The 137,173-nt window shown below is 39.0% G+C and overlaps 7 protein-coding genes across 23 annotated transcripts; 4 read left to right on the forward strand and 3 right to left on the reverse strand.

Moving 5' to 3' along the window:
* The first annotated feature begins 908 nt into the window (after positions 1-908).
* On the forward strand, positions 909-14,588 carry LOC130909406 (WD repeat domain phosphoinositide-interacting protein 1-like). Of its 2 annotated transcripts, XM_057825825.1 has the most exons (12): positions 910-1,336; positions 5,052-5,134; positions 5,329-5,498; positions 5,619-5,715; positions 5,897-5,994; positions 6,064-6,156; positions 6,229-6,299; positions 8,366-8,473; positions 10,097-10,261; positions 10,335-10,442; positions 10,532-10,671; positions 11,985-14,588. In XM_057825825.1, exons 1-12 carry the CDS (start codon positions 1,257-1,259, stop codon positions 12,095-12,097), a joined length of 1,326 nt encoding a protein of 441 aa, XP_057681808.1. In that variant the 5' UTR covers positions 910-1,256; the 3' UTR covers positions 12,098-14,588. The 2 variants fall into 2 exon arrangements, with proteins under 2 accessions (XP_057681807.1, XP_057681808.1); XM_057825824.1 differs by having other exon boundaries at positions 909-1,336; positions 5,897-6,156.
* LOC130909404 (archaemetzincin-2-like) lies at positions 14,089-57,616 on the reverse strand. Of its 6 annotated transcripts, XM_057825818.1 has the most exons (18): positions 57,545-57,572; positions 57,217-57,359; positions 54,398-54,686; positions 54,091-54,264; positions 53,867-53,995; positions 50,996-51,159; positions 50,740-50,916; positions 50,490-50,623; positions 35,219-35,458; positions 34,908-35,143; positions 32,420-32,534; positions 29,154-29,306; positions 24,179-24,363; positions 24,024-24,104; positions 23,668-23,776; positions 23,424-23,544; positions 21,410-21,500; positions 14,089-15,145 (listed from the first exon to the last, which is right to left on the reverse strand). In XM_057825818.1, the coding sequence occupies exons 3-18, from the start codon at positions 54,684-54,686 to the stop codon at positions 14,874-14,876; spliced, it is 2,670 nt and encodes an 889-aa protein (XP_057681801.1). In that variant the 5' UTR covers positions 57,217-57,359; positions 57,545-57,572; the 3' UTR covers positions 14,089-14,873. The 6 variants fall into 6 exon arrangements, with proteins under 6 accessions (XP_057681801.1, XP_057681800.1, XP_057681799.1 ...); XM_057825817.1 differs by lacking the exon at positions 57,217-57,359 and having other exon boundaries at positions 57,545-57,616; XM_057825816.1 differs by lacking the exon at positions 57,545-57,572 and having other exon boundaries at positions 57,217-57,538.
* Positions 27,642-50,173, forward strand: LOC130909405 (monocarboxylate transporter 7-like). 2 transcript variants are annotated; one of them, XM_057825823.1, is made up of 6 exons: positions 27,642-27,766; positions 41,996-42,235; positions 44,420-44,563; positions 44,655-44,783; positions 47,022-47,957; positions 49,291-50,173. In XM_057825823.1, exons 2-6 carry the CDS (start codon positions 41,998-42,000, stop codon positions 49,569-49,571), a joined length of 1,728 nt encoding a protein of 575 aa, XP_057681806.1. In that variant the 5' UTR covers positions 27,642-27,766; positions 41,996-41,997; the 3' UTR covers positions 49,572-50,173. The 2 variants fall into 2 exon arrangements, with proteins under 2 accessions (XP_057681806.1, XP_057681805.1); XM_057825822.1 differs by lacking the exon at positions 27,642-27,766 and adding an exon at positions 39,651-39,811.
* si:dkey-21c1.1 (uncharacterized protein LOC100150256 homolog) lies at positions 57,602-59,249 on the forward strand. Its single transcript, XM_057825826.1, has 4 exons — positions 57,602-57,865; positions 58,193-58,218; positions 58,479-58,584; positions 58,657-59,249. Exons 2-4 carry the CDS (start codon positions 58,202-58,204, stop codon positions 58,912-58,914), a joined length of 381 nt encoding a protein of 126 aa, XP_057681809.1. The 5' UTR covers positions 57,602-57,865; positions 58,193-58,201; the 3' UTR covers positions 58,915-59,249.
* A 177-nt stretch (positions 59,250-59,426) lies between these two features.
* Positions 59,427-72,197, reverse strand: tepsin (TEPSIN adaptor related protein complex 4 accessory protein). Of its 8 annotated transcripts, XM_057826129.1 has the most exons (15): positions 71,984-72,197; positions 71,599-71,671; positions 71,429-71,520; positions 71,248-71,341; positions 71,099-71,166; positions 70,925-71,006; positions 68,619-68,690; positions 66,330-66,401; positions 66,061-66,255; positions 65,816-65,990; positions 65,586-65,699; positions 65,407-65,485; positions 63,307-63,441; positions 63,098-63,218; positions 62,841-63,000 (listed from the first exon to the last, which is right to left on the reverse strand). In XM_057826129.1, exons 1-15 carry the CDS (start codon positions 72,020-72,022, stop codon positions 62,984-62,986), a joined length of 1,428 nt encoding a protein of 475 aa, XP_057682112.1. In that variant the 5' UTR covers positions 72,023-72,197; the 3' UTR covers positions 62,841-62,983. The 8 variants fall into 8 exon arrangements, with proteins under 8 accessions (XP_057682108.1, XP_057682107.1, XP_057682111.1 ...); XM_057826125.1 differs by having other exon boundaries at positions 59,427-63,218; positions 65,816-65,987; positions 66,061-66,252; XM_057826124.1 differs by having other exon boundaries at positions 59,428-63,218; positions 65,816-65,987.
* Positions 72,198-72,245: 48 nt separating this feature from the next.
* ndufaf8 (NADH:ubiquinone oxidoreductase complex assembly factor 8) lies at positions 72,246-73,549 on the forward strand. The gene is made up of 3 exons (XM_057826130.1): positions 72,246-72,524; positions 72,619-72,729; positions 72,805-73,549. Exons 1-3 carry the CDS (start codon positions 72,444-72,446, stop codon positions 72,823-72,825), a joined length of 213 nt encoding a protein of 70 aa, XP_057682113.1. The 5' UTR covers positions 72,246-72,443; the 3' UTR covers positions 72,826-73,549.
* slc38a10 (solute carrier family 38 member 10) lies at positions 72,321-104,741 on the reverse strand. Of its 3 annotated transcripts, none has more exons than XM_057826120.1 (18): positions 104,531-104,741; positions 104,146-104,388; positions 97,243-97,360; positions 95,823-95,868; positions 95,536-95,629; positions 95,281-95,424; positions 93,876-94,000; positions 91,415-91,517; positions 89,153-89,335; positions 88,635-88,746; positions 86,399-86,505; positions 86,157-86,310; positions 83,644-83,814; positions 83,149-83,580; positions 82,851-82,916; positions 82,336-82,356; positions 81,680-81,820; positions 72,321-77,468 (listed from the first exon to the last, which is right to left on the reverse strand). In XM_057826120.1, the coding sequence occupies exons 2-18, from the start codon at positions 104,233-104,235 to the stop codon at positions 76,174-76,176; spliced, it is 3,402 nt and encodes a 1,133-aa protein (XP_057682103.1). In that variant the 5' UTR covers positions 104,236-104,388; positions 104,531-104,741; the 3' UTR covers positions 72,321-76,173. The 3 variants fall into 3 exon arrangements, with proteins under 3 accessions (XP_057682103.1, XP_057682101.1, XP_057682104.1); XM_057826118.1 differs by lacking the exon at positions 93,876-94,000 and adding an exon at positions 94,511-94,635; XM_057826121.1 differs by lacking the exons at positions 82,336-82,356; positions 93,876-94,000 and adding an exon at positions 94,511-94,635.
* Between the last annotated feature and the right edge of the window lie 32,432 nt (positions 104,742-137,173).

Genomic DNA, 137,173 nt, shown 5'->3' on the forward strand with positions numbered 1-137,173 from the left:
CTCCCTGCATTATTAGGACATAAAAAATAGCTAATACTTTAGGGACTGTATGATGGGAAATTTTTTGCGGTTTTGAAACCGTGACATTTCTATACCACGGTATACCTTGAAACCGGAAATCGGCACATGTCTACTTTGAATGGACTTGAAATGTCATGTCCACATATGTGGACACATTTTTGGTCATGTAGGCCACAGCTAACATTTGTTGGTGTGGCCTACAATAACCCAAAATTTGATGTCCACATATGTGGGTGCCAGGTTGAAGTTATTATATTACTTTTTTTTTTTTATTGTTATTTGTATACTGTTTATACACGTATATTTTTATGATTAATAAAATGTTAATAAAAACAAAATTCACTCTGGTTATGACCCCAAATAACATTGAAATGTTTTACTTTGAAAATTAATTATTCTTTGGTGCTTAACCCATTGCCTGCCATTGACAACTATAAACTGGCTATCAATGCTCACCTTTCTGTGTTTAACTTAAATATTTTTCTATCCTATGTGTACATTACTTTGTCAAAAAGAGACTTGAGTCATTTTATGTATTTAGAAATGTTAGGAACACCAGTGATCTATAGTGGCCTATTGTTTTTTTTTTTTAACTTTAAAAAAATTGCCTTTGTGTTAGAAGGGTTAAGATTTTTTTATGTGCTTGTTTGATGTTATTTGCATTCCCATTTGAGTCTTGTGACCGTAATAGTTTAGCAAGAGCAGCCTGCAAAGATTGATAAGTCTGATAGCCAATCAAATCACCAGAATAGTCAATCGAGAGTGTACTTAACCAATCAGTGCATTGCTGCGTCAACTAATCAACTGACAAACAATTTGACGAATCACACACAGTCTTTAAACAAATGTCCGTCTGAAAGGCGGGTCTTATGCGCTTCCTCCAACCAATCGAAACGCGCCTTGAATGACGCTTCCTCCCATCGGTTGTTATTGTTTTGCTGGAAGAAGCCTGGAAGTTAATAATCATAACAGTAACGACGTAGTTTGTCAACGCGAAGCGACACGATTAGAATCGTGTATTTAATCTCCGGTTTAAAGCGATCGCTGGGTAGTTCGCTCCCGGTGCCTGCATGCGTACCATCCGGGGCTAGTCCGTCCGGACATTCCTCTCCCAGAGGACTGTGAGCGTGGCGGTTGGAGTCGGGGTGGCGGAGGAGGGGAAAGCGGGGGGCCCCGGTGTGGATCGAGGCGATCTTGAGGCCTCTGAGCTCGGCCAGCGAAAACTGGAGGCTCGGATGGATTCCCAAGACGAAGTGGACGGCGGCCCCGAGATGCTACGAGGCTTCATCTGTGCCTCGTTTAACCAGGACACCACGTAAGCAACCTCGGGGCCTTCGCTGCCCTGCACGAACACAAGATCATTGACGCACCTGCCTGTTGTATAATTACTTTGATAAGCACTTGGCAAAGCTGGCTCACGACTCCATGGGCCCTTGAGTAGAATTTGCTTTTGACTGAGTATATTAGACAACCCCAATCATAGGGTACAATGGTTCATCTGTTTCTGCCAAGAGTTTCAGTATTGGTCATCATCAGTGAAAAAGTTAAATTCTAATCAATTTCTAAAAAGCCTGCCTGATGTATATCATCATAAAGTGTATCATTTTAACTTTCAGAAAAATTATTAAAATATTAAAATCATCTCCCTCTGTGTTGTCAGTAAAACCTACCCGTAATTGGATTTTTGGGGACATGAGAATTAACAGTTAAACATGTCTTTATTTTACAAAGATTTAACCTACATGAAGTTAAAACAATGTAATACGCGCTTTAAAACCAGCGTGAAAAACCTTTAACACTCCCTTTGGATTTAACAGCATGTTTTCCGCAAGGATGCTATTGTCAAGGGGCGATTTAGTAAGGCTGCAACAACGAATTGATTAATAAATTAATTGCCAGCGTATTTGATCATCATTTTTTTCCGGCAGCTAAGACCAGTCACGTTTGGGTCCTTGTTTCCGTGTAATGCGAGGATGCCCGTCCGGCAGTACTAAAACAAGAGAGAGTTCACTGCTACACTCCCAAGATAGCAGACCGACGCTGAAAAGATGGATTGACATTCCGGTGTCGATCTTATATCGTTGAATCAACATCACTTTTGCACCCTCAATTAATGTTGTTTCAATGTTAAAATCCATACAAAACCTAAAAATAATTTCGATTATTAATAGTATTTGAACAACGCTGAATCAATGTTTATGTTTTCAACCAAAACGCCCACTCATCCATAATTCAATGACTTCTCAATCATATTTCCCGGTCAATCATAAATCAACCATTTGTCAACATTAGTTCATCAACTGTACAACAATGTTAACCCAACCATCGCCTAATATACCATAGAACAACGTTGTTTCAACGTCACTTGACATAGAACATTTCGATGTCAACCATGATGATTTTGATGGAAAATCAACGTTTATTCAATGTCAGTCCTCTGTCTTGGTCAGGTTGGGTTGCTGAATGAATTATATGTGCCTCTGTCAGAGGTTAGTAAATGAAGCCAGTTATATTGTTTGCATTCTTTGTTGATGAGATGTTACTACCGGTACTTAGCATGGGGCGCTAAGCTAATGAGCGATTATGCTAATAAGTGTCTGAAGTGTAAGTTTGTATTGTGTTTTGGAGAAGCATATTGGCACCTGAGTTACTGTTAGATTGTAAAGTTGTCTCGTTTCTTATTATAAAAAAACCATACACACATAAACTAATTTATATAACAGCTTTGAGTCTCCTTTCAACACAAACTCCCATTCAAATTGTAAATTGTCATACAAGAGAGTGTGCTTTGAAATCAAGATTTGGATTGTATTTATTAACAACTGTTTGATAAAGTAAACAGATTCATTACAGTCTGCCTCCTCATTTGATTTTGTTGTTGAGTTTAGAGAAAATGAATGCGTAATTGACCCAATTTATATCAGCACTTTGCCCGTAAAAAAAAGTTGATCAGCAACACTTTATTTGAATGAACAGGACTTTTCTGTTTTGTGTACTGTGAAATTCTTTTGATGTTTTATACTCAGAGCCTTGATTAAAAACTTTAACAAGTTTTATGTACTTAAAACAGTACGATTGTAGACTACAGTTAAGTCAGAAGCTGTAATAAAATATTATATTTGAAGGAAATAGTCACCCACTTTGTCTTCATTGTTACTTACAACATGCCTAAACCACAAAAAAATAAAAAAGTGACATCTGTCCGATTAATCGGTAGATCGTTTAATTAATTGACCGATTAATCGATCATAAAAATAATCATTAGTTACAGCCCTACAATTTAGTGTAGTTATGTCTTTTACATAGATGCAACCTACATGAAGTAATACCAATGTATGTAATACCCGCATTAAAACTGGCATGAAAACACTTTGACACTTTTGATTTAACAGCATGTTTTCCAAAACGACGTTAATGTCAAGGGGCTATTTAGAGTTCTTATGTTCTTATTTTACAAAGATACATCTAACCTTAGAGTTAAAGAAACCGTAAGTTCATCTGTGATTCCTGCTGTAAACTACAGCGGTATTACACTGTTGTCTTTACATGACTTTTATGTTTTGATTTTTTTTTTAAATTAAAAAAAACAGCATGATAAAGCACTCAGGCCAGATAAAAGTAACACAAATAAGACTACTTTGCAGTGGAAAACATAACAGAATAAAAAAAAAAAAAGTTTGTAATGCAAAAACAACAAATAAAATAACGTACAGTACTTGGATATACAATTCTGAAAAAAGATAACATTTCCAAATACAGATAATTAAATGGATATAAAGTAGAGGTGGGAATCCTGGGGCACCTAACAATTCCATTACGATTGTGATTTAGAGGCTACGATTCGATTATAAATCTATCATTGATACACCCCCCCCCCCAAGCTATTAGCTGCTTTTAATGTTTTGACATTAGTTTAAAAAAATGTACAAAAATTATCTCCGGTTTAAGTAAACTACTATTTCACTATCAAGTTAACATTTGAAAACAGTATAAAATACTCAAGTCCCCATTCTGTATTCGACATGTGAAAGTTTTACAACTGTTTCATCATTTAAAGATAGATTAGTCCAGATTTTGCCAATTTAGGAGTATTTTAGATAAAAAGTTAATTAGGTTCGCTCGGAAGGTTCGCTACAAAAGCTTTTCCCAGAAATCTACTCCTTTAAGATGGCGGCTGTTTACTAACGCCGTCGTTTGTCATTTCGCATCTAGTTCTCTATATATGTCCTGCTAACGCCGCCGAGTCCATCATTTCGCATCTAGTTCTATATACATGTGATAGCTACCGTAGCATTATTTGGACGTAGTTTGTAGTAACGTTGTTTGGGCGTTGTTTGAAGCGGCTGTCGGCCGCAGTTAGGTATTCTTGTTTTTTTTAATCTAGCGGCATAAGTTGTCGGTCCGTTCCTCATTGCGTCCCGAAGACCGTAATGACTGATTTAGTTCAGCTTTATTTGGCGTATTTCAATAATCGGAATTTGGATGTTTGTGAATCGTTCTCGAATCACGAATAATCTAAAAATCGGAAAATTTTCATGCCTCTAATATTAAACATGTCAGAAAGCTGAAATGTGGCACCTAAATCAAGGTGACAAAAATCTGCAGCAAAATAGCACACACTTAACCCTCACTTTAAAACCAAGGTGCGTACTAAACCATAGATTTTGCGCTTCAGTAATTATGACAATTCAGTTCACACCTGGAGTAGAACCAACAGTACCTCATCCTAGGGCTTCAGGTGTTCATTCTGTAATAAAAAAAACAAAAAAAACTTGCTGGCACTGCTTAAAAAGGTGGCCTACTCTCAGCCGACATGCCCTTATTCATCGATTAATACAGATCAATGTAATTTTTCAGAGGTGCAGAGGGTACCACAGACTGTCACAGCTCTAATTTTGTCTGCTACATGGGTGAATTACATATACCTGGAACCAAAGCAATGAGCAATGATACATTAGCTTCACTTTTTTTTTAGTTAAGGGCATGTATCCTATACTTGCTGCTGCTAAGACCCTTTGGTGTGTGTTTAGTTCTTTGTCGGTGGGCACGAAGACTGGGTACCGTCTCTTCTCAGTCACTGCTGTAGACAAACTGGACTGCATCCATGAGGGAGGTGAGAAAATGCTTCCCCTCAGGCATAATGATATACATTACTGTTAAATATATGGAAAACATTGTCTCAGCAAAGTCTGAAAAACACATTTCTTTACTGTTGATTGTATTGTTGACGAATTCATGTGCTATAATTTTAACTCATTCACTGCCGTTGATACCCAGCAATAAGCCGAAAATTTTCCTCTCACTCAGTGGAGTGTCCCGACGTGTGCATCGTGGAGCGGCTGTTCTCCAGCAGCCTGGTGGTGGTGGTGAGCCAATCCGTACCGCGACGGATGAACGTCTATCATTTTAAGAAAGGGACTGAGATCTGCAACTACAGCTACACCAACAACATCCTCAGCGTCAGGCTTAACAGACAGGTAAGATGATGGAATAAATTCTCACCATTGTTTGGGCTGGTGGACTGCAAATTGGCAGTTGAAGTACTTAGTTGTCAGGTTCAGCGTGTTTGATATTTACGATGTCTGTCTGCCCGCCAGCGACTGGTGGTTTGCCTGGAGGAATCCATTTATATCCACAATATTAAAGACATGAAACTCCTTAAGACCCTCCTCAACACCCCTACCAACCCCTCAGGTAGGCAAAAAGCCATTAATCGTGCTATGGTTGGATGTATAAACCGTTTTTGTGCGATCCATTTCCTTTGAGACTGAGCTAAAGCTTTGATTAAAAGGAAAGTTGTAAGATGCCGAAGGGATACAGATTGACATACATTACTTGTCACATCCTAAAAGCTCTGCTTGCCCCACCTTCCCAGGTCTCTGTGCCCTGTCCGTCAACCACGGTAACTCTTTCTTGGCGTATCCTGGTAGTGCCACTATTGGAGAGATCACTGTGTACGATGCAAACAACCTGGTAAGTCTGCATCATAGTAAAATTAAAATCACAGCTGATTTGCAACTATGGACCGGTTTCTCCGTTAAGAGCACTGTGACGCTGATCCAGGCCCATGCTAGCCCCTTGGCGGCGCTCACCTTCAACGCCTCTGGCACTAAACTCGCCAGTGCTTCAGAGAAAGTGAGTACTTCTCTTCAACTTCTTCCGCCACATTCACAAGTATTTGCTACCAAGGTCTGTCTTCCACCACAGGGCACGGTTATCAGGGTGTTCAGCATTCCTGAAGGTCAGAGGTTGTTTGAGTTTCGACGAGGGATGAAAAGGTTAGTGTTCATATCATTTCGGATATTGTAATCCAGCTAAATAGCCCAAAAAACTGGAGTGGAAATCCATATTCAATAAGCATGTAATTAATTTACCAAGAATAGTATGCTGTGGCCAGTGTCAAATACACCACATTGAGCAAGCCCTTACTCGTCATACAGTTCATAACACAGATGTTCCATAGTAGAGGTGTGAGAGATATAAAGAGCAGCGTGGCGAACAGCTGACATTTATTAGTCAGCTGGGGAAAGTACTTGAGCCGAGGAGTTTAGCAGCCACTGGTTGACGTAAGGGGTGGAACACATTATCGCTACTGTGATAGGTTGAGATCATTCCTTTTGGGATGCAGCAATACACTGAAAGTGGATTAATACATTGACCGTTCAAGATCAATATGTTAATACTGTGTGTGTTACAGGGGGATGAAAAAGTAACTGAACCTTTTGGAATTTCTCAAATTTCTGCATAAAATCACAATCAAATCTGATCTGATCTGTGTCAAAATCACACAGATGTAAAAACAGTGTCTGCTTTAACTAATACCACTCAAACATTTATAGGTTTTCATGTTTTATTGTGGATAGCATGCAAACAATGACAGAAGGTGGAAAAATAAGTAAGTGAACCCTCTGCTTAAGGAGACTTGGAGCAATTAAAACCAATTTTTACCAAATAATGTAAGTCAGGTGTGTGCCCAATCTCTGATGAGTGGTTTAAAGCTGCCCTGCCCACTATACAACACACACCTGGTGAGAATTGTTTTGATGAGAAACATTGTCTGATGTGCATCATGGCTCAGTCAAAAAAGCTGTAGAAGACTTGCGATCAAGGATTGTTGATTTGTATAAAGCTGGGAAAGGCTACAAAACCATCTCTAAAAGTCTGGATGTTCATCAATCAACAGTCAGAGAAGTTGTCTACAAATGGAGAGAGTTGCACTGTTACCTCCCAAAGAGTGGCCGTCCACCAAAGATGACGCCAAGAGTTCAGCACAGAATACTCAGAGTGGTAAAAAAGAACCCTAGACTGTCTGCTAAAGACTTACATAAATCACTGGCATAGTCCAGTACCTCTGTGCACACATTAACTATATGTAAAACTATGGTCAAGAATGGTGTTCATGGGAGGACTCCACGGAGGAAGCCACTGCTGTCTAAAAAAACATTGTTGCTCGTCTAATGTTCGCAAAAAGGCACTTGGGCATTCCACAGAAGTTTTGGCAAAATATTTTGTGGACTGTTGAAACCCAAGTTGAATTGTTTGGGAGTAACACACGTCATGCGTGAAGGAAAAATGGAACAGCTCACCAACATCAACACCTCGTCCCCACATGAAAGCATGATGGAGGGAGCATCATGATTTGGGACTGTTTTGCTGCCTCAGGGCATGGACAACTTGCAACATTAATGGAAGAATTAATGCAAAAGTTTATCAGTATGTTTTGCAGGAAAACCAGAGGCCGCCTGTCAGACAGTTGAAGCTAAAAAGAGGATGGATGCTGCAACAAGACAACGATCCAAAACACAGAAGTAAATCAATCAACTTCAGAATGGTTTCAGAAGAACAAAATACACGTTCTGGAGCGGCCAAGTCAAAGTCCAAACTTGAACCCCACTGAGATGCTGTGGCATGACCTAAAGACAGCGATTCATGCCAGATACCCCAGGAATCTGACTGAACTACAACAGTTTTGTGGAGAAGAATGGGCCAAGATTAGGCCTGATCCATGTGCCAGACTGATCTGCAGCTACAGGAAGCGTCTGGTTGAAGTTATTGCTGCCAAAGGGGGGCCACAAAACATTAAATGTGATGGTTCACTTACTTATTTTCCCCCTTCTGTCATTGTTTGCATAATATCCTCATTGAAATATGAAAACCTATAAATGTTTTGGGTGGTTTTAGTTCAAGCAGACACTATTTTTTCATCTGTGTGATTTTGACAAAGATCAGATCACATTTGATGGTGATTTTATGCAGAAATGTGAGAAATTCTCAAAACGTTCAGATACTTTTTTCATACCATTGCATAGCGTGGAGTAATAACAATTTTCTTTCTTGTTTTCAGATATGTTAGCATAAGTTCACTGTCATTCAGCGCTGATGCGCAGTTCCTGTGTGCCTCCAGCAACACGGAGACGGTCCATATCTTCAAATTGGAGCAGCACAGCCCAAAGTACAAAAAATTTTTTTTTTTATAATAGAATAATATAACTAACAAAAATGTCAGTTCCTGGAGAAGGTTTCAAATTGTTGGTTTCAATATCTGTTCATCCGTCGCATTTCCCGATTGCAAATATTGGAAATCTGCAATTGACACAGACCTAACAGTTTGTCTAAAGTGGCAACAAAGGACAAATTTAGTCTAGGGATGTCCCGATCCGATCACGAGATCGGAAATCGAGCCGATCGCGCCATTTTTCAGGGAAGATTGGGTTTTCAGTTTTTTTAAAAAATGTGTTTTTCTGCTTCATGCTCGCACAGCCTCTCACCCTCCCTCCTCGTGAAAATAAGAATGAATTACCGTACATGAATGTTATGGAGAGGTGATACAATGAAAAATGTGGGTGCGTCTACATTTTGTGCTGGTGCACCTTAAGAAAAATGTTAGGCGCACCAGTGCAATCAATGCAGAAAGTAAGTGTGGAGCCTTGGCAATATATATCCCAATGTTATTATTATTATTTTTTAACCTTTCCTGTTCAGCTGCTTGACACTGAGAATGGAAATCTGAGTGTCCGATTAGTCTTTTAATATATCAGATAGGAGAATGACATACCCCCATTGTGATCATTCAACTTGCCTCGTTTATTAGGGGAAAGCAGCGAACAGGAAGGGGTTATGGGGGACAGAATAAAAGAAGGAGAGAGACAGAAGAAGCACAAAAAATAACAAGTATAGATTGAACGATTACACTAACCATGAATATGTTAGTGCTATTGTTAGCTAGGTGTATTTCCGGTTGACACCATGTAGGGGGGCTGATGCACAATGAGAGACATTGGGTAGGGTGGGTCAGAAAGATAAGTGATTGGGAAGGGGTGGAGTGTACACAAATCAACCATGTGGCGTAGACCCAGGATTTGTGTGAATCCCTTGTGAGTGTGAGTATGGTTGCATCCTATTCTGTGCTGTCTGATCGCTAATCCTGACACCGAGTTCTTCTTGTGTGTCTAATTGCACCTAGTCATGCGTGAATCCCATCAGATGCTGTTGTTGCTGTTAATCTTAATTTTTTCCAATATTGTCCAGGCGTAATTTATATATTTGTTACTTTTTAAAGGCTAAAAAGTAACAAACTAACCCAGACCTACAATGGCATTGCCAAAAGATACAACGTATATGTTTTATACTCCGCAACACTGCCGGAAAGAGGAAGTACTGTAAGAAGCACAGTACTGCAACAGGATTAGAACTTTCGGTATCGGCAGATTCTCAAAATCAGGTGACTCTGACTCTGGTGCAAAAATATGTGATCGGGACATCCCTGATTTAGTCAAAATGAAGCTCCTCAACTCATTTCAAATTGTTTCCTTGGTGACACCAAGATGCCACTACATCGCTCCAAAGTACTGCTGTTTTGCTTTGTTCAGAGCATAAAAACAGCAAATAATGAAAGCTAAGTTCCCCCTAAAAAGCCAAATAAACAAAATTCCAAACCACAAATATCCAAAGTTCACTGTATTACGTTATCTCTTATAACGCTTTCACCAAGATGACAGTTTTAAAAATCACATGACACAGGGATGACACCAGTATTTTTTGTCTTGAGTTAACAATAAACTCCTATACTTTCCAGTCAAGAGGAAGAGTCGCCTACATGGTCTGCATATGTGGGCAAAATGTTCACAGCGGCTAGCACCTACTTGCCAGCTCAGGTGTCCGACATGATGCATCAAGACAGAGCCTTCGCCACCGTGCGACTCAACATGTTTGGCCTGAAGAACATCTGTGCGCTAGCTATGTAAGAGATACATTTTTCTAAGTGGAAAAAAATCACAAGTAAACATTATCTTCTGCTTTCGGTATTTTGGCAGGATTCAGAAGCTACCTCGCTTGCTGGTGGCGTCCTCAGACGGTTATCTTTACATCTATAATGTTGACCCACAAGATGGAGGCGAGTGCATGCTGGTTCAAAAACACAGGTGTGGTTTTTTTTGAAGAAAAAAAACCCTACTGATTTACAAAACAGAATTGTCGTCTCCGCATTCACTCACTGACTGGGACCCTTCAGGTTGTTTGATGGCAGTGAGGAGCAGGCAGAACAGAAGGAAGATGAGCCACCAGCGGAGGGCTCCAACCAACCAGCCTGCCAATCATATGCAGCTACTGTGGCACTCCCTTCGAGCCCGCCTTCCTCCACTACACTTTTGGGTGAGTTGGACAAGATTTTAAAATTTTCCAGGATTTAGGGCAAAGGCGTAGGTTTGGTCTTAATATTGGTAGGGACGATATAAAAGCATAACCTACATGTACGCTTTTTGCTTGGGGACATTAATAAGACCAAACATATTTGGTGAATGGGGGTCAGGGCTACATTTCTCACCAATATGAACCTAATTAATTGACAGGCTAAATGATTAATGCAAAATAAATCTGTATTGACATATACTAACTTTCACACTGCAAATTTATGATGTCTTAATCTGATCCTTTTTTAAAAATCTAGTCAAATAATTTTCTCCATCTTTTTTTGAGTGTTAAAGGCTAGTTAACAGATTAATGCGTCAGATTCTTCCACTTACTTTAAGTAAATATTACTATTTGTTCATATTGAGCCCATACATCTAAAAGTTGGTCATCTTTCACCTAAATCAAGAAAAAAATATCTTTCAAATAATGTTTTGAACAATATTCTTGAATTAAGAACATTTCTGACAAACATATTTTTCTTTTAAGAATAAATATACAAACGTTTTGCTTAAAATAAGCTTATTTTCAGCTGGCTGTTTTTCTTATTTCAATAAATCTCAGTGAGTAAAATCGACTTGAAGCACTGTAGCAGTAGCAAAATTAGTGAAGCGTTTCCCACCTCCACAACATTGACGTCTTACTTACAGTAGCAGCTGCTGGCGGGAAAAAATTTTTTAATATCCCTTGTCTTTGAAAGGGGAGGGGGAGGCGGCATGTTGTATTTCTGTCGGGCTGTGTGTATGTGTGGGGGGGATCTAGTCATCGGCCAATCAAACGTACATTTTTTAATCGAAAAATGCACTGGCACATTCAGCAAGTGAAAAGGGGTCAGTGTAAGAACATAATGAGAGTACTGTAATTCACTTAATAATGGTAGGATCTATTCTATCCTTACAACATATAGGAAGACAATCTAAATGATTTATATAACTGAAGTCATTATATTATGCAAATATGGTTGCTTAAAAGTTGGTGGGGACAATTTAAGCATCCTGAAAAGTTGGTAGTGTTATGTCCCTACCGTCCCTATGCAAACCTACGCCCTTGATTTAGGGTGTTTTTGGATCATCTTAACTGCAATGGTGGTGGTCAGAAAGTTTAGGCACAAATTGGGTGCCTCACCTCTGTTAGTCTGCCCCAGGGGAGCTGCTGTTACAGTAATAAATCATTGCATCATCACGCATTATTATTTTTGTTACTGTTTTGTTACGTGCGATCCTTACTAATCTATTCAAGCATGTTCTTTGTTCTGTGCCTCATTTATCAATTTCCAGGGTACTCAGAGGATGGAGGAGCCCAGAAGGGGGACGTCATCCCAGAGCACGAGTTCGCAGAAGGCCCCATGTGTCTGGATGATGAAAATGAATTTCCTCCAATCAGTAACTAAATTAACTCTCAATGCTCCATCACTAGCCATCATTTCCTTCTCAACGCAGACAGAATTGCAAAACGCATGAAAACCAGCCGCCTCCTTTTTCCACGCATAACGTACCCCTGCAGGTCGAGGGTCTAATTCTACCAAATAGTTACATTCTGGTGTTTTCTGGATTCTGTGTAGTCCTGGAAACACATTAACACATAAGGAGTGGACATTTCACTCATTTGGAACATCACACGTCGGTATTACACCGACGAGTACAGTGTTAAAGAGTTTTTGTGACGTTGCTTCATCATATGAGCAAAATGCATTGTATGTGTAATTTAGAGGTTACTTTTTTAGCCTGCTACATCATGCCATTTGTTGTTGACTTAACTGCTTCTGAGTAGGTACTGTTCGAGATAAGCGATCAAAACATACTGCACGTGAGAAGCACTGACCTGACTTGGTCAACATTCCCAAAAGTGGACCTTGTATGTTGGTTTGCTTGCGCTTATGTATTAGACTTAGGACCACACCGAAGTTTAAAAAAAAAAAAAAAAAAAAAAAAAAAAAAAAAAGAACAATTTGTAGGATTACATCATTAATACCATAACAATTGCAAAGGCATGGTTTAACAGAGCAAATAATGGCGTGATATTTAGAGAAGGAAGTTGTAATTTTATGGGAGTAAAATTGTGACTTTGATGAGAGTAAAGATAGAATTTTAGAGTATTGTAAGTCATGCATTCACCTGAAAAAGTCTTAAAGAATAAAGTCATTATTCTATGAAAGTACACTTTGATTTTGAAAAATATATTTTATAAGTATGAAGCCGTTATTTATATAAAGTGAGTGTTTTTAGAATTTTCAGAGAATAATTAAGAAATCCAATTAATAGGTCTGCAAGAAATACATATTACATATAAAAGGTCATTAATTTAACACTAGGCTACAGATTGCCGCTCTTGATGGGGGCAAATCTGCAACAGTGCAAGTGCGTGAATTGTTCATCTGCTCGCGCCTGTGCGGCTACTAAATTTCAGAAAATAAAATTAATTAAAAATAAATAAATAATGGTCATTATTCTTGAAAATTTTTTGGTTGATGAGAAACATCCAAGTACAGTTGGTGGTTATAATGCACAAATGATCTAATATCGTAGAAATATGTGAGACATTGTTAGGGTAAATTTTGTCAATTTATGAGAATACATTTATTTTTCCTGAGAATAAATTTAAAATTTCAATGTTTCAGTAATTATATTAGTGATTATATAATTAAAACACATTTAAAGAGGAGAGAAATGTGTAATTTCACAAGATTCCATTGTTCTTTTTCCTATTTTAGTATGACCCTAGTAAAAACACATTGTACCTGTTTTGTCATGGCAACAAAATAAATGCACATTATGCGTACATATTCATATTACACGAGTATTAGGTTTTTTTTGCCATCTTCACAGTTGTGAGGTAAGACCATAATCTCATACAATAGGCATGCATGCTGTAAAGTGCATTCCCCTCAGCCTATGCTCATCAGCGGGCTAAAGCACAAAGTTGTCGGGGGGAAAAAGTAGCTTTGGTGTACAGTATTCCTGCTGAAAAGAAACCAAAGGAAGTATGCGAAAAACTCCTTAGTGACGGTTATTAAAGATGACTTTTTTATATATATATTTCTACGCAATAGGCTTCTTGCAAAGTATTGTTGCAATTAGGTATGCAAGAGGATGCTTTTGTAATGTGTTAAGGGTTTTCTTTTTTTTTTTTTTTGCTTTTTAAGATTAACCTTAAGGGACTTTTTTTTATTTTTTTTTTTATTAACAAAGCCTTGCAGTTTTAGTTGCCATCTCCGCCAAATGAGTATTTCAAATTAGAGCATTTCAATCATGCACTTTAAAGTAATAGTGTATGTGATTTAAGAATGCAGCTATGACGAATTCTAGCAGAAGCAAGGCGATGCTTACCTACTCACTAATGTAAAAATAACAATATATGTGAAGGAGCCAATAGAATAATGTGAATCGCCTGATGGTACAAGAAGCGACAGGTCCTTAAATTTCACTGTTATCTCAAGGCTATATACCACATGATGCTGAATATTGTTTTATGATGGAAAAAAGTATTACACATTAACGCAAACTGACCATGTATTTTGAATTTTTTTTTTTTTTTTTTTTACTGTATGGATAATGTATATATATAACACTAACAAAATTAATGTGATATTTGGCTTGGAAGCTAAAATTTTGGGATGACTCTGTAATGCATACAACTGTCACAGATTGTTTAATTTAAAACACTTGAACATGTAAATTCAAAGCTTTTGGAAAAGTATGGTGTTGAGACGTTGTATTGCATTCTAGGTTCCTCGCGAAATTTCAATCAAAAGCTATTTTTGTGAGCCGTACATGTAGGTAATCATTTAATTTTGCCAAAAGGTGGCGCTGTCGGACACCTTGGACTACATGGAGATGTTGCATACTGACAATGAAGAATCAATAAAGATGATTCAGAATCCATTCATTTTGAGTATTGTTTGATTATTGTATTTGTAACATTTCAGTTGCTGTCATGTGTTTAGTCTAAATAATAATGGAGAATACAGAGCAAATATTTTCTCTTTGTCTTATTGATCGCACAGTTGCCTCTCTATCCATCTGTTGACATTGTTTTTTTTTTCCAACTCTGTTTGCTTAGTTGTTCCTCTGCCCTCATTTGTTGTATCTTCTACATGACATACAACCCTACGTACTGCGGAGTCCACAGCCACACACACACACTGTACTGGTTATCCATTCCTTAGGTCAGAGGCAACGGCAAACCGGATGTGTCGGCTCACAGCAAGGCACTTGCGACTCATCTGTTGTGTAGTCAGCCATAGACACGGATTTGTCGGTTGCAATGTCCCATAAAAGGGCCTCCCTCCAGCGAGCAACCCTCTCAGCTATCACTTGGTATTCAGGTGTTCCAAATTTTAAGGGCGTTTCCTCAGCCGGGTCATGCTCCAAATCAAATATCAACGGTGGGTCATGGAGCTCCTGCGTTCCTATGGCACCACCACACGCTTGAGCAGCGCCTAAAGAGTGTACACAGGGATATTAGAACAAAAGAAACCCTAACCCTGATTGGAACATTTCTTTTTGTCTGTAGTGCTGGGCGATATGACGATGTGTCACAAATAAAATTAAAAAATGTTTTCTATTGTCACTATTAATAGGTGCATAAATAACACTAATAAGGCAACATTTAAAAATAAAATAAATATAACAAAGTAAAATGATATACAGTGGTATGAAAAAGTAACATTTGGAATTTCTCACATCTCTGCATAAATTCATCAAATTTAATCTGAGCTTTGTTAAAATCACACAGATGAAAATACAGTGTGTGCTTTAAAACCCCCCCAAACATTTATAGGTTTTCATTTTTTAATGAGGCTAGCATGCAAACAATGACAGATGGGGAGAAAAATACGTACTGGAATCCTCTCCCGAAGGAGAATTAAAGATCAATTGAAACCAATTTTTACCAAACATTTTAAGTCAGGTGTGTGCCAATCACTGATGAGTGGTTTAAAGCTGCCCTGAACACTATAAAACACACACCGGGTAAGAATTGTCTTGATGAGAAGCATTGTCTGATGTGCATCATGGCTCAGTCAAAAGAGCTGTCTGAAGACCCGCGATCAAGGATTGTTGATTTGTATAAAGCTGGGAAAGGCTACGAAACCATCTCTAAAAGTCTGGATGTTCATCAATCGACAGTCAGAGAAGTTGTCTTCAAATGGAGAGAGTTTGGCCCTGTTGCTTCTGTCCCAAGGACTGGCCATCCACCAAAGATGATGACAAGAGTTCAGCGCAGAATACTCAGAGGGTTAAAAAAAAAAAGAACCCAAAAATGTCTGCTAAAGACTCACAGAAATCACTGGCACAATCTAATATACCTGTGCACAAATCAACTACCGTATTGGTCCGAATATAAGATGGTGTTTTTTGTATTGAAATACGACTGAAAAAGAAGGGGTCGTCTTATATTCGCGGTCTAGACATTATACCCATTCACAACACTAGATGGCGCCATATATCATTGAAGCTATGTTCTGTCATGACAGCTCTCAGCTACTCTCACCATTCACGACGCTAGATGGCGCCAGATATCATTGAAGCGATGTTCTGTTATGACAGATTTTAGCTACTCTCGTTTGACCAGTTTGCATTATTTTTCTTTTATTGCAATGTTTTTCTTTATTTAGATTTCTTTCAAGACTACAGTTACAGTTAGACTTCACTTTGATGGTTAATGGAGTTATTGCAATTTTGTTGTTTTATCACAACAGATTGGTTTGTTTACATTTCAAAAACCAGAAGCCATTCATTTACAAATGTGATTGCACTTTAGTTTACGTATTTAAATGTTCAGATATTAAGATTTGAATTAGGCAAAATAACATGCTTTTTCTCTAAAATATATTGTTATAATCATTTGTTTCGGATGTACTATAATTATTTTCTGTATAAAAATTAATTTGATGTTCAACAAGTATTTTTTTCAAACTTGAGTCTTGAAAAAGAGTCGAAAAAGGGTCGTTTTACAATCAGGGCAGTCTTATATTCGGGCCAATACGGTATATAAAACAATAGCCAAAGAATGGTGCTCATGGGAGAACTCCACGAAGGAAGCCACTGCTGTCTAAAAAAAACGTTGTTTAATGTTCGCAAAATGGCACTTGGACACTCCACAGAAGTTTTGGCAAAATATTTTGTGGACTGTTGAAATCAAAGTTGAATTGTTTGGGAGTAACACACAATGTCATGTGTGGAGGAAAAATTGAACAGCTCACCAACATCAAGACCTCATCCCGACCGTGAAGCCTGGTGGAGGGAGCATCATGATTTGGGACTGTTTTGCTGCCTCAGGGCCTGGACAACTTGCAATCATTAATGGAAGAATGAATTCAAAAGTTTATCAGGATGTTTTGCAGGAAAACCGAAGGCCGTCTGTCATACAGTTGAAGCTAAAAAGAGGATGGATGATGCAACAAAACAATGATCCAAAACATAGAAGTGTAATCAACTTCAGAATGGTTTCAGAAGAACAAAATACACATTCTGGAGTGGCCAAGTCAAAGTCCAGACTTTAACCCCTTTGAGATGCTGTGGCATGACCTAAAAACAGCGATTCATGCCAGACATCCCAGGAATCTGACTGAACTACAGCAATTTTGTAAAGAATGGGCCAACATTAGTTCTGACTGATGTGCCAGACTGATCTGCAGCCACAGGAAGCGTCTGGTTGAAGTTATCGCTGCCAGCGGGGGGGGGCACAAAATATGTATATAATATTAAATGTGAAGATTCACTTACTTATTTTCCCACTTCTGTCATTGTTTGCATACTATCCTCATTAAAATATGAAAACCTATAAATGTTTGGGTGGTTTTAGTTAAAGCAGACACTGTATTTTCATCTGTGTGATTTTGACAAAGATCAGATCACATTTGACGGTGATTTTATTCAGGAATGTGAGAAATTCCAAAAGGTTATGATACTTTTTCATACCACTGTATAGGAATAAATAAAAGCAAAATAAACCCTAAAATATTGCAAAAGGATTTTCATGCGTTCATGAGGTTTTTCAGAAATTATAAGCCACAGGACGTGAAGTCCCCTGTCACGTGATACAACCGCAACAAGTTTTCGGCGTCTTATCTTCCTTGAGTAAAATCTCGTGGGCTGAGACTCCACGAGTCCACGTGAGTTATGTGGCTTTCTTGAAAAACAGCCTTCAGTGGAAACACGCTTAAGTCGTATTTCATTTTGCGAAGGAAAATCATTTTGTAAAGGAAACAGAGGTATGATTGGTGATAGATGGCCAATCTATTTGAAAAGGAAGTAATTGAATGTTCAAATCTATCGCTGTCAATGCCAAGGAATGAGTTCATGAGAATTGGAAAAATTTGGGGAAGTCAACACAAATAAGACACAAGACCAAGGCATAATTATTGATCATTTAAAAGAATAAATAAATACATACATTTGTCATCAAACAATTAAATATACTAAATCATTCTATATTGTTTTCAGGATGTAAAATGGCCTATAACCTAATTGAAAAAAAAAAAATTATATATATATATATATATATATATATATTATTGCTGTCAAATTTATCGCGTTAACGGTCGGTAATTAAGCCTGTCGCAATATGCAATAATTCCATTTATCGCACGATAAATAAAAATGAAGGCGGTAATTTTCAAGCTGCGATTTATTGCCTCGCGTGCACGTGCGTGCGCGAGTGCGGCAGACGTGCTGTTAAAAGTTCGGATTCCTTATTACCAACTACGCAAAATGCATCTTCGTTCCAGGTCCGGCAAAAATAGTGCCGGAGCCAATCGTTCCCATTATATCCTATTGTTCAACGTATACCGGCCACGTCAGTGCTCTGGATTGACTGCGGACCATCTCCGGCGTGCCGGTGTTGTTGACGTGTCGCCGCTCCCGTCAGGGGTGGCCTTTCACGCGGGGCGGCTATTTTTCGGCACAACACCGGATATTTACAACGAAGTCCGCCAAAACATTGTTACTGACTTGGCTACTACGAACAACCTCGCTTTGACAACGGACAGCTGACATGATGAAGAGTGAGTGGCAAATTAAGAGCGCTATGCTTCATCCTGTTCATGAAAGTCGATTGTCATATGCTGGTGCTGTGCGGTAATGAGCAGACGTGACTGTGGCGTTTGGGAACTTTTTTAAGCGCGCACACACTAGATATCATGAAATAGCAAACTACATGTACTACGTCTCGTGCCATGGCTACGTGAGCCCAGAGTGATTATGGGACACGTAGTCCATATACTACATCGATGAATTATAAACCACCATGACTGAATGGAAGTTAAGAAGGCCAAATCAGTCCATACCAGTGACTATAGATAATGCTGCAAATATTATTAATTCAGTACGTGACACAGATGGATTCGGACCACAAATAGGATGTATTGCTAATGTAGTAAACCTAGCTGCTAAGAGAGCTGTAGCACTCAACAGTGTGCAATTTAAGTGCAATTTTATCTTTTTTTCTTGAAAAACACATTTTATTTATTCTGTGTTTCTGTGCGGTATTAATATTGTTGTCTTTTACTTAAGAGGCATAGTCTATTGTTTTTAGTTGTGATTTCTTAAAAAGTATTTTTGAATTTAAGAATAAATATCGCGTTTAAATGGGTGTACTTGATCTATTAATATATACTGTATTCTCACTGTGTTATTGTAAAGTGGTTTAAAAAAAAATGGGGGGGTGCAATAATATCCCATATCGAAATAATTTATGAGATAAATTATCGTACACTAAAATTTGTTATCGCAACACGCCTAATTTTAATTTTTAAATTAAGCACGTTAAAATATTTGACGCAATCAATGCATGCGCGGAATGACTCGCTCATGCATTGCCTCAAACAGATTACAATGACGCCGTTTTTTTGCACATTGAGAGCTAAGAAGCAGAGAAAGGCGAGTGGACACAGGCGTTCATTGGACCGCGCTGTTTATTGGCATAAGCATCGGCAACTCCTTCACAACAAACATAAGTATCCTTTAGTGAAAGCACAACAAAAATAATATTCCTACCTCTCAAAAAAAAAGAATGTTCACAAAAAGAAGTAGCTATGCAAAATACACATAAAACTTACTCAGACTTTGGTCAAACTCTATTCAAACATTTCGTTTAGCTCAACAAATACACTGGATGGCAATATTTAGTCAAAATATACAAACTATCAGAGGTCTCGTACGTTGTGAAGCCAGCACTCAAATGACCTTGAAGTACCAGTAAACAGGGAACAACGGCGTCAGTCGAGGGACAAAACACTCATTGGCTTGATTTCTAAGTAATTTAAAACTCGCCATTGACACCTTGTGGTGTATTTCAATCACTACCTTACGTAGTTAAAGACACTGTGGAAGAACGGCAGGGAGCCCATGTGACGTCACCACTCGGCGACGTCAACAATGGCGAGCTACTACTTTATTTTTTGATTGAAAATTTTACAAATTTTATTAAAACGAAAACATTAAGAGGGGTTTTAATACAAAATTACTATAACTTATACTGACATTTATCTTTTAAGAACTACAAGTCTTTCTATCCGTGGATCCCGTTAACAGAAATAATGTTAATGCCATCTTGTGGATTATTATTATAATAAACAAATACAGTACTTATGTACAGTATGTTGAATGTATATATCCGTCTTGTGTCTCATCTTTCCATTCCAACAATAATTTTCAGAAAAATATGGCATATTTTAGAGGGGGTTTGAATTGCAATTAATTATGATTAATTTTTAGGCTGTGATTAACTCGATGAAAATTTTTAACCGTTTGACAGCCCTAATATATATATATATATATATATATATATATATATATATATATATATATATATATATATATTAGGGCTGTCAAACGATTAAAATTTTTCATCGAGTTAATTACAGCTTAAAAATTAATTAATCGTAATTAATCGCAATTAATCGCAATTCAAACCATCTATAAAATATGCCATATTTTTCTGTAAATTATTGTTGGAATGGAAAGATAAGACACAAGATGGATATATACATTCAACATACGGTACATAAGGACTATTTGTTTATTATAACAATAAATCAATAAGATGGCATTAACATTATTAACATTCTGTTAAAGCGATCCATGGATAGAAGGACTTGTAGTTCTTAATAGAAAAATGTTGTACAAGTTAGAGAAATTTTATATTAAAACCCCTCTTAATGTTTTAGTTTGAATAATATGTAAAATTTCCAATCAAAAAATAAACTAGTAGCCCGCCATTGTTGATGTCAATAATTACTTACTCAATGCTCATGGATGCCTATAAAATCAGTCGCACCCAAGCGCCAGCAGAGGGCGGCAAAACTCCATAAAACACAAAGTGAGCGTTTCAATGTGTACTGTCATTTAAAACTCTCTGAGCGGGGCATCTGCGTTAATTGCGTCAAATATTTTAACGTGATTAATTTTAAAAATTAATTAACGCCCGTTAACGCGATAATTTTGACAGCCCTAATATATATATATATGTATACACACATATATATCGCCGAGTACTAGTCCATACATATAAATGTCCACATTTACATTGCGATGCTATAGGGAGTGCTAACTTTCAGTTGAACAAATACCACTCTAGTTTCATCTCCCATGACAACATGTCAACATTCTGGTTCCACCTCATTACATTGATTGAAGCGTGTTCAAGGCTTGGTGTCTGTGCCGACAAATTGTGACTAGACTTGTGTTATTGTGCCAGTTACCTGTCATGTAGAATGTTTTATATTTCCCTGCTCGAACAGCCTGCAAGTCACCAAACTGCCCTGCGGCACCACTGTTAGGGTGGAAAAGAACCTACAAATACACAGAATGGATTAAAAGGATAGCTTTAAACTGACACTACCTGTGATGCTGCCTTCCAACCTGCTAAACCGGTTTGTCTGAGTCTTGACACTGGCTGCCTTGCTGACTCCAGTGCAGTACTAGTGGTGTCAACAATAATCGATGCGGCGATGCATCCCGATGCGGGGCATGGACGATTCGATTCGATGCGGGCAACAAGCCGAATCGATTCAGCGCATTTTAAAATATATAAGTACGTTCAAAAATCTTCCCTGCGCAATTCCGGTGATGCAATGGATTTGGTTTCCCCATTCGTATTAATATTGTCATGTTTCATTTTTTACACACTGCATAACTCTGGTCAAGTTTCCCACCAACCTCATAGAAGCCAAAATGTCTCCAGATGTCAGCTTTCAATGTCTTAGGTGCATCAAGAATCTTTCTTGCTCCCTCTTTCTCCGCTTCAGCCATTGATATGTTATGTCCTATAGGTTAGATGTTGTGCCCGAACCCGAACGGGTCGGGCCCAAAATGTTAAGCATTCACGTTTGGGTCAGGTCGGGTCGGGCCGCCCCGCGCTGGACTAATAAATTATAATTTAAAAAATGGGATAAAACCGAGAGCAGGCTCTCTGTATTGTGCATTTGCTTGTGAACTCACATGAAGCAGTGGCGCAGCCCGCTTTTTCTTCTTCTCCTCCGCTGTGGCGCTTGCGATTCGTTACGAAAGACACTTTTATTTATGCACACAAAGGCAACACAAATGTGATCCTTTTGAATCCTCTCCTCTGAGTGTCTGCAAACTCGTTTTTTTTTTTTTTTATATATTAAACTTTCCCAGCGTTATTTCGTTGTGTAATGATTTTATAATGATCACAAAAGTAAGTAGACTATTTAAACATTAAGAAAACTTGCGTTTTTTTTCTGCCAACTGAGAATTCGTTCCGAAAGACACTTTTTTATGCACACAAAGGCAACACAAATGTGATCCTTTTGAATCCTCTCCTCTGTGTGTCTGCAAACTCGTTTTTTTTTTTTTTTATATGTTAAACTTTCCCAGTGTTATTTCGTTGTGTAAATGGTTTTATAATGATCACAAAAATATGTAGACTATTTAAACATTAAGAAAACTTGCGTTTTTTTTCTGCCAACTGAGAATTCGTTCCGAAAGACACATTTTATGCACACACAGGCAACACAAATGTGATCCTTTTGAATCTTCTCCTCTGTGTGTCTGCAAAATCGCATGTTTTTTTTAAATAACAAACTTTCCCAGCGTTATTTCGTTGTGTAAATGCTTCTATAATGATCACAAAAATATGTAGACTATTTAAACATTAAGAAACAATGTTTTTTCTGCCATCTCGAAGAAATGAAAATAAATTGCTGCTGCTGCGTTTTGTTTTTTTTTCGCGTCACTCCAAGCCGGGTCGGGCTTCAATACGAGCGGGCCGTGTCGGGTCAGGCTGGATTTTTTAGGCCCCATCTAACCTCTACTATCTCTCTGCTCTCTCAATTGCAAAAAAAAAGATATTTCTTCATGTTGAAACAGATTGTTATGGCTGCTAAAATGCTGCTGCACTTCATTTTAATTATTTTTTATTGTTATGTGGTAGTTACTGATTGCATTTCTAAGTTGATTGCACATATACAGTATAGTGGACTAGGCCTACATTTTACTTTTGTTCTACATTGCAATTTAGTTGGATGTTTTGTTTGCAACTGAACTGATCCCTGGATTGATATTGCGATAAAGATGCTGCTGCACTACAATATTTTCTTTGCCGCTTTCTTTAGTATTTACTTGAATATTTTTATCGATGGTTGTTGTGACTAAAATACAGTGACTGTTGAGAGACTGTATAACATTACAGCACCAACTATCCTAATTCAACTGTGATTAAACCATCATCATTATGTAATTATTATACAGTACCTTGTGACCAGTCTGTTTGCCATGCAGTAGGACACTTGTGACATCAATGCCATCGTAGCGGCGGTCAGTGGGCGGCTTCACCCCTGCCAGGGAAAGGAGTGTTGGGAAAATGTCCATACCGCTGCAGGAAAAGCGTGGATGTAATTATCTGTCTCCAGAGTTAGTGTGCGGCAGCAAATCTTAACAAGATGGCAATGTGGTTTCGAGTATCGGAGGAATTTCCAGCTGTAAGAAGCCAACATACCTAAGCATGGCTGAACTGGTGGAGTTTGCCCGGATCACGCCAGGCCAGTAGGCCACGGTTGGCACACGATGGCCCCCTTCCCATGTGGTCCTCTTTGCGGAACCCCCACCTCACGAGAACGAGAGATTATCAAAATCCTTAAAGTTCACCAATGAGTGTCTGATTTTCCTGTGTTTTATTCTGCTTTCCAAAACATGCTTAAAATCATGTTTATGTAACAAATAGAGCTGGAATAAACTCAAATTACAAGTGAGCCTAATGTGGACACGCACTATAAAAAATACTGCATGATCACCTACTGTGTATAATCGCTATAGTCTCAAAAGACGTGCTCATAAATGTATGTTACAGTATACCTCTTTTTGTCTGCCACTTTCCTTTAAATGGTCCTGCATTTCCTGCGTATTGGCACTTCTGCTCCCAAGGACCGTTGTCACCTAAATGTGAGAATGTCAGCTCTAGAGCATACCCAGTAGTCAGAAAACAGTTATAATCAGAGCACAATATTTACCAGTGAACCAGATGAGCGTATCATCTGCGTGTGAAGCACTCCTAATCGACCCCACAAGGCCATCCATTTCTCGCAAGCTTGCAGAATACACTTGATTTTCAAGTGACGAAGTGGCAATTGGTGGGGCCAAAGGGACGTGCATGTGAGCTAACGCGATGTAAAGAAAATAAGGCTGACCTCGTTCTCTGTAAGGACACAAACAAAAAATGCACTTGATGACAACAAGTCAGAGTTTTGATTGATACCGTTTTATTAAGAGTGTGTTTATCATTGACGCTCTTGTGGGGAAGAAATCAAATGTTTTAGTGAGAAGTATTACCTCTGAGAATATTGTTAATAAAACCCATCCACCATATTAGAAACACATCTAATGGTGAAGTAACCTAGGAAAGGACCATTGTCAAATGTAGCAAATAAACGTAAGTAGTTATTGCCTTTTTATAATATACATTAAGGCAAACAAGTATTTAGTCAACCACTAATTGTGCAAGTTCTCCCACTTGAAAATATTAGAGAGGCCTGTAATTGTCAACATGGGTAAACCTCAACCATGAGAGACATAATATGGGAAAAAAACCAGAAAATCCCATTGTTTGATTTTTAAAGAATTTATTTGCAAATCATGGTGGAAAATAAGTATTTGGTCAATACCAAAAGTTCATCTCAATACTTTGTTATGTACCCTTTGTTGGCAATAACGGAGGCCAAACGTTTTCTCTAACTCTTCACAGGTTTTTCACACACTGTTGCTGGTATTTTGGCCAATTCCGCCATGCAGATCTCCTCTAGAGCAGTGATGTTTTGGGGCTGTCGTTGGGCAACACAGACTTTCAACTCCCTCCACAGATTTTCTATTGGGTTGAGATCTGGAGACTGGCTAGGCCACTCCAGGACCTTGAAATGCTTCTTACCGCAGACGGGCCTGGACGTGTACTTTCTTCAGAAGGGGGACACGTCTGGCAGTGAAGGATTTGAGTCCCTGGCAGCGCATTGTGTTACTGATAGTAGCCTTTGTTACTGTGGTCCCAGCTCTCTGTAGGTCATTCACTAGGTCCCCCCGTGTGGTTCTGGGATTTTCAATCACTGTTCTTGTTATCATTTTGACGCCACGGAGTGAGATCTTGCATGGAGCCCCAGATTGAGGTAGATTATCAGTGGTCTTGTATGTCTTCCATTTTCTAATAATTGCTCCCACAGTTGACTTCTTTTCATCAAGCTTTTTACCTATTGCAGATTCAGTCTTCCCAGCCTGGTGCAGGTCTACAATTTTGTCTCTGGTGTCCTTCGACAGCTCTTTGGTCTTGGCCATAGTGGAGTTTGGAGTGTGACTGAGTGTGGACAAACACCAATAATGAGTTAAAACAGGTGCCATTAATACAGGTAACGAGTGGACCCTCGTTAGACCTCGTTAGAAGAAGTTAGACCTCTTTGACGGCCAGGAATCTTGCTTGTTTGTAGGTGACTAAATACTTATTTTCCACAGTAATTTGGAAATAAATTCTTTAAAAATCAAACAATGTAATTTTCTATTTTTTTTCTCCACATTCTGTCTCTCATGGTTGAGGTTTACCCATGTTGACAATTACAGGCCTTTCTAATCTTTTCAAGTAGGAGAACTTGCACAATTGGTGGTTGACTAAATACTTATTTGCCCCACTGAAATTGTGAGGTAACCTAGAAAATGACCTTTGTCAAATGTAGCAAATAAACATAAGTAGTTATCGCCTTTCTATAATATTAGTCTGAAACATAAACCTTCTGCCACCCCTTAAACAAGTAAACTTTTTTCATGTTCATAGGACAATGGACTTTCTTATAAAAAGGACATTGGCATCACAGCAGAAAAGGATGATTTATGAAGCATTCTCCGATGACTGTGCTGGGTGAGTTACTTTCTTAGGATTGGTAAGTATGGCATTCTTTAAAAATTCAACAGTACACGTGATTGACTGATGGACACAGCTAGGACTTGATCAACCCTAGTGGGCCTTTCTCGAGTGAGGGTGTCTCGTGGTAATCGTCAAAACACCTGAACAAGTTGATGGACATTAATGAGATTGTGTCCAGCTGGATAAAGACAAAGAAACGTGACTACAGTGATCCCTCGCTACTTCGTGCTTCAAGCTTCGCGCCCTCAGTCCATTGCGATTTTTTTTCAATTAAAAAAAAAATACAGATGAGGTGTCCCGAGCCGATCGCTTAGTTTCACTCTCCCTCCTCCTGCTCTTTGTTCCCCAGGCAGCCAGTTCACATGCACTGGAGTTGCTTATTAAAGTTAATGATGTTGACAGATGTTTGTGTTTGATCATGCCAGAGGCACCGGCATCAAAAACGCTGCATGTGTCAATCCTCGTTTAACTTGTTTAACAGTATCTGTGGCAACTCATTGTGTATAAGTGAGAAGATTTGAGTAGACTCACTCAATGAAGTGCTGCCTTGGAAAAGACAGGCTCTATGTACGCATTGTGCGGGCAGGGGGTTAAAGGAAGCACGTGCTGGAATGAATGTGTGTGTGTGGCGACTTTCGAGGCAGCCGGATGTGTCGCGGCAATAAACACCACATGTTAAAAGTGATCCAGAGCAGTTTGGAATTTCCACATGTCCCTCCAAGAATCACAGCAAAGGGAGGTAACAGAAGCGTCTAATAAAGCCAAGCATTTTTCTAATACAATACAGTACTTTATTCTTGTTTAAAAATAATTCGGTGGGACAGTAACATGTTTAAAATTTATCATAATTATTACATTTGAAGTGCTTCAAAACCATTTGTTAAAATATATAAATATATATACTAGTATATGGCGGAAAACACAGACAAAGCTGAAAAAGCAGTTTCTGCTCTTGCACCCCTCTTTAAAATAAACTGCTGTGTTTTAAGCCAAAAGAACTGTTGTGTCTGATAGAACAATATGTCCATATGCTGCCAAAGGGTAAATTTATGAAAATGAAAATCTCAACCACTCGTTGATGTCAGTGATTTCTGCATCGCAACCCTTGTTATATTACCATGTTTCACCCATAAAATCCACCCAAAATCCGGCTCTGGTCATTCACAGCTGTGTCTTGACACTCGATGGTACATGCTACATGGAGTTTTTGGATCAAAACAAGGTAAGTACGCGATAATATCTCGTTAAAATCATGGCGTCGTTAATTATGCTCTCACGTGCTCTCACCTCCAGTTAGGGTTTTGCTGTTTAAATTTTTTTTTTTTTTTAAATGCCCTCCTGTTCAAAATGTTTGTTTACCCAGAAAATTTAGATTTTAAGCTTTCCAGTGATGTATCACACATGCATATAGGACAGTTTTGAAATTTGGCCAAACTGGGGGTCTCACAGCGAAACTTCAAGTCACCTTTGTGTTTTCCGCCATACAGACAAGGCTAAAAAGCAGATTCCTCCTTAAAACAAACTGCTGCATTTTGAGCCAAATGAACTGTTGTGTTTGATAGAACTATATGTCTATATGCTCCCATAGCAGATTCATTAAACCCCTGAACTATTTTTAAATTTGTCCGTTTTACCCTGGAAACCCCCGTTTACAGATGTTGCGCAACTGCTTTTGTTTCAATCCAGCCATAAAAAGAAGGTAAGTAATTATATTTATTATTCAAAATGTGACATTTTTAGCTTAGAATCATTAATCAATGTCTAATATTTTGTTTAAAAAAAAAAAAAAAAAGACTTTAAAAAATTATTCACTCGCATATTTTAAACTTTTAAACAAATTGACAAAATTGGTGTGTGTAAATATGTCACGGATATCTACCGCATAACTATCCCTTGATATATTTGTATTTTTTTTTGTTACTCTCGCATGTTCCCCAACATGTTAGATGATAAATAATCGATCCAAAAAAAGAAACATTTTTTAAAAAAAAGTGTAAAAGGGTAAATATATGAAAAAGAAAATCTCAACCACTCCTTGATGTCTGTGATTTCTGCATTGCGACCCTTGTTATATTACCATGTTTCACCCATAAAATCCCCCCAAAATCCAGCTGTGGCCATTCACAGCTGTGTCTTGACACTCGGTGATACATGCTACATAGAGTTTTTGGATTGAAACAAGGTAAGTACGCGATAAGATCTCATTAAAATCATGGCGTCTTTAATTATGCTCTCGGGTGCTCTCACAACCAGTTAGGGTTTTGCTGTTTAAAAAAAATATACATATTTTTTTAAATGCCCTCCAGTCCAAAATTTTTCTTCCCCCAGAAAATCGAGATTTTAAGCTTTCCAATGATATATCACACATGCATATATGATTTTGAATTGAATTTTGAGTTTGGCCAAATTGGGGGTCTCAGAGCGGAACTTCAAGTCACCTGAGGGTTTCCGGCATATATATACATTTTTTAAAATCATACTTCTGGTCCCCTTTAACTGCGAAAAATGAGGGATCACTGTACATGAATTTGTCAATCGACACCAATGGATCTACAATTAAATGTATATAAATGATCATCAGTAAAGAAATGCAAGGTCGTTATTTAACACATTATATACCAGCAGGAATCTCCTGGATTTTCTCGTGTGAATTAAAAATATTTAACTATCATTTTGTCAACTCTGGCGTTGAGCTAATGTTAGAGCTGCTGAGTGTCTTTTCAGCTGACTTGTGTTGGTATTTTAATAGAGTGAAAAGTTTTTCTGATGCTAGTTTAAGAATGGAATTGGCTTTTCACACTGCATTATTGTTGTTTTTTTTCCATGAAATGCATGACATGCAATGGATAACATTGCAGGCTGTATGAGAACAGCCATATGTGTGGTTTGGTCAGTGCTTGGCTGGAGTTTTTCACATGAATTATAGCATTTAGCATGAGTGTTTTTCCCGCAGACAGCTGCAAACAGGATTCACTCTCCTCTATATGCTCACAAACACAAAGGTATACATAGACCAATACACAGACACACATCAATGATCAGTTTTAGGGTTCAAGATGATTTCCACATTTGAAGCAGCACTTTACCTTGCATCGTGTATAATTCTTAGTGCAGCAGACTGATACTGTTGTGTAAGTGTCCACAGGTTGAGTGGCTGCTGAACAATACTGCTGTTTTCAATCAAAGGAAGCCCCACTCTGGAATAGCAGTCTCTGCCTTTGTGTTGACTCCTTCTCAACCTGTAATACATAATGCCATGCCTAGTATTAGGGGTGTGGCAATGAATTGATATGGTGATACAGTGAAGAGCATAAGTACATTTTCACCCCATTGTGACTTTGCAAGTTGATCCACTTAGAAAATAGGCAGAGGTCTGAAATTTAAATCATAGATGCATTTCCGCTCATAAAGACATAATCTGAAAAAAAATATCCAGAAATCACATTGTATGATTTTTAAAATAGTTTATTTGTAATTTACTGGGTTCATAAGTATTTGTACCCCTGAGAATCAGCAATAATTATGACACTCAAAGAGTTGTCAGTCTACCTTAAAAAAATCCACCTGTACCCCATGAGTAACCACCCACGCACTACCCATTTGAGCTCATTATTGTCACTTGTGCACCCCACAGTCATTCATAATCCAACTGCTACCATGGGCATGACCAGTGAGCTTTTGAAAGACACCAGAGAAAAAATTGTTCAGCTCCACAAAGTTAGAAAAGGCTATGGGACAATTGGAAAGCAGCTTGGTGAGAATAAATCAACAGTTGCAATTGTTAGAAAATGGAAAAGGCTAAACATGACTGATAATCTACCTTGGACTGGGGCTCCATGTAAAATCGCTCCTCGTGGGGCATCACTCATGATGAGAAAAGTGAGGGTTCAGCCTAGAACTACACGGCAGGACCTGGTCAATGAGCTAAAGAGAGCTGGATGCACAGTTTCAAAGGCTACTGTCAGTAGAACACTACGGTGCAATAGTTTAAAATCATGCATTGCTCAGAAGGTTCCCCTGTTAAAGACAGTACATGTCAAGGCCCGTCTGAAGTTTGCCGGGGACCATCTGAATGATGCAGAGGGGTCATGGGAGAAAGTCATGTGGTCAGATGAGACCAAAGTAGAACTTTTTAATGCAAACTTTACTCGTCGTGTGTGGAGGAAAATGAAGGATGAGTACAATCCCAAGAACACCATCCCCACTGTGAAGTATAGGGGTGGAAACCTCATGCTTTGGGGCTGCTTTTCGGCATAGGGGACAGGACGACTGTACTGTATGAAGCAGATGATGAATGGTGAAATGTATCGTCAGATTTTGAGCCAGAACCTCCTTCCCTCAGTCACAGACTTGAAGATGAGTCGTGGCTGGATCTTCCAACATGACAATGATCCGAATCACACAGCTAAACTGACCAAGAAGCTGCTTCATAAAAAGCGTATCAAGGTTCTGGAGTGGACTAGCCAGTCTCCAGACCTCAGTTCAATAGAATATCTTTGGATGGATCTAAAACTTCGTGTTTCTCAACAACAGCCCCAAAACCTGCCAGAGCAAGAGAAGATTTGTGTGGCGGAATGGGCCAAAATCCCTGTTTCCATTTGTGAAAACCTGGTGAAGAACTACAGAAAGCGCCTGGCCTCTGTAATTGCAAACAAAGTCTTCTGTATTAAATATTAGCGCTGATTTTGTCAGGGGTACAAATACTTATGAACCCCAGTAAATTACGAATAAATTATTTTAAAAATCATACAATGTGATTTCTGGATTTTTTTTCTTCCAGATTATGTCCCTATAAGTGGAAATACATCTATGATTAAAATTTCAAGACCTCTACCTATTTTCTAAGTGGGTGAACTTGCAAAATCACAAGGGGTGCAAGTACTTCAAATCCTCACTTTATATCGTGATACTTTATATCCCAATGGGTTATCGATAATCACCCGCCAAGAATTGATCAATCGTTTTAAAAGGGAGTCACTGTTTAATAAAGGAACCAGCAGGTGAAAAATTATAATTTGAAAAGTGGTTAACTGATTGGCTGCCATTAACGGCGCTAGAAATCCAATCCATTTTGACTGGGAGGGGGAAAATGAACACTAAAAACACTAAAAGATGAGAATTCTTAGCCTGTCCTCCCAGTTTGAATATATTGGATGCTTATCATTATGAATGGCATGCCGTAGTTAAGAAAGACACTCATTTGCTTACAAAAATGTACAGCATTGTACTTATTCAGTGAAATATTGCACTGAAATATTCTATCTTTGAGGAAGACAGTTTTTATCAAGGGTATATTTCTCAAAAATAGCTAGATCCCAAGTAAATATTGAAAACATTTTTTTTCATGGGAGAAAGCAATTTGTCAAAATGCTTGCTCTATATAAAGGAAATTTACAGTGCTTGTGTTTTTGTTTTGTTTTGTTTTTTTTTTTGGGGGGGGGGGTGTTAAAAAATGCATATAGGCTGCAAATAAAAATATGTTTTAAAATGATGTAGAAGATACATTCATTTTAATTAGGGAAAAAATAGACAAAATGCACAGTTGATTCAATGTTAAGAGTAGAAAACGTACAGAAGGACACCTCTAAGCATCTTTCCACTCAAGTTTTACTGGTTGGCAAGTTCACACAGTTTAATGTTATGCTAGCTCTATGGTAGGTCAGACTTTCAGTAGCAAAATTAGTGGTGTGTTCCCCACCTCCACAACAATTACGTCTTTTTACATGAATTACAGTGGCTGCTGCTAGCCGAAAAAAACTTCTAATATCCCTCCTCTTCAAAGGGGGCGAAGAAGGTGCATGTCGACATGTATTGTGTGAATGTGGGGGTTCTAGTCATCGGCCAATCAAACGTGCGTTTTAAGGGGGGAAAAATGGACTGGCACATTCAGCAAGAGAAAATGGTTAAATGTAAGTCCGAGCATAATGAAAGTACTTCATTTAATAATGGTAGGGTCAATTCTATCCTTACAACTTATGTGAAGACAATCTAAACTACCTATATAACTGAACTCATTATATAATGCAAATAAGGTTGTTTGAAAGTTGGTGGGGACAATTAGAGCATCCTGAAAAGTTGGTAGTGTTATGTCCCTGTGCAAACCTACGGCCTTGGTTTTTATAGTATTGTCAGTACAAAAAAGTGCAAAAAATGCAAATGAGTTTATTTTTCCATTTAGAAACAGATTGTTTTACTGTTTACTATTTGAATCATAGAATACGAATTTCCGATCCAATGTATCAATAATAGTTGTATCGCCATATTGTAAAATACCTTTTAAAACCTTCTTAACGTTCCTGGAATACTTGAAAACCACACTCTGAATTTTGAAAACATATGGAGCCCCACCCACCCGGTTATTCGAGGTCGAGATGACTCACAGGCAGGGCACTGGGGAAGATCATATCCAGGTACATCAGTGCATCCCATATCATTACTGTAGGGAACACCTAAGTAGTAATCGAAACCTGTTCGAAACACAACAAACAATTGACAAAAGAAAAAAACAAACCGGACAGTATAACATACTGTATGTGATTTAAAAATGTTTCATTTCTAATTGTTTTTACCAACTAGTTCAATTTTCAAGTATACATTTTTGGGTTCTTATGTAAGTACATTAGGTTGCTTTTCCATTTGAATGAACTCACAGAGGCCTGACTGGTCACGTTCGTAAATTATTGATAAGATACTTAGGAAAGAGGAAACACTGAAAAACGACATATGGAAAGAAGCGCAGAGTTGGGGGTTGGGAGTTGATTGTACTGTAAGCGAGGAGTCAAAAGTCTAGAATGGATCCAGTGACACGTATTGGCGTGTCTCTGGTCCAAAACCAAACACAAACCTGAAACGACCCAATGATGACGTTAGCCTGAAACGCATGGAACATTTTCTGTGCTCGTTTCATGTTAGAACTCAGTGTTTTATAGGTCTTAATGAATTTCATTGCACTAAATCCAAATGTGATTGCCTGAGTTTTCCAACATTTTTGAGTGTGTGAAGTGCTTTTATTGTCTGTATAAATGGTGGGGTAATTTGTGCAGCTTGCAGACCTCATTTTATTTTCAAAAGATACAGATGGGAAAAGTCATTCACAGCTCAACATGTGTCTGTAATTAGTGCTGCACCGATACCATTTTTTTGACTAACGGAACAGATTCCGATACTCCTCTGTGTGCGCTTGACCGATACGATAAAAAAAAAACAAAAAAACTTTTTTTTTTTTTGTAACACACAATTACTGCTTACTCCCTTTAATGTGAAGTAATTGCTATAATGGCTTGGTCAGACACTGCTTACAGTGCGGGTCAAAAGTATTGTCACCCCTGCAATTCTGTCAGATAATGCTCAATTTCTCCCAGAAAATTATTGCAATTACAAATGTTTTGATAGTAATATCTTCATTTATTTTGCTTGCAATGAAAAAACACAAAAGAGAATGAAATTTCTTTTTAAATAATTATCGTTTTACACAAAACTCTAAAAATGGGCCGGACAAAAGTATTGACACCCTCAGCCTAATACTTGGTAGCATAACCTTTAGACAAAATAACTGCGAACAACCGCTTCTGGTATCCATCAATGAGTTTCTTACAATGCTCTGCTGGAATTTTAGACCATTCTTCTATGGCCAACTGCTCCAGGTCTCTGAGATTTGAAGGGTGCCTTCTCCAAACTGCCATTTTCAGATCTCTTCACAGGTGTTCTATGGGGTCAAGTCTGAAGTCATTGCTGGCCACTTTAGAAGTCTCCATTACTTTCTCTCAAACCATTTTCTAGTGCTTTTTGAAGTGTGTTTTGGGTAATCGTCCTGCTGGAAGACCCATGACCTCTGAGGGAGACCCATCTTCTAGTCATCTTAGTCAGTTTTCATCTATTCTTCAGACTTCATAATGCCATGCACACTGTGAAGCAGTCCAGTGCCAGAGGTAGCAAAGCAGCCCCAAAACATCAGGGAGCATTCGCCATGTTTGACTGTGAGGACTGTGTTCTTTTCTTTGAAAGCCTCATTTTTTCCCCCTGTAAACTCTATGTAGATGCATTTTCCCCAAAAGCTCTACTTTTGTCTCATCTGACCAGAGAACATTCTTCCAAAAGGTTTTTGGCTTTCTCAGGTAAGTTTTGGCAAACTCCAGCCTGGCTTTTTTATGTCTCTGGGTCAGAAGTGGGGTCTTCATGGGTTCGTTGAAGTATTTTGTCAATTTTTCTTTTCCGTCTATATCTAGGGAGGTCAGCCACAGTGCCATGGGCTTTACACCTATTGACGAGTCTGACGACACTGCGCACGGTAGACACAGGAACATTCAGGACTTTGGAGATGGACTTGTAGCCTTGAGATTGCCCATCCTTCCTCACAATTTTGCTTCTCAAGTCCTCAGACAGTTCTTTGGTCGTCCTTCTTTTCTCCATGCTCAATGTGGTACACACAAGGACACAAGACAGAGGTTGAGTCAACTTTAATCCATTTTAACTGGCTGCAAGTGTCATTTGGTTATTGCCACCACCTGTTATGTGCCACAGGTGCGGTTAATTACCCAAATTAGAGAAGCATCACATGATTTTTTTAATAGGGTGCCAATACTTTTGTCCGGCCCATTTTTGGAGTTTTGTGTAAAACGATAATGATTTTAATACCAAATTATTTCAAATTGCAATCATTTTCAGGGAGAAATTGAGCATTATCTGACAGAATTGCAGGGATGCCAATACTTTTGGCCAGCAGTGTATGTGGCCTGCGAGCCATACTTTCTCCACATTAAATCAGTACAAACAAAATAAACACTGCAATTCAAATTCCACATTGTGTGGTTGCTACCTGGTAAGGTCAACGTCCTCCTTACCTCTTTTTGTCGGGCCATATGGTCCATTATGGCCTAAATGCCATTTCCCGATCATGGCAGTATAGTAACCTGCCTGCTGTAGGAGTTGTGGTAAAGTGATTTCGGACAAAGGCAAACCGCCCAAGGAGCCTACTGCAAAATTGTGAGTGACCCCATTCCTCAGTCCATAGCGGCCCGTCAGAATAGAAGCGCGGGATGGGGAGCAGGTTGAGGCCGGAGAGTGGAAGTCTAAGAATCTTAGATGAAGAATGATGGGAGTGGGATATCTTTAGACCACTACCAGAAAGTGCAGTTTAATAATTAATTTCTACCTCAATCCTTGCTGCGCCATCAGGTTAAGATGTGGTGTATTGTTGGACTTATGTTCAGGTTGGTTCACATCTAAGTCACCCCATCCAATATCATCAGCTAGTATGATAATGAAATTGGGCTTCTTGACAAACTGTTCAGGTCCAGCTGACTGCTCTGACATCAGGTGGAAATAGAGGCCATATAGCAGCATCCAACAAACAAGCAGTGGTGTCAATCCCTGCAGCATTTTGTGGCAAAACCTGCAAAAAAAAAAACTCTGAAATTATGTTTTGAAAAAAAGTTATTTTGAATATCATGAAAGAAAGTTTCCATGTTTTTATCAACTGCGTGGTTAGGAAAGATAATTTTATTTTGGAAGTGCAAAAAAAAAAAAAAAACTGCGTGGTTAGGAAAGATAATTTTATTTTGGAAGTGCAAAAAAGAAAAAAAAAACAAGGTTGCATTCCTGTCGGACCTTCTTAATCATACAGAATGTTCAGCCTATTGTGTATTCGTCTTATTTTGACAACAAGAATTGTAAAATACAGTGAGATAATTTTCCTGGCATGAAAAACCACCATGTTTTTTTTTCTTCTCTCCAGAGTCTCACTATTCCATCAATGAGTGAAAGTAAAAGAAAAAAAACCATACCAGTTACTGATAACAGCAATGACATTTTGTCTACCAAATTATGTCATGTTTGCCATTCATGTTGATGACATTTGTCATCATAGATGCTTTGTGTACTAATCACCTACCAATATCCATTGGTAAATTATGGATATATGCGATTAGATTGTATTTATCTTCCAATTTGATTTCTACAGTTTGATGCTGATCCATCCATCCATCCATTATCTTCCGCTTAGTCCGGGGTCGGGTCGCGGGGGCAGCAGCTTTAGCGGGGAAGCCCAGACTTCCCTTTCCCCAGCCACTTCAGCCAGCTCCTCCGGCGGGATTCCAAGGCGTTCCCAGGCCAGCCGAGTGACATAGTGTCTCCAGCGTGTCCTGGGTCGACCCCGGGGCCTCCTGCCGGTGGGACATGCCCGGAACACCTCTCCAGGGAGGCGTCCAGGAGGCATCCGAACCAGATGCCCGAGCCACCTCAACTGGCTCCTCTCAACGCGGGGGAGTAGCGGCTCGACACCAAGCCCCTCCCGGATGACCGAGCTTCTCACCCTATCTCTAAGGGAGAGCCCGGACACCCTGCGGAGGAAACTCATTTCGGCCGCTTGTATCCGGGATCTTGTTCTTTCGGTCACGACCCACAGCTCGTGACCATAGGTGAGGGTAGGAACGTAGATCGACTGGTAGATCGAGAGCTTCGCCTTTTGGCTCAGCTCCTTCTTCACCACAACGGACCGGTGCAGAGTCCGCATCACTGCAGACGCTGTACCGATCCGCCTGTCAATCTCCCGCTCCCTCCCACCCTCACTCGTGAACAAGACCCCAAGATACTTGAACTCCTCCACTTGGGGCAGGATCTCATGAATAATATTAATGGACTCAGGTTTCCCTTGCCCGGACGCGGGTTACCGGGGCCCCCCTCTGGAGCCAGGCCTGGAGGTGGGGCTCGAAAGCAAGCGTCTGGTGGCCGGGCCTGTCCCCATGGGGCCCGGCCGGGCACAGCCTGAAAAGGCAACATGGGTTCCCCTTCCAATGGGCTCACCACCTGTGGGAGGGGCCAAAGGGGTCGGGTGCGCAGAGAGTTGGGCAGCAGCCAAAGGCGGGGGCCTTGACGGTCTAACCCCCAGCTGCAGAAGCTAACTATTGGGACATGGAATGTCAGTTTGATGCTGAATAGTCTTAATTCCAGTCAGTACATATTTACAACTTAAAGTTACCTATAGTTAAAAACCGAATGTAAGGGACATTTTGAGGCAAATTATCATACTTGATGTACTATAAGGCACACCTGGCTTTAAGGCACACTCACAAATTTTACATACATTTTTATATAGTGGGATATTTACCAGAAGAAAAAAAAACATGCAGAGCATTAGCCTGTAAAGATGAATAAATAAACCGCACTGGATTGTAAGTCGCAGACTCGCAGGGTACAATGCAGGAGGGAAAATTAGCGGTTTATAGTTTGAAAATTGTGTTACATATAGCTTCAATTTAAAATAGTTATATTCAGTTTTAAGTGTTCAATGTTTTCAATTTCAATTCAAATGAAATAATACAATTTCAAATTACATTATTCAGATAGTCTAATATTTTATCTTTTCAAGGTAAGTATTTCAAATTCAAGAAAATCATTTCAGATTCAATTAAGTAAATCCGATTTAGTTTTTGATGCCAAAAATATCAGTCCATAACATCCCTTGTGCTGAGGTGAAAATAAAAAAAAGTGTTGTACACACATGCACTGCGAATATTGTAATCCAAAACAGTTCAACTAGCTTATAACTATCAAGTTCCATAGACTTCATTATGATAATGACAGGACACGGGACCGATTAATAGTGGGCCGGCATTGTTGGTGTGGCCGTCGAAGCTGACCGAGTGGAATCACATACAAAGAGCTGTTTTCGTTGAAAATTCTTGTGAATAAATGCTTAAATCCCGGAATTCTTTATAGGACGTAAAACAGTCTTGATTCTTGGTTAAAAGAAAAAAAAAAAAACGTTCAGTTAGCATTTATTTTATGTATATATGTCGAAGTACGATGCTAGTATGTTAGTCAATGTGGCGGCCGCCATATGTAAACAGAGCTTTTCTGGTGAAATTTCTCGTGAATAAATGCTTAAATCCCTGAATTCTTTAGAGATATGGACGTAAAACAGGCTCGATTCTTGGTTAAAAGCAAAAAAAAAAAAAAAAAAAAAAAAAAAACGTGCAGTTAGCATTTATTTTACGTAAATATTTCCAAGTACGATGCTTGCCTGTCAGTCAATGTGGCGGCCGCCTTACAACAAAGATCTTTTTACGTTGAAAATTCTTTTGAAAAAACAAAAAATATAATAATTACCTTGAATCTTCGAACAAATCACTCCTGAGACAATTCCTCCTGTTTGTATGCGGTACAGCTTTTGTACTTTTTCAACATAAATCCAGCGTTAGATCGCGGCATGTGTTGCTGCAACCAACTGCGAATAACTGAAGCGGATTGTGGCATGGCCCTCTACTTAAAGGCGTGGCGCAGTGAGGGTCAAATCTGACCTGTCAATATCATTATGAATTCTATGCAAGTTCATAAATCAAATGTCCATAATGAAGTTGACTGAGATATAGTTTCGAGCTCAATTGAAAATTCATGAATTCATTGAATAGGGCTGAATGCTAATATATAGCTAATATATAGCTAATTTGTGCGGTACGCAAAAAAAAGAATATTAGGAACCATACAGTACATCACTAAAATATTGTTGTCTAATCTCATAAATGTTATTTTTTTGTTCAGTGAATACATTCACTAATACGTGTATTAGGGTTTACAAGTCACAGTGTGGAGTACCATAACTGATTTTGCTTAGGACCAAGGGCGTAAGTTTGGTCTCAACATTAGTAGGGACTGTATAACAGCATAACCTGCATGTACACTTTTTGCTGGGGATGGGACATTAACAAGACCGAACAGATTGGGTGAACAGGGGTCAGGGCTACATTTCTCATGAATATGAACCTAAATAATTCATGGGCTAAATATCAATGCAAAATAAATTTGTATTGACTTATAGTAACTTTCATGTGCATTGGTCAGGGATACACCGTTTGATTCAAACCTTTGTTTTCAAAAACTACGAAAGAAACATTTTTGAAAACTTCCAGAATAAATTCCTGGATTTTATTAGCAAATTTAAATTGCAATATTTGAACATAAATTACCGGTAAATCAACTTACATACATTTTGCCTCAACTATGATTAATATATGATTATCTGAAAAAATGTTCGCATAGGCTGCAAATAAAAATATTTTAAAACAAATAAATACATTTTAAATAAATGCAAGTCGTGCATTTGAGGGGGGAAAAAGGACCAGCACATTCAGCAACTGAAAAGAGGTCAATGTAAGTCTTAATATAATGAAAACAATTCACTTAATAATGGTAGGGTTAATTCTACCCTTGCAGCATTTGGGAAAACAAATTTACAGCAAATTACCTGTATAACTGAACTAATTATTATATGCAAATAGGTTTGCTTAAAAGTTGGTGGGGACAATTTAAGCATCCTGAAAAATTGGTAGAGTTATGTTCCTACCGTTCCTATATGCAAACCTACGCCCTTGCCTAAGACCCCCAAATAACTGAACAATGAGACCCCCCCCCCCCAACACGCTGCCATGCCTCACAATCAAAGTACCCTAATATTGTAAACTTCTACACGAGAACTCAATCCTGTCAATTGATTTGACGGAATTACAACGCACCAATAACAACTATGGCCCCAACAAGAGCGCCTCCAAGCCCTCGATGGGTGTGCGGTATTCAAGTTCGGATGTTGTTTGGGCGTCTGTGCGAGCAAAACTGGCTGGAACCAGATCTGTCTTTAACCCATTGCTTGCCCCACGAGGGGTAAAGGGGAAGCGCGTGTGTGTACAAGTAAAGCGGATTGAAGAGTTCAAACAAGAGGACGCACTTTTATACTAGGAGTACGCGCACACAGGTGAGACTCAACTGTAACCACCGCAGTTATTTTAACTGGGACGAGCGAGGAAATTGATACGGTGTTGGTTTTTTTTTTTAAAACGACTAGAACTAATAATAGAGCTGGAGTATACTCACACAGTGTGATCGCGGGGTGATTGGAGTCATATTGGACTTCCGAGGTCCGAAGACACCCGCGCGGAATACTGGGGAGCATTGCGTAAGCCGTAGGGACCCGCTCATTGTCCGGCTTCACGCGCTGATCCGCACGGTGGCCGGATCCACCATCATAGTTCATTTCAATGCTTGTTACTATTAACACTTTTAGCCTGCAGTGTAACAAAGTTGAACCGCAAATAGAGTTTAGTGTAACATATTTGGACTAGCATTGGAAACCCATGCGGTGGTAGTTTTAGTGGTTAGTAGGATTTTCACCATTAATGGTGAAAAAATATATTGTAAATGTGTGAATAAAATAACTGACAGATTTTTTTTTTTTCGTTTAAACTATGTTTATATATTTTAAGGGATAGTTATTTATATTCATTATTTCACCTCAATATTGACATAAATTTGCGAGGTCAGACGTTGTTTCCCAACACACATGAAATAACCCAGATAGCAGACCGACGTTGAAACGATGTTGGATCAACATTCCGCTGTCGAGCTTAAATTGTTGAATCAATGTCTATTTTGCACCCTCAATTAATGTTGTTTCAACGTTGAAATCCTTACAAAACTTAAACGTCATTTTGATTACTAATATTCAAAGCTTAAAAATTAATTAATCGTAATTAATCGCAATTCAAACCATCTATAAAATATGCCATATTTTTCTGCAAATTATTGTTGGAATGGAAAGATATGGCACAAAACGGATATATACATTCAACATACTGTACATAAGTACTGTATTTGTTTATCATAACAATAAACAAGATGGCTTTAACATTAACATTCTGTTAAAGCGATCCATGGATAGAAAGATTTGTAGTTCTTAAAAGATAAATGTTACTACAAGTTATAGAAATTTTCTATTAAAACCCCTCCTAATGTTTTCGTTTTAATAAAATTTGTAATGTTTTCAATCAAAAAATAAACTAGTAGCTCGCCATTGTTGATGTCAATAATTACACAATGCTCATGCTGCTGAAACCCATAAAATCAGTCACACCCAAGCGCCAGCAGAGGGCGACAAAAGTCCAAAAAACACAAGTAACAAGTGGACATGACGCTGTGCTGTCATTTTAATCTGCTTGAGCGAGGCATGTGCGTTAATTGCGTCAAATATTTTAACGTGATTAATTTAAAAAATTAATTACCGCCTCTTAACGCACTAATTTTGACAGCCCTACTAATAATATTGGAACAACGCTGAATCAATGTTATGTTTTGGACCAAAACGCCCGCTCATCCATATTTCATTGACTTTTCAATGGTATTTCCCGGTCAATCATAAATCAACTATTTTTCTACATTAGTTCATCAACTATAAAACAATGTTAACCCAACCATCACCTGACATACCATAGAACAACGTTGTTTCAACAATACTGATGATTTTGATGGAAAGTCAACGTTTATTCAATGTCGGTCTGCTATCTGGGAATTTTACACAGCAAATTAAAATGTCACAAAATTTAAGAATACCGAAATATTGGTGATGTAGTCTTAATTTATACATTTAGCTACTATGAACTTTTGTGTTTAGTTGAAGACAAATCTATTATTCTATTGCATGAATGGCAAAAGTTGGATACATAGGTTTAGGTTATCTTTTTTCCATCTAATTGGCGAACATTAACTTTTCCTGCCTGTCAAATGTCAAGGATACAACTTTAAGGCAAGTTGGATCATTTCCAATACACTAAATCTCTGTCAATCTTTCACAGCACACACAAGACACACTCTGTAATGGGTACTCACTAATTTTTTTTTGTTTTTTTTGCAGTTTATTATTTTTGTTTTAACGTGCCCTGTAAACAGCTAGTAGTGCAGGCTTCAGTTCGCGGTATAGAAAAATAAATTATTTTGGTTTGATTGTGTCAATGTGTTTGAGGTTTTAATCCTAAAGTGAATTTTAAACTATGCAAAGCCACCACGATACTTGACTGGACTTGTCACTATGCAGTATATGCAAAACATTGAGTTTTAATACGTAGTAATGTAGTTTGACGTTTTTTTTGTGTGTTTTTTTTTTAAGAAATGGTGCTGTGTGGACTCAGGGGACCACATTTCTTGGGGCCCAACATATACACTGAGCCCCCAGACGGAGGCTGGGGATGGGCAGTGGCCGTGGCCTTTTTTATCGTGGAGATCTTTACCTATGGCACCATCAAGAGCTTTGGCATTTTCCTCCAAGTGCTGATGGAGGAGTTTGAGGAGAGCAACAGCAGAGTGTCCTGGATTGTTTCCATCTGTGTGTTTGTCATGACCTTTAATGGTGAGTGACAGTGCATAAACTTAAGTGCAAAACTGTTTTGAATAATGGATTGACTGTTGCTGTATGTTGTCAATTGTCAGCTTGGCAAACTGTTTAAGGAATTATTTAGGTATAGTTTAGTTAAAAACATAGACTTCATAATGTATTGACGGGGCACGGGGCCGATTCATAGGGGGCCTATCTCGTCAAAGCTGACCGAGTGGAAACAAAAAGAGCTATTTCCATTGAAAATTCTTGTGAATAAATGCTTAAATCCCTGAATTCATTGTAAAACAGTCTCGATTCTTGGTTAAAAACAACAACAACAACAACAAAAACATGCAGGTAGTATTTATTTTACGTAAAAATTGCGAATTATGAGGCTAGTCAGTAAGGAAATTAGCAGCCCACTTAGTACAAGAGCTTTTTCCATTGAAGATTCTTGTGAATAAATGCTTAAATCACTCAATTCTTTATAGATATGGACGTAAAACAGTCTCGATTCTTGGGGAAAGGCAAAAAAGCCCCGGTCAGTTAGCATTTATTTTATGTAAATATGTCGAATGTTCTACTAGTTAAGTAACTGTGGCGGCCCCCTTAGTACAAAAAAGAGCTTTTTCTGTTGAAAATTCTTGTGAATAAATGCTTAAATCCCTGTATTCTTTATAGATATGGACGTAAAACAGTCTGGATCCTTGGTTAACAGCAAAAAACAAAAAAACAAACAAACGGGCAGTTAACATTTATTTTACGTAAATATGTCGAATGTGCTGCTAGTTAAGTCACTGTGGCGGCCCCCTTAGTACAACAAAGAGCTTTTTGCGTTGAAAATTCTTGAGAATAAATGCTTAAATCCCTGAATTCTTTATAGATATGGTTGTAAAAGAGTCTCGATTCATGGTTAAAAGCAAAAAAAAAAAAAAAAAAACGTGCAGGTAGCATTTATTTTACGTAAATATTGTGAAGTATCATGCCAGTGCTGTAGCGACTAATTTATCCCATTGATTTTTTTTTTCACGTTTCAAAATGCATGCATGGTACGAAAAATATAACAATTACCTTGAATCCTCAAACAAATCACTCCTGAGACAATCTTTTTGTTTGAATACGGTACAGCTTTCATACTTTTTCAGCCTAAATCCGGCGTTAGATCGCTGCATGTGTTGCTGCGACCTACTGCAAATAACCCAAGCGGATTGTGGGATGGCCCCCAACTTGAAGGTGTGGTGCAATGAAGGTTGAATCTGACCCTTTAATCATTATGAAGTGTATGTTAAAAAAAAACAGTTCACCACTGTATAGTGTAGGGTAATAACATAACAGTGGCACTAATAATCAACTTATTGGCAACTGAGAAGGAACATTGTTTAGATTATTTACGTAACGATACAGACTTATCTCATCCATCTCCATGTATAACATGAACCAAAACAAAAGTCAAAAAAGTTTGGGTAGAATTATGTAATACAATGTCCATTTCACACAAACACAATGTCCATTTTACACATCTTGTACATACAGGCATGAAGACATCAATTTAGGTCTGGAGTTTTGGTTCTAAATGTATATTATTCCCTTCCGCATGGCTCGCCTAAGGGAGTGGCACTGCAAAATTGCCACCTGGCATGATGTTATTCTGTCCTGATCCCAGTTAAGGACTAATCCAACTTGTTGTACAGTGGATGTTAGCGTTGCAAGTTTTGTCATAACAAGAGATCTGTTCTTTACCACGTAGCAGAAAGTCAGCAACCACTGAGTGACAAAGTTTTAACCAAATGTAATTGTACAGAATGTTACAGCAATGTGACAGCCAGAAGGTTTCTCAAATTGGCGCTGAACTTCAGTCGGGACAGAAAAACATTTCAAATGACAATTTCCCAACACCCCAATGTCAATTGGCAAGCCTTGTGCAAAGGAGTAAAATCGTTACAAAATGTGGAAAGTGTAAACTGTCACTTGCTGATAGTTTAATTTATCTCTGAATGATTCCTTATTTTAAAGACAAATAAGGAAGTGTAGAGTGACTTCTGGCTATACGCTTCTTCTAACATAATTTATACAGAAGTTCTTGTGATTGGGTTTTCTTTTTCAATAATTATACCCACAACTTTTAGCCATGTGAACTTTTGTACTGTTCCTACTTAGTCTGACCTTTATTGCACTCCATATACTATTTTTAACGGTGTGTATACTTTAATTTTGCAGGTCCTCTTTCCTCTGTGATGACCAACCGCTTTGGGTATCAACTTGTTGTCATGCTCGGAGGTTTACTAATTTCCTCAGGAACCATTGCTACAAGCTTTACTACCTCCGTCAATCAAATGTACATCACCTATGGTTTAGTAGCAGGTTTGAGATGACTGGTTTTCCCTTTGAAATAACTGAGCTTTAAAGATGAATTGTGGTTTTGAATGCATCTCTTGTCTTGCGTTGATTGCAGGTCTTGGATACTGCCTGACCTTTTTACCCACAGTGACAATCCTATCACATTATTTTACCCGGCGCAGGTCACTGGTCACTGCCATAGCATCGACTGGAGAGGCCCTGTCCATGTTTGCTCTAGCCCCTGGTAAGTTCCAAATCACTAATTTTCCGGAGTGTAAATTTAAACCCGAGCGGTTTACCAGAAATTTACCGTTACCGAGATGGTTCACGATGACGAACGTAATTTTGACCATGTCGTAAAATTCGGTTTCATAATTAAACCGCTTTGAATATGTGTTGTTCGGCTACACTCATTTCCCTTCAAGAAAGGAGCCAGTGTGCTTACATGTGAAGTCACGGGGCTATCAGGAAATCAAACAAACAGGAGCCCGGTACGCTAACGCTAGCGGCTAGCGTTACAAGTGAACGTGATGGAGTTGGATAAGAGTGAAACGGATACTGGTAGTATAGCAGTATATCATCGAGTATCGCGTATCGAGTATAGCATTAGTCGATGCTCATAGTGCGGTTTTGGTGCCCAAAAAGAACTCAACGTCAGATGTTTGGAAAAATTTTGGATTCGAGAAGGACTAAGTCGCCATCACCACCTGTGACAGCGGCTCTAACTTTGTTGAACCGGCTGAACTTTATGAGTGGATTGGGCACGGACTGTATCTTGCAATCAGTGTGTGTGATTTCTCTGATAGCTGTTATGATGGTACAGCATTTGGCATAAAGTATAATCCAACAGTGTAGCCTATAATATGACCGTTTAATGACCACAGATATTTTTCTGTATGCGCTTGCTTTATTCTGTGTCATTACTGCCATCATAAAATCTTAACTGTTTCATTGGCATAAGAGAGCAGTATAGCTTAATGTGTGTGTGTGGGGGGGTGCATGTGTGCGTGCGTGTATTTCAGAAAACCTGAAACCTTGAAGTAAACATTTGTGTTGAGTAATGATGTCACAGCAGCCATTAACAAAAATTTGTTCAATACTCGGTCCTCTGAAGTGTACTGTTCAAGCCCCTCTTGCTGTAAGTCATTTGTGTTACAATGACATTTTTACATGGTGGCCATATTGATATTTATGATGTACATTGTTCAAGTCATACATGCTGTTATAAATGTTCATACTTCAACACTTATTGTTTACAAAATATTTTTATATACAATGGTACCTCTACATACAAAGTTAATTCGTTCCAGGACCTTTTTTGTAAGTCGAAATGGTCGTATGTCGAGCAAGATCTTCCCATAAGAAGACATTATAATTCCATTAATTCGTTGCATACCCCAAAAACGTACACTAAATCTTTAATAAATATTGCTGGTACTATTACAAATTGCAATTCCACGTAGCAAAACATATAATTTATAAATAAAAATCGAAATAATAATATAATAATAATAATATTAATAATTCCTGTAATAAAATAATGAATCGTAGGAATTTTTGGGGTGGTCCCATAGGACACCATGCACTGCTAGGGTTGCCACCTTTCAGAAATAAAAAATATGGGACGCCTGGCACCCAAAGCTGTACAGGCATAAAAAAAGGGACATCCCCAAAAACTCTTAAAATGCATAGAAATGTATCTATTCATATATATTCCGATTTAGTTCCCTTATTTCCCTTTCATTATATAACATTGTGTATGAGATGGCCTTCTTATATTTGGGTTTCCCCGGAGGTCATTGCAAAAAAACAAAAACTCATTTATGCACCATTCAAAAAAGCATAAAAAATAAACAATTGTAGAAAGGAAGCTCAGGGGTCAAAGCCCAACACATAGGAAACAAGGAACAAATGTGAAACTATATGGATAACACTTATTTTGGAGTTATACTTCCACCTAGTGGGGAGAAACTCCAAAAATGGGGTCACCCAAATTATGATTAGATGTACTGCGATAAATCGTCGCATTTCAAGCATGTCGTTGGATGTAGAAACAAATGACGAGTCGAATTTTACGTCGGAAGTCGTGTTTCGAAGCGATCGTATGTCGAGGTACCACTGAACTTAACGTTTACACTGCATGTACAATTGTTGAATACTGTATGTTGAATTGAAAGCTAGTAAATAAATCATCGGGAGATGGTTAATTTGTATTTCATGCATTGATTCAGGTTTTCAAATTATATAACAGTCCGCTTGGGGCGAATTTATTGTCATTTATCGTTATCGAGGTAAATATGCTCAATTTACCGTGATAAGTACATAAGGCCATATTGCCCAGCCCTACTGTAAATCATAATTTTTTTCATAGTTTGACTGGTGCGACTTATACTCATGTGCAGCTTATAGTCCGAAAAACACTGTATATGGACATGAAATGTATCATGCGTCCACTCACTGACTATCTACTGTCTTTCTTCAGCTTTCTCCTCTTTGAGGGACCTTATCGGCTGGCGTCACACCATGGCAGTGATAGGAGCTTTGCAAGGCTCCATCATAATTTGCGGTGCTCTGCTTCGGCCAATCATCATCCAACCAAAGACAAGCCAGGATTCAAAGAGTGAAAAATATTCAAATCACGTGGAAGCCCAAAGGCCTCATGAGAAGCATGCAATCAAAGACGACTGTATTGTGAACAAACAAAACACTGATCATGAGCTCAACGGAGATGTGGTTAGCTACTCTGATGTCAAGGATAAGAAGGTGAACTCTGACCAAGAAGAGAGGACTTTATTAACAGAGAAAGTAAATTCAGAGTTGCCGCCAGGTCTAAATAAAGACTTGGAAGGAGAGGAAACCCGGATGAATGATGTCGAGAAACAAGTGAACAAAGCCAATGAGAGCAAAAATGCTGAAAAACCTGCTAGGAACTTTAAACTATTGGATTTCTCCATTCTTAAAGAGTGTAGCTTTATCTTGTACTCGCTCTTTGGACTGTTTGCCACACTGGGGTTTTTCGCACCTCAACTCTACATCATCGAGTTGAGCGTAAGTCGAGGCGTTGAGCGGGATCGCGCCACTTACATGCTCTCCACCATGGCGGTAGCTGAAATTGTCGGTCGCTTTTTCATCGGATGGCTTCTGACACAGAATCGACTCCAGCAGAGGAAACTCCTCGTCCTCTTGGCTTGTGTCATTTCCATGACGGTGGATCTAGTGGGGTTCACTCTAGTCACAGAGTTTTACGGCCTTGCGGTTTGTTGCGCTGTCTACGGGTTCTTTATGGGGACCCTCGCATGCACGCACATTCCCATGCTGGCGGAAGATGACGTGGTGGGATTGGAGAGGATGTCTTCTGCTGCTGGAGTCTATGTGTTCATACAAAGCTTTGCTGGCCTGGCTGGACCCCCACTTGGAGGTAATTTTCATCTCAAACAAGGGAAATTTTCAGACGTCTTTAGTGCATGACGTACAAGTAGAAAATACTGTAAATATAAAAATAGTGGCTATATTTTCCACTACAATATTTCTTCCAGAAAACATCAAATGCATCACCAAACCACACACCCAAGGCATGTGTGCCCAATTGCATGTTTCACATCGCAACAAACTCAGACACACCCAAATTAAAATGTCACTAAATACTTAAGGCAGGTAAATTATGTCTTTTCTGCCATATAGTGGAAGAGAATATAAATTATATATACAGGTAGGCAGTCCCCGTGTTATGAGCGAGTTCTGTTTCTAAGCTGGTGACTTAACCCAAATTCCCACGTAAATCGGAATTAACCCTTTAAGTACCCCTGAATATCAAAATAACTATCCAAAAAGTCCAAAAGCATGGTATTTTGTTTAATGATGGAGGATACACTGCCCTCTGGTGACAGAGTTGGGTCTGGCTGGAATGTCGTCTTGTATAACTGAAGAGCAGACTCAGACATCTGACATGGATAAAAGATAGCTGCGCTCTCGTTTGGCCTACATGCCGCTCAAAGTTGTTTCAACTAATATATGTTTGTGTATGCATTTGTAATTAAGTTTAGAGCGACAGTTTGTGGAATTATGTGTGAGAGATTTGCTATGAGATTTGTAAATATGTTAGCATTCGTAGCATTTAAGCTAGCTGTCTTTTGTTAGGCTAATTTAATCTTCTAAATTTACATATCGATCAGACTAAATGGACGTTTGAACACCAATTGTTTTGTGTCAAGTGTTTTATTGTTAAAATGTGTGTCATTTTGAACATAAGTGTGCATATGTGTGTTACAGCTTTACAAATTGCCAAAAGTTAAGGAAGTAAAAGGCTTAAAAAAGCACAATTGCCTTGTTTGCTGTCTGTAAAGCGGAACTTCACCTTTAGTGAGTACATTACACGTCATATTAATAAAATAAAGTAAAAAAATAAGACATTGTGAGGTGCAATAAGGTACTGTGTATGCGACACACACAAAAAAAAAAAATAGACTGGAGACAAAATGGCGGACGAGACTCCGGTCTCATAAAGTCGAAATAGTGTAAGTCGAGTACGTCGTAACCCGGGGATTACCTGTATAAGTATACGTATACGCAAATAGATAAGCCTGTCACAAATGTAATTGGCATCGGCAATCATTTTCTGACCACTTATGTAAAAACTGTATAATGGTCATATGGTTGGAAATCACGGTACTAAACAAGCGAAAGAAAAAAATCACTGTCATATTTCTTTAAACACGGACTAATTAAGTTTCTACGTTCGTCTTCTTCTCTAGGTGTATTAGTGGATATGACTCAGAACTACGGATCTGCCTTCTACTCCTGTGCAGCTGGCATGGCGGTGAGTGCTGTGTTCCTGGGCTTAGTGAGACCCGCCAAGAGAGGACTACTTTGCAGGAAGAGGAAATTAAGACTAAATGAAGACATGCCTGATGATGCGAAATGGGAATCCAAGGAAAATGCTGACTTGAACAAAGCCTATAAAGCACCAGACAATACTGAGGTTAGCTCAGATGCACGTGAAGAACCAAGTAAGAGTAGAAACTGCACTACATGATCTGCACTTACTTGTGTCTCTCAAGCTGATCACAACGGTGAATAAGAAAGAATATGCTTGAAAAATGCGGTAACAATTGTTTACAATGCTGACCTGGTCGTGTGCAGGGGATCAGAAATCTAACACACAATTGTGACTTGACTACCTAATGTACCATTAAGTGTTCCTTGAGCTAGGTAATATACTGTACTATTGTATTAGTAATAATTTACAAAAGCTTTTAAGTCTTCAGGGAATCAAGGACAATTATGAAGTGTAATTATCAGATGGTCGTCTATATCTAATGTTAGCCGGTCAAACTGTGAAGGAAATGTAGCAGAAAATACATGAAATTGCACAGCTTCTGTAACATGAACTCTAGTGTTTGTGTTATTTGAACATTTGCCAAGCTCAGGAGAAATTCGTAATTGATGTTTGTTTTCGAACAAAGGTGCACATGTGACAAATCAAAGATGAATTATTTTTGTAATAAAAAACATGTTCACTCGCAATAAAGCAAGAGTGATTAGAACCTTTTAATCGTAGTATTTTGTACTTGACTGTATATGATATGATAAATATAACATATGCACCCCCTACTGATGCCATGAAGCAAACAGTCAAATCTGGAGAAAAAGAGCAGTTAATGCTTAAACTGCAAATAATAATCACTTAGAGACCTTTAAGACATTTTGGGGGATTCTACCTTATGAAGCTTGGTGAAAGACTTTTGTTTCTCTTAAATGGCTGACAAGATAAGTTTGGATGAGTTACTAAATACTGTATGATGAAAAATTCCTATAAGTGTAATGCCCTGGCATCCCTATAGATTTGTTGATACAGGTAGGCGTACGAAATCATGTTTTTAAGCAAAAGTGAGACTAAAGCTATGCTATTGTGCAACCAAGGTTGCACACATATCACATTTGTCTCTGTTACCATTCATCGAGTTCCAGTATGTCTTGGCACCGCCGCAGCCACAGTTTGTCCATATGAAAGGCTTCAGTAGGTATGACAAAGGTAGACTTCTTTGGTGTTGGCTTTGGCTCCTCTTCCATCCATTGCAGTAACGCCTAAAGAGCACACAAGAATGCATTTCTAAAACATTTAAATGATCTGATTAGTCTTGATTACGATGAGTGATTTATGTTAAACACGAACGTAATCCAAGGTGACACCTATGTGTTACCTTGTATCTCTCGGCTATCTTAAACCCCACTGAGATCTGAAGTTTATGCAAGCAGATGGGACAGAGATCAAGGGGTCGACGGTCCGACTCCGCCAGATGGTTGGAGCCCTGCATGACACAGCTCAGCCACTGGCAATGCCTTATCCCAAACATATGTCCAATTTCATGTGTCATTGTCTGGCAAGAAATAATCCCTTTAGTTTGTATTTTCTGTGTGTCAAGAAGAGAAAGACTTTTTTCTTTTTTAGAATACAACCTTGCAGGATCGCAGCAGTAGAGTACTGGTAATGGGTGGAGTGTAATGCCCATCAAAGGCAGAATAATCTCCTTGCTTTGGTGGACGCTGGTTCTTTAACCTTCCTGCATAACTTTTGCTGTAGAAGTTGTCATCGTACCTGGCAAAGCTGAAAACACCAATCCCTGCAACGAAATGCACCGTCAATGAGTTTGAGAACTACAAATGCACAGTACTTGAGCGCCATCCAATGGTGCCACAAAAAATACATACCATCCGCATTAAGAATAAATTATGATGCCGAATTAAGTAATGTTTGCCAATTACTCTATATTTATGTAGTTTAAAAATCCTCTGCACCATACTCTGAGCTGTTTCTCAGTTTTTTGTCTTCTTTAGTGCCATGAAGAGGCCAAAATATTACAAAAAGTAGTGGTTCAGCACTATAAACGGATTTGAAACGGGGGCCAGCCCTCCTCCTGGCCTGTCATTGCATGAAATTGACTTTCCTATATACAAACTATATATATACGTTGTAAAGCAATAAAACTGCAACAAAAATGAATGAAATGAACAAAAAATATTGAAGCAACTTTTTGGGGGATTGAATGATTTAGACACAAATGTCCTACCCATAATATGGCCCAAACACAAAAAGGATTGCTTCAATTAAAGAAAACTTTTTCAATGAAAAATCAAGTGTTCAAATGCAAATTTTTCAATCTCAAATATTTTTTCGCATTCAAAAACGTTTTCTATGATTGAAATTGTTCTTTTTTTGATTGAAGTGATTTTTCTTTTGGAAAATATATATATATTTTTTAAGCAACTTATTTTTTTGATTGAATAATAAAGAGAAAAACATCCTAGCCAAAATGTAGCCCAAAGACAAATCAAAATTACTTAAATCAAAAAAGTTGCTTCAATCAAAAAAAAAAAAAAAAAAAAGCTTTCACGTGCATTTTTTAGAGTTTCAAATTTATTTTTGCATTCAAACACTTTTTTTATTTTATTGAGGCGACTTTTTTTGATTGAAAATACATATTTTTATTGAAGCAACTTTTTTTTTTTTTTAATTGAAGCAACTTGTTTTTGATTGAATAATAAAGACACAAATCTACCTCCATATGGCTCCACCCAGGGGATACAATTTTTGACTGGGGTAACTACATTGGCACGACACCGGCGGGCGTACCATATTCAATGGATGACGATCTTGGCAAAAATTACTGCCTAAGCAGCCTGATGTAGAATTCCCCTCCAGAATGATGGGAAACAAAAACGCTCATTGTCAACTTATTATTATAAATATTCTTTTAAGTTAATTTTATTGCTGACACTGCATTTTGGGGTGATCAACATGTTGTGCCCCCCCTGCCCCAAAAGTCAAACTCCGCCTATGGTTCAGCGCAAGGGCGTAGGTTTGGTCTCAACATTGGCAGGGACGATATAACAGCATAAACTACGTACATTTACACTTTTTGCTGGGGACGGAACATTAATAAGACCAAACAGTTTGGGTAAACGGGGATCAGGGCTACATTTCTCAAGAAAATGAACCAAATTAATTTATAGGCTAAACGATCAATGCAAAATAAATCTGTATTTACTTATACAACTTTCATATGTATTGGTTCAGGCTATACACTGTTCGATTCAAACCTTTGTTTTCAAAAACTACTAAAGAAACATTTTGAAAATTTCCAGAATAAATGTCTAGATTTTAATAGTTTAGTAATAATTCAAATTGTAATATTTGAACTTCAATTATATTCACATACACAATAAATACATATTTGTTAATAATCTCTTAACTATCCAGGAATGCAAAAAAAAAAAGCATTTGTCTTAACACCACTCAACATTGTCTGTCTGAATAAAGAAATTAAATATAACTGAAAAAACTTCTTAGTTAGGGAATAACAAAAATAAATAAAAATGGAGCCTACTACCGCTGCTTTTGTCCACAAGCACAGCCAAACACAACAAACACTAAAAGCTCCTTTGGGCTGCTCTAAGACCACATAACTAAAACAAAAACGAAAAATGGGGAGAAAGTGGTAAACCTCGGTTCACTACATTTCTCACAGTTTAATTAACGTAAACAGTAGAAAACATACAGGAATACACTTCTCTCTAAGCAGCTCCCTATCCGAGTTTTGCAGGTTAATAAATTCACACAGTGTACTGTTATTCTAACTTTGATGCCGGTTGGACTTTCAGTAACAAAATTAGTGGTGTGTTCCCCACCTCTACAACATTGATGTCTTTTCACATTACTTAAAGTGGCTCCTGCTGGCCAAAAAAAACCTTGTAATATCCCTCCTGTTCGAAGGGGGCGGAGGAGGCTGTATGTTGTCAACATGTTGGATTTCTGTCGGGGTTGTGAGTGCGTGTGTGTGTGGTGTCGCGGGGGTCAAGTCATCAACCAATCAAACGTGCATTTGAGGGGGAAAAAATGGACTGGCACATTCAGCAAGTGAAAATGGGTAAATGAAAGCGTGAACATAATGAAAATAATTCACTTAAGATTGGTAAAGTCAATTCAATCCTCACAACATATGGGAAGACAATACGTAATGCAAATAAGATGGCTTAAAAGTACTGCAGGTGGGCACGATTTGAGAATCCTGAAAAGTTGCTAGTGTTATGTCCTTATGGTCCCTATGCAAACCAACCTTCTTGAGTCATTGCTGTCTTTTAAAGAGATTTTTTTTTTATCATGCTTTTGTGTTGAATAAAAAGATAATCATAATAAAAAATATTACCAAGTGTTGACCAAACTTGTATATTTTTGGTATTTGGGAAGGATGTACTAAGCAACATGCAAACTCCACAGGGATTATTTTTCTCCTCTGAGCACAATATAGTATGACTTCATTTACATCTTACCCCTATTGAGAGATGCTTGTCCAAATACAAAATTCCAGGACTCTTCTGGGAAGAGGTCAATCATTGTGATTCCAACAATACAAAAAGCATCTTTTGGTTTCCGGTTCCACAAAAATTGCAGCAAGTCACCTAGCAGAGGAAACAGTGCCAAACCATAATTTATTTACATTGTAATGCTTCATTTACATGTGACGCTTGCCAGTTTTAGTAGCTATTGCAATTACCCGTGAGCAGCTGAAGGTTTTGTGAGCCATGGTTAATTCTGAAAGAGCACCCTGTTTGTGCGACTGTGACAGCTGGTAACCAACGAACAGGCAGCCCATAGAAGAAGGCTTGGCAGTACTCTCGAAGCCATTCCAAATACTGTTCTGTCTGGGGTCCTGCGTCGCCAAAAGAACCTACAAACAAAACAGCGTGATCAAACTAAGGCTGACCAACAATGTGTTCAATAAATACCTTTCTACCAAAGTTAGCTGTGACTTTGATGATGATATGTATCATAGAAAATGGATGGTTTTCAAATCAACTAACCTATTGTCTGAATGTAAATCGTACTACAGTTTGCACTGGGTGTCTTTCTGTGAGGGTCTCTATAAAAGGTCTCAAAGTCTTGAGGCTCCTCAGGATGAGAGGTGATCCAGTCTGAGTCTGAGTGCACTGTAATAGCCTGGAACAGAGAACCAGGCTTCCCTGGATGCAGTCCTTCCTCAAAAAAGTGGCGTTCTTCTTTAGTGTACTGTTTGTAAATATCAGCCAAGTCCTTACAGTTGGAAATCAGTGCTGTTTTTAGGGTATCCGTGGAGTGGTTTATCACCTTCATCTATTACAGGAAAGAAAGGCCTATATCAGCGCAATGACATGAGAAGAGACAATTCTGGCCACAATGTGGGTGTTACACAAGGGCGTAGGTTTGCATAGGGACGGTAGGGACATAACACTACCTGCTTTACAGATGCTCAAATTGTCCCTACCAACTTTTAAGCAACCTTATTTGCATTATATATTAAGTTCAGTTATATAGGATAGATTGTCTTCCCGTATGTTATAAGGATAGAATTGACCCTACAATTATTAAGTGAATTATTTTCATTATGTTCAGACATACATTTACCCCTTTTCACTTGCTGAATGTGCCAGTTCAATTCTTTCCCCTCAAACGCACGTTTGATTGGCTGATGACTTGCTTTGTTTTTTGTTTTGTTTTTTAAATGTATTGATTTATTTTTTTTACATTGTTTATTTAAAACATTTTTATTTGCAGCCTATGTCGACATTTTTTCAGATTATCATAGATCAATCATAATCAAGGTAAAGAGTTTTCATTTTTTGTTGAGTTTACCTGTGCTGGTGGAAAAAAGCAGTTGTGTTTTACCTGAAGGAAGGCTCCATTTTTATTGATTTTTGTTATACCCTGACTAAGACGTTTTTTTCAGTTACCGTAATTTCCCGAATATAACGCGCACTTTTTCCCCCCAAAATCAACTTGTAAACTCATGGTGCGCATTATAAACGGGTACATAGATGGAGACAGAAATATATATGTATTACATATATATATAAACCGATTTTTTTCCATTGACATGGCCACGTTGTGTTGAAGAAACGTATGCGGCGACCCGTTAATCGGCCGAATGATTTCGTCTGTGTTAAATTCTGCTTTTTTCACTCTTCATAAAGCACAGAATTTAGTTTCTTGAACTCATTTGAGTCGACGTTTATTGCAGTTCCACAATTCGGAGCATAACAAATGTAAGGACACACACTTCCTGTGTCCGTCAACTATATCGGTCCCTCGGGAAACTCAAACCCAAATAACAATAGTTCAGTAGTTTTACCGTATCAATCCATGGAAGAAACATTTATTCATCATGAGGAAACGAGCAAGTTATACAGCAGCCTTTAAAAGAAAAGTCACATCCGTTTTGTTTTCTCCTAGATTCTGGTAAGTTGGAGAAGTTGTCAAATCATATTATTACCGTAAATATTGTCAGTTTACGGTAATGTTTTGAACTACCAATGTGCTATGCTTGTGCTGTGTTTCACCAGTCAGTAAAATGACATCTCTGTATCTGTACACGAGCTCTGTTTTCATGTATTCTTCTATTTATTGGTGCTAAAATTAGGGTGCGCGTTATAAACGGGTACAATAATTTCCCCCAAATTTTACAAGTAAATTTGGGGTGCGCATTATACACGGGTGCGCCTTATATTCGGGAAATTACGGTATATTTATTCATTTAGACAGACATTTTGAGTGGTTATAAGAGAATTGTTTATTTTTTGCATTCCTGTATAGTTAGGAGATTATTAACAAGTGAATATTTATTGTATATGTTCATATAATCTATGTTCAAATATTTCAATTTAAATTGGCTAATAAAATCCAGACATTAATTCTGGAAGTTTTCGAAATGTTTCTTCAGTGGTTTTTAAGAACAAAGGTTTGAATTGAACAGCATATCTCCTGAACCAATACACATGAAAGTAGATTTATTTTGCATTATCAGCCAATCAATTAATTAGGTTCATATTCGTGAGAATTATATGGAATCACAGAAGTGCCAAAATTACCCTGCACCCTTTCATCCAATCTGTTTGGTCTTATTAATGTCCCCGCCCCAGCAAAAAGTTTACATGCAGTTTATCGTCCCAACCAATGTTGAGACCAAACTTACGCCCTTGGTGTTACATGTGTCGGATATGCAAATTTGTGCAATAGTAATATAATGACTACAATAATTATTATTATATAATTACTAGTAGGGCTGCAGCTATCGATTATTTTAATAATCAATGAACCATTAGTTGGAATAATCGAGTAATCGGATAAGGAACATGAAAAATTACCTGAGCTGAGCCTCAAAAGGTATGAAATAATAAATGAGGAACTATGTACAACAAAAGAACAATTGGCTAACTTACATAGCAAAAGTCCGCCAGTTTAAATGCTATAAATAAGCTAACTTTTTTACAATTCTTCTCTTAAAAAATGGTTCAGACACATATTCCCGCAAAAATAAGTTAAATATACCAAAAACCTAACTTATGAATGTTAAAAAAAAAAAAAAAAAACATTAGCTCAAACAAAAACTTAGCTTATGTTGGTCTTAATAGGGAGCACCTGGATTCAGCCATGTTAAATGAGGTAGACTAGAAGGCAGTATATCCACCCAAATCTATAAAACTAAATGCAAACACTTTCAAAATAAACCATTACAACGCCAATTTAGTTAAACAAAGTGGCAAAATTTAATTCAAATCTTTTTTCCTAATCGAATACTCCAGTTAATCAATTGTTGCAGCACTAATTACTACACTGAGAAATTGCACCTTCTCTAGAATGCATTTACCTCAAAAACTGTCTCTTGTTCGGCTCTCTATGTCAGCAACTTTTAATGATTGACAGAAAAATCTACTACTCTTCCACAAGATGGCAGAGGTTCGCTCATATCACAAAATAATAATTTTGTGTTCACTTCAACAGCACTTTGAACTGTAATTTACACAACACGTTAGCAACAATATAATTTTCTGCCTACATACGCAGTTAAAAAGACAAACAAAGCAAACAAAAAAACAGCACATATACTTTTTACAAACGCAAATAGGGGTAATGAATAAAAATAAAGTTCTTAAATAATTCAATAATCGAAAAAATAGCAATTAAAAGAGAATTACGTGTGAGCCCTTTGACGCTACGTTGATACTTCCGCTTTTTCCGTGACGTCACGTCAACAAAGGGGCGTGGCTTGGTGACGTACGGGAAACGTTAAAGCCGACACGAACTGCCGAGCTCATTACAAAGCTGAAATATTGCTTATGTGACTCGACAACTTACACGTTTTCGTGTTTTTTTCTCGATTTTTTTTAAATACAGAATTTACCGTTGTTGGCTACTTCAGAAGAACAGCCAACATCCGTTTCTCCTCTCTTTTTTTTCAGCAGAGTGAGCGGAATACGACAGCGGAAGAACTTGGTCACAGTGCAGCGTTTTTTGGGGTTAGTTAGCTCAACCAGTTAGCCGTGTCAATGTTCGTAGGCTCTGCTGTCATGCCGAGATTTTCACAAGATTTCCGCTAGAGTCAAACTCGTGGCTGTTCGGCACTTAACCAATCTAGATGAACGCTAATATTGGACGTGTGAAAATAATATTTCATCTTGAGCCGGCTGGAGCCCCTCCACACTTACACACACGTACATACGAACGTCAAGTAGTAAGAAACAGGAGTATGTCTTGCGATCTGCTTGTGGAGTTTTAGCTTTTTACATTCAAATTCAGCTCTCACAGAGTGTCCATCTTATTTTTTTCCCCCCACATCTGCCAAGACTGCTGCAATGCTGACAGATAACAGGTACAGTAAATGGATAATGTGTTATCTTATAGTCATCTACTGTGTCAACTCCATAAAATACTAGTGAATCATCCATGTCTCTGTCATATGTGATCATGTAACTGCCTGATTGTGTGTAGCCGTTGCTATTTTTGGTTCTTCTTAGTGCTCTTTGATGCACGCCCCCTATCACTCCCCTCCCTCCTTTCCTTTCCTCACTGCATCATTCCTTCCACATACACACCACAATTGAACATCTTTTTTGTGTTCGCTGTGCACAGAAAGCGCCACCGAAGCAGTGATAGTGAGGAAAATCAACAGCTGAGCCCTCAGGCCAAGAGGTCAGGCAGGGGTCCTTGCCTACTTGTATCCGATGTGGACTCTGAGGTACATTGTTGCTCCACATATATGCAGAGGAAAACGCAGGAATGTTTAATTGAGCTGTTTCTCTGTTTGTAGTCGTCAAGCAGTGACAGCAGCAGCGGTGCCTGCAGTACGGACAGACCTATGGTGGTCACGAGCAGGCCGTGCATCCACAGCCAGAGCAACCGCATTCCCCAGTGCTCCCTCAGCACCAAGCCCAAGGACTCGGCGATCTCGGCACCGCGCGGTTTCCATGGCGATGGCAGCACTTTCTCCTACGACTCCATCAACAAAGTGCTGAGAGAGGCGCACTTCAGCAGTCTACAGACAAGAGGCCGCCCGGGTTCAACATGACCTGCGAAGTCCGCGACCCCCTTTACACGTCCCCGGTCCAAACGGCTTGGAGGAGGCTTGTAGGGGTTAAAGTGTGGAGACGTTTACATATGATGGGCTGTAAGGCTCATCCCCACCCCTGCCATATACCATTTGTGAAGACCATAAGCACATTTGCCTTTTCATGGCCCAGCCACTGTGGTTTACTGTGCAGTATTGATATGCGTGTGTGTGCACGCGCCCTGTGCACTTTATAAAGAGGTATCATTCTCTTGACATGCGTGCATTGATGTGTGGACATGTTCATTGGTGCTAATCACAAGAGAAGTGGGATCCAAAGTGCTTGCAAAGTTAATAAAGCGATGCACTTTACTCCAAAAGCTGTGTTCGTTTTTTTAAGTGTCAACCATTATACCACATGTATGCACATCTTTTATAAACTAGATGGATCAAAAGACCTGCTTGCAACAAAAAAAAATGAGGGGGAACCTATGCACAGGGTTCTTTCATTCTTTTAAAAGTGCTTTTTAAGACCTTAAAATATATAAGACCAAAACATGTTGCAACAATGTCTGATGAAAAATTTGTTTTACTGTAAACAGAGCTGCTGCCATAGGCCGCTTGTATTTTTAGTCCCAGATGCAAATGTCTTTTTGCAGACTTTTCACTAGGGGTAGACATAGACTTCATAATTGTATTGACGGGTCACATCCATCAGCCACCACGCAACGCCTTCAAGTAGGGGGGCGTCCTAAAGTCGCTTGTTATTCGCAGTCTGTCGCAGTTAGTCACACATGCAGCGATCCAACGCCAGATTTAGGTTGAAAAAGTCCGAAAGCTGTACCACATACAAACAGGAAGGATAGTCTCAGAAGTGATTTGTTCGAGGATTCAAGGTAATTATATTTTTCGTGCCATGCATGCATTTTGAAACGTGAAAAAAATCAATGGAAGAAATTAACTGCTATAGACTAGCATCGTTTTTCGACATATTTGCGTAAAATAAATGCTAAATGCCCTGTTTTTGCTCTTAACAAATCGAGACTTTTACGTTCATATCTATAAAGAATCCGGGGATTTAAGCATTTATTCACAAGAATTGTCAACGTAAAAGCTCTGTTTACATATGGCGGCCGCCACATTGACTAACATCGTACTTTGACATATTTACGTAAAATAAATGCTAACTGCACGCTTTTTTTTTTTTTTTGCTTTTAACCAAGAATTGAGACTGTTTTACGTCCATATCTATAAAGAATTCAGGGATTTAAGCATTTATACAAAAGAATTTTCACCGGAAAAGCCCTGCTTACATTTGGCGGCCGCCACATTGACCATGTATTGTCAATATCATTATGAAGTCTATGGGGTGGGAACCTCTGAGTACCTCACGATATGATGCGATTTGTGATACAAGGCTCACGATAACAATTTCACGATATGGCGATACAATAATCATTGATACATGGGTCAATCATTCTACAAACAAACAACAACAAAAAAGGAAAACAAGCTCTTTTCATCCTGCTGTGAATTGGAACAAGCTTATCACGAGAAGACGTCCAATCATTTGAACTGGGAGGGTGGCAGCGAATGATCCGTGGCAATGTCAGGCAACCAATTAATTTTGGGGCATTTCCTGTTGATTTTCGGTCATTTATTTTCATGTTGAGGCATTCACGGGTCACTTCCTGTTGATTTTGGGTGACTGAAAAGGTAGTGACTCAAGAATGTCCCCAAATAAATAGGAAGTGACTCAAAATCAACAGAAATTAACTTGTAAATGCGCTAAAATGAATGAGAAGTGACCTATAAATGCACACGAAAGACTGGCAGGGAAAACTGTGGTTTCAGTGCCATTGACGACGCTAGACGTCCAATCCAATCAAAATGGATTAGCGGCGTCAATGGCAGCCAGTGCCTAACATAGACATTATTCTACTGGAAGATTTTGGTAGCAACCTGTTGGTTCCTTTTTTATTAAACAGTGACACCTATTTAAAACGATATATCGATTCTTTGTGGAAGCATATTGATAACTTTTTGGGCTTCAAAGTACCGCGACATATCACCTCTTCGATATATTGTCACATCCCTACTTTGCAATGGGCACTGTTATTTTCACCAGGGGCCAACCACTTCTTAAATAAACCATCCTCCATCTATTTTTGGTTAAATTCACACTTCCCTATCTCTGCATATTCATGCTCACATCTTCAACCACGAATAACCAGGAAATGGCGTCATGGCGACAACTCAAGTCCCTAACGTACATCAAGATTCCAGACAATTTACGGTATCATATACACTGTATATTAATCCCAAACTGTCGTATTTAGTGCACGGCCATTAATAAAAAAAAAAATACATACCATTAGAAGTATTACGGCAGACTACAGTGATTTCCCTGGCATTAAAAACATTGTCTGGAAATGTAATACCTACTGCAATTTTCTATAAAATTTAAGCCAATTTAAGACCTTAACTACCCCTCTTTCAAATTGAAGACATTTAAGTCTTTTAAAATTTAGCACTGCCTTTTGTACTTTTTTGTCAATTTTTACCCCTTTATGGAAAAGACCACAATCGTATTTTTAACCTTTAGCATAGACTTCATAATGATATTGACGGGACACTTTCCCCAGAAACTGCACCACGCCTTCAAGTAGGGGGCCGTCCCACACTTCGCTTCAGTAGGTCGAAGTCGGTCGCAGTTATTCTCAAACACATGCAGCAATCCAACGCCGGATTTAGGTTGAAAAATTACGAAAGCTGTACCGCATACAAACAGGAAGGATTGTGTAAGGAGTGATTTGTTCGATGATTCAAGGTAATTATTATATTTTTTGTACCATGCATGCATTTTGAAACGAGAAAAAAATCAATGGGAGAAATTAACCGCTTCGGCATTGGCGTCATAATTCGCAATATTTACGTAAAATAAATGTTATCTGCCTGTTTTTTTTTTTTTTTTTGTGTGCTTTTAACCAAGAATGGAGGATGTTTTACTTCCATGTCTATGAAGTATTCAGGGATTTAAGCCTTTATTCACAAGAATTTTTAACAGAAAAAAACTATTTGTAGTGATAAGAAGTCTATGCCTTTAGCAGTTAAACTATCATCATACTAGGCTTTTCTTTTTTTAAAATCAAGACAAAAGCAGATATGCATTTTATTTGTTTACATGACAACTAGTCTGTGTCATTGTACGGAATTCAAATGTCTTGCTTCTTGGAATCGTCGCTTTCACCACAACGCCTAGCATGTTAACATAAACAACAAATAATCATGACTTTCACAATCAGACATTTGTGTTAGTATCATAGCAAATGCAGGAAGAGGATTAAAGAGTGCAAGTTGGTTGGTTCAGAATCTGCGGAGGTTGTTTTTGCTGTTTTAAATGAATCCTGAGATTAAATGACTCAATAAGCTGTATTTCCGAAACAGATCCAGTCAATACTTGTGGAGACAAAGTCCCAAAGATGAGTCTAAAAATGTGCACATAGTTGGACGTGACCACCTGCATGAGAGCAATGGAACGGAACAACAAAGTCTATAAAGTTTGGTGCCTAAAGGTCACATTGGATTTTTCAATTAAATAGTTTTCAAATGTTTAATTGTATTATTTGAATTCGTACATGAATTTATTGAATACATTTAGATGCATACATAAAATATTTTATATAAAATTTGCTAATTAGATAAAAGGGAGCTGTGGGGGGAAAAAGTGACTTTAAAGCACCAAATGTTACAGGATTCCTCTGCCCATTACTGCTTTCCACAAACTTTATACTTTTTCCTCATTTTTGAAAAGGAATATCTGACATTGCTAACAGTTGTAAAATGGGAAAATGTCTTGCCAAAGGTCAAGAGTTAAGAAACGAGAATGCAGACGACTGTTGACTGCCGTCACACACAACTGAAGCTGGACTGTCAGGTTGGTTCTCTTTTACAGAGTCCTGTTGTGAGTCTGGGTCCATATGTGATGTTGTAGTCTGACACAGAGGCGTCGCCCTGCTGACTAGATTCATACCACTGAACAAGGACAGTCTTTTGCCACAAGGCTGAGCGCACGCCTCCTTTTTAGCAGCTAATATAACTTCAGTCCTAACAGGAGCCAGGAGAAATTGCTGTTCATTAAGGGAAGGTTTCTCATCCACACTGATGTAATCATTATGAGGAGAGAGTGTGGGGTCTAAAGAACCTGCGTATGTTGACGTAAGCACTTGCTTGGATGTGTGGTTGACTTGATGACTACTGCTGGCTGGATCCTGTTTGGCGGCATGGTGAACTCCACCCATCAGGGCCTTGAACTGTCTCAGGATCTGGTGTAAGCAGATAGAGGGGGAAAAGTATTATCTCCTCCAGTCCTATCAGTTTGAAACATTCAAATGTCTCTGCTGGAAATTTCACCTTCGTGGCTTTGTTGGCCACAGGTCCCGGTGGGCCTTCACTTAGCTGACGAAGCTGACGTTGCGTCGCTCCAAAGATTTGCTCCAGAGAGAGAAGGTCTGCAGTCATGAGGCAGGCTACGGCACACAATGCTCTCTGTAGGATTAAATACAGGAATGAGAGTATATTATAAGAGCGCCAACTCGAAAAAAAAAACCAATTAGCGAGTATGAGAGTATTGCTTCCTTGGTTTATGAGTTTACTTTTTAAATCTTTAGCTGCCACTGATGGCAATAGATATCCAATCGATTTCGACTGGGAGGGCTAGCAGTGAAAGATCACATCTAGCCCTTCCAGTCAAAATGTATTGGACGCCTACACTGCTGGCCAAAAGTACTGGCTCCCATGCAATTCTGTCAGATAATGCTGAATTTCTCCCAGAAAATGATTGCAATTAAAAATGCTTTGGTAGTTATATCTTCATTTATTTTTCTTGCAATGAAAAACACAAAAGAGAATGAAAAGAAAATTAAATGATTATCATTTTACATCAAACTCCAAAAATTGACAAAAGTATTGGCACCCTCAGCCTAATACTTCATAGCACAACCTTTAGACAAAATAACTCCGAATAACCGCTTCCCGTATCCATCAATAAGTTTTTTACAATACTCTGCTGGAATTTTAGACCATTCTTCTTTGGGCAAATGCTCCAGGTCTCTCATATTTGAAGGGTGCCTTCTCCAAACTGCCATTTTCAGATCTTTCCACAGGTGTTCTAGGGATTCATGTCTGGGCTCATTGCTGGCCACTTTAGAAGTCTCTAGCACTTTCTCTCAAACCATTTTCTACTGCTTTTTCAAGTGTGCTTTGGGTCATTGTCCTGTTGGTAGACCCATGACCTCTGAGGGAGACCCAGCTTTCTCATACTGGGCCCTACATTATGCTACAAAATTTGTTGGTAGTCTTCAGACTTCATAATGCCATGCACAAGGTCAAGCAGTCCAGTGCCAGAGGTAGCAAAGCAACCACAAAACATCAGGGAACCTCCGCCATGTTTGACTATGGGGACCGTGTTCTTTTCTTTGAAGGCCTCGTTCCCCCCCCCCCCGTAAGCTCTATGTTGATGCCTTTTCCACAAAAGCTCTACTTTTGTCCCATCTGACCAGAGAACATTCTTCGAAAACGTTTTTGGCTTTCTCAGGTGAATTTTGGCAAACACCAGCCAGGCTTTTTTATGTCTCTGGGTCAGAAGTGGGGTCTTCCTGGGTATCCTACCATGGAGTCCCTTTTCATTCAGACACCGACGGATAGTACAGGTTGACACTGTTGTACCCTCGGGACTGGAGGACAGCTTGAACTTGTTTGGATGTTAGTCGAAGTTCTTCATTCACCATCCACACAATCTTTTGTTGAAATGTCTCGTCAATTTTTCTTTTCAGTCCAAATCTAGGGAGGTTAGACATAGTGCCATGAGCTTTACACTTATTGATGACACTGCGCAAGGTAGACACAGGAACATTCAGGTCTTTGAAGATGGACTTGTAGCCTTGAGATTGCCCATGCTTCCTCACAATTTTGCTACTCCAGTCATCAAAGAGTTCTTTGGTCTTCTTTCTTTTCTCCGTGTTCAATGTGGTACACACAAGGATACAGGGCAGCAGTTGAATCAACTTTAATCCATTTTAACTGGCTGCAAGTGTGATTTAGTTATTGCCCACACCTGTTATGTGCCACGAGTAAGTAACAGGTGCTGTTAATTACACAAATTACAGAAGCATCACATGATTTTTCAAAGGGTGCCAATACTTTTGTCCGGCCCATTTTTGGAGTTTTGTGTAAAATGATAATGATTTAATTTTTTCCCCATTCTCTTTTGTGTTTTTTCATTGCAAGCAAAATAAATGAAGATATTACTACAAAAGCATTTGCAATTGCAATCATTTTCTGGGAGAAATTGAGCATTATCTGACAAAACTGCAGGGGTGCCAATACTTTTGGCCAGCAGTGTATACCCGTTAATGGTTGTTTTAAATATAAATTTCACTAACTACTACAACACATATGTTCTTTACTATATAGACACCTAGGTCTGGCAGTGAATGAGTTAGTGGTTATTACCATGTTAACAGTGTTGGACGGATCCTGTAGCATGCTTGAAAGCAACTCCACCACTACCTCACAGTTGAGAGTGGAACACCTGATAGGAGTAAAAGTAAAAACAAACATCAATCTATACAAATAGAGTACTCAGATGCTGCTTGAAATTAAAACCGTAGTAGTGACTTTACAGTACTAACTCTTTGATAAAGTACTGGCTCTCCTCATTGGACAAAAATACTCTAGAACCTTCAGTCAGCTTGCTGATGAGCGCCATCTCCTGGACGCAGTCTCCCAATTGCAACGCTTCAACCCTAATGACCAGATAGGCACACGAACTAGCTCACTCATCCCAGTTCAAATGGATTGGACGTCTATCCTTGATAATGGCAGTGAATCAATTAAACTGGAAATGCGCCTCTCGACTCACCGCTCCGATAAGTCTCCGCTGCTTTCTCTGCTGGCCCCTGATTGGCTCCCATTGCACCCCGCGGATGTCCTGCTAGTGGTTGAGATGTCCTGAGATGAGTTGTGAGAGGAGTTGTTGCCGCTGTCCGTCTCTTCCCAGCCACCTCCAACCTGCCCTGGGCATCGCTGGGTCACTACTAAAGTGAAGATAGGTGGGTAAAACACCTACCAGAACTAAACTATCTTGCCTACATAAAAATGTCAGACTTTTTAGACTTTTGCGTGCAGGCAGACTGTAGGCACATGCTGGTACAGCCACTTCTATTGGTGCAGAGGGTGCCACGACAGCACGGTAGTTGTTGTCATGGAGACGGATGCCCTGATGTTCTGTCGGAGGAAGGACAGCACTGGCTACTACTTCTGCAGCCTTCTGGATTTTATCCATAAGTGAATCATTTCCTGCTAACAAGTACAGAGGTAAGAGAATAGTGAGAAAAAGCAATGGGGAAGATGCAGCATATATGTAAGTGACTCACCTGCCCCCTTCTTCCCTGGATTGTAGCCAAATCCCTGCAGGCCAGTCCTGTGGGAAGCTGCTGATCCCATTCCTAGATAGAAGGACACATTTTTATACACACCAATACAAAACACATTTTAATAGCATTCTGTCAGTCATGAAATCCAAAATGTTGTAAATGCTTGGAAAGGTCAATTTGTAGTTAAATGTCAATTTGTTACTTATTAATATAACATTAGGATAGGTGTGTGTTTATTGTTCACTACACATCATGTTAAATAACAATTAAATTCAGTAGTATATCTACTTACGGACGTCTCTACAAACGTAATTTTCAGGTTACGACTAGGGGTGGGAACCTCTTGGTACCTCACGATACGATTTGTGATACAAAGCTCATGATAAAAATGATCTCACGATCAGTGTTGTTAATCTTACATTAAAAAAGTAATTAATTACAGTTACAAATTACTTCTCCCAAAAAGGAATGCCGTTAGTAACTGTTACCTAAATGTAAGAGTAATTAGTTACTTGGCAAAGTAACTGGTGATAATTTTCAGTTGTTTTTTTTTTCCCTCAAAAAAAAAAAAAAAAAAAAAAAAAAAAAAAAAAAAACAGGTCACACAATGTGATGTTTAAAGGGTTTTTGGGACAATTGGCCCTAGCCCAATTCTTTACCCTAAACTTAACTAGACACAGGGGTATTGCGGATATTGCGATACCTAGATAGTAACCTTTGCTATGTGTGCAAGTCATTTAATGTTGTGAATCAACCGTTAAAGTTTTTAAAATTGCTCCGGTTATTGCATTAGTTCCCTTCTATTTTCGACATGTGTAAGTTTTAAAACTGTTTCATCATTTAAAGATAGATTTAAGTTAAGTTTTGCCGATTTAGGAGTATTTTAGATAAAAAGTTACTTAGGTTCGCTAGGAAGGTTCTCTACAACAGAGCCTTCTTGAGATGTCTACTGCTTTAAAATGGCAGCTGTTTACTGACGCATCTAGTTCTTTATTATACTTGTTGCTAATGCCGCCGTGTCCGTCATTTACATCTAGTTCTGTATATATGTGATATCTACCGAAGCATCATGTGGGCGTAGTTTGTAGGCTATCGGCTACAGTCAGGTATTATTGGAGCCACCTAGCATAGTAGCATCGCGTTTGCAATGGCGTCACACTCCCCACTCCTGCTCTGCTTTCTTGTCTGCGTGAGTCCGTCTTTTTCAGACTTTTCTCGCATCAGTCAACCAACATCGCAACACATAGTAACGCACGCCTTTCCCGCCTCAGTAACGGTAACGGCATTGCCAAGATAAGTAATTAATTAGATTACTCACGATTGAAGAAAATAACGCCGTTATATTCTAACGCCGTTATTAACAACACTGCTCACGATATGGCGATAGAACGGTTATCGATACATTGATCAGGAAATCATTCTATTATATTCTACAAAACAACTTATAAACAGAAAAACAAGCTATCTTCACCCTTCTGCTATAAGTTTATCTCTAGTAGACGTCCAATACATTTGAACAGGGAGTGGGAGGGTGACAGCAAATGAGCCCCTCCTACTTCTATGGCCGTCAGTGGCAGCCAATGCCAGGTAACAAGGTAATTTTGGGACATTTTATGGGTCACTTCCTATTGATTTGGGGGCATTTTATGGATCACTTCCTCTTGATTTTGGGTTACAGAACAGGAAGTGACCCGGGAATGAAACGGCAGTGACTCAAACTCAACAGGAATTGACCTGTAAATGCCTTACATCGGTAGTTCATTTTTAACATTAGGCTTAATCTTTGAGTTAGCAGGGGTTTAATTGGTTCGTAGAGTTGATTTCAACAAATTCCGTGCAGTTTGCAAGTTATTTGTTATTTTCAGTGCTCCAGAGTGGCTGAGCTAGCGCGAATCAATGGCACCTTCGTAGCATGCCAATAAAAAAACGATACACATCTACAAACATATCCAACAAAGTCAAATAAATTCAAAACAGTTCCAAAACACCCAAGCGGCCAAAACAATGTCCCACCAAACTGCCGCAATAGACAGGAGTGCTTTGGCCACTCCTGCTCACGCTGCATTCGAGAAAGGTGGGAAGTCGGACTTATCCCACTCGGAGGGTACCAGTTGCGACCTCAAAGCGTTCCAAGCGAATGTAAACAGCAAAGATGGTTGATCGCAAGAAGTGTCTTTTTTTTATATTTTGGCCATCAAAAGACATTTTGACCTCTCGGAAGCAATCAAATAGTGGAGGAGTTCCAATGATATTTTTCCAGATCGGAGTTTGGAAACTCAGACATCCCACCTTCCTCGGATGTAACATCAGTCTGCTGAGTTAACTGATGGCCGGCAACAGGGTGAAATGTGCATTTAGAGGCTGTGGAAACAGAAGAAATGGGAAAAGGAAAGTTTCCACAAATTCCCTATGAAGAACGAGGAACAATATAAACTGGTTACTTGCTGCTGGCTTCGATATAAAAAAATCATCGGTGAAAAAAAAAACCGATGTGATATCACTCCGCCCTGCTCCTCTGCAGAGCTTTTGGATTACAAATGTTGCTGTTCATACTGCAAATATTGACATCCAATGGTAAATTTTAATCACTTTATTCTGAAAACATAGCCAACACTTTTGATTGCATGGTTAATGGATTATTTACATGTGTGCATGTTATTTTTTATTGGCATGCTCAGATGGCCCAATTGACTCACGTTAGCTTAGCCACTCCGCAGCCCTGAAACTAACAAATAACTAACAAACTACACGGAATTTGTTGAAATCAACTCCACAGACTAATTAAACTCTCGCTAACTGATGTCAAAAATCCTGAACTTTCCCTTTAAAACAGGGAATGAAAAATATAATCAGGATTGTTATCAGGCTCCTGCGATTGGCTGGCAACCAGTTCAGGGTGTCCCCTGCCTACTGCCCGTAGTTAGCTGGGATAGGCTCCAGCACCTCCGCGACCCTCGTGAGGAAAAGCAGTATGGAAAATGAATGAATGAATGAATGTTATCAGGCTCCTACAGAGCTTGCTGATGAGCTGATCATTTGACCCTGGTGTGTTAAAGGAGGGAGAAACGGAAAATAAACTGGTTAGCGTCTCTCGAGGACTGAACTTGCAGACACCTGCCCTAAAATGAACACAAAAGTCACCTGTAAATGCCCCGATAATCGGAAAGAGTGACTGTGAATACTCTGGTTTCGAAAGAACGAACATTCTTTTAAACATTGACACCTATTTAAAACGATATCTCGTTTCTTGGCATGAGCGTATTGGTAACCTCTAGGATGCAAAGTTTCACAATAAATAACCATTTCCATATTTTGTCACACCTTATGACACACCTAAATGCGAAAATATTGCCTGTTTTTAAAGAAAGACATTTCAGGTTACCAGAGGCAAAAATACCTGTGTGCGTTTCAATGTTACGCCATAAGATCCTGCTGCCCTATTGGGCATAATCTCTCCCATTATGCTTCAGTAATACAGATTCTGCTCTTATTGGCCTATTGTTGATGAGGTTTCAATTTGGGTGTCTCAGTATGCTGACGTTCACAGGCGCGATAGTGTTATTGTGGGTCGTCGTCTGAGCCAAAATAGCAAGTCTCGCATTTTTGTCTCACAATGACTTTTATTTTAAACCCACAAATGGTTAACTACATTAGTAGCACATTAGAGCACAGGTCACCTTGCGTTTTTGTGTCACGAAGAGTGAGATAGGCGATAGGCACCATCGATATATTGAAAGAGGACATTGCCTTCCTCAAAAGGCAAGATATATATTTTTTTCTTTTTTCCTTTGCATTATGTTTTATTATCTACTTCATTACAGGTATAAACGGTTAGGTATTTGGAATGATTCAACTGGCTGTTTGGCTGTCTTTTTATTCCGGTTTTAACCCAATTATAAAATTTAATGTGGCGTTTCAGTAATGCTTGGACGGGATTAGGGTATTTACATTAACATGGTTAAACGCGTCTCTACTTAGGAAATTTTCGGGTTACAGAACCAATTAATGTCATAAGTAAAGGTACCACTGAAATTATAATTTTGAAGAAAAACCGCAATCTTTATTTTATTTTTTTCTTTCTCTGGATATTTCACTTCTATTATTGTGTCAGTTTCACATTTGGAATCGATAAATAATCTTTGGTATTCGTTCATTCATTCTCCAAGCCGTTTATCCTCACGAGGGTCACGGGATGCTGGAGCCAATCCCAGCTAACTATGGGCAGTAGGCAGGGCACACCATGAATCAGTTCAATCTTTGGTATTTACATACAATAATCTATTTAAAAAGTAAATGTTATTTATGATGAACTTTTTACAGACACAACTTACAAAGTGCTTTGCTACAGTAACATTAAAAAAACAAAGAAACAGTTATTGAACATATACAGTATGTCGTGGAGTATATAATATACAGCTAATAATGTACAAATGAAAACAATTGTTTTCCCATTAATCTTTTAACAATAAAAAGCTTTCTTAAAATGCATTTTCCCCTCCAAACGGGACTGCAATAAATTATATTTGTCCCAAAAATATTTATTAAAAAATAATTATTCATAGTTGACTAAATATCAATTCTTGAGCATTACTCACCCACTGCTGAGGGTGCCATGCTCAATGGCAGCACACCACTTTTTATGTAAAGTGCATCGGTAAAAAGCAGCCTTGCAACTTCCTGCAAACAAAAAAACGCATCAAGAATTTTACCTTGTATGTAGCTGTATTCTTGATTGACTTTTGATAACTGAAATATAAAATGTTCCTTACTTGTGCTGTATGTCTTACTTTTTGATACAAAGCCATGCCATGGATTGGATCAGGAGGCCCACTGTATACTTAAAAAAAAATATGCGGAATATTCAAGTTACAGCAGCTAAAGAGAGAGAACTTGTGACGAGTATTAACTTCTGACCAACCTGAGGCTTGCTGGATGAAGGTGGAATTCCTCCTGAGTTCAGTGAGAAAATGTTTGGAGCCATGGCCACACAGATGAACGAAGATTTTCAACACCTGAAGCACAAAATATGGGAATCTTTTACATGAATGTTTTCCATGTCAATGCCTATTTTAGCTCAACACTGCAATAAACTAACTTACCTTGAGCTTGACATGACAGGACTCAACTTGAAGTCTCTCTAGCAGGTACTCTAACAAACACTGATCACTCCCCATGGACTCATGGGAGATTTCTGCAAAGGTATTACAGTTAAGGCCTTTGCACGCTTCTGCATTCAAAATGGAACTCATCAAGGACAGCAAAAGGATACTTCCAATTTCTTGAAAAAGGTAACCGGGACATGGGCTCTCATCATCTGCTGTAGCCTTCATCAGAGTTGGCACCTTCAGTAGTCATAGGGATGACACACATTTACGTTTGCTTGTAAATGGAATAAGGTGTTGAATTAATTCCCCTGTTAGATGGTTGATGTAATATTATTCTCAAACCACCCGCTACTTTTAAAACTTTGCCAGGATGACATCAGGAGTAAAAATAACAATTCATACAGTTAACTTCAGCTAGCATGGCAAGCAGGCTAAAGATGGCACAGCCACACAGCTTCAGTGACACGCAATCATAACAACGTCCAAGTCATAAAACCTTTAAGCTCATGTGTGATTTAATAACAAATAATGGAAATATTTTGCACCTACTTTCTGAAGGAAGGCAAACCGTTCCATGAATGTAGCCATGATTTAGCAATCCTAGCTGCGGTTTACTCATCTTTCAGGGAAGGCGGAGCAAGCCGTGACAGCTGGCCAATAGGAGGACATGTAATGCATCGCTACAAAGAAAAAAGTCCATTGGCTGCAGAGAAAAGTAGAAACGCCTTACGAGCTAAAAGCAGCAAATCGCATAACACAAAACTGGCGTTGATAAGTGATTGACATAACAGCAAACAAATCAGAATGTGATGCCATTTCTTTATTTACACAACCACCATAATGGCGCTGTACACATAGTTTCCAGTGTCATGTCTGTTTTTTTTAATTTATCCAACTTTGAAAGCAACGCTTGACGCATTAAAAACGAAGGTGTTAACTAGCTTTATGGAACCCTTGAGCTCATAATATTTTCTAATTTAGATAATATTGCTGTTTACTTAATAACGCCATGTCTGGGTCAAACGTGTGGCATCGCAGTCGGGAGAAATTAAGACGTTTTCCAGAATATTTTGCACAATGTGCCGAAGAGGTAACATTTCCGTGAACAATCGTTTTTATTCTTATTTCATTCTAAACTAGGTGACATTACTATTTAACTATTTTTCTGTGTTTTTATAATTTAGGCAACCATTTATGGTAAATGTGTGGTAGCTACCACAACTAACAGACAGGAATTGAAGAAGGATCACTGTGCTAAAGAATTTGCAGCCCTGAAGACATGCTTTGCAAATGCTGTAAGTAACAATTGTTCCGTAGATACATTTACTTGCATAGCTGGCCATCCTTAAGATACGTCTCTTTTGTGACAGGCCAAGAAAACCTCAAAATGAATGGAACATACAAATATGGCTCTAAGGATGCAACTTGTGAAGTCGACTGAGAGGAAAACGTCATGAACAATTCTGAGAATTCACAACTTTGACTGGGAAGCTATTGAATGAGTTTTATGACACACTCGAAAAGTGTTGTGTGCTATTTATGACAAATGTAAATATTTATACATTATTTCCATGGTATTAAAGTGCTTTAGAAACGTGCACGTGTCCCAGTTTTTTAAATTTGGGTTCAAATCTCAAGTCCTACAGAAAATGAATACACCAACTAAACGGACTTCCACTGTTGTGATCGAGCCTTTTAACCTTTATTATCAGACACACAATCACAGTAAATGTAAAAATAGTCCAAAAATACCTCTATACAAAATTGACAAATGTGCTGCAGTGCTGACAAAGTAATTTGCACAAGATTTTTGGTACAATACTGTTGCTTTTTCAATATATTACTGTACATCTATTGTCAAAATACCCCTTACAATAACACTGCTGGACATGGTTGACAAGGCACAGAAATAAAAGGAGAAAAGAGGACGACTATCTTCAGTCACAGGTAAAGTATCTTCATTAAACAGAATTAAAAAAAAAAAAAAAAAAAAAAAAAAAATTAAAAGGCAGCTCCAGCATTATTTTCAACAGTCTCAAAAATTAAAAGTATAGAAACATGTCATCTGATCAAGTATTACAATATTTACACTTCCACTTTAGAGAAAAATTCTGAAACGACTGCTCAAAGCTAAATTTGGCTTGGGGGGGGGGGGGAAATGACATTCGGATATAGTCCATCCTAAATAGTTATTTGCAAAGATTTATGTACATTTGAACAATGCATTTACTCAAATTCTTCCCAGTAGAACAAAAAAATAATTTAGTATGTACAATTCTTTGCTGCGAAGCAATACATGCAACTCAAAAAGTTAGCAAGATTGAACTGTTGGATGTATTTTCAGGATGAACCTAAACGTTTCTAAACCGTTGAATGTGCATTTTTTGCACAAATTGCAGCAATCAAGCAAGAAGCTGAACGGCTAAATTTGCAAGAGACGTTTAAGCCCCAACAGCCCTCATATTTTAACATTGGTTGGTGTGAAGGAAAAAACATTTTAGGTCCATCGTGAATCCATACGCTCAGTACACTTATCCTTTGGTGAGCTTTTTACAGTGGTACCTTGAGATACGAATGACAGGATGTACAGTGCTGGCCAAAAGTATTTGCACCCCTGCAATTCTGTCAGATAATGCTCAATTTTTCCCAGAAAGTGATTGCAGTTACAAATGCTTTGATAGTAATATTTTCATTTATTTTTCTTACAATGAAAAAACACAAAAGAGAATGGGAAAAAAATTCAATCATCACTTTACACAAAACTGGGCCAGACAAAAGTATTGGCACCCTTTGAAAAATCATGTGATGCTTCTGTAATTTGTGTAATTAACAGCACCTGTTACTTACCTGAGGCACGTAACAGGTGGTGGCAATAGCTAAATAACACCTGCAGCCAGTTAAAATGGATTAAATTTGACTCAACCTCTGTCCTGCGTCCTTGTGTGTACGACATTGAGCATGGGAAAGGAAGACTAAAGAACTGTGAAGATTTGAGAAGCAAAATTGTGAGGAAGCAGGGGCAATCTCAAGGCTACAAGTCCATCTCCAAAGACCTGAATGTTCCTTTGTCTACCGTGCGCAGTGTCATCAATAAGTGTAAAGCCCATGGCACTGTGACCAACCTCCCTAGATGTGGACGAAAAAGAAAAATTGACGAGAGATTTCAACAAAAGATTGTGCTGATGGTGCATAGAGAACCTCGACTAACATCCACACAAGTTCAAGCTGTCCTGTAGTCCGAGGGTAAAACAGTGTCAACCCATACTATCCGTAGGCGTCTGAATGAAAAGGGACTCTATTGCAGGATACCCAGGAAGGCCTCACTTCTGACCCAGAGACATGAAAAACCCAGGCTGGAGTTTGTGAAAACTTACCTGAGAAAGACAAAAACGTTTTGGAAGAATGTTCTCTGGTCAGATGAGAGAAAAGTAGAGCTTCTTGGGAAAAGGCATCCACATGGAGTTTACAGGGAAAAAACGAGGCCTTCAAAGAAAAGAACACGGTCCCCACAGTCAAACATGGCGGAGGTTCCCTGATGTTTTGAGGGTACTTTGCTACCTCTGGCACTGGACTGCTTGATGGTGTGCATGAAGACTAACAAAAAAAATTGCAGTATAATGTAGGGCCCAGTGTGAGAAAGATGGGTCTCCCTCAGAGGTCACGGGTCTTCCAGCAGGACAATGACCCAAAACACACTTCAAAAAGTACTACAAAATGGTTTGAGAGAAAGCACTGGAGACTTCCGTAGTGGTCAGCAATGAGTCCAGACATGAATCCCATAGAACATGTGTGGAGAGATCTGAAAATGGCAGTTTGGAGAAGGCACCCTTCAAATCTCAGAGACCTGGAGCCGTTGGCCAAAGAAGCATGGTCTAGAATTCCAGCAGAGCATTGTAAAAAACTTATTGATGGATACCAGAAGCGGTTGTTCGCAGTTATTTTGTGTAAGGGTTGGGCTACCAAGTATTTGGCTTGGTAAAATATTCATTTTTGGAGTTTTGTGTAAAATGATTAATGATTTTTTTTTTCTTTTGGGTTTTTTCATTGCAAGTAAAATAAATGAAGATATTACTACCAAAACATTTGTAATTGCAATCATTTTCTGGGAGAAATTGAGCATTATCTGACAGAATTGCAGGGGCGCAAATACTTTTAGACAGCACTGAACATGTGTTTTTTTTTTTTTTTTTTTTCCAATTACACTTATTTGCTTTGACTTGTGGGAAAACATCAGAAGTGAATTCATCTCACTTTTAAAAAAGAAGCTTCAAATGTCAGCTGGTTTACGGTCTTTCCAAACTAGCACAAATGAGAATTAGACATCGTTTTCCATTCCGCTTAATGCCATTATGCAAAATGTCAAACACTTCAAGCAAACATTACTGTATATGAACACAACCAGTAAACATAAAATATAAATAATGCTCATGGATTTTTTTTTTTCTTTTGCAAAAAAATAAACTGAAAGTGCCACTTTTGTCTTCTTGATTGTATTGTACTGCTAGAAGGGGTGAAGTCAAGCACATTAGAATGAGTTGCAATAAATAGCTATGATGCACTAACTGTTTACATTGTATTATGTTATGGTCACAGAATAAATTTACCTCATATCATAAGGGACCACTGTATTTCTTTGTAACAATTCTGAAGGCAAGTGAATCTAAGGCAACAACTTCATGGTCTCGCTGTATTTGGAGGCTGCACAGGTAGAAGTGAAGTGAATGTGTTAGTGATGTGTGCTATTTGATCTCTTGATCCTCTGAGGTCTGCTTAATCTGCCGTGAGTGCACCATTGCCCCCGCTAGCAGCTTCTCCTCCAGGGCTACGTGCAGGTCGGGCCCCCCCAGCTCCAGGAGGGGCTCCAGCCCGTGCACGCCCCTGGGCACATCTGGCCTTTCTGGAGCTTCCGCGTCTCGGCCGCGTCCCAGAGCCCTTCGCCTCCGCCTTAGATCCAGCTCTCCCTCGTCCCTGGCATTCTCGCGGGAGCCTCCAGGGCCAGCCTGGGCTTTGACGGGCCCGTCTTTGCCGTCTTCTCCTGGGTCTGCCTGAGCGGCAACTTTCTGTTTGAGGTCTCGTCCTCCTTTCTTCAAAGCTTCGCCCTCTTCTCCCAGATCCCCTTGCGCGGCGTTGCCGCCCTTTTGGGCTTCAACAGCTTTCTCAAGCTGAGCCTCTTTTTCTTTCCTGTCCACCAAAGCGCTGTCTACTTTTTCAATCTGTTGGCGTCTCTCCTCGGCAGCCTTCTCCTGGGCTAATTTCTCCTTTTGTGCCTTCTCTTTCTCCAGTTTCTCTCGCTTCTCCCTCTCAAGTCGTTCCTTTTCTACCCGGGCCTGCACTTCTTTCTCTATTTTCTCTCTCTGAGCTCGTTCCTGCTCCTTAGCCAGCTTTTCCTTTTCCTCCTTTTCCCGCTCCTTAGCCAGCTTTTCCTTTTCCTCGTTCTCCCGCTCCTTAGCCAGCTTTTCCTTTTCCTCGTTCTCCCGCTCCTTAGCCAGCTTTTCCTTTTCCTCGTTCTCCCGCTCCTTAGCTAGCTTTTCCTTTTCCTCCTTCTCCTGCTCCTCAGCCAGCTTTTCCTTTTCCTCCTTCTCCTGCTGTTCTTTTTCTAATCTTTCTCTTTCTGCTCTTTGTTTCTCCAACTCTACCTCTTCCTCCTTCTTCTCAAGCTGTTCCAGTTTGGCCTGGGCCTTATTCTCCATTTTGTCTTTTTCATCATCTATTTTGTGCTCCTCATTTTGCACTTTCGCCACAGGCTCATTTTGAGCTACCGGCAGATGGACCTCAGGTATATTCCTTATTAACGGCACTCCTCTGGCTCCGAGTTCACTCTGCTGATGGGACTCTGCGGGGTTGTTTTCTTTGTAAGGTGCTGGAAGAACTAACTTTACTACCTCGGCTCCTTTGTCTGCAACTTGAACTGGATTCTTAACATCCGCAGGCTCGACTCCTGCTGCTTCTTCGGGTTGCTGCACATCTGAGCCCAGGCCTGCGTCTCGGGGTTTCGCAGCTCCTCCGTCTACCTCCTCCGCATGCTCCTGGAGGTCTACAGAAGTAGCACATTTGATGAACACCTTGTTGCAAAGGTTTAGAATAAACAGCCGTTATTCACGGTTGGTTGGGACTAAGACATAAATAACACTGGCCAACATTTTTTCCCAATTTTCTGTTGCATGTTTAAAACTGATTCTATACAATTTTTGGCCACTGATTTCAAATTTGCCATCAGTTTTTATCTCTATGTTTTAGTTTTCATGCCATCAGCATTTTTGATATTTTTACATTAGTAGAGGTGTGCGAAATTTCCGATTCTTAGGTTATTTGCGATTCGGCCGTGGAAGATTCGAGAACAATTCACAAACATCCAAATTCCGATTATTGAAATATGTCAAGTAAAGTGGAAGTAAAACACACTCAGCGCGCCGCGCGGTCTTCGGAACACAATGAGGAACGGAGCGAGAGTAGCTAAACATCATGCTTGTCATTACCCGGCCCCTCGGGTAATGCCAATGCTCAACTCACGGCTCTAGCTCAACTCATGCCGCGAGATAAAAAAAAAAACAACAACAAAAAACAACAACATACCTGACTGCTGCCGAAAGCTGCTGCAAAGTACGTCCACAATACATAATGTTAAGGTAGATATATTTATATAGGACTAGATGTAGAATAGACTCGGTGGCGATAGAAGCAAATGTAGAGAAAGCTAGATGCGGGCGTTAGTCAACGGCCGCCATATTAAAGCAGTAGACTTCCCGGCAAGGCTGTTGTAGCGAACCTCCCAAGCGAACCTAATTACCTTTTTATCTAAAACACTCCTAAATCGGAAAATATTGACTTGAATCTATCTTTAAAATAGTTTTTAAACTTTCTCATGTCGAAAGTAGACAAAAGGGAAATTATGGAATGACAGGAGCAATTTTAACAACTTTAACGGTTGATTGACAACATTAAATTAATTGAATGTAGTTTAAAGCTGCTGATACAGAATGGGGATTTGAGTATATTATTTATTGTTATTAACTGTTAACTTGATACTGAAATAGTCGTTTATTTAAGCCTGCAGGGCTTTTTTATTTTATTTTATTTATTTATTTATTTATTTATTTATTTATTTTTACAGTTTTTGTAACTAATGTACAAAACATTAGCAGCTAATAGCGGGCGGGGCCGGGGGGGTGTCATTAATAATCAAATCGTAGCCTCTGAATCGTAATCGAATCGTTAGGTGCCCAAAGATTCCCACCTCTATACATTAGTGGTATTTTATACATTCTTCAAATAGTTTCACCCAATACCAGCTTCAGTCCTTCACATACACATTTTTCTGAATCAACATTAGCTTGTCATAGTTGACTAATGTCCACATATGCGAGCACTTTGGCTGCAGTGCAGTACAGCAAATGTCACATTGTCCCTATTTTAGGTCTTCTTTGCCTTCAATTGTCTTAAAACAGGGGTCCCCATCTGCCGGGGCGCGGACCAGTACCGGTCCGTGGCGCATTTGCTACTGAGCCGCACAGAAATAATAATTTAATAATGACCGCATTCTGGCCGAATTAACTCTCTGCCCCTTCTTAACACACAAATATCCCTGTCTACTCTAGATATAATACTACGGGATAGATTAGAATGTCGTCATAGAAATCCATTGATTGGACTGCTAGCAGTACATCTTGTTTGTGTATATAATATATCTATGTGTGCTTGTCCTCGATAATAACGTATTACTAGGCCGCGGGCGCAGCACATTTGTTCCCGGAAATAATTAGCCCCCAGACGAGCGAAGATGACTGGAAAACAGACGTCTTTGGAGATATTTTTACGGCGAAAAGGGCTCCTGACGAGCCTACAACCTCGAAGACACACGAACTGCGAAGGAGTGGATTCGTGACCCGTTTGTGAATAAACCGAGTGATTTGAGCATGTCTGTGCAACAGGTGGATCAACGACTCAAATAACGGCGACCTTATTAAACGTACATTTGAGACAACAACTCTACCGAGGTTCTGGATTAAAGTCATTTCGGAATATCCTCACATCGCTACAAGAGAATTGAAAACCTTGCTACAATTTCCAACATCGTATCTTTGTGAAGCGGGCTTCTTGATTAATGCTTAACGACAAGGCGAAGTCGTTAATGGTGAGAGGTGTGCAGTTGTTGTGTGCCGCTAACATGGCAGGATGTATCTGTGGAGAACTTTTCTACAAGTTCTTCCATGATCAAACGTTAAGTTAATATTCCTTTCTTTCAAGAAAGTTTGTAGTGTTTACTTTGGAATCGCTGCATTTGCACATTTTCCGGCTATGTTTAACGTTACATGCGCAGAACCGCATCATTGCAATTTTTGATGGGTTGCCAAATTTGTCAGGACACCGGCCCGTGAAAAAAAGACCCAAATAACACCGGTCCGTGGTGCAAAAAAGGTTGGCTGGTCTAAAACATGCCATAACAGGTATTGTTGTGATACATAATGTTACTTTAGGACTATTTTTTAAGTGTCAGCGATAAAACAACTTTGTTAAAAATGTGACTTTGAATTTTGCATTGCACAAAAAATGTAAATCTTGATTTGGGGATCGGGGGAGTTGCAGCTTATAGAAAAAAACTTTTTCAGCACCCAAAAAATTATATAGGAGGAAGTGCTTGCATCAAGGCGACAAATGTTTGGTTGATGCAAAATATTCAAGATGGCTCAAGGTAATACAGTGATATGAAAAGTATCTGGACCTTTAGGAATTGTGAGTATTTCTGCATAAAATCACCATCAAATGTGATCTTTGTCAAAATCACACAGATGTAAATACAGTGTCTGCTTTAACTAAAACCACCCAAACATGAATAGATTTTCATATTTTAATTAGGATAGCATGAAAACAAGGACTGAAGGGGGGGAAATAAGTCACTGAACCTTCTGCCTAAGGAGACTTAAATTGTTTGGTGAAACTAGTTTCAATTGCTCTTTAAGTCAGATGTGTGCCAAATCACTGATGAGTGGTTGAAAGCTGCCCTGCCCACTATAAAACACACATCTGGTAAAAAATATCTTGATGAGAAGCATTGTCTGATGTGCATCATGGCTCGGTCAAAAGAGCTGTCTGAAGACTCGCGATCAAGGATCGTTGATTTGTATAAAGCAGGGAAAGGATACAAAACCATCTCTAAAAGTCTGGATGTTTATCAATTGACAGTCAGAGAAGTTGAGTTTGGCACTGTTGCTTCTCTCCCAAAAGTGGCCATCCACTAAGATGACACCAAGAGTTCAGCGCAGAATACTCATAGAGGTAAAAAAGAACCCTAAAGTGTCTACTAAAGACTTACAGAAATCACTGATACAGTCCAATATCTTTGTGCACACATCAAATATATGTAAAACTATGGCCAAGAATGTTGTTCATGGGAGGACTCCACGGAGGAAGCCACTGTTGTCTAAAAAACCCATTGTTGCTCGTTTAACGTTCACATAAAGGCACTTGGACACTCCACAGAAGTTTTGGCAAAATATCTTGTGGACTGATGAAACCAAAGTTGAATTATTTGGGAGTAACACACAACGTCATGTGTGGAGGAAAAATGGAGCAGCTCACCAATATCAATTCCTCATCCCCACCGTGAAGCATAGTGGAGGGAGCATCATGATTTAGGGCTGTTTTTCTGTCTCAGGGCCTGGACTACTTGCAATCATTAATAGAAGAATGAATTCAAAGGTTTATCGGGATGTTTTCAGGAAAACCTGAGGCCGTATTTCAGACAGTTGAAGCTACAAAAAGGATGGACACTGCAACAAGACAATTAACCAACTTTAGAATGGTTTCAGCGATTCATGCCAGACATCCCAGGAATCTGACTGAACTACAGCAGTTTTGTAGAGAAAAATGGGCCAAGATTAGTCCTGATCGATGTGCCAGACTGATCTGCAGCTACAGGAAGCGTCTGGTTGGAGTTATTGCTGCCAAAGGAGGGGCTACAAAATATTAAATGTGATGGTTCACTTACTAATTTTCCCCCTTCTGTCATTGTTTGCATACTATCCTCATTAAAATATGAAAACCTATAAATGTTTGGGTGGTTTTAGTTAAAGCAGACACCTTTTTTATCTGTGTGATTTTGACAAAGATTAGAATAAATCTGATGGTGATTTTATGCAGAAATGTGAGAAATTCCAAAAAGTTCAGATAATTTTTCATACCACTATAGTTCAAACTAAAAATATGGAAAATCTGCATTTTCCTACGTAAAAAGGCATTGATACATACCACCTGGCTGCTTTTGGTGGATTTCCTTATGCTGCTCTTCTATGACTGCCAAAAGCTTCTCCTGCTGGTCAAGAAGTCTTTTCTGTTGCTCTTGCTGCTCTTTGATGACCTGCAGCAGTACTGCGTGGTCCAGCTGGCCTTCTATGAGGATGGGAAGAACAATTCAACAGTCAATAGACTTATAACTAAACTGTACTAGCCTTAAGTTATCATGGCCGAGGATTTAAATGGGAGAGGGGAAAGACTATAAACACTTATTGGACACTTTTCATTAATAGTATTAATTAGCACTGTCAGATGTTTTAATTTCACAATGTATCAATTATTGTGGCCGTACACATATTGGCAAATAAACATCTCGCTGGCATTATAATTTTGTATAGGCAGTGTCCAACGAGTGTAACTTGACTTCTTCCATGACAGGTGGATGCATTATCTCACACAAATTACGGCTACCACACATCTAACACTTTACTACAAGAACTAGTTAACAAGAACTACGTTAGATGAGCAGAGATGGTGAGTTTAGTTAACCACACAAGTGACTATATTATCACAATGAATACACCTGTGAACATAGCATCCAGATATGAATGGTGCTTTGGAGACATATTAGTAAGAGACCAAGAGAAGGTGGAGCAAAAAGGACGTCATACCTGCAACCAGCTTTTTTATCACTGTGATCCAGCAGAGAAGGAAGAGCAAAGTGGTAAAGATTCAGAACAAGGGAGGGGGCACAATCAAACAACAAAATAAGAAAGTACGGAAAGAAAAAAAAAAGCCAAGCGTATATCCGGCAATCTCGAAAAGCCAGACAAGGGACTCTGGTTCATTCCCCCTACTTTTATCCTAAAAAAGTGCAGTAAGCAAGAAGGGATCACAGCGATGATAAAAGAGGCAAAGTGAGATTAAGTGAGAGGCACTTGGCAATCATTCTTTACCATATATTTATGATGCATTCTTAACTGGAACCCGTTTTACATACTTATGCAGTTATACAACACTGATTCTATATAACTGTACACAAATACTGTATTTAAACATTTATTGGTCACAACAATAAAGTTGTGGCCAATGTGTGCATTTAGACCACAGCCAATCAACTTACAAAACTGTATTTCTTCATCTTAAAGTAACTATGTAAAACAATGGCGAGCACATTCCAACTCACCGTCCATCTTCTCATCTCCAGCATCTTTGCTGTCAGCGACTGGGGCTTCTTCAGCGGCAGGTGGCGCTAAATTAACATTTATCAAGGTTAGTGCATCAATGAAAAATGTCAAATAGTCTCCAGATGTGGCTGCCATTGACAACAATAGACTTCCAGTCCATTTGAACTAGGAGGTCTAGCAGCAATCATTCACTGCCAGCCTTTGCCATTTCAAATGGATTAGACGTTTATCGCTGTCAATACCAGAAAGTGAATTAATAATGGTTGGGAATGACAGCCACTTCTAGCAATCACTCACGTTTCCCAGCAGCCTCGGCAGATTTGTCCACTTTCTGTACTTGCTCCACCGAATCTTCATTGGCGTGAGCGGCCACTGGGTCTTTCACAACATCTTGCTTCTCAACATTTTTCATGGGGACAACGTCTTGATTCTTCACTGCTTCTTCGACCACCTTCTCAAGCACTTCGTTGGACCGCACTTCACCACCACCCAGGTCCACTTCGTCTTTCTTCACAACCACTGCGGCTGGCTTGAGTACATTTTCCGCACTCTCCTCTCCTTTAGCAACAGGCTGATCTCCACCTTGCTCTTCGCTTCTTTTCTGCTCTTTCTCCACTTTTTGCTTCTCTTCCTCTAACTCTGCAATGTTCTTTCTGGTATCTATCTGGACCTCATCATGTGGGATAGGTGGCTCATGGCGGTGGGCTTCTGCCTCTGGCACAGCGACACCTGTGTGAACAGACAAGTCAGATTCCACAAGGGCCGACTTAGAAGCAGGTGGGGTTTCCTTACCAGCATCAGGACGGTCCAACTGAACTTCTTCCTCCTTCTTGTCGTCAGGTAGTCCTTCTGGTACTTTAATCTGTGGAGGTTCGACCGGCTGCCTTTTGTTAGGTTGTGGCTCATTCGCTGCCTGAAGGTTTGGTTGTCCCATGTCTAGTGGTTTCATGTTTGGAAGATTCTCTGTGTACAGAAAAATAAGTCAAACATGTTCACCAGTGTTATGCCAGTTAACTAATGAACAAAACTGTTACTTTTTTTGTAAATTAACATATATTCATATTCATTTTTTTGCCAAGAAAAAGTGCCTACTTGTAAATTAATATATTTGCTAAACGCTTTCGTATCTAATGTTACAACACTGATCAATGTATATTTGTTATTCTTTATATGAGGTAGTCAATTGCTCACAGTTCAGTCAACTCTTGACATCTTTTTTAAGCCAATACCTCCACTAGGTGGCAGTCAATGCTGACACGAACAATACAGAAGGCAGATTGCATTAATGCTAAGGATCTCAAATGCAGGTGGCAAACAGTATATTGCAAAACTATGACGTAAAGATAGAACGTGAAACTTTCTGGAACAAATCAACGTTCAGCTTTCTTACTTCCAGTTGCTCTCTCTGTGAACTAACATTACCTCCTCTCTTTTATACGGATGCAGCTTAAAGGCCTTTTTGAAGTGCCACAGGAGATATAGGAGGAAGGTGGGCAAAGACAGAATTTGGTGGGGGAAGGATGTCAAGAGGAAATGAGCAAAGGGGTGCTGAGAAAATTGCCTCAGTCTGAAGGGCATCACTCTTGCTCCATCAATGTCAAGCGCTCAGAGATGCTCAGAGATCGTATCAGAGTCTTATCTTCTTGCCCTGCCTGTCTCCCTATCAGTCATTCTGTTTGGGCATGGAATGAAAAATAATGCTGCCTTGTTTCTTTGCTTTTCTTTAGACCTTTGGTAGGAGATTACATTTTCCCTGCGTTACTTTTGTGAGACACGGATGCCCTTGTTGAAGTTAACGTCTCATTATTGTGCTATAACTGGGGCGTGACTAGACCTAATACAATACTGGGGCACAATTTTTTAGCACTTAGGGTTTCATAAAACATGATCATAAAACGTCAGAAATAGTGCTTTAAAATATATATGATCAACCCAAAATACAAGTGTCTGTAAAAAGTAATGTCATTTTGTTTTCCGGCCATCAGTATTCAAAATCAAAATTGGGACATCACTTGTTGATAGTAAATTCACCTCTGCTCATGCTCATCAACTTTCATTTCTCCTTCACCTCTTCCTAAACTCCGTTGCTCTACTTTGTCTGGACAGTAATGGGTATTTATCACTTAATAAATTAATCAGTGTTTCTCAACTGGTAAATTGTGATTTAAAAGTGGCTTATGTTGCCTAGGTGGGTTACCTAGCTTAACTCTGTCATACCTCCTTGCTGAATTATCCTTGCTACTAGCAAATAACTTTCTAATATCCATTTGCAAGAGTAATACTGTTTGAGTCAAATAGAAATAGAAAAAAATACATCTTGTTAGATTACATGGACTGCAGTAACAAATAAATGCTTGTAAAACGGATGGAAATTATGATCATTCATACAAAATTGTTAGAAGTTATATATCCGAAGGGCAATTCATTCATACAGATTGATTCTATTTATTTTGGTCATACAAAAAATAGCAATAAACAGAATCAGTGTTGATATAGTTCAAATACCACAGGTCACATGAACACAATATTAGACAAAGCTCTTGAGTGAAAGCCCCTCACTCAAATAGCATTTAATTGTCATTGTATTCATTGCCAGTTAGCTATAAGACGGCAGCTAATCTGCTACTTCAATTTACGACTAGAGTAGTTTACCGAAGTTACCTGCCTGTTAAAGAGCAAAGTTGAACCATTTAAATTCACAATTCATGCATTCACCTGTAAAACAGGTGGGAAATGTAATTTGCAATGTCGACTGTATGATTGACACACGCGCCGTAATATTCATGCTGCATTCACGTGTTGTTGGAGTAATCGAAAAAATGATTCTCTATTACATGGTGTTTATAAAAAGCGACAAACACTCACTCAAATTGTGAGGTATCGTTGGCGCATTGAAATAGGCTACTCTTTATTTGGTAGTAACCATGTTTTTATCCCACATTACAACTTTACAACACATCAAAATGATTTTCCAATTTGGGAACTCAGATCTCCTGACACACATGAATGTAGCATATCTCCCGAAGGTGCATCGCGGAAGTATCAACTCATTTGCCTATCATAGTCAAAGTTTCGTGCATAAATTACGATATTAAGGAGCCATGTGCAGATTTGTGTAAATGGAGTAAATAGAGTAATACTGTACGACCATATTAAATAGGCACTGTAGAATATGCTATGTAGACTTGAAACGCCAATGTATTGTTTTTTTTTTACTGGTGAAATTTATACAGGGGCACATGCCTCAATGAAATATGTCTGGCGATGCCCATGTGACACAGCACAAGTGTACGTGTTTGTTTTACCATGCAGTTCAATGATGTCTTGTAGTGGTATGCTGTTCTTGTCAGGTGCTGGAGGGGGTGGAGCTTGAACTTTGGTGACGGGGTCCTGAGTTGAGATGGATAGAGTGGTGAAGGTGCTGATAAGAAGGATGCCAAGACCCACGCAAAGCACCAACTGTTGGCCAGTGAGTGAGAGGAAACAGCTGTTAATGATTTGTTTTTTTAATTAAAGAATTTGGTTACAAAAAGTCTCAATGTAACACCTTAGCGATTATGCCATTCTTTTGGATCTTCCTGTAGATGAGGGCGGGGCATATGAAGCAAATAAGGCTACCCATGGTGGCCCCAGTTAGCCCCAGAATGGTTTCCACTAAGGACACACAATCGTAGAAAGGGTCATTTTGCATTCTCACTGTCGTTTCTCATCAGCAGTATCCGTAAAAGTGATTCGAAGGGATAAAGAATGAAAGCCTAGGTAGCAAAAACACAACACTGATAAAACATGAAATGTTAAAAACAACTGAGCTCTGGGTATGCTTTTGAAGGATCAGCTTTATACAGTGAGGTGGTTGTAAACACCAATAAAGTCACCTGGTTTTGTCACAATAAACAATGGCAAAGGGGATTTGTCCCTTACTCCCTAAATACATGCTTCTTATCTGTAGCTCCATTCAAACTGCCATTCATAATCAGCTGCCGCCCAGCCCCTCGCTCTGGGCTTCCATCCCTGGCAGCCTGCTCTTGGCGGCAGACTGCCCTTGGCCCACCCCCTGTATCTGTCGACTGAGTTGGCTGGATGTCAGACCCCCGAAAACCATCGCTTATCCAGAGGACGGATAGCATATTGTCTCCCTCAGATTTAGTGTCTGTTCTCCCCAGGGTCCTTACCTCCCTTCTCCTCAGTCTATTAGTCTGATTAGATCAGTGCTTCTCAATTATTTTCTGTTACGCCCCCCCAAGGAAGACGTAAATGTTTCGCGCCCCCCCAACTCTCTGCCGCCACTGTAAATAGTATCATTCGTCTATATTACTATTATAAGTACGCCTCAGCCTAACATTGTGTCCTTTTTTTTCTATTAAAGAAAAAAAGTAACATAGATCAACTTATAATAAAGTATAACTTTTTTAACATTGTGTTGCTTGTAACAGAAAAGACTTAATGCGCATCAATTTGCCTGAAGTTAAAAAAAAAAAAAAAAGTCACATCCAAACTGTAAAAATACACTCAAGGTACATTTTTGACCATTTGATACTGAAAAATAAAATGTAATAAAATCAGTAAATAATAACAAATTCAAATTGATTAGAAACATTTACTCTTCAGGACAACATGCCAAAAAATTTGACCGAAAAAAAACAAAACTGAATAGAAGGGGGGGGAAAGGTCTCTGGACAGAAGGAAAGTTTTTATTTTCGCTGATTCACCACAGTGCTCACTGGTTTACTGATATAACACTGACAAAGCGGGACGATTGTGACAATTGGCAATATTCGGCACATTTTCGCTGAAAAACAATCAAGCGGTTTATCAATGAGATTGAGGTCTAATGTCTTTAAGTGGCGTCTTAACTGATTTGGCTTCTCCGCTATAATCATTTTTAGACTCAGTAAACAGTGGTCTTTCCTCATTTCCCACTATATTAAAAGTCAAAGGCAAACGGCCCGAAAAAAGCGCATTCTCGGCGGCCGAGGGAGAACCGTAGGTGAGGGCGGTGGTCGTGACGATCCCAAGCCGAAAACGGCACTTCTCGGCCGGACACGTGAGAAAGACAGTGGGTCGCTGCGTGAGTCCAGCTCTGCATGAGTCTCTTCCGTGTGCTCTTGCTTACTTCAAAAATACTGCACGCACTTTGAAAATGAGAGCGCCACTGCCACCCACGGAGTGGATGTGCAAGTACACTTTATTCTAGTACGGCAAAAAAAAAAAAAAAAAAAAAAAAAAAGCATGTTCCCCGAGGTCACTCGCGCCCCCCCTGGCATCGCTCTGCGCCCCCCTGGGGGGGCGCGCCCCACCATTTGAGAAGTACTGGATTAGATACACAAAAAGCCAAGCACAGGCATTTTTGTTTGTGTGGCCAACCTATCAAAATGTTTAACACAGTCCCCATAAAAAGGATGAATGCAAGAAAAGTCATTCTAACAGTTACGAGTCTTCCACCATTTTAGAGCTTTGTGTGAGACCAATACATAGCGAGAACTTGCTGCAGAGTCAGCAGCAATACAGTAGCATGAATGTTGAATTGTAGCGTGTGCTCGTGTTTGTTATAATGAAAGCCTGCGGGAATAACAGCCCCCACCCCAATCCACTGTCTTCCCATCTGAAAGGAAATAAAAGTTAGAGCCCTGATTTAAGGACTGCGTTCCGGTGTGACAGTCACTGACTCATAAAGTCACATTCACTCGGGTCGTTAAAGTGTCTGGTGAGTCTGCCCACACGAAAAAACACGTGCACCTTTCGAGACCTCCATTCAACGAGCGGTACCCACGTAGGTTATGTACCGTTTGGTATGAGAATGCCTCCCAGCATGGTGCCAAACACAATGCTGAGGGTGATCATCTTGAAGCGTAGAGGCGGCATATATCCACCGGCAGCAAATGTCCCATCTTTTTGCTGCAAAGGATAAGAGACGATAATTAAAGACCATGTGAATAGAATAATTTACATTATTAGTAAAAGTACTGTATTTAAGAAAATTATGTGCCAGACCACATCTGGCCTAAGGCTTTGACTCTGACAACTGTTTGAGTTAGCATTTCCTCTGCCCTTTATGCCAAATGTATGGCACTGAAGTCAGCTGTGTTTATGTACCAACACTCACGTGTGGATATAAAAGGAAAACAGCTGAAATTGAGGTCACAGCTGAGTTCCTACAGTATTTGAGGAGGACTGTGTTTACATTGGTCACAAGCTATCGAGAATGACTCAGCAGTTTCTTATCAAGCAATGCAAACATGTACGTTGCTCGTTTGAAGCATTCCTCTATACTGTTTGTGAGTGGAGTGGAACAGACTTTTACCTGCTGCTCAAAGAGCATGGTGTTGATAGCCTGGCGACACGGTAAGATCATCATCGGGAAGCCGACGGCTACGGACATCATGAAGCCCACCCGGATGACCTCTGTCACCAAGTTGGAAGGGAAGTTCATCAACACATTGCCCGCAATGTTCTCTGTGAAGCTGACGTAGCCAAAGAAACCCACCTGGAACAAAGATAATATATTTTAATATACTTACACATTAAAAAAAAAAACCAACACTTTTCCAATTCATAAATTCTGTCATAAATGTACAGTGGTCAGAAAAAGTATCTGAACCTTATTGAATTTCTCACATTTGTGCATAAAATCACCATCAAATGTGATCTTTGTCAAAATCACACAGATGAAAAAAACTGTTTGCTTTAACTAAAACCACTCAAACATTTATAGGTTTTCATATTTTGATGAGGCTAGTATGCAAACAATGACAGAAGGTGGAAAAATAAGTAAGTTAGCCATCACATTAAATATTTTGTGGACCCCCCCCCCCCCCTTTGGCAGCAATAACTTCAACCAGACACTTCCTGTAAGCTGCAGATCAGTCTGGCATATCGATCAGGACTAATCGTAGCCTATTCTTCTCTACAAAACTGCTGTGGTTCAGTCAGATTCCTGGGACGTCCGGCATGAATCGCTGTCTTTAGGTCATGCCACTGCATCTCAAAGGGGTTCAAGTCTGGACTTTGACTTGATCACTCCAGAACGTGTATTTTGTTCTTCTGAAACCATTCTAAAGTTGATTTACTTCTGTGTTTTGGATCATTGTCTTGTTGCAGCATCCATCCTCTTTTTAGCTTCAACTGTCTGACAGAGGGCCTCAGGTTTTCCTGCAAAACATCCTGATAAACTTTTGAATTCATTTTTCCATTAATGATTGCAAGCTGTCCAGGCCCTGAGGTAGCAAACAGCCCCAAATCATGATAATCCCTCCACCATGCTTCACGGTGGAGATGAAGTGTTTATGTTGTGAGCTGTTCCATTTTTCCTCTACACATGACGTTGTGTGTTATTCCCAAACAATTCAACTTTGGTTTCATCAGTCCACAAAATATTTTGCCAAAATGTCCGTGGAGTGTCCAAGTGCCTTTTTGCGAACATTAAACAAGCAACAATGCTGTTTTTACACAGCAGTGGTTTCCTCAATGGAGTCCTCCCATGAACATCATTTTTGGTTTTAGTTTTACATATAGTTGATGTGTGCTTGGACTGTGCCAGAGATTTCTGTAAGTCTTTAGCAGACACTCTTTTTTTTTTTTACCTCTCCGAGTATTCTGCGCTCTTGGAATCATCTTTGGTGGACGGCCACTTCGGAGAGAAGCAACAGTGCCAAACTCTCTCCATTTGTAGACAACTTCTCTGAGTGTCGACTGATGAACATCCAGACTTTTAGAGATGGTTTTGTATCCTTTCCCAGTTTTACACAAATCAACAATCCTTGATCGCATGTCTTCAGACAGCTCTTTTGAACGAGCCATGATGCACATCAGACAATGCCTCTCATCAAGACAGTTCTTACCAAGTGTGTGTTTTATAGTGGGCAGGGCAGCTTTAAACCACTCGCCAGTGATTGGGCACACACCTGACTTAAATTGTTTGGAAAAAATTGGTTTCAATTGCCCTTTAAGTCTCCTTAGGCAGAGGATTCACATAATTACGTATTTTCCCCCTTCTGTCATTGTTTGCTTGATATCTTCATAAAAATGTGAAAACCTATGAATGTTTGGGTGGTATTAGTTAAAGCAGACACTGTTTTACATCTGTGTGATTTTGACAAAGATCAGATCACATTTGATGGTGATTTTATGGTTCAGATACTTTTTCATACCACTGTCGGTCAAGTTCAATTTAGGGACATCTTGAAATTTCACCTGAAAGCCCAATATCTCTGAATTTTTGTAGTACAGCAATCTCTCGATACTATGCGTGTGGCTTTAAGCGATGACATTGGAGCAATCTGATTAGACGCTTGTGTGCTTTGAGACAATGCTATATAGCACCATTGCCGCATTATTACTTTTCCCATCTTTGATCTTCTCGACAAAAAACAATACTTCACGTGCCCGGAATGACTCTCCTTGATTGACTTAGCTATCTGTACAGCCATCAAGCACAAATAAAACCAGATTATTAATGATGTCTCACCTGAACAATGGCAGTGAATCCTTTTCATGACACGTTCACGCAATTTGAGATGCTAGATTCTAGCCTGTGTGTGACAAGTGTGAGTGTGTCTCCACTTACAGTGATGTAGAAGACTGTGACTACGTTGAGGGCTGAGGTGAAGATGGTGCTCATGCGTTTGACGGACGGCTCGTCCAGGCTATCGTAAGTCGGCAGCACCTGACTGTGAGAGACAAGCATGCAATAGACTACAAACATACATTGATAGAACCAACACATGGGATTGTTGCTGCATTCATGTGCTAGGTGTTTTATCGACCAAAGTGAAGTATTAAGTGATGACAGTCGGTACAAGTCAATATTAAATCAGTGCTGGTATTCTTAAATAAGCGTCTTTTTCGCCTATGTGTCAAAGTCAAGGGTAGGGGGGCCAGATCTGGCCCATCAAATCATTTTGCATGGCCAGCAAAAGTATTTGACCTGCATTGACTTTGACATTCTCTTTTTTTAAATCTCTTTTTCAATGTAACATAAATGAATAACTACATTATTAAGTCAGCATAGATTTTGTACAAGCACAGACTGCAGCAAGTTTTACTCGGTGGCTAAGTTTAAATTTTCACAGTGGAAATACTGTTAATAGCGGAAATCTACAAGCACAGAATTATAACAAAGTAAACATAAAAATTGTGTTAAAAAGCATTGGACGCAAATGCTGTAAAGGCAACTGAAAGGGTGTTGAAGAACATTTGTGTGTGTGCGTGTGTGACAGAAGGAGGTGACTTTAGTCAAGGCTGTCTAAGGTGTCTGCTGCTTTACTTCTCACAGTTGCTCTCGTCTGCACACTGCAATAAATTGTTGGAAGAAGGGGCGTGGTGCCTTGGTGATATTTACCGGTGAATTTATGGGTGGATATTTAACAGCTCACAGGTTTTAAAGAATTAGAAATTCTCTCAGTCTCACTTTTTAATGTACACAAATGAAAGAGCTGAGTAGTCAAAACTTTCATTATCTCATTTGGTCTTTTTCTATTTCACTCATATGCTTGGAAGCTTATACACAAATAGTGTGAAGTACTCCTGCTCCATTTGTAATCCACAAACCATTAACTCTCAATGAGGTTCCTAACAGTTCTCAAACTTAGTTTAAGTGTAATGGCCAGACATCACAACTATTTGACAATGTACTGTATTTGCCCATGTGTGACCTGATTGCCGATCAGAACCCAACCCTTAAGTCAAAAAACAAGAGGGCCAGCTCCCATTCCGTCATAATGGCAATGTTAAGTAATGATGTAACGCGGCGTAAACACAGTTCGCGAATGTAATAAAACTCCAATGTGCTGAGAGCTATTTAATCAGCCTGTGAATGCATCAGTGTGTGTCTGTAGGAGGGCTCCGGTCCAGCGTGTTGATTAGTGGTTTGGCTTCGACTGCCTGCCATCTATCGAAGCTCCTGCCTCCCACCTGACAACGGGCCAACACATCATCCTGCCAAATATCACTCAGCGGCACTCGTGGGATCTGGCTTTCGGACATATGAACATATACGCGCAAGAGTGGACGTCCTTCCGCTTTAAGCATGTGTGCACAACTGACTTGCAAATGAACGTACTTTACCTGCTGCACCATAAATGGTTTGCTAGGTACTGGTATATTTATTAAAGTTATAGGTGCGCCGATCACAATTTTCTGGCCTATCACCGATTGTTGAAAAGCCTGACCTACCGATCCTCATGATCTTTTTCATAAAAAACACAACATGCCTTGTTAACATTCCAATTAATCTTGGTTTCTGTCAAACACTGAACACTACCTGTAAAACTATTTTAGTAGTTTCAGCAGTTGTCTAAAATAATTGAAATATGTCACTAGGTAGTTTTTGCTTTTTTTCAATTCTTTAAACATTTTTCAGCTATTACGTTCAAATGTGTATAATGCATTCAGAAGAAAAATCTCATAAATCACTTAATAGGATCTTAATCTTAGTCACCCCCTTCTGTCACTTACCTCTCTCTCATTCACACAATCTCAGTCCTAAGAACACTCCCTACATTTAATAGTAAAGTCTGCATTTAAAGTTTATTACTTTCAAACAACCCCCTGTGGAGGCTAAAATAAATGACAAAAAAAAAAAAGGCAGCATGGAGATGGGTGAGAAAGAAGTTAAATGCGTTCATGCTACATGAAAAATGTGGCATAAGAAAAACATTAATAGAATGAAAAGATACATGTGAAACTCCCTTTGACTATAATGTCTTATAGTTGAAAATTATTAGCGAGGTAAGTGACTTGTTTGCTCCAGTTACTTTGTAATTGCAATGCACATTAGCATAGTTAGTAGCCTATTTGTGCAATTACACATTCCTTTTCTTGCACTGTAAATTGCCAGATTCAAATCCCCATAGTGGCTTTCAGAATTCATGCAAAGATTCATGCAGTACCCAGAATCCATTTCCCCTGAAAGATTTAACCAGTGGAGAATTGTGACCATCAATCCACCAGAGGGTCTACCAGGACTACTATATGTCCGTCACTAAGCTTGTGAGACATTTACAGTCCAGTGGCAGAGGGGTACTTACGACTGACAGGCGAAGGCCATCCCACAGATGGGGAGACAGCGAAACACCCCCTCCCAGCGCACCACATTGACCTGCCCTAGCCACCAGCCACTGAGCAGCCCGTGTTTGAATGAAGACAGCACCATCTAAGGGGAAGGAGGGCGGGAGTTGGGGTTACAGCGCAAACCAAATAAAGACAGGTGGAAGAAGAGATAAAGAGGGGCTGCTCCCATGCATTTAATAACTCATGACGAGACAGAACCAGAATTGAGGACATGAACACCCCATGCTGCACAGAAACCTGCCAGAGTCAAAAGATGGGAATGAATAGCATGGCAATAAAATACAAAACGATACAATGGATAAAAATGGAAGGTGGTTGGGAGGTTAATCTGGGAAAGCACTTTCCAACATTTTGCAACTATATCCAGGCCTTTCACCATGATGAAAAAGGGTCCAAATATTTCACTCTACTTTTAACACGCCTCCTTCTAGCCAAACACGCACACACACACACGGCGTGAGAAAAAGCCGAGACATGAAGAAAAACCGTCAAAGTTAAGAACCTTTTTTGACGAGGTAATGAAGTTCAGGCTCCAAAAGTTGCACCTTCACCCACTTTATTGCCCTCCTAAAGGGTCCCATGGTCTACTTACGGGTGACAGCAGAAGGTGGTGGCGATAATGGGCAGGCACTGAATGACGCCCTTCAAGCGCCACAGGTGAACCCGCTCCACCCAGGAGCCTGAGACTATGCCGTAGCGCAGGGACGACAACACTATCTACAACGTGAGCAGCAGGGAGAACGGCAGGAGAGGGGGGAGTTGCAGAATGGGGTTGTCGTAATCAGACAGGGAGCACACAGAGTCAAAATGAGGGGAAAACAAGACACAAAGGGTCAAAAGGAGGAAAAAGTGGGAGGGATGAGAAGATTTGTAATTGTTAGAGGTTTCAGGGCTCTAAATGTACCAGGGTGGGTCTGCATATTCAAACGCCAGTCACATTTTACTAAAGTGTTCCAAGATGTCACCTATGGAAAGCAATAATTCTACAGAAGTTGGAGACACGCAAGTTCACAATCACACACATTCACATTAAAACAGGCAGAAAAAGTTGCTGAACTCAAAATTCCTCTAAAAGTATTGAAATGAAAAAGGAAAAACAGCTTAGCATTAGTTGTTTAGTTGTTATGTCAATGCTACATTAATATACATATTATTGATGTATCTTTCCATGAAGAGTACATCTGCTAATAAAAAAAAAGTTCAGCAATAGTTTTCACCCTGAAGCGAGTAATCAATAAAAGAGTGCAAACAGCATTGTGTTTAATAATTGGAATAGATATGTCACATTTACTGTAGCTCTGCTCTGAAATTTAAAAAACTTCAAATTTTTCTCTTGTACATTCAAAGTCGAGGCCAGCTTACCGTGAACATAAAGAATGTGTAAAACATGAGTGCCATCGCTGAGAAGGACTGAATGGATGACATCATGTTCCTCTGCAAACTCAGAGGAAGAACGATAAAGAGTGAAACAGCAATCAGCAGGACCACACGAAAACTGCCCGTCACCTTTGAGAAAAAACAAAACAAAAAAACAACCAGGATGTATTTGAGAACTACATTGTAATTTGCTATAGGTCTCTTAATATTGTTCGTTAATATTCGCTTAAAATTCCAAACCTGTAAACCCAACAGCTGAGCAAAGAAATTGGAGCCCAAATCTGCAATGACCACATAGAAGGCAATGCAGGTCCCCAACATCAAGCCTATCATGCTGCAAAAACATAACATCAAGTGGCAGTTAAAATCAATTTTGTCTTCTAATGGGCATGCAAATACTTTTTTTCACTTTAAAATATTGCTTATATTTATTTTTAAATCTCCAAACCAATGTCCTTTCTTTAAAAATTGTTGAAGTTCATAGATATCTGGCTACATTTGTTCATATGTGTGTCAAATAGACTTGCCTAGTCTCCACTAGTGTTTTTCCTGGTTTTCCATAAGCGTGGAAAGCTGCAAAGACAAATGTGACGTCAGCGTGAGAATAATCTATGTGCAAACACATGGCCATGTCCAAAAATAAATCTTTCTGTTTTGATACCAGCGCCAAAACAAAGCATATGTTGCACTAAAAACACACTAGACATACTGGCATTTTGCTGTGTTGCAACAACATATAATCTAATACATTTGTTGATGTTATATGATTTAATGCCAGGACAGTGGTTCACCTGGCAGTTACGTCACAGAACCACCTGTGATAGATGAAATGATCGTAAAATAGTTATTCAAAAACACGCATGTGAGGTATGAGTATCATTTCTTCCAAATATAAGTTATATTATATTCACGACAAATTTTCTCCTGATTAGTCAGCCGACTATTTTTACGATTAGTCAACAAATCTAATAATTTTTAAAAAAAACTAATTTAGCAATTAAATTTTTGTTGACGCTTATTAATGCACTAAATTTTTTGGGGAAAACTTAAATTCTTTATTAAAGTACAAATAAACACGAAACATGACGTGTCACCTTTTTACCGCAAGTTTGCGTTTTGGAGAAGACTGCCAATGTTTTATAGCAGGCTAAAGTAGGTTGTCTTTTTCCCCCCATCAGCCTCAATGTAGCAATGCTGACGTTAACAGTGTTTGTTTAATACAGATGTGTTTCCTTATTTTATATGTCTGAACTTTAATTCTACGATGTGTTGATGACCAATAAACATCTGTGAAAGGAACAGGAGTCTAGTCTCATATGCCATCAACACGCACGCACAAATCTGCACGCACGCACGCGGCGATAAAACGCAGCCGTGAAAATTACCGCCCTCATTTTTATTTACTGTGCAATAAATGGAGTCATTGCATCTCGCGACAGGTTTAGCAACTTCAATAAAACATGTCGTTAGTTAGTTAGATTAACTTACGATCTGCCAGCTTGTTGTCTCCTGTCATCTTCCAAAATTAAAACTGGGTGACGGCGCTTTAGGTGTTCATTCACAGCCCACGCAGCCTGGTATGCAAGCTTGGCATTGAAAACAGGACACAACAGTGTACCCTCCTTTATTTCGTTGAAATAAGTGAATGTTTTGGCCACTCTGGTGCACTTTTTTGGCTTTGTGCCACTTTCGCCGGTTGCATAACGAGCGCCCGAAATTCCCAACTTTCCACACATATATATTTTTTTAACTCTTCATTAATCGTCGACGGGATGTTATGCTTGTCGACGCATTTACGTCATCGATGACGACTATGTCGACTAGTCGGGACAGCTCTAAATATAAGTATATAAAATATAATATAAACATGTGTATAGTTTTAAAGGCGAATAAACTGTGATGAACTAAAAATGTTATTCCTTCATATTTCCCAAGATCACTACTCACCTAATCCAGCATAGGTCCTTCGCTTTGTATTGCTCGCTGTGTGAACCAAGAACATGCATGACTTGTGGGTCATCCAGGAGCAAAGGAACAACAGGAGCGTTCCCAGCACGATTCCACACTGAGAAAAAAATTGAGAAGTTCAAGTGAGGACATCATGTGAAGTGAATGACATCAAGTTGAGGGTACATTTATAGTACCCACCTGAAATTATTATTATTATTATTATTTTTAAAACATCTTTTCCTATATACATTTCCAATAGCTATTTCTACTGTATTGATCATTGCATTTACCACTGTTCGTCTTTCACTGAACAACCTTCCAACTCACAAGATTGATCATTATTTGTGGCCTTTCAGACATTATGCGACAAGGAGTCCGTAACATTACAGTGGGGTTCTGTTAGCAACTCAAGTTCGTACGTAATAATCAGCTATTCTATTTTTCACAAACAAAGACCATTTCTTCAGAAGTTACTTTGTACGTGTGAAACAAGTCCTGCTGGAGCTGACACTGGATAAGATCATGTTTGAGTTTAAACAAATAAACGTTGTCCTTCCTTTAGCAAATATGCATATGTATGCACTAGCAGTGCAACGGTTTGCGGTTCAAAGCTGAACCGTACGGTTCGCCCTGTACGGTTCAATACGCCTTTATGAACCGCGCCTTTTCGGTTTTGCAATTAATTTATTCCAAACGCTTGTGGAATTAATTGGTCGAGCTGTGTGTGCCTGTGTGTGACGTGAAGTACAGCTGTGGAGAAATTCCCGCCCCGCAAGTATATGTCTGATCGCTGTCAAGCAGCTGTGTAATAGAAGCAGATAAACGCCCTCTCTCGCTTACGAGCGAAGTGAAAGTGAAACAAGAAAGAAAACAAAACGCTATGGCGAGCGGAGGAGTGGAGACCGAATTTTGAGGAAGCACCGGCCTCTTTCAAATCTGCGGTGTGGCAACACTTCGGAGAGAAAACATTGAAAAAAAAAACTTTCAAGCATTGCTCAGCACTTATTCCCTATGCTAATGGCAACACTTATAACATGACTCTGGCACCTCAGCCTGTGTTCTGACAAATTTTGCGCAGAGCAGGACTTCCCCGAAGAGGACACCAGTAAAAACACACGGCGGGCTTCGTTAATTAATTTGCAACGCTTAACCCACGTTACATTATTCCCTCGCGGACATATTTCTCCAACAACGTAATCCCCGACATTTATGAAATGGCACGCAAAGCCATTGAAGATGATTTCGCTAAAGCACATAGTTTTGCCCTGACCACTGATAGCTGGACGTCCCGTGCTACAGAGTGCTACTACCCAACTGTGACGGTCCACTATAATTCATACCTGTCAAGTTGTACGGTCTTGACGTAATTTGTACAAGTGAGCACTGATTTTTAAATGTGTACGTTTTTTGTGCATTACGTCTTTTTTTCCTCCGTTCGGATTTTGTCACCCTTTTAGGCCACGAGACAATGTACGTTAATACGTTGGTTGCATGACGCCAGAAAAGTCAGAGACACGGAGAGGGAAGAGTGTTTGTTGTGACGCTGTAGCAAACGCGATGCTAGGCTAGGTGGCTCCAATATTTCCTGACTGTAGCCGACAGCCCACAATCGACGCCTAGATATCTCATGCATATAGAACTACATACGAAATGACAGACTCGGTAGCGTTAGTAAACAGCCGCCATTTTAGAGCAGTAAACTTCTCAGAAAGGCTCTGTTGTAGTGAACCTTCCTAGCGAACCTAAGTAACTTTTTATCTAAAATACTCCTAAATCGGCAAAATCTTGACTTGAGTCCATCTTTAAAGGATGAAACAGTTTTAAAATTTTCACATGTCGAAAGTAGACAGAAGGGAACTAATGCAAAAACGGGAGCAATTTTATCTACTTTAACGGACTATTCACAACATTAATAACCTCCAAACACAGCAAAGGTTACTATGTTTTTTGGGTTTTTTTGAAAAAAATGAAAAAAACAAAAAACATGAAAGGAAACACCAGTTACTTTGCCAAGTAACTTTTTTACAACTGTGTGTGTATTTCAGTAGTTAGTCACTACACTAGCCAAAGAGCGAAGAGGCATTTTAACAGTCGAAAGTTTACATTTTAAGTGTTTATTTCACTTTCTTAAAAGCAAAATAAAGGCAGTTTTTTTATTTAAAAAAAAAAAAAATAAAAATAAAAAAAAAAAAAAAGCAAAACGCGAACCGAAACCGAACCCGTGATCCAAAAACCGGGGTTCAAACCGAACTGTGGGCTAACTGAACCGTTGCACCCCTAGTATGCACAGTTAAGAACACGTTTAACATGTAATATTATCATAAAAGTGAAGATATAGACTTTGATATTATTTGGATTTCCTCTAGTTTTGACTAGATTTTTGTCATTTTTTCCCTGTGCATTGTTAGGTCAACTTATCTTCAATTAAGGATTATCAATGATTGTCCGTTTCAGAAACTTAACTTTTCAAGCTAACCTCATCATTAAGTATGTTTTGTAAGTAGTTTTTGGAAGTACCCTTAATTATCTTCCTCGATCCTTAATGTGGTTCTTTAATTAGACTCTGGCGAAACTATGCTAACAACTTTTTCAGCACCTTGGGCTAAGTCATTGACTATTCATGTTTTAGGATTGAGAGGCTACTGAGCTTCATTTAACTTCTTAGTAAATGCAACAAGATAATCACGGCAGTAAATACCCAAAGGGATATTTACACGGTTAAATCCAGAGGTGAGCTTCATTGTCTACTATAAAAGCAATGTTTGTTTATATGATTAGAGAGTTGTGTTTATTTGAAACAAACAACGATATAATTCTAATTGACACATATCGCTCCCAGACATGGAAAGTAGATTGTTTAAAAGCGAGATCTTTTTCATAATCATCTGAAAGGAACCAAAAAGAAAATCCAAAATTGTCATTTTTTCCATAACAGCATGTGAGTGTCTAACGATACATGAAAGCAAACATACGTTTTGAGACTTCACTATTCAGTTGAATGAGAAAGGAGTGACTGACAAGATGCCGATTTATCAGTTCGCACTTGTTTGAGAGCTTGGAACTAATGTTCAAAATCTATAGGATTTCATTAACCAATCTGCCATTGACGGAGACAGACGTTGAGTCCATCCTTGATCTGGGAGAAGACTAGTTCAAATGGCTTGGACGTCTATCGCCGTCAATGGCAGGAAATTAGTTACTTACTAAACTTTTACTAAAAATTTGGGCATGTGTGCAATTGTATGATTGCTGCTTTGCATTAATGGCATTCTGAATAGCCAAACAGTAAAATTTAAAGGTATGCACGGATATAAACGTTATTATGAGTTAAAATAATTTGATACTGAAAGCTCGCTTGATGTTTTTGTTTTATACAATTTGTAAAATTAGTTTAACAAGCAGGTCGCCATTGTCGTTGACGTCGCAGGGCGGTGACGTCACATGGTTACGCTGCCGGGCTTCAATTTGAACCCGAGAAGAACATTAATGAAAGCACTATCTATATTTCACAAAACGAGCAGTAAAAGCAAAGTGAACAGGAAAGACTGGATGAAACGAGATGAGAGTAGAAGAAACGGTGTTCTGCCAAAATGTGCTACACTGGCAAAACGTCTTACAAGATGTGTATTTGACACCCAAAGTACTACCGTGCGCTTTCAGTTTGTTTTGTTTAAATGTATACAGACAACATACTAAAGATGTCTTAAGAAAATACTCAGATGTAGTATTATTAATTAAGGGTCGTTTGAATATGCCACGTGACTAATGTGGTCAACAGATCAACAATCTGCTTTAAAGCTACGTAACACAAGAAAACACAATGCTTAAAATATGAGAGGGAAACACAGGCATTTTAGTACGTTCTGCCTGTATGCATCTGAACAAAACAAGTTGAGTGCGCACGGTAGTACTTGGGGTGTCAAATTAGCCTCAGGTAGCTCGTTTCGTCGATGTAGGACATTTTGGCAGAACACTGGTACTATTCGTCGAGTGACAGTGACAACCCAGATAGCAAACCGACATTGAATAAACGTTGATTTTCCATCAAAATCCTCAGTATGGTTGACATCGAAATTTTCGACGTCAAGAGACGTTGAAACAACATTGTTCTATGGTATGTCATGCGATAGTTGGGTTAACATTAGAGGTGTGCAAAATTTCCGATTCTTAGATTATTCGCGATTCGGCCGTGGAAGATTCGAGAACGATTCACAAACATCCAAATTCCGATTATTGAAATATGCCAAGTAAAGCAGAAGTACAACACACTCAGCACGCTGCGCGGTCAATGAGGAACGGAGCGAGAGTAGCTAAACATCATGCTTCTCATTACCCGGCCCCTCGGGTAATGCCAATGCTCAACTCACGGCTCTAGCTCAACTCATGCCACGAGATAAAAAAAAACACAACATACCTGACTGCTGCCGAAAAGCTGCTACAAAGTACATCCACATAATGTTACGGTAGATATCATTTATATACGACTAGATGCATTATAGATTCAGTAGCGTTAGCAGCACACCTACAAAAAGCTAGATACGGGCGTTAGTAAACGGCCGCCATCTTAAAGCAGTACACTTCCCTGCAAGGCTGTTGTAGCGAACCTTCCAAGCAAACCTAATTAACTTTTTATCTAAAATACTCCTAAATCGGTAAAATATTGACTTGAATCTATCTTTAAAATAGTTTTAAAACTTTCACATGTGGAAAGTAGACAAAAGGAAAATTATGGAATAACGGGAGCAATTTTAACAACTTTAACAGTTGATTCACAACATTAAATTAATTGAATGTAGTTTAAAGCTGCTGATACAGAATGGGGACTGGAGTTTTTTATTTTTGAATATTTGTTTACTGCTATATGTTAACTTGATACTGAAATAGTAGTTTGGTTTAGCCTGAGAGTATTTTTGAACAATTTTGGAACTAATGTATAAAAAAATAAATAAAAAAAAAAAATAAAAAAAAAAATGGAGGGGGGTACATCAATAATCGTTTTATAATCGAATCGGAGCCTCTGAATCGTAATCGTAATCGAATCGTTAGGGGCCCATTATAGTTGATGAACTAATGTTGTCAAATAGTTGATTTATGATTGACCGGGAAATATGATTGAAAAGTCATTGAATTATGGATGAGTGGGCATTTTGGTCAAAAACATAACATTGATTCAGCGTTGATCTGCCCAGATAGCAGACGTTGAAAAGATGTTGGATCAACATTCCGCTGTCGATCTTCAATCGTTGAATCAATGTCACTTTTGCACCCTCAATTAATGTTGTTTCAACATTGAAAAGGAGTGGGAACCTCTTGGTACCTCACGATACGATACGGTTTGCGATACAAAGCTCACGATAACGATGATCTGACGATATGGCGATACAACGGTTATCAATACATTGGTCAGGAAATCATTCTAGGATGTTCTAAAAACAACTACTAAACAGAAAAACAAGCTTCTGCTGTGAATTGGAATAAGTTTATCACTGGTAGACGTCCAATCCATTTGAACTGGGAGGGTGGCAGCGAATGAACGAATTCGCTGCCACCCCTCCACTTCAAACGGATTGAACGTCTATGGCCGTCAGTTTCAGCCAATACCAGGCAATGAGGTAATTTTGAGCCATTAAAGGTCATTTACCCGTTGATTTTCAGTTACTTCCTGTTGATTTTGGGGTATTTTATGGGTCACTTCCTGTTCATTTTGTGTTACAGAACAGGAAGTGACCTGGGAATCACCCAAATGAATAGGCAGTGACACAAACTCAAAAGGAAATGACCTGTAAATGCTCTAAAATGAACACCAAGGGACCTACAGTGGGGAGAACAAGTATTTGATACACTGCCAATGGGAAACCCCATTGGCAGTGTATCAAATACTTGTTCTCCCCACTGTATCAGCCCTGAAAATCTGACAGAATGAATGTGAATGCTCTGGTTTCGAATGAATGAGCATTCCCAATCTAAATGGATTGGGTGTCGAGCACCGTCAAGACAGCCTTAGAGACACTATTACGGAGGAAGATGTTGGTAGCAACTTGTTGGTTCCTTTTTTTTTTCTTTTTAAAGACATTGACACCTTTTTAAAATGATATATCGATTCTAGCAGGAGCATATCGATAACCTTTTGGGATACAAAGTATTACGATATATCACCATTTCGATATTTTGTCACACCCCTAGTTGAAATCCTTACAAAACCTAAAAGTCATTTCTATTATGATTAATACTGGATCAATGCTGAATCAATGTTATGTTTTCGACCAAAACGCCCGCTAATCCATAGTTCAATGACTTTTCAATCATATTTCCCGGTCAATCATAAATCAACTATTTGTCAACATTAGTTCATCAACTATAAAACAATGTTAACCAAACCATCGCCTGACATACCATACAACAACGCTGTTACAACGGCACTTGACATGAAAAATTTCGATGTCAACCATACTGATGATTTTGATGGAAAATCAACGTTTATTCAATGTCGGTCTGCTATCTGGGTGGGAATCTACGTCATCACCCTGAGCGTCCATTGCAGATATAAAAACATGGCGCCCTCCGTAGGTCAAAACATGTGCTCAATATTATAGATTTTTAAATCAATGGCAATATTCTATGTGTTTCTAATAACATATTTTAGTAAAATAGAACAATTGTGGCTTATTAGAGCCAACAAGTCTAAGTCCGAGGTTCCCTTTAAAAGCCAGTTGACCTTTTAAAAGTTTAAAATGATTATTAGTGAAACCAGACCTTTAAATACACTATTCATAGAAATTGAGCACTCTAGTCATTCAACTACCGTATTTATAAGCAGACCTGGAATAATCTTTATAGAAGTCCTTGTTAAAATAAAATGGCGGATTTTAAATTCGCCTGCAGGCAATTTTTTGGACGTACCTGTTTAAAGCAGAATGGCATGGTAAGCACGCTCACGCCAACGATGCTGTTGACCACGTTCATGATGAGACCCCAGTTGGACGCCGTCATTTTGGAACAGTTGACTCAGGTAGGTGAATATCACCCGACAAATATGTATCAGCAAACAAAAGCGAGGGAAACGACAAAATGTCACTATTTTGCCACTTGGAGTGCCACGGCGGGGTTCTTCTAAGTTCCGGGGTTCCGTCCAGTGACGTGGCGCTGTAAGGATAGTAAACAACATACTTAACCCACTTGAGAAATACTTTTCATTTTGGAATTAAAATACTGTATACTGTTACGTGGATGTGTTCTCCACAAATAAAAAGTGAATTATAATATAGCTGTAAGATAGTAACTTTACCGTTCAATGTGCCATCTTTCACCAAGCGCAGCGTCGGCCTTTTATGTTATCATGAGTGCCGTCGTGTCATCAACGCTTGATTATGTCTGAAGATTTATTTAAAAGTCTACGCCGCAGATTTCAAATAAATCTGTTCGAAATGGTTAGTCAAATAAGACCTGAGTGCTTTCCTCTCCTGTTCGCCCTCGTAACCAGGAAGCAGCGATTGTAGTCGAGGAAGTGAATGAAGACTACACCGCCATGCACATATTGCCTCTCCATGAAACACTCGGACGCCTCCTAGCGTTACTATAGTGGTTGCACGTCTGATGCTGCGGGGCTTTCCAACCCATCTGATTTTTATTCTCTCCTTGCCTGCCATTGACCACGATAGACATTTAACTGTTTTAAACTAGAAGGATTGCCTATGAATGTTCATGTCTCAGTGCCATTGACGGCGATAGACGTCCAATCCATTTTAACTGTTGGTCAAAATGGATTGGAAGTCTTGCAGTATTTTTTGTGCAAATGGAGTAAAAAAAATCTTTTTAAGTAAAAAAATAATTACAGTTGAGCAGTGGTACTTGAGCTTTTTACCCCACGTGTATCCTGAAAAAAAAAAAAAAAAAACACTGAGTACCACCAATACCATCATGATGACCTTTAAAACAATAAAGAATACACGTCATAGGCGGAGTTTGACTTTTGGGGCGGAGGGGGGGCACAACATGTTGATGACCCCGAAGCAATAAAATTATAAGAATATTTATAATCATAAGTTGACAATGAGTGTTTTTTTTTTGTTTCCCATCATTCTTGAGGGGAATTCTAAATCAGGCTGCAATACTTTTCGCCAAGATTGTCATCCATTGAATATGGTACGCCCGCCGGTGTCGTGCAAATGTAGTTACCCTATTCAAAAATTGTATCCCCTGGGCGGAGCCATATGGAGGTATATTTGTGTCTTTATTATTCAACCCAAAAAAATGTCGCTTCAATTTAACAAAAAATGTGTTTGAAATTTGAAAATTTGAAATTGAAAGCTATTTTGATTAAAAAAAAAAGTCAAAAGTCAAGTTTTTTTGATTGAAGCAACTTTTTTGATTGAAGAAATGTTGATGTGTTTTTGGGCCACAGTTTGGCTAGGACATTTCTGTCTACATTATCAAATGAAAAAGTAAGTTGCTTAAAAAATATATACATTTTAAAAAAGAAAATCACTTCAATCAAAATCAAAGAAAAATTTCAATCATCGAAAAAGTTTTTGAACGCGAAAAAATATTTGAGATTGAAAAATTTGCATTTGAACACTTAATTTTTCATTGAAAAATGTTTCTGTGATTGAAGCAATCCTTTTTGTGTTTGGGCCATATCATGATTAGGACATTTGTGTCTAAATCATTCAATCATGCTTCAATCAAAAAAAAAAATATTTTCGGTCAAAGAAAAAAATCATTTTTTAAAATATTTTTTCTCAAAGAAATTTCTTTTTTAATTATATGCAAAGCAAATGGCCATCTAAGGTGCTCGAAAAATAATTTTTACCCATTATAAAAAATATATATTTTTGTACCTTTCATTCATTTTTGTTGCAGTTTTTTTGCTTTTCAACTTTTATATATATAGGAAAGTCAATTACATGCAATGACACTTTTCGGACACCAGGGGGGGCTGCCCCCCCCCCCCCCATAAAATCCGCTTATGCTACACGTTAGTTTTATTCCTATATTTGGTGAAATTGTACTCACTGATTCACATTGCATGTTAGAGTGAAGAAAAATTATACATTTTTAAAACCATACAGTTTTCAAAGTTTTGATAAAATTGTTTAAAAGTTAAAGTAACACTGTAACTTTTCAGTTTTGGTCGAATTTAGCAACGTCGGTGCACTGCGTTTTCCATGAGGCCCAGCGAATGAGCACATAGTGTCGTAAAATCCTTATCTACCGGTCGCCTTCAAATGGATTAAATGACATTTCTGTTTCCAGCGGCTGTGTGAAGGATGAATAGTAATGAGGTAATGAATCCAGTTGTGGTTAAGCAACAGGATATGACGGTTAGCAATCGTATGGCTTACTCCCTCCCCAGCTGACGAGTTCAGTTGGGAGGGGGGGTGTCACGCCATTGAGTGAAAGCCGGGCCCATGTTTACTCGCAGGGGTCGGGAACGTATGGCTTGCGAGCCATGCCTGGCAGTTTTGAAGGCTGCATCTGGCTCGCAGACAAAGCTTTAATTATTAAAAAAAAAGAAAAGTTTCGTTATCCTCCTTTGTGCTGTTACCAGCATCCCCAAGTGGCCGCTGTCCCGTTTCAATATGAGCGGCATTGCCAATTTAGTGTAGAAGAAGAAGTGGATAAGCGTAAGGGGAAAAAGAGACGGGTCTAGAGAGAGAGATGCGCGTGAGCACTGTGTTGAGTGGCTGGGCACCCTCCACTGCTTTTTGTTTGTGTTAATAAAGCCATCTGACACGTCTGTGTGTTTTTATACACTACGCCACTTCCCCGAAGAAAGAACCGGACGTAGGAGTGACGACGAACGAGCCACTGAAATCGCTAGTCCACTCCCGACTATGATTTGGAGTTGAGAGCACCGCATTACCAAACAGTGCAGATTAGTAACAGCGTATTGCGCGAAACGGCAACGGTAACTGGCGACTAGAAAGCCGGTTCGACGTAATTTTAGTGAGAAAGTGGCAAACATATATGTTGTTGTGTCTATCAATCGCATAGGCAACGCAGATGAGGCAGAGACACTGTTCAAGTGGGGTTGCCGTATTTTGCTGTAGAAAATAGGGGCCGATATGCATGAGATCAGCAAGTAAACTTCCCTCATTTTCAGTTTTGTTTTTCGCATTGTCAGCTAATTTTAGAAACTTTTGAGAAGATGGCAAGAAGAAAAATGACGAGGAGTATCGTACTTTTCAGCAGGACATAAGGACATAAATCCTGCACCGTTTTTTTCTCTCGCTTTGGATGAGTCAGCAGACGTAAGCAACTTATCCCAGTTCAGGGTGATTGCAAGGTTTTGACTATGAAAGGGACAACAAGAGGGGAGGATTTATTCAAATCCTTCACTGAGTTCGCGAAAGAAGAAAAAAATCTACCGATGGATAAATTTGTTTCAGTGTGCACTGATGGTGCTCGGTGCATAAGTTTCTCAACGCCTGCATGAAGCTTAACCCTACCAAGTATCAACCAGACTACAAAGCCATCAGCAAAACCATGCAGCAACAGAAGTCGCATTAATGGTAAGAAATACTCATCATTGATTAGCAGTAGCATAATAATGTTATTAAGAATAATTCAGAGACTTATTGTACTTTAAAAGTGTTGAAATTACATAAAATGCACACATTACTTGTATTTTTAGTTTTAAACATACAGTGCCTTGCAAAAGTATTCGGCCCCCTTGAACTTTGCAACCTTTCGCCACATTTCAGGCTTCAAACATAAAGATATAAAATTTTAATTTTTTGTCAAGAATCAACAACAAGTGGGACACAATCGTGAAGTGGAACAAAATTTATTGGTTAGTTTAAACTTTTTTAACAAATAAAAAACTGAAAAGTGGGGCGTGCAATATTATTCGGCCCCCTTGCGTTAATACTTTGTAGCGCCACCTTTTGCTCCAATTACAGCTGCAAGTCGCTTGGGGTATGTTTCTATCAGTTTTGCACATCGAGAGACTGACATTCTTGCCCATTCTTCCTTGCAAAACAGCTCGAGCTCAGTGAGGTTGGATGGAGAGTGTTTGTGAACAGCAGTCTTCAGCTCTTTCCACAGATTCTTGATTGGATTCAGGTCTGGACTTTGACTTGGCCATTCTAACACCTGGATACGTTTATTTTTGAACCATTCCATTGTAGATTTGGCTTTATGTTTTGGATCATTGTCCTGTTGGAAGATAAATCTCCGTCCCAGTCTCAGGTCTTGTGCAGATACCAACAGCTTTTCTTCCAGAATGTTCCTGTATTTGGCTGCATCCATCTTCCCGTCAATTTTAACCATCTTCCCTGTCCCTGCTGAAGAAAAGCAGGCCCAAACCATGATGCTGCCACCACCATGTTTGACAGTGGGGATGGTGTGTTCAGGGTGATGAGCTGTGTTGCTTTTACGCCAAACATATCATTTTGCATTGTGGCCAGAAAGTTCAATTTTGGTTTCATCTGACCAGAGCACCTTCTTCCACATGTTTGGTGTGTCTCCCAGGTGGCTTGTGGCAAACTTTAAACGAGACTTTTTATGGATATCTTTGAGAAATGGCTTTCTTCTTGCCACTCTTCCATAAAGGCCAGATTTGTGCAGTGTACGACTGATTGTTGTCCTATGGACAGACTCTCCCACCTCAGCTGTAGATCTCTGCAGTTCATCCAGAGTGATCATGGGCCTCTTGGCTGCATCTCTGATCAGTTTTCTCCTTGTTTGAGTAGAAAGTTTGGAAGGACGGCCGGGTCTTGGTAGATTTGCAGTGGTCTGATGCTCCTTCCATTTCAATATGATGGCTTGCACAGTGCTCCTTGAGATGTTTAAAGCTTGGGAAATCTTTTTGTATCCAAATCCGGCTTTAAACTTGTCCACAACAGTATCTCGGACCTGCCTGGTGTGTTCCTTGGTTTTCATAATGCTCTCTGCACTTTAAACAGAACCCTGAGACTATCACAGAGCAGGTGCATTTATACGGAGACTTGATTACACACAGGTAGATTCTATTTATCATCATCGGTCATTTAGGACAACATTGGATCATTCAGAGATCCTCACTGAACTTCTGGAGCGAGTTTTCTGCACTGAAAGTAAAGGGGCCGAATAATATTGCACGCCCCACTTTTCAGTTTTTTATTTGTTAAAAAAGTTTAAATTATCCAATAAATGTTGTTCCACTTCACGATTGTGTCCCACTTGTTGTTGATTCTTGACAAAAAAATTAAATTTCATATCTTTATGTTTGAAGCCTAAAATGTGGCGAAAGGTTGCAAGATTCAAGGGGGCCGAATACTTTTGCAAGGCACTGTATATGGCTCTCACAGAATTACATTTAAACATATGTGGTGTTCATGGCTCTCTCAGCCAAAAAGGTTCGCGACCCCTGTTCTAGAGTGTCCTTTTATCCTTTTTTCCTCCTCGGACAAAACCTTTTGTCTCTTTTGTTGCCCTGCCATCTTTGCAGATTTCGCATGAAAGCATTCACATCCACTTCAGTCTTTTAATATAGGGAGAAAGGGGGAAGTCACATATGCCGTGAAGCACATCAGCACATTTGTAGTTCTTTTTGTGTGGCAGGGTTCCTGCCACCCTCCTCAAAGGTAATTAGGGCTGGTGAAAGTGATACAGACCCCCTCAAGATATAAAAGATGTGTCATTCAACTATTTGTCAGTCATCATATTATCACAAATGCTATGAAAATATTTTATAAAGGTTGAAAGGTTACCTTGTGTTGCTTTAAATACAACAGAACTTTATTGCAGCAGTGATTTTTATTTTTTATTTTTCATGTACCACCAGATGGAGCCTGTGTACCACGAGTGGTATCCGTAAAACACTTTTAGACTCTCAAGTCAAGTATGGAATCTTTGGAAATTCCATTTAGGTACAGCAACAAACAGTAACATTTTGTGCTTAAAGTACATCAAGTCATTAACCTGTTTAAATATATTTGCACCACTTTTCTTGTATTATTAAAAGCTTTGATATGATTGAGATTTATCACATGAATTGGAAGTCTACATGAGAGTAGGCTTTCTACCTCACAAGGACTGATGCATATTTAACTCAATCTGGTTTGATGAGATGTCTTTTTCATTGCCTTTTACTCATGACATCCAATCACAATAAAGTTTAATCTAATCTAGTCATTTGTTTCCAAACTTTCTAGCCTTTCATCTCTTCATCTGATAAATTGAGGTACTGCTGCCATGTTTCAGATGTCTCGGGTGAGGGCAGTTGACGGCAGATAGTATCGCTGAAACCTCCCAGATGGTTTCATTCAACTCACCGCTTGTGGTCCACATCATCAACTTTTTCAAGTATTTATTTTTTCTTCCTTGCTACCTCAATAACTATTGTTTGACCCTTTTAAATGTAGCAGTTGACCACCCATCCCCACCCAACAGATTCTAAAACAATGGACTGAGCAACTGAAATTTAGATTAGCGAGTAAACACAGCCTTTAGTGTAACAATGCGTGAAATAACTGTTTGTTTTTCAGCCATATGTTCAGTAGATACGATGACTAAACGGCATTTTAAGTATTTAAACTCATGTTTGGGTGTCCTGACATGAGGTTTTGAAGGGAAAACAAGGTCGATTTTTAAAATTCTTTTTACAAAAGGAGATGAGGACACACAATTCAGGAACAAAATGAAAGTACCGAATTTACATTTAGTGAGGAAAGAAAAAGCGCAAATGTCAATTGAAAGAAAAGCGCAGATGTCAATTTCGATCTACCTCGCCCTTAAAGTTCATACCGTTTATATTTGCCGTCTACACAAACAGTGGGGGAAAAAATACAGGCCACAGCCTAGTGCCGGCCCCTGCCTAGATAAAACAATGGAAGAAAAGTCCTTGTACGCAAGCAATTATTACTCTTATGTTTACTGTGTTAGAAATAAAAACTACATGTTCTGAGTTGCATACAAAATTGGGTTATCTCAATGTCGTAGAACGAAACTTTAACATCGTAAACTGAGGAGAACTTGTTCTCAGAAAGTGCGGCCAACTTCCTCCTTCGCTGATTGGCTTTGTAATCATAACAACACTGATATATCTATGTATATACACGGATCCTGTTTTTCCGGCCTTCAGAGTCTGGCCAGGAAAGGGAAACGAGGAGGGATGCAGAGGCTAAAGGTGTGAAGATAAACAAAAAAAATTAAAACGGAATACTCAGCGGGGAAAACCATTAAACTCTAGCACCTTAAACTTATCTTATGATCATTTATTCCTGCTCCCAGCATAGTCCCCTCTGATAGGAAGCCATTGTGTTGTTTGACCAGGAAAGAGAAGAAAGAGTGGGGAACTGGTGGAAGGGAGGGGGGCTGGAGTGTTTTGCTCAGGCTGGGTTGTTCTGTATCTGTAAGGATCAAGGTTATTCAGAGGCTGGGATGTGATGGGTAGGGAGGCAGCTGGGGGGTTTAATGCAAGCGTATGTCGGATACTTTTATGTTGTCGCTGTTATTTCCACATCCAACATGGCATAAACTACTCCATCATACATTAGTTATTGTGTAGTCAAGTGACCTAGTGCATATCATCCAACATATATTCTTCAATGGCAATCTTTCTCTAATTCAACTTATTTAGTTGGCAGGCTTGAATCAGTCTTTTTTTGAAAAGCTTGTTTAATGACTTTAAAGTTTTGACCAATGGTTTTCCACTTTTGTGCAGTTATTAGCTATGCTGAGGGAAGAATAGCCAAATTTCTCTCCGAATATTTTACGATTCATGGTGAAAGTTAAAACAATTAAATGCTCTTCCACTAGATGGCAGAAGGTACACTTCCCCTATTTATGTCAACATATTGCAATTTATACAACAGAAAAAAACACAGCTCCCTGAGAATTAGCTAGATAATTTGTAAATTAATGATCAACATCATTTCAGCGTACACGTCTATTGGCGACGTTTTCAGCTGGTGGGGTTCTTTAAGATTTTTGTAATGTTAAATAAGTGCCTTGCCTCATTAAGGGCTGTCAAACTAGGCTCTACACAACAGGCCACCTGAACTGTACTAGAAATACAGCAATAAATAAATGATCAGACCAACAGAATTCTCATGAGCGTGGTCTTACAGCGACGCAGCAAGCGCAAACGTAAATAAACGCAACTTGGCCTTAGCGCTCACGCTCGCCTGCTCCGTCTGCGTTGTTCAGGCAGATGCGGCAATGCTAAGTGGTCGAGGAAGCAATTAGTTCTGCCTCTGGCTGCTCTGCATTATTTATCGGAGCTAAGCATGAAAGACTACAAACTGCTTATGTATGGCAGTTACACCTTTTGTTCCCATTGTGTGTGCACGGAAGTGACAATGCTACCAATCAATGGACATCTAGTTCCAGACTTTACCCAAGCATTGGCACCAGTGGAATCCTCCTCCTAAATTGACCTTTCTATGGTGTCTTGAGAAAACAATCAGCCAGACTCAAAAGTTATTGAGATATGGATGAATTAACTGTTTGTTTCGAGTAGGGACCGCAAACCTGAGATACAAGGGCTGTAAATATTCTTTTAACAAAAGAACCGGAAATTTACACCATCACCGTAATATTATGGTCAAACTAATGATAAAACATATAGAGTTGTATGTTGTGTGTTAAAACATCCACTTGGCTTAGCCTTTGGTCTGCTAGTTTAAGGCTAATGTTAACGTCTGATCTTTAACTAAAACCACCCAAACATTTATAGGTTTTCATAATTTAATGAGGAAAGTATGCAAACAATTGCCACGTTTACATGGAGCCAAATATTCCAATTACAATCGGAATATTTGTTCAAACCGAATAAATGTGTTCCATATAAACACCTCATTCGGAATGAACAGGCCCAAACCGAATGGAATTTCATTCCGTTTCACAGAGGTGGAATATTCCTTTTCCCAAACCGATTAGAAGTAAAATTATATCATGTAAACAGGGAAGCGAATGGTGTCTGGTTGCGTTCTTTCTGCACATGCTCCGTACTGACGTGGTGACGTCACTTGGTGACATAAGTAACGTCACTTGCAACATGGCTTCCAAGCACACGCACAACGCACCCACACAACTTTTTAAATGAACGGCGTGTCATTCTGAAGTTTTGTTTCCACTCGAAAAGTTAAAACAGCAGCTGATCTGACGATCGATCTCCATGTTTTGCAACGTGACGCTTTGTTTTGATTAATCTGCGCATGACAGACGGCAGTTGTCAAACGTCCTTTCGGAATAAAGGCAGTCACATGTAAACGCTGGATCGGAATAGATGAAGTGACACGTAAACAGCTGATGTGAAATTTCCATTCGGAATGATTTGAATCGGTATGAATAAAAGTTAGCATGTAAACGTGGCTAATGACAGAGGGGGGGTGAGTGAACCATCATATTTAATATTTTGTGCCCCCACCCTTGGCAGCAATACCTTCAACCAGACGCTTCCTGTGGCTGCAGATCAGTCTGGCTCATCGATCAGAAATAATCTTGGACCATTCAACTTAACAAAAATGCTGTAGTTCAGTCAGATTCTTGGAATGTCTGGCATGAATTGCTTTCTTTAGGTCATGCCACAGCATCTCAATGTGGTTCAAGTCTGGACTTTGACTTGGCCACTCCATAACTTGTATTTTGTTCTTCTGAAACCGTTCTGAAGTTGATTTACCTCTGTGTTTTGGATCGTTGTCTTGTTCCAGCATCCATTCTCCTTCTAGCTTCAACTGTCTGACAGACGGCATCGGGTTTTTGTGCAAAACATCCTGATAAACTTTTGAATTCATTCTTCCATTAATGATTGCAAGTTGTCCAGGCCCTGAAGCAGCAAAACAGCCCCAAATCATGATGCTCCCTCCACCATGCTTCATGGTGAGGATGAGGTGTTGATGTTGGGGAGCTGTTCCATTTTTCCTCCACACATGACTTTGTGTTTTACTCCCAAACAATTCAACTTTGGTTTCATTGGTCAACAAAATATTTTGCAGAAACTTCTGGGGAGTGTCCATGTGCCTTTTTGCTGAACATTAAACAAGCAACAATGTTTTTTTAGACAGCATTGGCTTCCTCAGTGGAGTCCTCCCATGAACACCATTCTTGGCCATTGTTTTACATATAGTTGATGTGTGCACAGAGATATTGGACTGTGCCAGTGACTTCTGAAGGCCTTTAGCAGACACTCTGGGGTTCTTTTTTACCTCTCTGAGTATTCTGCGCTCTTGGCATCATCTTTGGTGGACAGCCACTCCTTGGAAGAGAAGCAACAGTGCCAAATTCTCATTAATTTGTAGACAACTTCTCTGACTGTTGATTGATGAACATGCAGACTTTTACAGATGGTTTTGTATCTTTTTTTCCCATCTTTTTATACAAATCACCAATGGTTGATCGCAGGTCTTCAGACAGCTCTTTTGACCAAGCCATGATGTACATCAGACAATGCTTCTCATCAAGACATATATTTCCAGATGTGTGTTTTATAGTGGGCAGGGCAGCTTTAAACCATTCATCAGTGATTGGGCACACATCTGACTTAAATTGTTTGGTAAATATTGGTTTCAATTGCGCTTTAAGTCTCCTCTAGGCAGAAGGTTCACTTACTTATTTTCCATCCTATTTTTGCATACTATCCTCATTCAAATATGAAAACCTAAAAATGTTTGGGTGGTTTTAGTTGAAGCAGACACTGTTTTTTTCTTCTGTCTGATTTTGACAAAGATCAGATCACATTTCACGGTGATTTTAGGCAGAAATGTGAGAAATTCCGAAAGGTTCAGATACTTTTTCACAACACAGTAATACGACTGTTTGCTGCAAGTGTGAAGAATGCATACATTAGCCTTTATACTGCATCTCATAGAGTCGCCTACTCACAGTCCTATAGACCCTACTCACCTACGTCACAAAATGGGCGTGTCGCTGTTTCCGGCCGCCATATTGTACCTCTTTTTCAGACCTATTCTCATTGTTTTCTATTAGTCGAGCAAGTTATAGAGCAATTCATGGAAGCCCCGGTGTTATCTGACGCTGTAAACTCATTGGATCCGTTGCATAAAAGGCGTTACGTGGAAAAGCTTCAGTTTATCCATTCGCCAGATCCGTATTTGATGCCTAAATCGATGTTTTTCGACCCGCTGGCTTCGCCTGACATCTGATACCCACACAAAATCAGCCTATTCTCACGAAAGTTTGAAAAACTTTAAGAGCTTGGAGGCTTATAAATGCTACGTTGCTGGTTAGGTGAAACACGTCCTCGTACACGAAAATTCGGCAGGAATCTTGTGCTCGGAAGGTGAGTTACGAAATTTTCAATTGAAAATCTTTTGTTCTTGCTAACATCCACTGTCAAGTCTAATGTATTTCATGTCATTTGTCAATGGAGCTAGGGCTTTTAATGTTTATATGGTTTAGCGATAGCACTAACTACATACATATGTGTATGTTGTCGGCGATTAGCCTAGCAATGATCTTAATTGTGGTTGTCAGCCCGAAACCCTCTAAATATATATTAAATGCATCTTACCAGATATAAAATGACTACTACATAATCTGTGGTAGTCGTTTGGAGCCCAGTTGTCTCGTCGAATTGCAGCAGTCAATCGCGGCCTCCTCTTCGTGTCTCTCGGAATACGGTAAAAATTCAAGTCTCTCCGTCTATCTTCTCTGTTTTTGCAACCGACCGCCACACACGACTTCACCATTTTGAGTATTAATGTTGACGAGCAGTAAAACGTGCAATAATAGGAAGAATTTACGAAGCGCTAATGCATTTCTATGGCGAGTATGCGGACATCATGGCGCGGGGGCGTGGCTGTGACGTCACGTGAGTAGGGTCTATACTATTTTCCTTATCCTCTGCAAAGAAGAGATTTAAATCTCACAAGCGTTCTAGGCAGGACATGCCCCACTTAATATGATTGGTTGCTGCAAGTATGAAGTATGAGTAAATTGGCCTCTATACTGCCCCCTAGAGGTAATCAAGGCACACATAAAAGAACGAGCCATTCGATTTGCATTGATATGAGTAAGAAAAATCATTTTAATGTTCTGTGAATTATAAAACATGAATGAGCTTTCCCATTTATTTAATGAGGAAAGTTGATTTGAAATATGAGTGTTCTGAGGTAAACACATGGTCAATTTTTAAAGAAATTGTGTCCTCTCCAATGAAATAGCAATTTGGATGAATAAAGTTTCTCCTCATTGTGTGTCTAAGTGTGCATGTGTGTGTGACCAGAGAGGTTAAGACAGGAAAGCCCTGCTCCTTGTGCACCAATGACCCCTCAAAATCAATGTGACAGACCAGTTGATTGGCTGGAGGGTCCTGTCTTTCTGCGCCTAATCCCTCAAGGTAGACCCTCGGCCAGGCCTGCTGCGTTTAAGTGTGCGCGTGCGCGTGTGCATCTGTGCACTCTCATGTGTGTCTTTCTGCACCTAATCCTTCAGGATAGAGCAAAAGCCACGGGTTGGGGGTATTGGTGCAGTTGTAGGGGTCAGACCTGTGTATGCATGTGTAAATGCTTGAGTTCTTCTTTTCTGTTGTCTAATTAACATTGTGGCATACCAATGTATATTCCAAGGGGTCAGTCATGTGTTTGGAAGTAGTAGTGGGTTATCGGGGCGGGGCGAGGGCCACATTTTAGGGCAGATTTGGATGGATAACCCACTTTGGGCGAAATTAGACGCAGGCATCTGGATTTGACCCGGGGTGCTCGCCGTGACCCCCGAGTGACCGTAGAGGTCACGGGGCACAAAGCAGAGCAATGACCCCGTACAGGTCAAGCATGCGGGCGGCTGAAAGGACGCCTTTGTGGGGCTTGGCATGCTCACTATTTCCCATGAGCACCAGGGAACTGCGTCTGCCCAGGAAACGTGAGGCGGAGAGAAAGGTGTATGTGAGTTTTGTGTGTAAACCATAACTGATGTTTGTTTAGATTTCAAAGTTGCTTGATGCGTGATTAGATGAGAAAACGCCTTGATTGTTATTTACTGCCTTGCATGTGGGTGTGTTTGATTTTCCTGCAGTCTGGGAAAAATATCGTTTGTCTGATGGAAAACTTGCCACTCCAATTCATGTTTTTAATCCCACCCAAATAATCACAAATTCCTTGATGGTTGGAAAAAGAAAAAACAAAGCCACCCATGGTCTTTTTTTCTACCTCTTCCAATCCTGATCCCAGCATTTAAAAAAAAAAATCCTGTAGCTGAGTTAATTCTTTGCTCTGTTTGTGTTTGCGTGCTCGTGTCAGCGAGAGAGATTCACTCGGATTTGAGGTCCGCCTGTGGTCGCCGCTTGTGTACATCTGTTAGCAGCTCCTTAATGAGCGCATGCACACCGCCTCCAGTGCTTGTGTGGCCCTCGGAGAGGCAGAGAGGAGCCCTCTGCTCCAGTAATCACATTTAATTACACACCAGCATTAGACGGACCATGAATAGGGTTTTTAGGCAGGCCTCTCACACTGGAATTGGCCGCATCCCAACGAACATTGCCCACCTTTGTCCTGCCGGTCCCCTCTATCTTGTATTAAGACGTTGTCATTTGACCATCAGCAAAGCACTACAGTCTAGCACTAACAACTGCTGGACTAATGCTGCACATTAAGAGCACCAAGGTAAAGGGGACAATAGGCGTTTTCTTGGCTGAACGGCGTGTGTCTGCCTCATTAATGAGGCAAATGGACCACACATTACTCATCAGCAATCATGTTGCCCTTCCATCATAGATAAAGGGCCTTTATTTGAAAAAAAAAAAATGCTGCATGTCTGCTTGGGTGTGATTTAATCTTAAAAAAAAAAGGCAAAGTGTATTCTGTTCATCTGCAAGAGAGGGTGGGGGGTAGGTTGTCGCACTGTGAAATCAATTTTGGAAGCGGAGCGTTTTCAGTATGACGTGGGGAGAAAGAGATGCCAGGTCGCACTCTGCATGACGCAAACACATGCAGAGCAGCGTTTAAGTGTTGGTGGCGACATCTTTAAGTGCGGGATTCTAGTTTTAAGTCAACACGTATGCAGCAGACAACGCTATAATTGTGTTTGGATTTAAATATGTTATTGTCCTATGAAAACATTTTTAGTGCATTTACATTTCAGTGCCATTGACGATGATTGATGTCTAATTCATTTGAACTGGGAGGGCGGGCAGCGATCATTTGCTGGCAGCAAATAGAGCTGGGCAATATTAAAATGAATATTTCATACTGATTTGAGCTTTTTTATGTCACCATATCGATAGTGATTATAACCGCCCCACTACAATATTATGAATTGACATTAAACATACTTGTCACGAATGTGAAATGCATAAAGTAGTGCTGCAACATAAAAGGATCCAAAGTAAACTAATATCTAATCAACATTTCTAATCATCTCATGTTACTTGTGAGCTGTTTTAACTTTTAAGGTTATATTAAGACAGCAAAAACAATCATATTAAAATTTTATTCACTGCTATCACTAATTGTTTTGAATGCGTCACTCATTGCTAGAGTTGGGAATGGGAGTGACAGAGTTAAGTGTTCAAAATGAAATTGATGGTTGAAATCCCAGCGTGCCGTGAAGTGGCCTTTTGTAAAAGTTATCAATAATATTTTTTTATTTATTCCTTTCTTTTTTTTTGCCAATTGTTTCCCAATGTAGAATTAGTCACTGTATGCTTTATTAATTTTCATTAAGGGTTTTATTTATGGACCATAAGATGGGGTCATGTGGTTACTTATTCATCCGTTTTAGTTTTTTTTGTTTTTGTTTTCAGAGAAATCTTTTGGCTGTTCCTCACTATGTCTGATAGAAGTACCAGCTGTCTTCTGTTGTGTACAGTCAGCGCACATACAGTAGAAGGGAAATATGACAATAGGATAGGATGTTTACTATTGTTATTGCAATACAAATTAATATACACTATAAAGTACATACATTGCCATACACTAGGAGCAAATGTGATTTAATTTAATTAAAGATTTTATTTATCTATTTTTTAAAATTGCTACAGAATTCTTCCCTGAACAAACTCGCTCACTTGTTGGTGACCTTCTCATCACTTTGACAGCAGAAAGGACTCATTTTCTTCTCTAAAACATCATTTGGGAATGATCACCTTCCTAATTCACCCCCGCCTTCTAGCGACTCCGCCCTCACTCGCATTTTCTCTCACACACACGCACACATGCACACACAGTCTCGAACTGACCATAAATCCAGTTTGTTTTTCAAAGGCCAGACTCATAAAGAGACAAGGTGACAGAGCAGCACTGATGGGTCAATATAGCCCCTTTTCGCGACAACACACACACACAAACACACAAATGCCCTCTTATACAAGATGCATGACCCCATACGTACACAACCAGGTATGTCAAATGTCGAATTTGCATGAACACACCGAGTTTTATTCATATATGCGCATTGTACATGCATACACACACATATTAACATGGGCAGTGTGCTGTGAATGGTATGTTTGAGTGGAACAGAATGACTGTGGGGATTCATGCTGGTTTTCCTCTATTAAATCTGCTGTAAGGCTTACTGTGTACGGGAGTGCTGACGTTCCAGCTCAGCATGATGATCTACAGCCGTTTGTGTGCGAGAGTGTGTGTGTATGTACTAAAGTTTACCTGTTACCAATGATCTATCGCTCGGGGGGGAAATTTATATAGTATATACGAACATTTGTGCCCGTTTGTGCGGGTTTAAATCAGTGTTTTGCAAGTAAGCGTGTCCGAGTGGGTGTGCAGCTGCGTGCTCCATAGCTTCCTTTTTTCAGCGTTTAGGGTTTGGCACACAGAGGGTGGGAATTCCTTCACATTCACATTAAGACAGAGAAGGGTCTCACAGTGGACTCTGCACGGCAGACACAGGGGAGTGATAATTTAATGTACAAGTCGGCTGCAATTGGAGGGGAATTGGTCAAAGTGAACATGAGTTGTGTCTGAAAAGATACAGGAGTAGCATCACAGGAGATATTTCAAACCCAAACTTCGGACTATGGATTTTTGCTGATCATCAAGTAGATCTTATCTTTGCTTTACAATCCCTGAGCGTCTGACAGTTCCTGACTGAGATGATGATCACTCTTCTGGAGCAAGTTCTCCACTCAACCAACCTGGCTTCTGTGACCCAGCCCCTCCTTTTTCCCAAACTCAAGGGGGCCATCAACAGCCATCTTTTTCCAAGATGTGGATGACATCATGATGGCTGTGATGGTGAAATTATGTAAAAGCCAAGAAGCATCCCTCCAGGAGTATATAAGCGCATCGCAGAGAATGCTGGGAAACTGAGTTTGATATGATGGGGACGGCTTTAAATGGGAAAACTTGGTAGTTTGTGTTTTCAATTAGAAATATATCTTGTGTAAAAGCAATCCTATTACATTTCTGACATCTTTTTACATGACACTCCAAACAAATTACGATTGCGAAAAGTTGAAGGGTATTGACCTATATTGGTACCTAGCCAAGCGGTCATCATAAGTGACATGCTGCAGTCTTCATTTTTATGTTTTATTTCAATATCATGTCGTATTTTCTGCTTTTTTTGCACATAAGGTTATGGATCTTACTCATTAGAATAGGCATATTAACAAGGCTGCAGCTATTGATTATTTTAGTAGTCGATTAATCGATGAAGTAGCTAGTTCGAATAATCGATTAATCGGGTAAGGAATATAAGGCGGAAAACACTCAGGTGAGACCCCCAATTTGGTGAAATTTCAAAATTGTCCGATATGCATGTGTGTTACATCATTGGAAAGCTTAAAATCTCAATTTTCTGGGGGAAGAAAAATTTTGAACAGGAGGGCATTTAAAAAAAAAAAAAAAAAAAAAATATTAAGTTTCTAAAACAGCAAAACCCTATCTGGAGGCGAGAGCACGCTAGAGCAGAATTACAGACGCCATGACTTTAACGAGATATTATCGCGTACTTACCTTGTTTCGATCCAAAAGCTCTATGTAGCATGTATCACTGAGTGTCAAGACACAGTTGTGAATACCCACAGCTAGATTTTTTGGGGATTTTATGGGTGAAACATAGCAATATAACAAGGGTCGCGATGCAGAAATCGCAGATATCAAAGAGTGGTCGAGATGTTCTTTTTCATATATTTACACCTTTAAATTTTTTTTCAATTTTTCTTGGTTTGGATCGATTATTTATCATCTAAGAAATTTGAGAAAATGCGACAGTAACAAAAAAAAATACAAATAAGCAATAGTTTTGAGGCAGATATCCGTGACTTTTTTACAGAAGCCATTTTTTTCATTGTGACGTCATTTGTTTAAAGTTTAAAATATGCGAGTGAATAATTATTTAAAGTTTTTTTTTTTTTTTTAACGAAATATTAGACATCAATTAATGATTCTAAGCTAAAAATGACATTTTGAATAATAAATATAATTAATTACCTAAGTTTTATGGCTGGGTTAAAACAAAAGCGGTTGCGCGACATCTGTAAACGGGGGGTTTCAGGGTAAAATGGAGAAATTAAAAATAGTTTGAGGGCTTAATGCGCCATGAATCTGCTATGGCAGCATATAGACCTATTGCTCTATCAAACACAACAGTTGTTTTGGCTGAAAATACAGTAGTTTCTTTTAAGGAGTGCTAGAGCAGAAACTGCTTTTTCAGTCTTGTCTGTGTTTTCCGCCATAAAAAAATTTAAATACCTGAGCTGAGCATGAAACGGTATAAAGATAAATAAATAAACGATCTAAGTACAACGAATGAACAATTGGCTAACTTACATAGCAAAAGTCCGCTAGCTTAAATCCTACAAAATGCTAACATTTTTTTTTTTAAACGATGCTCTTAACAAATAGTTCAAACACATATTTCTACTAAAAGAAAAAAACAGCTAAATATAGCTAGAAACTAAATTACGAATGCATTAAAAAAACATTAGCTCGAACAAAAACTTAGCTTATGTTGGTCTTAACAGGGAACATGATTCAGCCGTGCGAAATGAATTATGTCATATTCACTGTTCCCACTAGAGGGCATTGTATGAACCCAATTCAATAAAAGTAAATGCAAACACTTTCAAAACAAACCATTACAACGCCACTTTAATTAAACAAATACTCGAGCCAGCAAAATTTATTTTGAATCTTTTTTCTAATCGAATTACTCGAGTTAATCGATTAATCGTTGCAGCACTACATATGAACGTGAAACCTTACTAAATTTTATTGAGAGAAAGAAATAGTATATCTATACTGATGCCCCTGGATCTTGTTTGAAAATGTGTCCTCAGTTTAACATTCAACTATAAGTTGAGTAAATTCTGCTTGAATTTTGTAAAGTTTCTCAAGATTTAAAGTTTTGCTAATTTACATTTATTACAATGGAAGGTTTTAATGCTTTTTTTCTAATTGGATTTTGGTAACTCTCCACAAAGTAGCTTACCGTTACAGTGATCCCTCGTTTTTCGCGGTTTAATGCCCCCAAGCGAAAATCGAAAATCCGCGAAGTAGAGGCGGAGCTTATTTACATTTTTTTGGTGTATTTAATGAATTTATTCAGATTTAGAAGCATTGGAAAGAGATACATATAAGACATGTTTTAAAAAATGTATATTTTTATAAATTGTTTTTAAACACCGAAAATGTAATAATTATGATATAAAGAAGATACAGTGGTACCTCGATATACGATCGCTTTGATATACGATCTTTCCGACATCCAACGTAAACTCTGACTCGCCAATTGTTTCCACGTCCTACAAAATGCTCGAAATACAACGGTTTAAGACAGCATTGCAGTTTCTTTGTTTTCCTGCAAGTCGGACGCACGGCGAATTTTCTTGTGAGAGAAATAAACACAGGTTCCAAGAATGTTAGTGCAGGTGGTAAAAAAAGGAAAAGGTGAGGGTTACCACTAAAATGAAGATGGAAATGATAGAAAAATATGAGCATGGTGAGCGCGTCTGTGAACTGGCTCGACAATATGGCCGTAGAATGTCTACGAGCTCGACGGTCATCCTCCGAACTTTGTTCGCCATCTATATAAGTTAAGATGACAATTATTATGATTGTAACATCGCCAAAAAATTCCCAGCTTCGTCAGGTTTTTAATCATTTATTTCAGAACTTGGGCAACACAACATGCCTACTGTCCACCGCAGCTGAAGATGAAAATTGAAAGTAAAAAGTCCTCTCTCTCACGTCAGCCACGCGGTGCATTCCGGTACATCACGTAAAACACATTCGCCACATTAGAACCCGATTTGTTACATTATTCCAGGTGTTATTATTATTGCTATTATTATGTTATTAGTCCTATTTTTATTCATAATGCATTTGCTTTGCTCTGTGTAGTCGCTATTTGTAATAGTACCAGCAGTATTTATTAAGGATTTAGTGTAGGTTTTTTAGGCTGTGGAATGAATTAATGGAATTATAATGTATTCTTATGGGAAAATCATGTTCGACTTACGACCATTTCGACTTATAAACAAGGTCCTGGAAAAAACTAACTTTGTATGTAGAGGTACCACTGTATATATAAAAGAAAACAATGATTGTACATGTATACAAGCATATATCTTTACATTTTTAAATAAAATAGTTTTTTTTAATTGAAAAAAAAAAAAAAAATCCAACTTAGGGCGCGAAGTTTGATGAGGGATCAGTTATAATTAGGTTTATATAAAAAAATGAAAATGTCATCATTCTTGAATTACATTTTAAGTTGAACTCTTATCATTTAAATTGTAAAGAACAATTGTCTTTCATGAACTAGTTTTATTTATTTTTTTTTTTTTTGCCCTTATCTGACATTCCAAAATCTGTTTGGACTACTAGGGCTGGCAGTGATCATTCGCTGACAGCCTCTCTAAATCCAAACAGTTTGGACGTCTATCGCCGTCTATGGGATTCAATGAATTAAACCAAGAAAAAGCGTTGGTAGATAATATGAATGTACTGTAAACCTGGAACTACCTTTGACAGTTTAAAAGGAAATTCAAGACTTAAATGACAATCCCCTCAAAAATGCAGTTTCCATCGAATTAAACAGTCTTGCCTCCCACACAGTTCAGCAACAAAATGCATGAGTCATTCTAAAGAATTTTGCACCGTTTCCAGATTTTTAGCAATGGGCCTTGTGAGACTCTCTGACACTCACTCCGTCGTCGACATAGCTTTCAACATTCCTCCCATTTCTTTTTTTTCCCTCCCCCGTGTGGGATATACTATCCTCTCCCCCACCTCACTCCCATTTTCACATGCCCTCCCCGCCTCTACTTGTTCTCCCTTCCTCTTCCTTTCTTCTGTTCTCATCGAAATTCAGCCCTCACCGTGGACACCATTGATCTCGCCTTCCTGCATGTTTGGGAGCCGCTGGGCGGGCCAAGCATGTTTTTTTTTTTCCTTCTCGTGATGGGGCAGATAGCGGGAAGGATAAGGACGGCAGAAGTGGACTGGACGGGGGACACGGGAGCAGAAAGAGAACGCTGAGAAGAGAAGTGGGGCGGAGAGAAGAAGAGAGCCTTTAATAGTGAGCGGGAGAAGAAAAGACACGGGCCCTCCTCGTGATCACGTCTTCCGCCTCTCTTTTGGAGACACAAGAGAGCAGCTATTTAGTGGAGCCCACACATAACGGCCACTTTATTTACTCTGCTCCTTTCAGCTTGTGCCAAGCTGTCGGCCAAAAACAGTAAAAAGAGCTGTTTGACAGAGTACTAAGCCCCCACCTTTTCGATATGCTGTATGTTATCAACTCCCTGATATGACAGATAAACATTTAGAACCCATATAATTGACATAGGTGGAAACAGTCATACTCTGTACTTCAGTATAAGTTGATGCACTCGTGTTTACAGCAAATTGTAAAAGTTTAAGTACTTATTCAACAATTAGGAAAAGCAAAGTACAGTCTGAAATTAACTTATATGAAGTTGTTTTTCCCCATCACTTCTGTACAACATTGGCTCGAGAACATTTTACACTCAAATACAGTAGTGCATGAGGCGCAGGTGTTCATAAGGTGTTTTATTCCTGAAAATTGAATTGAATATTTTTGTTATCTACTGTATAATCATGCACAGTTTGAATATTAACTCTGCACTTAAGTGTAGTTCAGTAAAACGCTATACTTGCTAAATACTAATCAAAATGTGCGTTGCATAAGTTCAATTTGAAAAAAATACTAAAATGAATGCAAACAAACATTTCTAAATTAAGTGTAATTGTATTGTATTTACAATTGAACTATATTAAAAATACAAATGTTTAAGACACTGTGAAATTAACTTGTAGCAGTACCATTTTTCTCATATTTAGACACAATACTGCTCAGAGATAATCATACACTTAAAATATACAACAAATAGTTAAAAAAAAAAATTGAACATTTGAAATGCTTAAATGGAAATATCTTGTGCGCAAAAGTGAAATACAACTGAACTGTATTTACCAAATCTTAAGTAATAAATTAAAAGTTAAACTGTAGTTTTTATTATTAGATGATTCATTTATGTGTCAGTTGAAAACCACAATTTGAAAATCATTGACACCAGAGTAGTAACGCGTTACATGTACTCTGTTACATTTACTGGAGTAACTTTTAGAGAAAAATGTATTTCTAAGAGTAATTTTACAAAGCCATACTTTTTACTTGAGTAGATTTGTGAAGAAAAAACATTACTCTTATGCCAATACTTTGGTCTACACATTCTACATATTAGATTTTTTTTTTTTTGCCAGCGATGCCAAGAGTAGCTCTACCAATTTCACCAATGAGACGTCGCAACAATAATCACATGACTCTATTACACTAATGTGACGCAAGCTTGCCGTTCTATGATCACGCCAGCCTGTTCATTCACGTGGCGTCTTTAAAGCCCCATAAAAAATGAAGTATTTGACATTGAGCGCTGCTCTCAACATGACTCGAAACCTCTCTCCTAGTTTTTATTTGGCACCGACTGACCATGGAAAACCGGCGATATGATCCTTTTAATTTTATAATAGTAACTATGAAGGAACTATTCACTATTCAAATTAAGAACTATTTTCTCCACTAGAGGGAAAACATGCTCTTTGCACGAATAATGCTTCATTTCTGTCTTTTTTTTTTCTCTCTCGCCAGATTTAAAAAAAAAAAAAAAAAAAATTGGGGGCTTGATGTGGTTATGTCATGGGTTATTGTACAGTTCATATATATATATATATATAAGTTTGTGCTAAGAGATAAAAAAAATACCATTGTTTGAAAAAAATCAAACAAAATAAGCAGTTACTCACAATGTTACTGATTAATTGAGTATTGTTTTCACTGGATACTTTTTTACTTGTACTTGATTACATTTTTGGGATGACTACTTCTACTTGAGTAATATTATTTTGAAGTAACGCTACTCTTACTTAAAATTTTTGGCTAGTCTACCCAATTCCTGATTTGATACACACAAAAAATATTTTCACTCATCAATTTAGAAATTTAAAAACAAATCACATTACATGGTGCTGTGTTAGAATGGACCAAGTTGCACTAGCTCTACTTTTATGCCATCAAAACAAAAAAAAAACAAAAATGGAAACGATAACAACTGTCAACATGCATTGTGTGTTTCTTCAGATAAATCTCAGATAATAGGGATGATGTTTTTGAATCAGAAGTAGATGACCATTCCCCTAAATAAGGCCATGGATCAGGAATGTATTGTTTCTCTAAATCTGCCTTATCCTATAAAGACAAACTTTATCATCCCTCTAGATTTCAATTGGACCTTGAAAACAAACCTATTTTGACAAGGTCGGCATTAGAAAGTACTCTCATGTTTTCAAATGCAATTAAAAACCCGCAAGATTCTTGAAAACCTATTTTGGTACAGTGAATAAGTCTTTACTTTGTTACTCCCGCTCACTGATATCTGGACAATAAATGCCAGTATGCACTCTCTCCTCAACATGTGGGCACATTTAGATATGACCCACCTTTAATCCCCCCTCAGGCCGCACACACTGGTCCACTCTCCACATCCAGAACTGCGCCAACATTAGAAAAGGTCAGCAGGCCTAGTCGGGCTGTCCTGAGGCCAGGCTGGCGACCCAGCAGTCCCCCACAATGCATCTTCTCTCCGCTGGCTCCCCTGGCTGACCTTTAAGGAGTCTCTCATTGCTACCAGACCTCTGACAGAATGCAGCTCCTTAGAAAAATCACCAGGGAATGTTTTCAGGGGGGAATTACATGAAACACCCTGAAGTGTTTTGTATTAAATAACCATGTTGTATTTGGGCTAAATTAATCTAAGTGATGTCAGTGAGGAAATTTGCCAATGAAATGGTCACACTGCCAATATCGTATTTTTAATTCCTGTTTAGGGCTGCAGCTATCGATAATTTTAGTAGTCGATTAATCTATCAACTAGTTAGTTCAAATAATCGAGTAATCGGATTAGGGACATTCAATGCATTGCAGAATAAATTTTAGGAGATGTAAAACAAAAGCTTGCTAAGATTGCACTTTCAAAGGAGCATTAAAGGCGAATACAAAATAAAATTCCCGAGTTTTTCTTCAAACTATGCAGAATTGCACTTTCATTTAAGAAATACAATACCTGAACTTAGCCTTAAATGGTATAAAAAAAATAATAAATGAGGCTCTAAGTACAACAAATGCACAAATGGCTAACTTGCATAGCAAAAGTCCGCTAGCTTAAATGCTATAAAATGCTAACTTTAAAAAAAAAAAAAAAAAAAAAAAATTTTTTTTAAAAAACTTTTTTTACAATGCTTTTAAGAAATCGTTCAAACACATATTCCAACAAAAAATGGCTAAATATACCAATAAACTACATCAGTGTCAGTCATGTTAAATGAGTTATGTCATATTCACTGTTGCCATGAGAGGTCAGTGTATCCACCCAAATCAATACAACTAAGCGCAAACACTTTTAAAACAAACCATTACAATGCCACTCTTAATTAAACGAATACTCAAAGCAGCAAAATTTGATTCGAAGCATTTTTCCTAATCGAATTACTCGAGTTAATTGATTAACTGTTGCGGAAATATTAACTCTTTCAGTGCCAATGATGTCGAGAGATGTCCAATTGGGGGCCTAAAAGCTGTGGCTCTAGAGCCACATGAGGCTCTTTTTAAAAAAAATCGCTGCTGTGAATTTTGATTACCATATTTTCTGCACTAGACGCATCAGAGTATAAGGCGCACCTTGGATGAATGGCCTATGACAAAATTTTTTCATATAAGGCGTACCTCATTACAAGGCGCAGTAGTAGTAATAGTAGTAGGGGTTGGGGTTTCATTATGCATCCACCAGATGGAGCTGCGCTAAAGGGAATTTCATGCCATAATTGACCAATACTGATCCATATATAAAGAACATTGGATTCTAAGGCACACTGTCAGCTTTTGACAAAATTTAAGGCTTTTAGGTGTGCCTTATAGTGTGGAAAATATAGTACTGTGTCACTAGATACACCAAATAGATTAAATACCTATTAACTACAATAACAGCCAATTTGAAGCAACACTAGGTAACTTTTCAGTTTTGGTTGATTTTACCGACGCAGGTGGACAAAAGCAGTAGTGTTTTGCCTTAAGGAAAACTTCCAATGAGGACCAGCGCACAGTGTTGTAAAATCCTGATCTCCCGTTCGCCTGCAGATGGATTGAACGACATTTCTGTTCCAGGAGCTGTGAGAAGGATGAATAGTAATGAGGTAATGAATCCAGCTGTGGCTAAACAATAGCATATGAAGATGTGGAAATAGGAAACGTTTGATTTTGTACCGTATACCCCCACCTACCCTCCGCCCCCACCCGAACTCGGTTGAGGTTGGGGGGGGGGCACGCCAGCAAGTGAAAGCCGAGCCAATGTTTATTCTTGAGTGCCCTTTTATTCTGATAGCATCCCTTTTTGTTTTTGTCTCTTTTGTTGGTCTGCCATCTATGCAAATTCGCGCAAAAGCGTTCACATCGACTTCCGTCTTTATAATGAATGGGGAAAGGCGGAAGTGACGTATGCCGTAAAGCAGTCAGCATAATTTGTAGTTTTTTTGTGTGGCAGGGTTCCTGCCACCCTCCTCAAAGTTAATTAGTGGCAGTGAAAGCAATACAGACCCCCTAAAGATATAAAATAGGTGTCATTCAACTAGTTGTCAGTCGACATATTATCACAAATGTTTTGAAAATATTTCATGAAGGTTGAAAAATTACCTACTGTTGCTCTTATTGAAAAAATTGTTCATTGTTATTCCGATGATTTAATTACTGGAAAATAATGTGAAAAAAATAATAAAATGAATATGAATGTATACTTAAATACTACTACTACTACTAAATATTACAATACTAAAAAAATAATAATAAATTAAGATAAAAAAATACAAGTAATTTAATTTTTTTTTTTTTTTCAATTTTGTTTTGGTCAGGGATTAAATAAAAGCAAAACATTAATCCCACTGCCAAAACCTAAATCTGATTCACACCAAATTGCAATTTTTTTTTCATTGTCATGTGGAATTGGAGCTAATCTTTTCAGCCTTTCTACGTTTTATTAAGGGAATAAAAAGACAACAGCTGGCATCAGCATCTGTTAAGATTTGGGAATAATATAGCACAACATTCTATTGATTTGATTTGAATTCCCTCCTGGCAAAGTTCTCGACGTCCTATGGGATTAATTTAGTTGAGGCGTTGTATGACAGGTAAATACAAAAGTTGTGTTAGCATGTAATTAGAGGAACTACTCTCCTTTTCAATTATTCTTTTAAAAGATCCTGACGCATATCTGAATGTTACCTTGAGAATTTGCATTCCTTTTGCGTCCTCTCAATCCCACTCACGAGGGCTGATCACAGGCCAGCGCAAGTTGCGTGTGTTAGTTTTGAGCGTCTGCCGACAGTACAGTGGATGACGCGACACCCTTTTTCTGGCGCCCCTCACACCCGGCCCCCTGCACTCAAAACCTCTCGTTAGGGGCCTCTGAACCCTGTGCATTCAAAAGCAAATGCTGCCACATAAAGATCATCCCTCATTTCTTCTGCAGTCACTCAGACACACACATACACATGCACACAAAGCGGTACCCCGTTAGAACATGCGTTCCCCCCTTTCTCTTCTCCAATCTAGAAGTCTTTTAAATAGTTTTGTACATACCACATTCTAAGTGTTATTACCATATGAACAGTACGGAACATGTTTTCCCTGCATAGTAAATTCTTATTTTTGCCATCGATGGGAAGACTAAGTGTTACTTTAAAGAGGAGAAAATACACAAATACAGAGACGGTAATACTGTACAAAAGAGAAAGTTTTTACAACATTGGCACCTATTAACTAGCAAATGTTTAAAAATACATTATGTGTTCATCAAAAACAAGGTAGGGATTTTATTACTAAAAAGTGTTTATGTTTAACATGGGATTTCTCAATGAGGCCACTGTAACATTAAGCACAGTTTGAACATAAGCACAGTTTGAACATTCAAATAATAATATTTCAATTGAACACATAAGTTCTATTTAAAAATGAACTTAGTTGCAATGCAAATGTGCTGTGTGTGTGTGTGTGTGTGTATCGTGTACTTAAAAGTTAAATACAACTGAACTGTACTTTAATAATAAATTGTACTTGAAAAAAGTAATCTGCTGGGTTAAAAAAGAAGGTATAAAAATGTAGTATCTATTCAGTGATCTACTATCACACTTTAATAATTACTGCTGTATCAAATAAGAACTTTGAACTGCTGGTATTTCATCACCACAATAGAATAACATGAGATACTTACTAAATTATTTGTGTGTTGCGTTGTTACAAAGAGATATGTGTAATATGTTTGTATTAAAGAGTCATATTTATTATTTTAAAACTGGACATTCGTAGATGAGTGGGAAATATATATATATATTAATGCGTGTGTGTGTGTGTGCATTTGTGTGTCTGTCGAGAATATGCAAAGTGTGTTATTTTATTTACAAAAAAATCGGTAATTGTTCTTAGTGATGTAATTTTCTTTGAATAAATGAACTAATGATCTAATTTTTAAAAATGGATGCAAAATCTATTTCTATTACACTTTTTATTGTAGTACTTACAATCAATGAACAAATTCTGAAAATGTATCCTGCAAAAGAATCATACAATTTCGATAAATGAAAATGAATAAGTAGGTCAAATTTTAGGGGAAAAAGGCTCAATTATTTCAACAAACGTAGAAATCTACATAATCTATATTCTCAGTGGGACAGGTTCAAGAATGGGACGGGACTCTATGTGGCCCCGGGCCATACTTTACCCACCTCAGCTAACATCTGTGCTGAATTTGTACAGTGAGATGATACCCAATAATGATGTCAACATTTGAAACTAATTTCTGTGCCCCTCTGAGTGACCTTAAACAATATATCTGCGTGTGTGCGTGCGTACATGTCCAGAGTGAGTTTGCATCATTATCGTCAGATTCATGCATGACTAAAATATGACAAATCCCACATTCCCACAGGTGTTCCCTATTCCCGGTTACCGTGGCAACTGTGCACGTGTCCCCCATTTCACCCTTTCTCCAAAGTTGAAACATAAAGACGTTCAGGACCTCACCCGGTTCCACTTTTCTGTACGTCTGCTGTTCAGCATGAGGCCAGCAGGGGAGGCTGTGGCTCACCCTTTAGCTTTCACGCTTGTCGTGTCCCCACAACGTGAGACCAGCTGATCTCACAGGTCAAAGGTCAACACCCAGTGTTCCAGTCCAGCTCATTCTCACTCCGGGACGAAAACCTGCAACGACGCAGGTGTGGAGTCGTCGAGCCCGTACGCCGACTAGAAGGATGCGACTCCTCATCTGTCCTCCCTATGTGACCTCTGACCCCTTCTACTCTGTCAAGTTGTTGCATAGTCTGCCATTGCCATGGAGGCCGAGATCATCTGTTATGTCACCTGACCCAATGCTGAACCCAGTCGCGCAATTTGGTGTGATAGCATTTAAACAAAAACGTTGTTTTTTTGTTTATTTTGTATTATTTCAAATGAGCTGTTAAGGAATCAAGAAAGCCTCAGCTGCGGCTGAGCGTCACCTCCTTTTTAATTTCATGTGGACGTATGAGGGGGTTGAAAAAATGGTGTCTTTTGACATGTATGACAGGACATGAGACGAGAGGCACATGTGACCCTGCGACACACCCCGCCGCGTAAACACACACCCGCACCGGCACACACTTTCACATCTGGTTTGGCCATCGGCTGCAGTTGACGTGCCCCTCCTCCCAAGACACACACATTAATTCTCCCCTTAGTGCTGCTCCTCATAGCTTTCTCTATCACTGGCAAAGTAAACCCACCATGTGAGAATGATGAATGGGCCATCCTGCGCCGGAAACACACGTTAAAACCTCCTGCTACACACACACACACACACACCCTGCCTTTCTCCCGCACTCTCCTATCTGACTACGCCTCTCTCTTCTTTCCCACACACAGAGCATAGTGTCTTGTCGATAGTGTTCTCTGTCGCACACATGCACCTGTGAGTGAGTTAATGTGTGAGAGTTTATTCACAAGGTTAAAGATTCACTTGAATTTTTTTCATTGCTGCTTAAAAAAAAATAGAATAAATATTTATTTAACCTTTATTTATTCAGGTAATCTGCATTGCTTGGCAACAGACAGCAGGTAAAACAAAGCGATTTTTAAAAAATATTAAATAGTGGAAGCATTACCCAACACATTAGAACACACTATTGTACATTAAACATTCAAAGAAGGTGCAGTGATAATGTACAGTATCCTTCACTAAATGATGGTAAACAGATATAAATGAGGTGTGTTTTATTGTTGTTTAAGAGTGCTCCAGTTGTCTGTTGCATGAAAGTATTGACCAAAATTAGTGCCAGTGTTGTTAATCTTACTGAAAAAAAGTAATTAATTATAGTTACAAATGACTTCTCCCAAAAAGTAATTGCGTTAGTAACTCAATTACCTGAATGTAAGAGTAATTAATTACTTGGCAAAGTAATTGGTGATAATTACTTTTTTTTTTTTTTCCTCAAAAAAAAAAAAAAAAAAAAAAAAACATTGGCCAAGTTTTTTGTAAAGGTTTTTGGTGCAATTGGCCCGAGCCCAATTCTTTACCCTAATTTACCCTTTACCCTGAATCAACTGTTAAAAGTTGTTAAAATTGCTCCCATTATTGCATTAGTTCCCTTCTCTCTACTTTCAACATATGAAAGTTTTAAAACTGTTTCATCATTTAAAGATAGATTCAAGTCAAGATTTTGCCGGTTTATAAGTATTTTAGATAAAAAGTTACTTAGGTTCGCTAGGAAGGTTCTCTACAACAGAGCCGTCCTAAAAAGTCTACTGCTTTAAGATGGCGGCTGTCTACTAACGCATTTAGTGCCATGTCTGTCATTTTGCATCTAGTTATATCTATATACAGTAAATGTGATATCTACCATGTCTACCATATCTACCATAACATGCGGGCATAGTTTGTAGGCTATCGGCTACAACATGTATTATTGGAGCTACCTAGCATCGCGTTTGCTCGGCGTCACAACTTTCTTGCCTCCTCCCCACTCCTGCTCTGCTCTGTCGTTTCGGTGAGTCCGTCTCCCTCAGACTTTTCGACCAATATAGTAACGCATAGTAACGCATGCCTTTCCGTCCTCAGTAACGGTAACGGCGTTGCCAAGATGAGAAAAGTAATTAATTAGATTACCCACTACTGAAAAAAATAACGCCGTTAGTAACGCCGTTATATTGTAACGCCGTTATTAACAACACTGATTAGTGCAGGCTTTAAGATAAACACAATTAATACAAATTGTGATGCAATGACCGTGGGTAGTGCTTTGCATGGTGAACATAGATAAACATAGACGACATTTGCAATGTAAAAAACAAAGTATGGCTGCTATTAAAATTCTCTTTTTCCCACTGGTTGTGAAAGTTTGAAAAGGATGAAATAGTCAAGGCTAAAGATTCACTCTAAATTGGATCGCTGTTTGCTAATATCGGAAGAAAAAAAAAATCTTTTCATGTGTTTGACTTTTATTTCTTCAAGTAAGGCAATTAAAACCAGATTATAATTTCTGGAAAGTTAAAACAATGCAAAAAAAAAAGTTTATCCATTGCATTAGGTGTTAGTTAATATGAGGTTCATAACAGCACTAGATAGTGCAGGTGGTTTAAATGCATGGTGAGCAGAGACAGTGCAAGATGTCTATAGTTGTGGTTGGCAATCAGCTTTACTGTGACTGTCGTCTTGCATGCAAGTATTTACTGAATTGCTTTCCCTGTCTCATGACCGCCAGAGTTCATTTTCTTCCCTTTACAATTGTAAAAAAAAAATAAAAAATAAAAAAAATAGACAGAAAATATGATAACATGAAACAGAAGTACACACGAGCCCAGTCGCATTTGAACTTTTGAACGCACCCCCAAAGAGATTAATACTCAGTTTTAATTGAGTCTGTCGGTGAGGTTTTTATTTAACAATATGTTTATTATTGTGTCTAAATCACGTGTCGCAGACCATTGCCCAAATGGTCTGACATCTGAAACCAATTACGATAAATGGTCGTCAAACTATAATGTCAATTTTTAGGTTTTGCTGTGGCAATGTGATTTCTTTTTTTTGCCAATTTTCTTGCAATCTGTCTCAACATCTTTATATTTAAAAAACCCTAATTCTTGTTGACAGAAAACACTGCTCTATTTTACAGATGAGGTCATTCTCAACCACTGTCTGTTCCACTAATTTTTGTGCCGAAAAGTTTTCACTTGAAATAATACAGTTTTTGTTCAGCAGAAAAATTAAAACGCTCTAGATTCTCCATGCAGAACAGCATTTCAACACGGGTGTGTAGACTTTATTCCTCCAATGTGTTGTTTTTGTGACATTTTTTGTTTGTATGTTGGTGTGCCGTAAGATTTCTCTGATAAAGGTTGAGAAATGAGGTCTTATACAATGGATGCTTTAAAAAAAATCAGTAATAATGTTTTGGCCGACACCCTCATATAAGTAAGTATTCATGCAAGGGTGTAGGTTTGCATAGGGACTGAATGGAAATAACACTACCAACTTTTCAGGATGCTGAAATTGTCCCCACCAACTTTTAAGCAACCTTATTTGCTTTTTTAATGAGTTCAGTTATACGTGTAGGTAATTTTAGATTTTCATCCCGGTTGTTGTAAGAATAAAATTGACCCTATACCATTATTAAGTGAATTGTTTTCATTAAGTTCAGATTTACATTTTCCCCTTTTCACTTGCTGAATGTGCAGGTCCATTTTCCCCGTTAAACGCACGTTTGACTGCCAGATGAATTGACCCCCTCCCCCCACACACACACATTGACGAATACGCAAACAGCGCCGACACAGACAACATGTCAACAACATGCCGTCTCCTCCGCCCTCTTCGAAGAGGAGGGATATTAGAAGTATTTTTTTTCCCGCCAGCAGCAGCCACTTTAGGTATTGTAAAAAGACGTCAATGTTGTGGAGGTGGGGAACACACCACTAATGGTGTTCCGCAAGCAACACATCACTTTCGCTCATTAATATTCACGACGTTAGCAATTGTGGCTAGGCAGGTCAACCTCCCTTTTGTCCTTAATAGTAAATGAATGGAAATAGTGTACGAACAAGATGTTTACTGAGCTAAACGTACCAATTCTGTCCGAAAATGATTTCCCTGGTGCCAAATTCACTAGTAAAGATGTGGAAGAACATACAAATGTTCAGTTAAAGAGATGGCTTGAGTATCAAGGGCTGAAAAAGACAAGCCGACCTGATCCTGAGTTAGCTTTTTTATCTACACTTTTTTCTTGTGTTCATTGCCTTATGCCACTGACAATGACATTCTTCTGTTTCAACAATCCATCCTTTACCACCATATGCCCTGTCTTTCTTACATATTATATCCTCTGGTTGTCTTACATGTCTGACCGTTCTTGGGGGCAATTTACATTGCTATATTTTTGTAGCGATCACTAATGCTACAGTGACAGCCAATGAACACTTTTAATTTTTTCATTAATAACATCTTAATTCTATAATTTATATACACTTCCCTCTTACTAAAGCTGTTTTTTTACAACAGAAAAGGTAACAGTGGCAGTCAGATACCATTTTAATGTTTTTTTTTAGGTCATTCATTGTCAGACAGAAGCAGCACGGCAAAACGCCACGCTAAAAAAATAAGTACAAATATCAAAATGCCTTACCTCTTCGTCCTCTGAAGGACCATGGCCCCCAACAAAATGTTTACTGCATGTGAAATGTGAATGGCTTCACCTTGCTGGCGTTAAACTGGTCTTTTGGACGTCCGTGGAAGTTGATCCATTCTTCATTTTTTTTCCTCCGAGTTTTTGGTTTTGGGAAACGAATGAAGAAAACATCCTTCATATGTCGTAACGTCTAGAGTCGTTTCTACAAGTTTCATGGCAGCAGTGTTTGATCGGCATGTTCTTTTTTTTGAAAGATTACCAGAGAAAACACGCAGAAATAACATGGTTTGTGTGCAAAGGCGTGTCTATAATGTCCCACTTCGGCGTTACAATGGCGACGTCACGGTTCAAAAATAGCATTTGCGCGGAAAGCTATTTTACTACTAAAAGTCCGACTTGCATCAGAGTTAGCATTACATTAAACTGTGTGAACTTGCTAACCTGCAAAACACGAGGAGGAAGCTGCTTAGAGAGAAGTGTCCTCCTGTATGTGTTTTGTACTGCCAATGTTATGTCAACTGTGAGAAATGTAGTGAACCGAGGTTTACCCCCTTCTCCCCAATTTTCATTTTTGTTTTATTTATGTGGTCTTAAAGCAGCCAAAGGCAGCTTTCATTTTTTGTTGAGTTTGGCTTTGCTTGTGGACAAAAGCAGTAGTGTTTTACCTCAAGGAAGGCTCCATTTTTATTTATTTCTCATTGCCTGACGAAGTTTTTTTTAAAGTTATATTTAATATATTTATTTAGTCAGCTGATGTTGATTGATTGATTGATTCATTCATTCATTTCCCATTAAATTTGCAA

This window comes from Corythoichthys intestinalis, chromosome 21, assembly GCF_030265065.1.
Source record: "Corythoichthys intestinalis isolate RoL2023-P3 chromosome 21, ASM3026506v1, whole genome shotgun sequence".
In the NCBI taxonomy this organism is placed as follows: Eukaryota; Metazoa; Chordata; class Actinopteri; order Syngnathiformes; family Syngnathidae; genus Corythoichthys; species Corythoichthys intestinalis.

Coding starts and splice junctions, on each gene's coding strand:
- LOC130909406 (XM_057825824.1), top strand. CDS start 1,257: ATGGATTCCCAAGACGAAGTGGACGGCGGCCCCGAGATGCTACGAGGC. Junction 6,300..8,365: donor TTTCGACGAGGGATGAAAAG/GTTAGTGTTCAT, acceptor TCTTGTTTTCAG/ATATGTTAGCATAAGTTCAC. Junction 8,474..10,096: donor TTGGAGCAGCACAGCCCAAA/GTACAAAAAATT, acceptor TATACTTTCCAG/TCAAGAGGAAGAGTCGCCTA.
- LOC130909405 (XM_057825823.1), top strand. CDS start 41,998: ATGGTGCTGTGTGGACTCAGGGGACCACATTTCTTGGGGCCCAACATA. Junction 42,236..44,419: donor GTTTGTCATGACCTTTAATG/GTGAGTGACAGT, acceptor TTAATTTTGCAG/GTCCTCTTTCCTCTGTGATG. Junction 44,564..44,654: donor CACCTATGGTTTAGTAGCAG/GTTTGAGATGAC, acceptor CGTTGATTGCAG/GTCTTGGATACTGCCTGACC.
- LOC130909404 (XM_057825817.1), bottom strand. CDS start 54,686: ATGAAGGTGATAAACCACTCCACGGATACCCTAAAAACAGCACTGATT. Junction 53,996..54,090: donor AAACCTTCAGCTGCTCACGG/GTAATTGCAATA, acceptor TTCCTCTGCTAG/GTGACTTGCTGCAATTTTTG. Junction 23,777..24,023: donor AAAGTGGCAGACAAAAAGAG/GTATACTGTAAC, acceptor CGTTCTCGTGAG/GTGGGGGTTCCGCAAAGAGG.
- si:dkey-21c1.1 (XM_057825826.1), top strand. Junction 58,585..58,656: donor TATCCGATGTGGACTCTGAG/GTACATTGTTGC, acceptor CTCTGTTTGTAG/TCGTCAAGCAGTGACAGCAG.
- tepsin (XM_057826122.1), bottom strand. CDS start 72,022: ATGGCTACATTCATGGAACGGTTTGCCTTCCTTCAGAAA. Junction 71,342..71,428: donor CCTGTCATGTCAAGCTCAAG/GTAAGTTAGTTT, acceptor TTTGTGCTTCAG/GTGTTGAAAATCTTCGTTCA. Junction 68,691..70,924: donor CATGGCACCCTCAGCAGTGG/GTGAGTAATGCT, acceptor CTGTTTCCACAG/CCTCTAAATGCACATTTCAC.
- ndufaf8 (XM_057826130.1), top strand. CDS start 72,444: ATGTCTGGGTCAAACGTGTGGCATCGCAGTCGGGAGAAATTAAGACGT. Junction 72,525..72,618: donor TTGCACAATGTGCCGAAGAG/GTAACATTTCCG, acceptor TTTATAATTTAG/GCAACCATTTATGGTAAATG. Junction 72,730..72,804: donor AGACATGCTTTGCAAATGCT/GTAAGTAACAAT, acceptor CTTTTGTGACAG/GCCAAGAAAACCTCAAAATG.
- slc38a10 (XM_057826120.1), bottom strand. CDS start 104,235: ATGACGGCGTCCAACTGGGGTCTCATCATGAACGTGGTCAACAGCATC. Junction 86,311..86,398: donor AGAATGGCATAATCGCTAAG/GTGTTACATTGA, acceptor ACTGGCCAACAG/TTGGTGCTTTGCGTGGGTCT. Junction 81,821..82,335: donor GATAAAAAAGCTGGTTGCAG/GTATGACGTCCT, acceptor CCATCCTCATAG/AAGGCCAGCTGGACCACGCA.